Here is a 106,594-nt window from a genome sequence, read left to right as displayed (position 1 = left end):
GGCTATTTCCCCTTTCTCTTTGCATTGTTTTGCAAAGGTTATAAGAGAGAAACCAGGGCCAGCCCAATACACCTGAGGCAGATCTGCAAATCATGCCCCCTCCCCACCAGGGAAGAGGGTTGATCTACATCAGGAACAATGGGTAAGAAACATTGGGATCTGCTGCTCCTAGTGGATCTTGCCACCTGAGGTGGTCCCCTTACCTTGCCCCATGCCTTGCCGTGAGAGAAACACATCATTTTCTGCTTTATATACCCCATTCCCATTTGCTGTTGTGTTTCTCTGCAATACCAAGGATAAACTTTGGGCTCAGCCATACATTAAGTCAGTGCCTTTTTTTCTGGGGGGTACACTGTGGTACGCATACCCCTAAACATTTTGTGAATCTTTGTACTTTTGTCCATTTACTGTATTTATTTTCCCCGATTTGAACTATAAAATGGTGATTTTCTTGAGTCAAAATGAGAATACTCCTAAACATTTTTTTTTAGAAAAAAAGCACTGCATGTGAACAGTAAATTACCTCTACCTCAATTATCTGTTGTTCATAAGCAGGTTTCCTCCAAATCACTGCCTCCTCACACTTCCTTCTCCCTCAATCCATATTTACTCATACGCCTCCTTTTGGAGGTATCCCTGGTACGAGAAAATCTGGACTGAGGAAGGGGAAAGTGTGGGAAGGCAATGATTTGGAGGAGAATGTCATATGGAAATTTAAGAGTTAATTGTGGTACGGGAAGCTTGCCATCCACATTAAATGACAGTGTGGATGAGCCCTTTAATGGGCTATTGACTGCAGCTTTCTTGTGTTACAATTTAAAAAGCAAGAGCTGATTCCAGTGAGTCACTCTTGTATTTGTATGTTTGTGTGTGTAGTATATTTGAGGTAAATATAAATGTATATCTATGACTTAGAATGACAAAGGTGACTGCCTTCCCATGGGATGCATGAACTGAACAGAACTGGAGGTCAGTAGTCCACTTGCAGATACCACAGCTATTTCTTTCAGGACACCTTGCATATCCTTTCAAGAGAAAGGGGAGCTTTAAAAACTTGACATTAAACAGTAATGTGAGAAGCAGCCCTAAGATAAAGAGACAGCACTGTCTAGCTAGGCTAGTTTCTAATCTCTGCATCTAGTACAATGTTTACATATATTTATTTTTTAAAATATGAAGCAAAATAGTCACATTTACTTTGAGATTCTGGTTGCTCAACAGCATCAGGCTTTCTGTATTATGTTCAAAAATGTTGAATGCTTTGGCATGAGCAATGATTTTGGACATTGTGCTTCCAAGGGCGGTCACTTACAGAGCTGCCACTGTTCTATATTTGAACAATTACAAGGCTGAGCCATATGGGAATGACGGGACTGTGGCTCAGTGTAGTATGAAATACAGAATGCACAAGGTCCGCCTTAGAAGTTTCCCCTGACGTGTGGGATAGGATGGGTGGCATTCCTGCAGATCTGATTACAAGTTAATACTATTTCAGCTTCTGGCGTTCATGTCTGTTGCACTGCCATTGGTCTCTGCTAAGTCAGTTGTGGCAGGCGGCCTGTAGGTATGTATCAGTAACTCTGGAGATTGTCCTAGAAATGACCATGAGTTTGTTTATTAGTATTTATTAAACTGGAATCCTATCCTTGTTCCAAGAAGCCCTTGGTGGTGTACATGGAGTAATCACATGGAGTGATCCAGTGAGAGAAAATACTTGCCAGAGTCGCCCACTGAGCTTTGTAACTGAGCAGGGATTTACTATACAGTGTTACCTTGGGTTACATACGCTTCAGGTTACATACGCTTCAGGTTACATACGCTTCAGGTTACAGACTCCGCTAACCCAGAAATAGTACCTCGGGTTAAGAACTTTGCTTCAGGATGAGAACAGAAATTGTGTTCTGGCGGCGTGGCAGCAGCAGCAGGCCCCATTAGCTAAAGTGGTTATTCAGGTTAAGAACAGTTTCAGGTTAAGAACGGACCTCCGGAAAGAATTAAGTACTTAACCCGAGATACCACTGTATCCACCTTTTCTGCATCCATGTCTAAGAGATTACGCATTTCACCATTCTCTCTGCTGTTCTACCATTTTTTTCCCTTTTTACTCACTGTATTATGCTATATATATATATGTATATTTGAAGCTTACCTATTGATCACAATTTGGATTGTAGGACAGTTTTCCTGGGAAAGCCTGATGCCATTGCACCAAATTCCAAGTGAAGAGGCAGGTTAGGCATGGTGCAGATGTAAATGCTGTTGCCTGATTTCCAAACCATGGTTAGGTAATCAGGAACACCCTGCAGTGCAAAGCTTGAGGTTTTCCTCCACTCTCCTCTCAGGATAGCATCCTCCCCTATTTGGTTTTGCAGCTAATTACAGTTCTGTTTGAAGTGTACCAGCATTTTTGTTAAACGTAGTTGGCACCAAACCTGTTTGCAGGCATGGGTGCAAGCAGCTTTGCAAACCTAGGCTAGTGACACCTTGATGCAGGTGTGACACACCAAAACTAAAAGGGAAGGGCCAGGGAAGAAGTGTGTAAACCCAAATATTGGGGCAGTTTTATGTTTCCAAAATGTCAGAATGTTCCAGCAGCAAGGGTGAGAAAATGAGAAAGGAATTACTTTCCAGCAATGTCTAAGGTGGCATTGCAGGAATATTGGATGCACTGTCTGAGGAAAGGCTCATTGTTGATGGAGGGCTGTGCAAAAATAAGCGCCACAGGGAAAATGCAGGGAAGTATCACTGGTTTTAGAAGCTTATTTCTTCTTTGCTCGGTACCTTAGAATGGGGCTTATGTGGGTAAAATTGGCCTCAGAATTAAAAAAATCTGTGCTAAAGCACCCTTGAGATGTCCACTAATAATGGGCAGTCTTGACACTTTCCACTTTAGTACTGGGAGAGAAAATTGGATAAAACATATGAAATTAAGGTTTCAATCCTGTGTCTGTTTACCTGGGAGTAAGACCCATTGAACTCAGTGGGACTTTGTTCTGAGATGACAGGCATAGGGCTATACTATAAATGTTCTCCTCACATGTTTGGCCACCATGACAGTAAGAAATAGAAACCAAAACATTTACATCAATGCAGTTCTCTTCTTTGGGTAAAGAATGAGCAGTCAGTACTCATACACACGTTAGAGACGTCATGCTATTAGTGTGAATGGATGTGTGACATCTCTTATTCATGACCTGTAAGGATGAATCAAGCACAAGGCTATCTTTGGTTTGGACATGTGTTCTTCAGTGAGTGCTATTCTAAGAGTCACTGCGGAACAGGGAATAGTAGGGATGAACATGGGAGACTCCCCTTTAAAATTTCTGTACTCCCGTTAATGTCTCCAAGTGGCTTTTCAAATGCCATTTATCTTTTAGCCTAAACTACCTCACAGATTGCTTGCAGACAAGTGTTTCAGTGGCTGAACCATATATATCACAAAGTAAAAGGTGCTGGAGAACAGCCTGCCCTGAGGGATTTTTCCTGGCCTAGAATTCTCCCCGCCTCCCGCCAGGAAGAGGTCATGAACTTCTGGACAAGTTTTTCGTTAAAAGCTGAGAGTGTGCTTTGGCCACAAGAGGGAGCCAGCAACATGTTGTAGTAATAGACCTTAAATCTTTTTGCTAGTGCTAAGTTTTTGTGACATCTCTAAGGTTTGATTTATAAGAGAAGGCAGTGCAAAGAAATGAAGAGAAAGCAGACGAAAAATAAATTGACACCCTATCTTTTCAGACAGACAGATAAATACAAAATATTTATTGTGAGCAATCTTTTGAATTTTCATCTTGAATTGTGCCCGGAATCCTTCTGCAAGCTGTGAAGTAATGGGGAAAATGTGCTTCCAGAAATCCAGTCACATCTGCACCAAATGTTTAAAGCACATGGCTTCTGCCAAAGAATCCCAGGCAGTGTAGCTTATCTCTCACAGACCCAACGCCCTTAACAAACTACAATTCCCAGGATTGGCAGGGGAGTCACATGCTTCAGGTCTTCGCATGATCCCTTTCAGGGGGTGCAGAATTGATGGCTGTGGAACCCCCAAAAGGAGTATTCAAAAAACAATTTGATTACATATTATCCTTATGCATTAAGATAATTAAGACAGCACATAACAATCATTATCAAAATGGCAGAGAATATCAAAAAGGGAAAAAATCAGATTCCCTGCTCCAGAGAGTTTACCATGTATAATGGGCAAAAGGCAAGGGGAATGTGGGGACTACCATTGCTTTAGGTGTCTGACTTTAAAATCCGTGGGACTTCACTAAGGCTTGATTTTGTCGGGTGAGTGCTCAGTGTAGCTATGATTTACTGCAGAAAGAAGAATGTAAATCTGCCCTTTGTCTTGAAATTGCCCGTTCCACCTTTTCCTCTGTCAAAATATACGGTACATGGTAAACTCTCTGGAGAAGGGAATTTAGCTTGTGGCCAAATAGGTTTATTTATTTTTTATTTTTTAAGGAAGGAAGGCATTATATTCTCAACAAGTTTGAACAGAAGATGCACATATTGGAATTAATAAATTTACATTCCACTGTTTTTTTCCAGGCAGGCACTGCAAGGAAAGGCCACATTGGTTCCCAGCACCAATTCTTATTTCCCAAGGCTACTGCTTTATTTAACACACAAAAAGTGATATAGTGAATGCCTATGAAAAACTGAAGTAACTTTGAGTGTTATATAGCCAAAGTAATATAACTTTAACATCTGGAAAGCTCCAGACAGTAATAACTGACCTTCATATAGTATGTTCTATCTGCAGCAAATCTTTCCCCTAATTTCAAATCTAGACAATTAGCTTGCTGAGCTGAGGTTGAGGCAAGATTAGAGACCCCAACCTGTTTTGCTGCTAAATCTAGAGACTACTCTGCATACTATCTAGCTTCTTAAAAATGGCTTACTCCATCCAAAATGAGCAGGAGCTCATTCCAGCACTCAGGGACATGGTACAGGACTGTACCACTTCAAAAGGAAGGGGGGTTGTAACTAGTTTAAATTACTTTATACAACCAAACCACATTTTGAAGGCTTTCCCTGAGGTGATGAGCTGCTCCCTTGCCAGACATCAGAGATGAGAGATAGGTTGGGTGTAGAATGCATTTCCTTGCAGGCACAGCTCAGTGCATTATTGTTAATTGCTATTAGGAAAGAGAGGTACATTTCAAATCTCTCCAGCGCTGCAGCTCTAGAAGAAAATGGTGGACACACATTTTATTTTCCCCACAGATTTAAATCTGCTGCAAGCCAAGAGTTCTTCAGTCCTCCTTCTGCAGTGCCTGCCTAGTTTGAGAAATACACAGATTAGCACAGGGTGCCAGAAAGAAAGAGAGAGGTTCGTATGAAATGGAACCAAATGTAAATGGTAGCTTAAGTGCTGCTGCTGCTGCACCAGTACTGAGTCAGCAGTGCACGCTTGGCCCTGTTACAGGCAGGCCAAAGGAGCAGCAGAGTATGCAAACTAGCTTGGCTTGTTTTACTTTGTATGCAGATACTGAGTTACATAAGAGAGGGAGAGAGAGACCTGCCGTCAAGAACTTAGATTCCTTCTGAAAATAGCCAAAAATATGAAGGTAACGTCAATGAATCATTTATATTTGTTCTGGAAAGGGGCCATCAAATCACCTCATGTAGCTTTCTCCACTGACTCAATTAATTCCCTGTCTTTTAAAATACCTGACTGTGCCCTTAAAGAAAACTGACATCCACTTAACCTCCCTGGAATGCCATGTCAGATAAATTGAGACTGTGCTGAACAATGGATAATGGAATGAGAAACCTGCCAAACGCTTGAAATTTAAATGAGGGATTTCCCAAGTGCCCTTTAGGTAAAAAAAAAAGAAAGAAAAAAGCTACAGCTAGGGACTTTCCTGATGACCCAAAAGGCCAGTTTTTTGTGCTACGGTTGTGTTTGGGCTGACAATGCCTGCAGAGAAGTGGGTGGGTAATGTTAAGAATGTAGGAAGCTGGCGAGCACAAACACAAACACTGGTCCATCTAGCTCAGTATTGTCCATGTTGATCAGCAGTGACTGCAGGGTTTCAGCCAGAGGCCTCTCTCTCTTCGCCCTACCTGGAAAGGCCAAGGGTTGCAAAGGAGTAGGGCTCTTATTCACTGCTTAAAATAATAATCGAAGGAAATGTGTGCTGTATTGCGGTGCCAGAGAAGGGAGGCCCACACTCTTCAGAGAATAACTACTTCTGTAACCACTTCTGCAACTGTACTTCCCTTCACAATGAGCGTGAAGGAAAGTGTGTGTTCTCTGAGGGTCAAAATACTACAGGGTCAAATACTGAGGAAAATAATTTATCTCATAGCAAAATGGTGCCTCGAGGAATGATAGTTTGAATCACCCACAACAAATATAACAAGTTCACATTTATTGCCTTATAATTAGTGTAATGAATCCTGATTGAAGATGTCACATGAGTATATTTTATGAAGGCAGGAGTGGGTTGATAATGCAGAGATCATACCGGTCATCAGTTGCTATCATGGCCTTGGCAAAATTAGGCCCTGAGCTGATTTTTTTTTTTATTGTTGTTGTATTATTCTCCATGAACAAATTCAGCATTATTATTTATGTATTTAGGGGACGCGGGTGGCGCTGTGGGTAAAAGCCTCAGCGCCTAGGGCTTGCCGATCGAAAGGTCGGTGGTTCGAATCCCCGCGGCGGGGTGCACTCCTGTTGCTCGGTCCCAGCGTCTGCCAACCTAGCAGTTCGAAAGCACCCCCGGGTGCAAGTAGATAAATAGGGACCGCTTACTGGCGGGAAGCTAAACGGCGTTTCCGTGTGCTGCGCTGGCTCGCCAGATGCAGCTTTGTCACGCTGGCCACGTGACCCGGAAGTGTCTCCGGACAGCGCTGCCCCCCAGCCTCTTAAGTGAGATGGGCGCACAACCCTAGAGTCTGTCAAGACTGGCCCGTACGGGCAGGGTACCTTTATTTATGTATTTATTTCTCCCTGCGCCTTTACCATAACGTTCCGGGGGGGTGATCTCAGAGGGTAGGGGAAAAGATTGAATGAATATTATGCAGTACAATAAAGCCAATGTAGAATCTGAATATGGGATGCTCCATACAGTTCTGAAATCAAAGTACAAATATGTATGTTTAAAAGGTGGCAACAAATATACTGAGAAATGGGGCCCACCCACACTTCCTTTTCTCCCACATTTGTAGGCATGGGTCTGGGCTTTCCAGGTCCATGTCTTAGTGGGCTTCTTTTTTTGTCCAAGCACTTCCCCAGGAAAACCCATGTTTTACCGCTGATGGCAATCAGATTTTCCTCAGTGGTAAAATGCAAGTTTTCCCGAGGAAAGCGCTGGACACCCCCCCTCCCCGAAAAAAAACCCCACCACCGCTCAGACACAAAACCTGGAAAGCCCAGTAGTCCTGGCCCTAGAAAGTGTGGAGCAAAGGAAAGTGTGGATGAGACCATGGTCTTCATTCATTTCTGAAAGTCTTACATTTAAAAAACTCTTTTTGGTGGAAAAAAAGACTTTGTTGGCATAGGTGTGCATATACTTCCAAAAAGTTGAGAGGCAGGGGACAATAAGGGTATGTCTTTAGGAAACCTTTAACCAAGAACTGCTTAGTGCAGTGGTTACCAATTAGTTAAGTACTGCAGACCCCCTATTTTTCAAAAGCCAAACCATGGACTTTTGAAATTTTTGATAGATTTTGTTATGTGAAGGGTGCCACAGAGTCTGCGTAGCACCACTTGGGAACCACTGGCATAGAGCAGTGTCAGTGCGTTGGGAAGTCATCAGTCTTGATCACACTGGTAGCAGTTAGACAAATCCACATCTCAGGCATGCTTAGCATTTATTTGGTTTTTTTTTTTTTTTTGTTTTTTTTGGGCCATATTTAGGTCCAGATGCAAAAGGCCTTGGTACAGCCGGCAGGTTCAGGAGGAACAGCCAGGGGCCACAGGCATTTCCTCAAAGTATCTGACGTCTGAGGAGATTCCCTCGCTCTATCTAATGACAGGACTGGCCCTTTCCTACTGAAACTCTGGGGAGACCCTGCTAGGCAGTTTAGACTAGACAATAGATGCACCTGAAACGTATGATTGCAATATAGCAAGGGTAGCTGATCATTTCCCTTGCAAGGGCTGCATGTACCCTTCAAAAACTCTCCAGGGGCTGCGTGCCAAAAGTGGGTGTGTCGCCATCAACATGTGTTTCTTAACAGCTCTCCACTTAAGTAGCCTGGCGAAGCTGGTTTTCATGAGCCAGCTCAGGGATTCCTTGTTGGGCACCATTCTGTAGCTTGCATTTCCCCTTCATATCTCAAATATTAGTTAGATTCTGACATTTGCTAATTTCTTGGGTTTAGGGGAGATCTCCCCACCAAACATATAGCAGTATTTTGCCAGCACATGCTTGTAGTGGATGAAGCGTTCTTGCATGCCATAGCTGTGAGCAAGACTGTAGCCATAGGCACTTACAGAAAATCATTAAGACTGTTAAAAGTAGAAGGTGGTTTTTTTTAAGTGTAAGAGGTATTTACAGTCCTCATAATCCCCTGGAGTTTCAGATGTAATATACTATAATTAATATGGGCTTTATGTTGCTATCATTATCTGAGAGCCACATGCTTCTGAGCTATATATAACGAGAGAATGAAACCTAAAATCTTTGGAGTTGAGCAAAACCATTCACAATCTAGATGCTCTTTTTAGCCTTCAGACAACACACTGCATTAGCTCCTTGTCTAGCCCACATGTGAATGTGTGGTATAATCAGGATCTCATGGGCAAGCTAAGCAGTGACAAGGAAGCAAAAAAATCAGCCAGCTAATCTACAGAACAGCTTTAAAAAAGTCATTTTCACTGATGGACTCATTCAGCTAACAATTCAAAGTTCAATGCAAACTTTTCATGTGCTTATTTTGAAATTATTGATCACTGCTGGGGGGGGGGACCTTATGCACCAAATGAATGGCCATATAGTGCAAAAAATAAATAAATCAACACCTTCAACAGGAATTGAAATTGAATTTGAATTGGAAGGATGTGGACCCCAGATATTACACTTCCAAACAGAAGAAGAGGTATCATGTAGCACACAGGGAGAGGAATAGCAAAAGATGAAAAGTGATGTGTTGATGGATGGAACTGAGGGAACCAGGAAGTAGTGGGGAACATAAATTATGTAGGCTTGGTGTCATTGCTCAAGGTCTTCTATCAGCTTGGTGCTAATGACTTGGAATTTTAGTTTCCCTATCTTTAACTAAACCATAGATGCACATCAGATAAACTAAGCTGCTTTTTTTTCTTGCAGAGGTGAAAGGTATTGGTAAACATTTGACATTAATTGGGGTTTTTAGCACCTTTTTGGATTGATACATTTCCCAGAAATCTGGGGAAAGTCGTAACTGTTTAAGTGGTATAAAATGTATGGTATGGATGTGGCCCTAAAGAGTTGTCCTAGGAAATTCATCAGGGCAGACTCCCCCTGCCATTGGGCTATCCATGCTGCCCTCCCCCTTTCTTAATCATCTAAAATGAAATAGGGCCACAACAATTAGTCAATTAATCCGACTGATTCATCAGTTAAATACCTTTGTGTTGTTAAAATGCTGCGATTCAATGCTTTGCACGAGCATGGAAGTAAAATAGGGTCTGCCTCCTTATTAGATCTGGTTGAGAGATGCATAACTTGTGGATCTCTAGTGGCAGATTTTGCTACTGTACTTGTATTTCTGATATCCAGAGTGTAAAAAATTCTGACAGGAAGTAAGCACTGCTGGGCTGCACTTGATGCAGTGTTACTATTACCATTGCACATACATCCTGTTGTGCAACAGGATATGTATTTCTCCCTTCCCCACATTTCTTCTTGGTGCTGTTGCATGTGCCCGTCATCTCAAGCTGACAGCAAGAGCCTAGAGCTTGTTGACAAAAGCACCCCTAGACAGCTCCCTGCCCCCTTGCCCTTCTCATTGCTAGTGCTTATTCATCATCACTCTTGCTAAGGCTCAGGTCCACCACCCCAGCCTCTCCCAAATGTCAGCACTGGGATGTTGAGATAGCCCCCCACCCCTAATATTCCTAGTGCTATTGTGCATGTGTCTCAACTCATGTTAAAACAAGAGAGTCCTCTTGTCTCTTCCTGGCAGTGACATGCATGCACCTTGGCAGAGAAATCCAATACCACCACTGACTTGCCACATTTGCTCTCTGCCCTGTGCCCAGCTGGCATACATTCTTAACCCAGACCCGGACAGTGGTACCCCCACGCTCTTCCTAATATTGCCTTGCTGAGCTGGAGAGTTCTGGCTAGGGAAGACTCAAGGAGTCCCAAGTGCTGCCACAAGAAAGGTCATACGACAAGGGCTTTGAGCTGTGCGTGTGATTCTGACTAAGTAGGTCTGTTGTCCTTTATGCATATTAAATACACATAAAGAGGGGGCAGTGAAAATTTCTTCCCGGTTTTAAAACACGTGTGTTGATGTTTCGCTTAATACTTAAATACAACTTTAATAATTGTACAGATTAATCGGCTGAAAATAAAGAAAGCATGCTCCTATTAGAATTATTGGTTTTATGCATATAATGCCAGTTTAATACATGAATTACTCGGTAAGTCACGTACAGTTTCTTTAACTGAATAACAGCCCTCTGTTGATAGGCACACAGCAATCCTGAAGTGCTTTAGTTCTAGCTCAGGAAGACAGTTACACCATTCTCATGGTGTAATCTAAACTTGGACCTAGAAGGCGAAACATCCACTTATCCCTTAGTACCATGGTCTGTAAATCAGATTAGATTCAATTTCCCCTGCTTGCTCATTTTCAATAAACCCAGAAATAACAAACAAGGCAGACTTGTTTCATTTTCACTTGAAGCAGGGCTCCCCAGATGTTATGGGACTCTATCAGCCCCAGCCAGCGATGCTAATGGTCAATGATAGTGGGATTTAGATTCTAACATGTGGAGGACCACAGGCCCCCCCACCTGATTTAGAGCATCTCAACACATTGAAAGTTGCATGACATCCATGCAGATAAAATATCAGTGGGTTATCTGTCCGTATTGGTGACATAAAGATTCACAAGCCATGCACAAGGGATACTGTCCACATTGAGGGAAGCAGCATATCATCCCTGCACTATATCCCTACTCTTCCTGGTTACTACATCTTCTTTTATTGTGCCCTTAGCAATATTGTGCTATTGACCTTACAGCTCAATCCTAGAACATGCCCACTGAGAAATAAGTTCCACTGAGTTCACAGGGCTGCCACTTACATTTTGTTTTGTGGCTGGATGTACTCCAACCCCTACTCGTCCCTTGTTTGAAATGAGAAACTACCTCATGCTAGCTTTGTGCAATGAGGCAGAAGGATGAAGACAAATTTGCACTGTGCCAAGAGGGTGGAGGATAACAAGGAAAGTGCACTGATTAAGGAGAGTGTCAGGAAAAGATCACGAAAGAGATGAATGTCAATAGATGGGAATGCTGCATGTGGACCCCTGGTATTATTGTAGTAAACAGCTCTTTGCATATATCACCCTCTTGCTGATCACCAAACCAGTTGAAATTGTTTAGCAGATGCTGTTCATTTTCTTTCAGTTGTGTAATTTCATATAAGGAAGTACAAAGTGTACCTATGGCATTTAAACAAAAACCTGTCAGCAAGTGACAAAGCTGCAATAAATGTCCCACCAGATTATCAACGGTGCTTGTGATGATAGATTTCCCAAGGAGAAGCCATCTCATCTTAGGCAAAAAGTGCCGTTTTGGTATTCCTCAAAAGGCTCAGAACAACACAACTAATGTACACACCCACAACGGAAAGCTTATAGTATGTCAGCAATAATTCTAATTTTACATAAATTGCTCATGGACCTGAGTTTTCCCACATCAACCCTATGTGAGCAACTGCATGGCTCCAGGCTTGCAGGGCCCTTTATGACGTCAGAGCAGCTGAGCCAAAGGCAAACAGCTAGTAAATCTACTTTCAGAAGTAACACAGGCCCATATTTTAGTGATGATACGTAGGTGTCTAGAAGTATCTTTCATCAACTTCATCTGGCAAGAAGGTTGTGGCCTCTTTTGACATTACAGACCTGGGAAAATGATTCATGCTTTTATAACCTCAAAACAGACAAGTGTAATGGCCTCTACACAAGTTGCTCAGAAGCTTCACTGAGGACAGAATGGAGCAACCTGCCTCCTGATGAGGATGGGCTACCAAGAACACGTCATACTAGCAATGCTCCAGCATTTGCACTGGTTTTCTGGGCATGACTCATGGTCCTTGTTTTGACCTATCAAATGTTAAACAACTTAAGCCATACAGTACTTACTTCAGGAACAGTAATGTCCACTAAATTCTTGGTAATTGCACTCAGTGCAACTCCTTTCCCCTGGAGGCAATGATGACCCCATCCTTGACGGCCTTCCTTCACCAAATTAAGACATTCTTGTTCTCCCAGGTCACTGGAGGTGCTGGTTAAATTAGCTCTGTTCTTAGTGTTGTTGTCAGCTGCTGTTTTATTTAAGCTGTTTTTAAAAGTGTGCTTAATTCTTAAAAAGCACATTTTAAAAAAATGTATTGTAGTATTGGTATTGTTTAGTTGGGCTAGAAAATTATTTGGGACCACTATTGGCATATAAAGCCATATAGAAGCAATAATATAGAAATAAATTCTGTCAAAACATTTAAGAAGTATCTTTTTGACTCATCTGTTGGGTTTGATTAGTGAGGGAACCTGTTATTATAATGGATTAAGTGCCACCTGAATACATGGCACTTTATAAGTAACGTAAGCAAAGGAAAGGTTCACTCCCCAAGAATCCTGCAATTTAGATTTAGAGTGAGACAGAGGCGGGTGAATTTATTGTTATTATTTACTTATTTATTGGATTTCTATACTGCCCTATACCCGCAGGTCTCAGGGCAGTTCACAGAATCAAATCAAATCAAAATCAAAGTAAAATAAAATGCAAGCAACAGATCCACACCATATGTTTCAATTACATTCCACACACATGACTTCCTCCAAAGAGTCTTGGGAACTATAGTTTGCTAAGGGTGCTAGGAATTGTAGATATGGGGGAGAAACTATAGTTCCCAGGATTCTTTGGGGGAAGTCGTGGAGTGATTTAGATGTCCAATGTAGGTCTGCCCTACATGGATAGGTTTAATTCGGCTTTGTTTCTGATGGGGACCAACAGCAGATCTAATCATTACATGCAAACACACTTGAGGCCCTGACAAAGCAGTGTTCGTGCCCCAAAACTTTTGCAGGCACAGCTAAAAGCAGGATTGCATATAATTGTCCCAGTACCAGGAATGTGAGCAAAGCTGCTTCTGTGCTTGTTCTTTTGGCAGCCCTGGGGTTGGGAAAAGCAGATGACCTGAGTCTCCCTACTCTTTGATACTCATCTGCACCTCTGCCATACTTGCTGCTTATAGTCTGCCGAAGGATGTCCACATTTGGAATAAGATGACCATACTAAGCAGTTAGCTAGTGCGTTGTCAGTGCTGAAAGCTCCATGCCATAAATCCTTACAAGAGCCCTTTAGGGCAGTATTATTATCTCTATGAAGTGATGCAGGTGGCGCTGTGGGTTGGACCACAGAGCCTAGGACTTGCTGATCAGAAGGTTGGCAGTTCGAATCTCTGTGACAGGGTGAGCTCCCGTCGCTTGGTCCCTGCTCCTGCCAACCTAGCAGTGCGAAAGCACATCAAAGTACAAGTAGAGAAATAGGTACCACTTCAGCGGGAAGGTAAACGGCGTTTCCGTGCGCTGTTTGCCAGAAGCAGCTTAGTCATGCTGGCCACATGACCCGGAAGCTGTACGCCGGCTCCCTCGGCCAATAAAGCGAGATGAGCGCCACAACTCCAGAGTTGGTCACGACTGCACCTAATGGTCAGGGGTCCCTTTACCTTTATTATCTCTATAGAACACAAATTGACAGGTCAGACTGGGAAAGTGTGGCTTGCTTAAGGCTACCGAGCAAAATTTGAACCAAAGGCTTCTCAGCCTACGGCTCACAGTGGCTACACTGAATTACATGCCCATGGTCAAAAATAAGACCTATGCTGCAGTCCTTTGCATGTAGTGCAGATCCACTAAGCCATGGGTAGGCAAACTAAGGCCCAGGGACCGGATCCGGCCCAATCGCCTTCTAAATCCAGCCCACAGACAGTCTGGGAATCAGCGTGTTTTTACATGAGTAGAATGTGACCTTTTATTTAAAATACATCTCTGGGTTATTTGTGGGGCATAGGAATTCGTTCATTTCCCCCCAAAAATATAGTCCGCCCCACCACAAGGTCTGAGGGACAGTGGACCGGTCCCCTGCTGAAAAAGTTTGCTGACCCCTGCATGACTAAGCTCTGTGGAACAGACTTCTGTGTAAGCATGCATTGGATTGGACTACACTGCAAGAAAAAATGCAACAGGCCGGTTGGCTGTGGCTTGAGAGCCATTCTGATTTAGGCAGACAGGGTTGCTCAAGCTTACCTAGCAGTTCTTACTCATAATATACCTCATGAGGCTCTGGTTGCTGGAAAAGGTGTCTGAACCGGAATAATAAGTTCTCAGGGTTCTTAGAGGCAAGCCATGTCTGTTTAAAGTGGTATGATACTTGTTTCAATATATAGTGCAGATGCCCTTTGTGACCTTTTAAAGGGGCTGTAGTTATTCTTGGTGGCTTTTGTAGACTGGTAGTGGGGGTTTTCTGCATTACTCTGTTTCAGTTACTAAACTGGATTATTTTGTTCTAATTGCTTATTGTTTTAAAGATAGCTCTAAATGTTACTGTGTTTTTATGTAAACTGTCTTGAACCTGAAAAGGCAGAATACAAATATTATAAATAAAGAAGAATATGCATTCTTAACCACTGTCTCAGACTGCATTTATGTGAAACTATATCTAGATCGGAGCCTGCGAGTCTAGCCGTTAAACGGAGAAGGGATAAAGCATCTCAGATGACAGCTTTTAAAATAGGAGAGATCTCTCCAACGTGAAAGCTTGCCCTGCCCTGTCCTCTTCTACCAACACAGCCAGCCTAATCAAAGGTATAACCTGGGTCACGTTTCCTATGTGCTTTTCACTGAGGCTATTCAGCCAACACTCTTGTCATCCTAATAATGATTTCACTTTTACCTAAAAACATCTAATTCCCATTTCTTACTTTAGCACTGCCCACAGAGGAGCACAGTCATTATGGGAAAAACTTTGCATCTGTTTACAAATGTAGGAGAGTTGACAGTGTGGGAAACAATCTTTCACAGAGATTAGTTGCAAGGCACTGTTTATTGGAAGAGATAACACAGCCCATAGAAATGGGGGCCTTAAAGAAAACACACTTGTACTTTGCCATATAGCAGTAGAGCTGGTGTTTACACCAGTGAGCAAGATTCACTATAATTATAAATATTTACATATCCAGTGTTTACAGGCTTTGTGGGTGTCCGCTTCACTCATCAATTTACCACACTGTGATATTTATGAGCAGAGGTGTAATGAATCGTTCATTTTAGAAGTCATATTTTGGCTGCGTACACACTAACCCATTTGTAGCAAAAAAAATGTAGTTTTTCTCAGTCTGGAAACATTTGTGCTTGTCCTCAGCATGCTGCTTTCAATCTAGATTCATCCACGAGGGTGAGTGTAGTTACTTGAAAACCTTTCCCTTGATGAGGTTATCCATGCCTTTTGCTTCCTGGCACATGTCACAAGTGAATTAAGAAGGAAGTGGTGATTGTAGTCTTGGTCTACGGCCACCCACAATGTCATTGGGCAGGTGTGGACTCCTCCCTACCCCCCCCCCCATTTCTGGGACCACCCACATCTGTTTTCAGATGGACACACTCATAGAATCATTGAGTTGGAAGGGACACCAAGGGTCATCTAATCCAGCCCCTTGCAGTACAGGAATCACAACTAAGGGTAACGCAGAATCAGTCTGCAATGAGCTTTTATTTTCAGAATGAAACCAGTTTCTCAAGAAGTGCAAAAAATATGCAATAGATTTAGATTGTGTATGGACTACATAGAAAAAACAAGTGCATGGTCTCCCTTGATCATAGAATCATAGCATTCTAGTTGGAAGGGATCCCAAGGGTCATCTGGTCCAACCCCCTGCAATGTAGGAATCTCAGCTGAAGCATACATGACAGATGGCCATCCAATCTCTGTCCCACTGCCAAGCAGCTCTTACTGTCAGAAAATTATTCCTGATGTTTAGTTGGAATCTCCTTTCTTGTAACTTGTATGCCTTGGTTCGGGCCCTAGCCTCCAGAGCAGGAGAAAACAAGCTTGTTCTATCCTCCATGTGAAAGCCCTTTAGATATTGGAATATGGCTATCATATCATATTTCCTCTCAGTCTCCTCTTTTTGAGGCTAAACAAACCCGACTCCTTCAACTGTTACTCATAATAATAAATAAATTTATTATTATTATAAGGCTTGTTTTCCAGACCCTTGGTCATCTTGGTTGCCCTCCTCTGAGCACATTCCAGCATGTCAATATCCTTCTTAAATTGTGGCACCCAGAACTGGGCACAGTATTCCAAGTGTGGTCTGACCAAGGCAGACTAGAGCAGTACTATTACTTCTCATGATCTGGACCCTATAGTTCTGTTGATACAGCCTAGAGTAGCATTAGCTTTTTTTTGCTGTTGCATCACACTACTAAGATCCCTAGATCCTTTTCACATGTACTACTGGCAAGCCATGTGTTCCCCCTCTTATATTTGTGCAGCTGGTTCTTCCTTGCCCAAGCGTAGAACCATTTGTCCATATTGAAATTCATTTTGTTAGTTTGGGCCCAGTTCTCCAATCTGTTACAGTCAACCTGATTCTGTCTTCTGTGTGTATACAGCCTTTATCATTTTGATCCAGAAATCCATGTGAACCAATCCCTCTGCATGGCTCCTTTCGTTGAAATTAATGAGGAGGTATTTTGGATGAGGGAGCTTTGTGCATAGGTCTCTGGCTTGGGATGACATATAACAGCAGAAGCTCAAGCAGCCTTTCTGTTTTTCTTCTTTGGCTTCTAAATGGGATTGCATTTGGCGGAAAAGAGATAATGTCAGCCAAAACATTTAAAGAAGGGTTTGCTTAACTCCCAAAGAATTAGGGCCAATTCACACCATCTGCTTCTTCTTTTCTTCTGCTTGTGGTCATCTGAATCACTCACCACAAGCAGAATACACAAGGTTGGGTCACCCACTGGTGTGCTTGGCCTGTTCACATCTGGAAGGTTTGTGGTGGTGAGCAAAATGCCTGGTTTTGCTTTTGGTGAGTAGCTCAGATGACCTGTTTGCCAAGAGCATAGGTCACCACAAGAAAAAGGAAATGATGGAGTAGGACCGGAGGAATCCAAAGATCACAGAATCCATAGGAAATCAAAGACCACAGCCTTTCCTGTCAGTGGTGCTTTAAGATTTGGTGGAACTCTTTCTAGCACGGGCTACTGATGAGTTTTGCTGGGTGAACAGAATTTGACCTTGCCCCTAAATTTGGCACTACCTGGCAGACTTCTTTCATTCATGGCCATTGATAAGGTAGAAAGACACATCTCCAGCTATGGTTGCATCAGCTACATTTCCTCAGGTAGGAGAAACTGCAACAGTGAGCTACTGCCCACTATACCTATCCAGGAGAACTATGTCTAAGATGAATTACTAGCTGGCACCATCCTTATTAAAATGTATATACACCTGTTTTGTTCTGCTACCAGATGAATGTTAAAATGCTTTTCAAGGTATTCTGGTTTGATTTTGGAGTTCTTTCTGTGCCAGATTGGGTAGCAACGTTGCCTTATATCTGCATAATTGACCTCAGCGTGCCACATGGATGCACCCAGGCTTGCTCTGGTCCGCTGCAAGAAGAAGAAGAAGAAGAAGAAGAGTTTGGATTTGATATCCCGCCTTTCACTCCCTTTAAGGAGTCTCAAAGCGGCTAACATTCTCCTTTCCCTTCCTCCCCCACAACAAACACTCTGTGAGGTGAGTGGGGCTGAGAGACTTCAAGGAAGTGTGACTGGCCCAAGGTCACCCAGCAGCTGCAAGTGGAGGAGCGGAGACGCGAACCCGGTTCCCCAGATTAGCAGACTACCGCTCTTAACCACTACACCACACTGGCTCTAGTCCTACATCCTGGTATCTCTCTGTTCATCTGATCATTGCTGCCCTGAACTAGTGAGGATGGAAAAAGCAACCTTGAATTGCTTTTAACTGCCTTGCCAGGGATGAGGAACCTCAGGTTCCGGGGGCCAAATGCAGCCCTCTTCCAGGCCTGTCTGGCCCTCAGAACACACACTCTTTCCAGGCCACACCCATCCTTGCCCCTGCTTTGCACTCTGGATGTTTTTGACTAGCTGGAAGGTGCCCTTGAACTCTGAGCATGCCTTTTGCTTGCCTGGATGGAGAACAGAAAGGGGCATGTGACTATTCCTAGAAGCTAGCCTACTGAACCAAAGTAAAACTTCCAATTATAAAATTTGCATGTGGCCCTTGGAAGGTTGTGCAGAAGGAAATGTGACCCTTGGGGTTAAATAGACTCCCCATCCTGCTATGCATCCTCCAAACTGCTTTCTTCCATTGTCCTTTCAGGCAGTTGATGGATGTGAAGCTCCGGCAACCTCACAGCCTCTGTGTCATCCCCATCTTCTAAAGATGCCATGATTAGGAGACTTGCAGCGTCCTTTTTCTGCAACTTCATTCTTGCTGGTCTGGTAAAATAAACCCATTTCTAGTTTGCCTTTTAAGGTGTATACATTCCAAGGTGGTTTACATAAAATCAATGAAATACCATATCAAAATTCCAAGATTTAAAAGAGAAGTAAAGAAAAGTAACCACATTAAAATTATAGCAACAAATAAAAGTGTGTGCGATTTCCAATACTCAGCATACATGGATTGCTCTCCTGCTGGAACTCTATTTCTCTCTTCCACCAGCAAATCCTAAGGTCACTCTTTCATCTAGAGATATTTTCTCTCTACTGATCCTGATCTCTTTCTCTCTAGGCCTAGATGTAAAATGGAGGTTGTCAATGCTTTTGTTTTTCCCAGTGCTTTCAAGTTGGTGCCCTCAGCAGCAGCATGCTGTCGAGGCCACAATTCCTGGCACTCGAGGACTTGGGATCCAGTTACATTTGCTGGTGTCATGCAGCCTCTGCAAGCCACTGTATTAAATTGACAATCTAAAAATAAAAGAGTGGGAAAAGCACAAAGTTAAAGAAAGCCAGCTTTTAAAATTGAGGGGGGCAAGTAGGGAGGAGGAAGGAATTGCAGGAGGGATTGTAAAAGACATGCAGCAGCTCCAGAGAGAAAATCTGAATACCTTGGATGGCATTTAAATTGATGCTGTGTCTTTACTGCCTTTTTAGTTTGTACCAGCCATGTGATCTGCTTGAGTGTCTCCAACTAATCTGCATGGGGAGCTGGGAATGGCAAATTGAGCTGTCAGTCTTGGGCCCTTCCTCCCATCCTCCTGCTTAGAGTCAACATCAGCTGCACCTTGTTTTCAAATCTGCCTATTCTCTTGAGCTAGTTTGTTAGATTTCAAAGCAAGTGGAATGCCGTCTTAAGAAGCTGTTCCTATTAGTTCTCCATCAAGAGAAAATAGGCTCTCAAGACTACCGTTGGTAAGTCTCAGTAGAACAGTTGTTTTCATAAACATTCCCAGATTTGTATAGTTTTGGATTTTCTTTTCTGGGGTTGTGAAAAGCAAAAGGTAAATTTTGTCTAGAATCTATCAACACTACATGCCAGGGGTTATTGCTGTGGATAATTAGCTATGAATTAAACAAGTCTGAAAACGACTATGTAGCTATGTTTGTGTAACACATTATGTGACCATTGTGCAATGTATTAGGCTTTAGTCTTTTTGGGGGTGGAGGGAAATCAGTCATATTTAAATATTGGTGGAATGCACATTTCCCCCCAGTGTGACGCTTATGCTGTCATAACCACCAGGATTTGGGTGTGTTATTTATTGGAGCCATTTCTTTTGTCACTGTCCTGCTCCCCTAAACCAGGGCTTCTATCAACTTCTTCTGAGAGGCTCAGCTGCTGAGTTGCTCCTCTGGAGGAGGAATCTTTTTCATGCAGGATAATTAGATTGGCTTTTACATTTCATGCATCCCTAATAATTGGAGCATAACATTTACACTTGCAGGAATGTACATGATGAAGGAGGGGAAAGCTTTCTTCAGCTTTTTATAGCTTTGTTGTTACAAATTACTATGTCAAACATTATAGGTCACCAGTGTCACTTGAGATCACTTGATGCAAACCAATTGTCTTTTATCAACAGAACTGAATTTGAACTTATGTGATTAGCCCTGGCATTTATGAAGTTTGTCTGACCATGTGCAGAGTTCATTCTTTTCATCAGCAGAGACCTTTTCCATGCAAAGTGTGTGCTCTACCACTAAGCTATGGCCCTACCCATAATGCAGGCAGTTCATAATGGAGGCCTGACTTAGAGATTAAAAAGTCTGGTGAAAACTCTGGAATCTTTGCAGCCATCTGTCCTCAGAGTGATTTTCTCCCAACTAGTCTAGCATCAGATCTGAAATCTCCTTGGGGGAGCCTTTCTGCAGAGTGCTAATAAGCCATAGGTGGCATTAACATGTGTGTGGATAACACATGGATCTGCCATCAACACATTTAGTGTGGACCTCCATGTAAAGCAGCGTTTACATGTTCAGTTCTCATTGCAGAAGGCTCCTCCTCAAGAAGCCATCACGTTCGTTATTGTTGTTGCTTTATATTGCCTGGAAATCGTAATCCTGAAATCAGCACTCCAGTTTATTCCTCCATCATTATGGTTTGTGTAGTATGGGAGCAAGGGTATTGATTTCTCACCTGAGTGCAGAGAGCTTGTGCATGGGATTGACAAAGGCATGTTAACAGGGTGGTGGAGTTAGATTCATTTCATACCTTGATTGCATTGCCAGCATACCAATGTAAGTAGGTCTGTGCTAGTATGAAACACCCTGGGCACCTCTCATATCATAGGCAATTCATTCCACTGTTTATACTGTAGCCAGGCACATGTGCAGTCTTTGGTAGCCTAAATTAAGAACCACTTCACAAGTTACAACTGGTTGGAACAGGGTCTGTATCTAACGCAGTATTCCTGCACAGACTATGATGTGTCATATCACTTGGATGCAGGAGTGGGGAATCTCAAGACTGGGGGCTGAATGCACCTCACCAGGCTTCTCTATCTGGCCTTTGGAACAATCCCCAAGCCGCTACCCACCTTCCTAGGCCATACTCCTCAATGGCCCTGATTTGTACCCCAGTTGTTATTGTCTGACTAGAATAAACCTTTGTGCCTTCAGTGGTAAAGGCAAACCATTGGAGAGTTACAGCTCCTGTTGTGGCAGTAGAGACCAATACAGGAGAAACAGATTTTATGGCAGGGATGGCAGATGAAGGCATCCAGTTTTGCTGTTACAGATGCACCATGGTGTTTCTTCTCTCTCTGTGCTCCTCCCAACGGTCATTTCTCTTCTGGTCATTCCTGTGGATACATGGCCTGCCTGTCTGTCTCCAGGCACTGCGATTGTTTGCAAGGGATTCCCACATGGTGGGGTTAATGTTGCAAGCCTTCACAGAAATCTTTAAATCACAGAGTAGGTCTTCCAGTGGGCCTGGTGCCTGAAGCCAGCTCCCCATAAAGCACATCCTTGGGCATCCTGCCATCTTCCATTCTGTGGACATGATGAAGCCAGTATAGATGTCACAGACAGGAGTGTGAACATATTGGGAATGTGGACTTGGATATCGTTATGTACTAAGCTTGGATCCTAGAACAATAGGCAAGTAGGATCCTAGGATGCAACAAATGATTGGCTTGCAGGAAAAGACCAATCAGGCTCCAGGAGGAAGTTAATCAGCCTATTAGGCTGGTAGGATTGTAGAATGCAACAACTGATTGGCCTGCAGGAAAAGACCAATCAGGCTCCAGGAGCAAAGCAGAATCAGCCAATCAGATGGGACTCATTGTGTAAATAATGTATGTAAAGGCCTGAGGTTTGGGGGGCAATTCAATCACTGTTTTACAAGCTGCAATAAAGAGCATGAAATCACTACAGGACTCAGAGCATATTTCAGAAGAGCACATCTTTGTTTGAGTCTCTATCTTGCTGTATGAAGCCCAAAGTTTTCCTGATGCAGGGCATACGGAAGATGTTGAGATGTCACTCCTGGCGGGTGTAAATTGCCCACAACTCACTTCCATAAAGCAGTATGCTCAACACACAAGCCTGGTAGTCCTTCATCTTGGTATTGGTCATTAGCTTCACATTCTCCCATACCCTTTTGGAGAGGCGAGCCATTGCCGTAGCTGCCTTAGCAATACACTTGTCAAGTTCAGGGTCAATTGAAAGGTTGCTAGTTATGGTGGAGTCCAGGTAGACAAAATCGTCTACCACCACAAATGTGTGGCCACTAATGCTGATGCATTGTGTGTTGGTCCTGACCCAGGACGTTGGTCTTTGTCAGGCTGGTGGTAAAGCTGAACTTCCTGCAAGCTTGGGCAAAATGGTTGATGAGTCTCTGCAGAGCTTCCTTGGAATGTACTGTCAAGGCTGCGCATCTGCAAAAAACATCTCATGGATAAGGAACTGCCACACTTTCGTCCTGGCATGGAGACGTGCTAGGCGTTGGGGCGAGAAAACAGCCCTGATTCACACTGTGAAATGAACCCTTGAACTCCAATAATACTTCTTGCATGTCTGGATGGAGGTTAAAGGTAAAGGTAAAGGTACCCCTGCCCATACGGGCCAGTCTTGACAGACTCTAGGGTTGTGCGCCCATCTCACTTAAGAGGCCAGGGGCCAGCACTGTCCGGACACACTTCCGGGTCACGTGGCCAGCGTGACAAGCTGCATCTGGCGAGCCAGCGCAGCACACGGAACGCCGTTTACCTTTCCGCTGGTAAGCGGTCCCTATTTATCTACTTGCACCCGGGGGTGCTTTCGAACTGCTAGGTTGGCAGGTGCTGGGACCAAGCGACGGGAGCGCACCCCGCCGCGGGGATTCGAACCGCCGACCTTTCGATCGGCAAGTCCTAGGCGCTGAGGCTTTTACCCACAGCGCCACCCACGTCCCTGGAGGATGGAGGTTAGAGAGGGTCTATATAGAAATTACAAAGGTTAAAATTGCATTAATTGCCTCTCCCACTTTTGCCCTTGGCCCCACCCACTACTGGCCCTTGGAAAGTTGCCCAGAAATTAATGTGGCCCTCAGGCTGGAAAATGTTCCCCAACCTTGCTTTAGGGGATTTCCCTAATTTTAGAAAGAGAAATATATCAATGGGTATTATCCATGATAGTTAAATGAAACCTCTATGTTCAGAGATAGATTATCTCTAAGATGCAGATGCAAGGGATTTGTCAAAAGCATTTGCTGGATTCTGTTGAAAGGTAAAAGAAAAAGAAAAAAAGGTAAAGGTAAAGTAGGATTCTGTTGAAAATGCAATGCTGGACTACATGGATCCTTGTTTTGATGGTCTCAAGATGATAAACGAAAAGTAATTTCGGTGAAGGTTAATTGTCAATAAATTAACTGTTCAATTAGGTAGGTGCCAAGGGATGTGAATCACACCCTAGGGCAGGCCTAGCCAACATGATGACCTCCAGATGTTGTCAGACTCCAACTCCCATCAGCCCCAGCCAGCATAACCAGTGATTGGGGCTGATGGGAGCTGGAGTCCAGCAGTGTCTGGAGTGCACCAAGTTGACTACCCTATACTTGGACTATAATCCTAACCATATTCACTGAATGTCCACTGACATCAGCAGGCTAATGAGCCCAGTCTGGCCCAGCACAGGTCCCACTTGGGCCTGTGAGGCAGTTTTCCTCAAACCATGCCCACCTGACATCATAGAGATGAAACTGGATTGGCTGCACATGAGCTGGTGAGAGGTGACTTCAAGCCTTCATCTGATGTCAAAATGATGTGAGGTGACTGACAGGTGGGTTGCCAAAGTTGGCCCTCAGGGGTGGGAAAAGATATGGATACAGCCCACTGAGCCAAAAAAAAAGTTCCCCAATCCTGGGGGAGGAGATAACTCAAGCTCAGACCTGTGATTGGGCTCAAGCTCTGCACGGAAACTAATTTACATTAAGTTGCCCAGTATGTAATTTCTCATCTTATGTTTACTGTTCATTGAGCCCAATAAGTCATTATTTGAAGTACTGCATTAAAATCCATTAAGTACCTCTTAAGCCTCTGCAGCTACATTTTAAAATTGATGAGATCTTTTCTTGCAGACATTCCAGGACCTTAAGTGGTTAGAGAAATACTGATTTACAGTGTCAGTACATTAATGGGCAGGCAACCTTGTATGTCCGTATTCTCTTATGACCTGAATAGCCTTGTTTAACCTAAATCTGAAGCCTAGTTACAGCCCTCCGGTAGTCATTTTAGGTGATGTCAACTCCCCAATCTAGTCCACAGTGGTAGGTTAGGAATTCTTTGGGTGTATCGGCCGCTTCATCTAGCTTTGGGCATGTGAGAGGAAAAATTACAGGTTAGTTAAGGCATTCAAAAAGGAAAGAAATGCAGCATAATTGGATCAGGTCATTATGATCAGTCGCACTGAAACCAGCTGAACGGCATTCTGGGAAGTTGGGCTGTGTTGCAAATTCCAGGAGAAGAAACAGGAGGGGCAGTGAGAGCTGTAAACGTGTTCTGCGCAGAGCTTTGGTTTTGAAATGACAGAAGCATTTTTTTTAGATTCAACTGAGGCAGCAGATGTTTAGTTGCTACTGCATCTAGGGAAAGCAAAACACAGCTTAGCCTTTTCTCGCTTGAGTCAGCATAATAAACTCAAGTTGCATTGGGGAAAAAGAGCTGCAAGGTTGGTACATTTAAGAGGAATGGTATATTTAGAGGTGGATCTAGAGTACTGTACTTGTAGTGACAAGGCATTTGCAGCCACTACAGGTTTTATGGAATGTGAGTGTGGTTTTTCTGAGCTGTGGTACGTGCAGGTCTGTCTCTCTGTCTTGTCTCCTCCTTACGTGGCAGATTGTCTCATTTGCAGTTAATTAGTACTGCAGTGCAAAGAAAACATTATGGCTAACCTATATTCCAGGTTTTTAACATTTTGTATTGTCCAGGTGGCTTGCAATAAACACTTTAAAAACAACAACAAAGCACAAATAATTCTTTTAAAAACGATAAAAGAGTGAGAGACAATTTTGCTTGCATACCAAATGTGTGTGGTCTGGCATGAAGACAAAGTGATGGGGAAAGCTTCACTAGTTGGATGTCTGTGGCTGTTTACGCACTCCTGTTTACTCTGCATCCAATGCGTGTCCCACCACTGGCTTGTAAAGCAGTATATACATGACTTTACCACAATCTATATCTGTCTTTTATCTGTCCTGTTGTTTCTTATGAAATACTGTGTTTTCATGCATTTCCCCCAAACCAGCTTTGATAAAAATTTTAGATAAAAAACAAGCAAGCTGCATTGTAAGCTAGTAATGTGTGCACAGCCTCTGTCTTAGGCTGTTGTTAAAACCATACAAGAAGGGACAAAATAAGTCAGTGACCCTGTTTTAAAGGTTTAAGGCTGCATACAATCCTATAGCCACTGAACCTGGGTGCTGGCCTCCTTGAGCTCCGTGGGACTTACTTAGAATCATAGAATCATAGAATCATAGAATCATAGAGTTGGAAGAGACCACAAGGGCCATCGAGTCCAACCCCCTGCCAAGCAGGAAACACCATCAGAGCACTCCTGACATATGGTTGTCAAGCCTCTGCTTAAAGACCTCCAAAGAAGGAGACTCCACCACACTCCTTGGCAGCAAATTCCACTGTCGAACAGCTCTTACTGTCAGGAAGTTCTTCCTAATGTTTAGGTGGAATCTTCTTTCTTGTAGTTTGGATCCATTGCTCCGTGTCCGCTTCTCTGGAGCAGCAGAAAACAGCCTTTCTCCCTCCTCTATGTGACATCCTTTTATATATTTGAACATGGCTATCATATCACCCCTTAACCTCCTCTTCTCCAGGCTAAACATGCCCAGCTCCCTTAGCCGTTCCTCATAAGGCATCATTTCCAGGCCTTTGACCATTTTGGTTGCCCTCCTCTGGACACGTTCCAGTTTGTCAGTGTCCTTCTTGAACTGTGGTGCCCAGAACTGGACACAGTACTCCAGGTGAGGTCTGACCAGAGCAGAATACAGTGGCACTATTACTTCCCTTGATCTAGATGCTATACTCCTATTGATGAGGCCCAGAATTGCATTGGCTTTTTTAGCTGCCGCGTCACACTGTTGGCTCATGTCAAGTTTGTGGTCAACCAAGTTTGTGGTCAACCAAGTAAACAACCACAGGATTATGCTTTAAATGAAATTTAAAAACCCTGCCCATCACTTACTGTGCAAATTAGGTGCAATCATTAGCATATCTAATTTTAGAATTGGAAGGTATCCCATCATCATTCAAGTTCTAAGCCTTATTCTTAAGGCAAGACTCTGCGCTTTGTAAACTTTTGAGGCACAGGTATAGGCTTTTCTAAGTAAGTTAAATAAGTACCCTCCCTCAAATCAAATATACTAACATTCTCTACAGCCTCCTACTTCACACAATCAAGAGGAGAAGTGTTATATCACCTGCTAATGTCTGTAGTAGATCAAGTCACAATGGCAGTTGCACAACTGGCAACCCTACCACAACCCCAGTTTTTGCATCATCCCACCTCACCCTGCCCCATATTGGTGATTTCATGTTCCATCCAATCGTATCTTGTTAGTTGTTCATTGCTCTGTTGATGTAAGGATAGTGCAATCATGATTATAAATAAATAGGTGACTGCATTCCAGTACTAGGAGCAGGGAGCATGTAGTAGCACAAACCTTTGCTTTTGAAAAGATTCATGAAGTCAGTTGCTGGATCTCCAAAACAAAGCATCTTTGATGGTGATTGTCAAAGAAAATATCTTGTTTCTTGGGGACAGGACCCAGTAAGGGCTAAACCACTCCTAAACGTGTCTCAATTTCCAGAAGGACAACTGTGTTAGTGTTGCAGCAAAAACAGCAAAAAGAGTCTCGTAGCACCTTGTAGCAAATGTAAACATGTTTTCATGTAACATATAATTTGGGCCTGGGAAAGAGGAGGAAAGGGAATGCAGTAAGGAGAGGCCTTGTTTGCATGGCACATTCAACTATTGCTGAAAACAAGCAATGGTTTAGTGTGAATGTGCAGCATTCGGATGCATGTTCCTGAAAAGTTCTGCTGGTGCTCCCCCCAGCTTTTACTGCTGCTACACCACCAGGGAGCAAGCCAGAGTCTGACTTGTCATGATAACAACTGAACCTGTGCTTGGGGTTTATTTCTCTCTAAACAAACCTTGAGTAATAAGCTAAGAACAAACCTTGGTTATTGCTCAAGGTCTTTTGAGGGGGGAGAAACAAACCACAGGCCTGGGTTTGGAAATCAAGTCAAGCCACGCTTGTTTCTTGGGCGGAAGTAGGGGAGGGAGCAGAGTGAGAACTTTTCAGCAGCATGAAGAAGCAGGCTGCATGTTCACACAAAACCATGTTTGTACCTGTGGTTTAATGTGCCATGTGAACAAGGCCTTTGCTTATTCCACTCACTTTCCTCTGCTTTCTCACGTCCAGGTTATGTGTTGCATACAAACATGTTTACATTTGTCTGTCTTCTGTTAATCTACCAATGGTTTAGTGTGCTGTTTCCACTGGGTCAAAGTTGGGTCAAGAAATGGCGAGGGTCAAACTAGATGTGGTCTTCTGCACACCACAAATAGCTGGGGGTGGGTGGAATATTGGGTATTGTGCTCTGGTCCATTTCACCAATCTAAATCCATTTCTTTCCTATCCTGAAGATGCTGTTTCCCCTGTAGAGCAGGTAGCACCTTCAGGGACCAGTGATGGAAAGGCCTTCACATGGCACCAGAACCAAGGCCCAGTTTGGGCTTTGTTTTTTCAATGCAGAAAATCCAATCACGGATCTCCTGCCTTGTCTCGTTGGACCCTGCTGCTGATTTTAACCCTTCTTCCAAACATTGCCTAAAGAGATGAGATGATAATGGTCAAAGAAAAGGCTTTGCAGAAGAAGTAGGTTTTAAAACAAGGAGAAGAAGCCTGATGGCTAAGTTGCTGCAACTGCCTAGGGAGAAGCATGGCAGAAGGTGTGAATGAGCGAGCCAGTGGAGGAGAGATCAGAAAAGGGCTGACATAGAGAAATGAGTAGGAGCAAACTATAGAAAAATAGGAGGAGAGCCTTTATACAGTACTAAAGGTCAAGCCATGTGGATGATGACAGATGTGGACCTGCCCCTATCACATGTAACGCAGGGTGGGGTAGAGTGTGATTTAAACCAGAAAAGGTGTGTGTGTGTGTGTGTGTGTGTTTTGCTGAACCTTCTCTCACCCCCCCCCCCCCCCCCGCATGCAGTCAGTTCCCCTTCTGTAAGCTTTCTCAGAGCTGGGCTCTGGAGGTGAGCCTGGTTGAAAGAAAAACAAGGAAGGGTTAGTACCTCCCAGAACCTGTGCAGTCCTTTTGCACTTTAAATCAACAGGTGTGTGGCCACCTGTCATGGATGCTTTAATTGAGATTCCTGCATTGCAGGGGTTGGACTAGATGTCCCTCCAGTCCCTGCTATCTCTACAGTTCTATGATTCTATGAGATCACACCTTTCACTCTTTCCTGCTTTGTGTGTGAATGGAGCAGAACCATATTTGAGTACATGGGCCTACTGCTGTCCTGTGTGCTCAGGTGCACTTTTATCAAAGACCCAAGCAACAATCACATCATACATTTAAAACACTATGCTGCTACTTTGAACAGTCATAGTAAGAGCCGTTTGACAGGGGAACAGACTCCCAAGAGAGGGGATGGACCCTCCTTCCTAGCAGTGGTTGGATGGCCATCTGCCATGTATGATATAGCTGAGATTCCAGCAGTGTAGGGAGTTGACTAGATCAAGGATGTTGAGGGGCCAGAGATCTACTAGGAACACCCAGCGATCTACCTGTTGGACATGCCTGGACTAGATGACTGTCTTTGAGGTTTTTCTCTTCTTCGTTTGTTTTTGCCAGTATAAAACTTGCAGTGCTTGGGGGTAATGGCAAACAAGACAATTATTTTTAGACACCATGTGAAATGTGCTCATGAGCTGGGCGAATGGCAGTTCTGTTATCATTTATCTCCTTCAGAAATAGTGATTAGTCATATACAGTCTGCAGGTATCAAAATTTGTTTACACTTGTTTTCAGATGCAAAGTTGATTAGTCTAACATTGTGCTATGTGCAATTATTTTCAGATGGGTTACAGAGGAAGCTTTTGTATGTATGTTTCAGATGAAATGGTGAGATTACATATGTAAACTGACTTCATTACGAGCTATTGGGATTGCTCACCGGTGGCTGTTGCTTTCAGATGCAATACCAAGATAACTCACTCTGAAGCATATTTCACATAACTAAAATACTGTGTGAAGATCTGCTGGGTTTCAACCTGAGGATGAATAAAATACATGCTCTGCTTTGGGTGGAGAACATATTAAAAACACCTGAAGATGTGAAGGTATTTTCAGTAAAATCACTGTTTTTGTTATACCCCCCTCCTACAATTTTTGAAAACAACACACCTGAGATATTTATTCATTTTTGCCTATGACAAGTGTCATTATTAGAAGAATATTTCAGAACAGCTTTAGCTATGATAAATGACTAGTATTTCTCTGAGTTAATATCTTCCCATGGTAAGCATGTACTATAAGTGAAGCCAGCTGTAACCATGGCCTTATGATTTCATTGGCTGAGGCAAGATTATTACATCACAAGACTTTTTTGCCAGTGCCATTCAGGGTAGAGATGATTGAATCTGAGAGTAACAGTTCTAATCCCTTCTCTACCAAGATCATTGGATAGTCCTCCTGGTGCAAGTTATTATTCTCAAGCCACAGCTTCCCATTTGTAAAATGGGAATAACAGTGCTGGTTGTTGGAAAGATAAATTGCACAATATGGTAATATGAGAGGTTGTAAGAATAATATCTTTGCATTTTTAACCTGGTAAAATAAATTGCAACCAGGCATTTCAGAGGAAGATGGTGCCTGAGAATGATGCATGCAGTTGAAATGAAGCTGAGTTGTGATCAATCAGATTCCATTCATTTTCTTCCTGTTGTATAAAGTATGTTCCAGATGATTATGGCCATAGCCACATTAACAAGGTAGCTGATAGAGCCAGCTGCCCAGGGGTTCCATCACTGCATTGCACCTCTGCTTTAATTTCTTCAACATCAGTGAGTTTCTAGCCCTCAGGGTTGTGCAAAAAAAGGTTTCAAAAGTGTGAGCTGTGTCTACTAAAGTCTCAGACAGCCTCAGCCTTTGATCCTCTTCAACACAGATGCTTGGCGTTCTCCCATATATTATCCCCCCCCCCCCCGCCTGACTTGCCCTTATCCGTATCCACATTTTTAAACCAATAGAGTACATAAAACTCTGAGCTGGATTTTGGAAATTTGGTTGCATGTATGCTTTTAATGTAAAGTTAGAGGTCATTATATCTGGGGAGAACCCTTCCTTCAATTACTGTCCCGTTGCCTCCACATGAATATTATTTATGCATCTTTACTCACAAGTAAGTCCCACAGAACTCAAATAAATGTGCGCAGGATTAGAAGGCTAATCAGATCAGTAAACATTTTTTTTTGCTTTTAACAAATCAATATCCTTTCAGAAAGAAATATTTTGCCTGCACTAAAGCCCTTGGAAATGAATTATTGTCCATTGTTTATACAGTGGTACCTCGGGTTACAGACGCTTCAGATTGCATACTCTTCAGGTTACAGGCTCCGCTAACCCAGAAATAGTACCTCGGGTTAAGAACTTTGCTTCAGGATGAGAACAGAAATTGTGTGGCGGCAGTACGGCGGCAGCGGGAGGCCCCATTAGCTAAAGTGGTACCTCAGGTTAAGAATGGTTTCATGTTAAGAACAGACCTCCAGAATGAATTAGGTTCTTAACCCGAGCTACCACTGTAGCTCCTTGCCACTCCTGCTTTCTTAGAGATGGGAAGGAATGCAAGAGCCTGCTGAATCGAGCCAAAGGCTTATCTAGTCCATCATCCTGTTCTCGCAGTGGCTGTGGGAAGCAGTTTCCTTTACACTAAAGTTGCTCCATCACCTTGATCACTTGCGTTGCCCTTGCCTGAACTCTGCAGTAGCCTTTTTGAGGTGAGGTGACTAAAACTGTACACAGAACTCCCAGGTTCTCTTGCATCACAGAGTTATGTAATGGTATTGTGATAGCAGCAGTTTTATATTAAATCCCTTTGCTAATTATCCCTTGCATGGAATTTGTCTTTTTCACACTGGGTCAACATCTTCACTGAGCTATTCGCTATGATGTTGACCGCAGGCCTGCAGCCTCTATGCACAATTACCTGAGAATAAGCCTCATTGAAGAGAGTGGGAATCGCATCTAGGCACATAATAAAAAACCTGCTACATCAGGCTAATAGCTCATCTGGTCCAGTATCACATAATTACTATGACCCCAAGGTCTTGTTCCTGGGCAGTTACCACCAGTTCAGATTCCATGAACATATACAGGCAACTCCCCACTTAAGGGGGGGGTACATTCCAGGGCCCCCCACATAAGTGAAACGTGCGTAAGTGGGTAGCATCCTTAGCTTCTCTTTGCAGAAACTGTTATTTAAGTTCACTGATCCTGAATTATTTTTTGTTGTTGCGAATGTGTTTGATCCAGAGAGCCAGGCTGTAGGGAGTGTTTATCTTTATATGTTTTAAGATGACACGATTGCCAGTATAGGTAGGTGTGTGCATCAGTGGGTTTGATGTGGAGACTGGTGACTATTTTGTTGCTTTCAGTGGTGAGGAGGACATTGAGGAAAGGGGTGCGTTAACTATCAAGGGTGCTGAGACTGCTTGCTTAGAGACTAGATTTTAGGTAAGAAGAAATTAGTGTATGTGACATATGATGCGAGGATTTGCGCCATGTTTTGTAAGTTTAAATCAATAAGCTCTACTAGATTTCGGGTGACACCTAAGAATGTTCAGATGAAGGAACATGCAATGTTGCTTTCCCCATTCGAAAAGAAAGAGAAATGAACTGGTGTGTTCATCTTTTGGAACAGCTGTTTTTTTGTCAGCATTTGTGGTTTTCATCCTATGCAATGCTGTTGACACATGGTGTGGGCCAGTTTTGTAACATTATTCCCGTGGAAAATGATACCATGCACAGAATGTGACATCATTGCTTTCCATGCCATTTGAGTGTATTTGGGAGTGATGGTGGCTTTTCACAGCCCCCAGAGTGACATCAACAGGATTTGCATCACCAGAAAATATTCCACGTTGCCCAGCATAAAAAATGTGCTTCTCTGATCTTTCCACACTGAGTTGTGTGACTTAGAAATCATTATAGTAAGCCATATGCAAAGAAGCCACTGCAAATGTTACAGCTGAATTCTGTAAATACGTATTATTAAATTTATTAAATGTATATACTGCTGCTCACCTCAAGATCACAGGGCAGTGTGCAACATAAAAACACAAAATAAGTAACATAATAACAAAAAACTAAAAGCACCCTCTGGCAGGACACATTTTGAAAGCCATAGATTGTTCAATCACCCAAAGGCCTGATTGGAGAGGAACATTTTTGCAGTTAGGCCAGGATTGGTGGCATATGCTCAAACCGTCTTGCCCTGGTGAGCAACCTGGCTGCTGAATTCTATATTCTGGGTATTAACTTTTGCCAAGAGCAAGGACTATGATCTATGGATGCCCACACATAAGTGCAAGTTGTTTTGCAAGGTTACATTTATAATCTTATATTGGAAGTGAGCCTATGACCTGACAAAACACCACCTATGTGTTTTATGACTGTCTGAAGATACCTTCAAACACACCTAAGAGAACAGTTAATTTTGGGTGAGGGGCATAGGAGAATAGAGGACAGGAGATTCCGGTATAACTTTTATGGATTCCCAGTGTGCACTCTGACTTCATAAATCTAAACACCTCAGTGGGTTGCAGGAATTCTAGCAAACAAATATGTAGACAACACAAGATTGAAGTTAGCACATCCTTGTACTTGATGATCCAAAACCTTGTAACTTCCAAAAGTTTTTGAAATGCAAGTAATTGTTTTGATCAATTGGCCTCCTACTCTAGAAGGGTTTTGTAAAAAATAAAATAAAATTAATAAACTGAGAGAGGCTGCACTGAAATCAGACTTCCAGAGGATAACCATGTTGGTCTTTGCAAAAAGAACAAAAATTATTGTGGCACCATATAAAGACTTAACAACTTAACAAGCTTTCATGGAATTCCATCCACTTTGTTGTGCTATAATAAACTCGTTAGTCTTTAAGGTGCTATGAGACTGTTCTCCTTTATCATAAGAAAATTCGAAGTTCTTTCAAAATATACACATACTTTTTTGTTTTAATGTAGGAAAGTGAGTGACCTGGCTCAGCAAAAAACAAATGTCTCTTATTTGAGGCAGTGACCTAACACATGCACTCACAAATTTTCTGTGTTTGTTGTGTTACTATGGCCTATGACAGAACACCAACATAGTTTCAGTTTGAAACTGATACATACCTTGATGAGGCCAAACATTCTCTTCCACCAGTCCAGACCAAAAACAATTCTGAGAGCGTATGTATGTATGTATTCTTACTGCCTTCATACTCTGTATTTCATCTGCTTAAATCTGCACAGAATCACCATATGTCCTCTGTGCATCCACTTACTGCTACATTTTTCAAAATACTATGGAGCATTTTTCGTTGTGTGGTAGCAGAAGCCCTCTTTGGGTGCTAGTGCAAGAAGAGTAGAGCTGTGGGGCTCAGCAGTTTAGCCCCTCTCTGTTGGGGCTGCATGGCCCTTCCTAGCCCCTCGCATGACTAAAAGTACACTTCTGCACTGGGGAGCATTGCCACTTTGTGGAGGCTCTCTGTGCGATTGAGATTCAGGATAGATACTGTCTTGGCTACCACAGTAGATGATTTATGCTGATCACTGGACAGCAGGTATTCAGTCCTGTTGGGTCTGCTAGACATCTCAGCAGCTTTCTGTACCATTGATCCTGGAATCCTTCTGGACAGCTAAGTTGTACTAAGGTTGGATGGCACTGTTTTATGCTGGTTTGGGACCTCCCCAGAGGGTAGGTTCCACAAGGTGGCAGTCCTTGGCTTTTGGCCTATGAAATCCAGAAAAGTTCCATCTTGTCCTCCATGCCCTTCAGCATCTACATGAAACCGCTGGGAGGCGTCATCCATGTGTTTGGTGTGTGCACATGTTTTTAATATGTGGATGACACCAAGCTCTGTTTTTCTTTTCTACCAGATTTCAGGGAGGGAGTGAAGACCCTGAATTGGTGTGTGGAGGCTGTGATGAGCTGGATGTGGGCTAAGAACAGCCATAGGCAAACTCGGCATGCCAAATGTTTTGGGACTACAACTCCCATCATCCCTGACCACTGGTCCTGTTAGCTAGGGATGATGGGAGTTGTAGTCCCAAAACATCTGGAGGGCCAAGTTTGCCTATGCCTGGCTAAGAAACTAAGACTTAATCCATACTAGACAGGTGCAGGAAAGTCCACATGAGGATAGGTACTTCTCCTATTCTGGATGGGTTAGCACTCCCTCTGGAAGATAGGTACACATGGTTTGAGGTTCCTCATCTCCTTACATCTGGATTCTCAGACGGGAGCTGTGGCCTGGAGCACTTTTGCACAGCTTTGGCTGGTGTACCAACTGTGGTCTTTCCTGGAGAAGGCAGATTCATCCACTTCCACACCTTTTGGACACATTCAGGTTGGACTATGATCTGCATGACACTGCTATGGAAGAGAGCTGGAAAAACTACAAGTGGTGCTTAATGCTGCCATCGGGGTTCTTGAGGGGCAGTTCCTTGGGGCCTGTTACTTCTGGACCTGTCAAGCTGCATTGGGTCCAAACAGGGGAGGTGTGTCCCATTTCGTCACTTGGGGTCAAACAGGATGTGCTGCCCCACTCTGCTGTGGCGCCTGCTCCGCTGCTGGCGTTGACACTGATTTCTGGCAAGATCTCACTGAAATTTTGGGAGATCTCTCAAGCTGCATGAGATCTTGTGTGATTTGGATGAGATATCCTTGGAAATCAGCATCTAAAGTTCTGGCACTTCAGTCTCTTGCCTCATGCCATAGAATGGCATAGAATGGCTCCCAGTACAGGAAATATGTGGGCATTGTGTTTTATGATGCTGTAGATAAACAGTTACGATTACTGAACAGTTTGAGCTAGGTAACAGTGGTGAGTTACTTGTACTGTACCGCTTCCCCTACCACTGCCGTTAGGAAAATACTTCTCAGCTAGCAGGGTTGCTAGTATTTGATGCAGCCCACATTACAGTAGCACTTTGTCAACTGACAGGTGTCAAGATTAGCAATCTACAGTTATTAGTGACTTGTTGACCCTTCATATTTACTGTTCCATGCCACTTTTCAGCAAAAGCCTGGTTTGGCTTTGTTGCAAATTCTTCCCATAGTTCACAGTGCAAAACAAACATCTTAGCACTTTCCTTAATGAACTATACACTTCCTACAAAAACAAGTAACCAACATTTTAAACAGAAAGCAGGGCTTTAAAAAATGGCTTGCACATGTTTTCCATTTATAAAGAAAATAAATGATTTGTTTTTTATCTTAACCTTGATAAGCAGTTGATTGCATTGTTCAGGAGAAAAGCATGACACCAACATTGCTGTCTTTTGTTGGTTTCAATAGTGTAACTTGAAGAAAAATGTATCGCGGAATGAACTTGCATACATAAGCTGTTTTCTGCAGAAGTGTTTATTGCAGGGATGAGGAACCTGTGCCCCTTCAGATAATGTTGGACTACAACTCCCATCATCTCTGACCACTAGCCATGCTGGCTGGGACTGACACCTGGAGGCCACAGTTTCCACACCTCTGATTTGCTGCATTCCGTTTATATACCACATGCATACAAATGGGAGGGTTGTTGTCGCTACTGGTTTTTCTTCATGGAACTTGGGTGTGATTCCTCTTCCTCCCATACACACATGAGAGCTCTGGGGTGATTGACAAACAGGAGATCAGAAGTGTGTGCTGTGGTGGGAATAACCGTAGTGAAAATCTCCTTCCTTGGCTTTTCCTTCCACTCTCCCCTTTGGTGCCTGGTACAATCTCTCGATGCTGCCAGGCAAATTCTGCTCAGAATCTGCACTTTTGTCCCTACGGATGAGAGTGCATGGGCAGCTGTGCCAGGAGCAGGTCTAGCAGTAGGCAAGCTTGATCTAGATTGGGATCCAATGTCGATAAGTACTGATATCAAGCCAGGCTTTTCATGCCAGAATCTACGGTAGATCATAGGAACAGACGGTGTCCAAATGGCTTATAAAATAGGTAAAGTGATATGTGAAGTCCAAATTCCTGACTATGGGTGAATGGACAGACCATGGGTAGTAACCTATAGGCAGAAGAGGAATTGGAGAAGCTGTGGAAGTATGGGATCAAGCTGAAGGCAGGGCAGGGTATAGACGAGGTGACAAGAACTGGAAAAATGTGGTGGGGGTCCAAACAGAAACTGGTAGCAGGATAAGAGTTGGGATGGTGATAACAAGGACAGGAAATAATAAAAGGCCGCCCCTGGAAGGAACTTGCAGAAACAGTTCTCCTATTTACTAATCTTAGCTATACAAGGAAGGACAAACTTGTGGCCCTTTCTATCTGCGCTGGATACCAGATATTGATATATAACTTTATGAGGTAGTGAGGCTGCTTTATCTGAAGTTGAATCTTAAGTTTGGCATTGACTTCAACTTCAACAAGCTCTGGTGTGAGACCACGCCTTCTCCCTGCCCAACCCCATATACTTTGCTGTGTTATGTAATTACAAGCCTACCACCAAGATGTCGTCATTCTGAGAACCAATTTACCATAGATTATATATACGTTTCAGTTTAGTCTGCTTTAATTAGGTGAACATAAATCATGACCATTTGTGTTTAAAAATAAGCTCTCAACCATGTGCAATGACTTTCCCACAACTAATTAGAATGCATATTCTGGGTGAAGGTTAATATGCATCTGTTCCACAGTACACAAACATATAAAGGTCACAAGAAGTATTAATGTATTGCTGTGGGGGTATTGCCTAATTTCTGTGTGTGCTGCAGAACAGCATACCATGTTGATGGAATATTGTGTTACTACCTCTCATCACTAACTAACCAAATCAGTTTTCACCTGTGTGGGTTTGGCTCTACCTCTTCTCTGGCCTGGTTTGCATGTAATGCTAAGCTATGGCTTGTTTAACCATCCACAGATTGTCCCATAGAAATAATTTAAAACAAGCCATGGCTTATTTATCCAGAGCTTGGTCTGTTCTGCTCCTAGCTTCATGCTTCTTGCTTTGGCAAGCATGTGACGTGTAGGATGGCCAAACAAACCATGGTTACGGAAAGGTGTTTGGTTCTCACAAAACACCAAGCCATTGTTAAAACAAACTATGGTTCATAAGCAAATAACAAACCATAGCTTGAGAGCATGGTTTCTTCACAGTATGCTAACCATAGTTAAACTGCTGGGATTTGGCCAGTCAAATAAACTATGGTTTAAACTATGTAGTTTAAAAAGCCATAGCTTAGCATTATTTGCAGACTAATTCTCTGATAAGCAGGGATTTCAGGGAAAACTTTTTTGGCAAAAGCACTGGAAACCGATGGCCCTATAACAGTTGGGTAGAAATATACATGTAGATATGGTATTGCCAGGATGGAACATTGGAACACACAAACACTGCGAGATCCACAGCAACATAAGGTTGTCACAGAATATCCTCAAATCCCAACCAGTTTTGAGCAAAATCTGCACCCACACAGTCTCTTTTAGGACTGCTTCATGAAAGATATCCAAAAAGGTGGTTGTGTGTTAGCCTGTTGCAGGCAGCAAAAGAAACAACAAAACATCGTATATTAGTCTAAGGTGCTACAAAACTCTTCTTTGTAGTCACACAAAGCATTTTTTATACAGAGTGTACCAATGTAAGAAAAACTACAGTACACCATTTTGTTGAGATGAGCATGGAGTGAATGTGACAATCACATCGGGTAAGGTAAACAAACACTGGACATGGGTTTTAAAAACACATGTTATTGTTGGCTTAAGAGGAGAAATGAAAGTAAAAGCTTAGTGATATTAATCAAATATCAAAGAAAAAGGTTCTAGCTGATGGTAACCCATCTTGTGTCATATGCTTTTAAGAACAAAGGGAAACAGAACATGGCAGCAGTTAATAGGATTATAAACGGCCCAGCCTTCCTGGAAGAATTCAGTTACACAAACATTGCATGAGACAAAGTGGTGATTTTTTTTTTCCAGCAAGGGAAAAAAATTTTTTGGGGGGGATTGTAATGCTTTTTCCGCAATCTCTGGTACCATTCCAGTCCCACAGGAGCCGTGACATATACAGTATGGATAATGCAAAACTAACCCTTTGGGTGGTTTTTTTTTTATGTTGCTGGAGAACAGAATTAGTTCTAGATAGATATGCCCAGGGCAAAAGAAAAGACCTAGTAACTGAACTAGACTGTGGAGCAGGCAAACTTTGTATTTAAACAGAAGAGTCAATACTGAGGACTGAAGGTCTGAGAGAGCTGCAAGCGAAGCAGGAAGATGGCTGTGGGCCAGATGGAGAGATGAGCTGATGTGGCAGGCTGGAGCTGCATGGAACAGTCTGGCTCAGCTCCATGAGAACTGTTGCACAATTTGGGAGGCCTTCATCAGGCAACGACTGAAATAACAGTTTTGATAGTGATAAAAACTTGCATGGAATTCACATGGTCTTCGGTCGGCATTGTTTGCCACAGTTGCTTCAGATTTGTCAAAATGTAAACTGTGCTGCCTGATATCAGAGCAGTTAATTGTAATACCTCTAGAGAGGTGTGGGCAAAATGCTACAAAGGCAGTTGGATTCAAGAACCAAAGGTTTGCCGGTACATTAGAATTCTTTGTTTTGTTTAATATAATAGGCATTAAAGATACTGCACATATCATGTGCTAGTGCAAACATGACATATTTTAACTGATGTGTAACTTGAACCTAAAGATGTTTACTCAGAAGTAAGTAGATTCAATGGAACTATTTGCTATGGGAGTTTGCATAGGACTGCAGCCCTAGCCTGCAATCCTGAACCCACTTCCTTGGGAACAAGCCCCATTGAACATAATGGGACCTATTTCCATGCAAACACAGATATGATTGGGCTGTATAGTTCATTAAGCTTGGTGGTTATGAGATAAGTAAATATTTAACAGTGCAGTTATAATTCTTTTTTGAGAGAATAGCTCTCTCTCTCTCTCTCTCTCTCTCTCTCTCTATATATATATATATACATACAGTAATGTTGTTTACAATGTAGCTTGCAATCTATCCATTTGCATTTTTGGGGATTCCACCCCCCCCCCCATTTTTTCAAAGAGCTCAGGTTTATTCCCAGTTCTAAATAAGGAGTTACAGCTGCTGGGAAACCATCCTTTGTTAAATGGATTGATTGCTAATTGTTTGGGATGATTGGCCATTTCCTCAGTGGGAGCTAAGAGCTAGTTGTTTTTGCTAGAGTGAACAACTTACTTGTAAAGGTGAATTTTGAGACTACTGTTCTATAGGGGCAGTTTTGTGTGTATTAAATGGAAGTAGTTTTGAATTTGGGAAGAGAGTGAGCCAAGGTAGGCTTTTATTCTGCTCAGTTGGCATCCAAAATCACAGAATCTATTCTAGGAGGGTAGGTTACAGTGATTTGTCCATTCCCAAGCCATATCCAGGGCCTAGAAAATAAAAGGCTTTCCTGCATCTCCTTGCAAGCATGTGTTGTCAGAGAACAAAAGAAGGAAGAGCAAGAATTTATTTACTCCATAGCAATAAGAGTTTCCACACCATTTGCAAATTAGTATATTGGGAAGCTTAAGAGTCCTGTCCTTTGCTAGGGATAAATAGTATTGGAGAAAGCATAGCTATATTTACTTATGGCACAGGCTCCCAGCCACATTTTATGCTGTCCCCAACATATTTCATTGCCTTCCATCAACTTCTGAAGTTACATAAGGTACAGTGAGAGCGAAAACGTAACCATCCATCAACAATCCTAGATGACATCATTGTAAATCCAGAAACTGTATTGCCTACACTTAACCTAAGAATTGAGATGGGATGGCTTGTGACCCTCCAGTTGTTACTGGACTACAGCTTCCATCATCGCTCATCATCGACTAGGCTGGCTGGGACTGATGGGAACTAGATTCCAACAACATCCAGAGGACCACAAGTTATTCATTCCTGTCTTAGTGAAAATGGAAGATTGTGCAATATCTCATCCCCTGTGCTTGAATATTAAACATTAATGAAACATTCTATTTGTTGAAGCATCAAAGTAGGAATGATTCAATATTATCAAATGTGTATATATTTTAGTGAGGATAGTTTACAATTTACAGTTATCAAGCATATCTTTGGAATCTTGTTTTTATTTCTTACCAACTGGCTAGTATATTCCTGATCTACTCATTATACTCTTTCTACTCTAAAATTGTCCAACATTTGATTTTTGCCTATCTCCTAATTAATATCAATCAATTTTCATTGTATATAGCCAAAGCCCTTTGCAATAGAAGACAGAGAATAAAATAACTGGTGATATTATTATATCATCTAAAATCATACACATAACCTGTGGCAGTTTACAACATAAAAATAAATCTACAACAATATTTTAAAAGACTAGAACTTAAATCAGCAATTGATAAAATTTCAAAGAATTCCAGCCTAGTAATCCCTAAAATTAATTAAAGAACACAATTTAAGGCTACTAAAAATAACCAATAATAATTCAAGGCCAGCCCATATACTAGATAAAGCATATTTGAAACAAATGGGCTTTCAAAGCCTGTTTAAAAGCCAGGACCACCACTGAAAAGGCCATGTCTCTTGCACCCACCAATCTATCTGATTTTATTGATGGTCCAATAAATGAGGCCTCTGATAACAAACTTGCACCTGGCCTGGTTCATATGGATGTAAGTAATCCTTCAAATAACCTGGCTCCAACTGCAGTCATGTTGAGTAGCCAATTAAAGATGCAAAATGTGCCCTACATGGAAACTGTAGTTCTACAAGATTTTGGACATGCTTGAGCTCTCTGTCCCCCCACCCCCCAAGATGTTGGTTTACTTGGGTTAACTAGTTGTTAGATAAGATATTGTACAACACAAGGAAGATCTGGAAAAGGCCTTGCCCCAGTTATGAAGGGGGGAAATTGCATAGCTCTGGTCCAAGCATCTGCTTCTAAACAAGTTCAAATTTATTTACCTATTTATAAAATGTCTTAATCACTCTACATTCAGAAGAATCTCAGGGTTTCTAAGTGTGCTAAACGGCTACAAGGGAAATGGACCACATGGTGTGGTAGCGGTACTTTTGACCATGATTTATTCTCCCAGGGAGGTTCATCTGGAGCCTACTTGGATATCATTTTGGCACCAGGTGAAGACACTTACATTTCCTCAGGCTTTTTCATTCTCTGCACGTTTTTCCCCCTGCCCTTGAAATAAGTTCCCCACCTGCTCTGCAGAAATACCTATCTAGTTTTGTTCTTGTATTGATTCAGAGGGTGAATATTTTCTTATTCTGCCAGGTGTCTAGCAATTAGAAAAGTATCTGATGATTTAGTGTGCATAAATCATTGCTGTCGGTTGCTAGGGCACAGATATTTTATTGTTAGCTTTTGATGTGTTAATTTATTCTGTTGCAATGGTAGTCAACTAAGTTTTACTCAGAGTAGATCCATTGAAATTAGTGGACCTATTTTAGTCATGCTCATTAATTTCAGTGGGTCTACTCTAAGTAAAGCCTAGTTGATTACTACCCTTGGTCTTGCTTTAATTATGTATTATTGTGGACTGCCATGGCTGCAGTAAAAAGTTGTACCTGCTAAAAGATTGATTTGAATGTTTTTTCTTTTTAAAAAAGCCTTTTAAAAAAATATGCTATTCAGATATTTTCTCATAAACCTGCATTTAGAAGGTGAAAAATCTCCATAACATTTTATCACACTTTTAAACATTCTATGTGCTTATTCAAATTAATCTGATGTGGATTATTTACCTCCAAAGCTAACAATTAGGATGGATACGTTAAAGAAAAGGGCTTAATGCACATTTAACAATGGAATGTGGTGTTCTAAACTGACATCCTTGATTGTGCACATGGAGCCAGACAATAGGCAGACTACAAGTATATGATACTGTGTTTATGTGCAGCCTGGCAAGTACAAGATGGTTGAAGTCTAAAGCCATTATAGAGTAATGAACCTGTGTTAAGCTATTTTTGTATGCTTTGCAGTTGCAGGGGAAGTCCAGGAGGAAGAGTGGAATAGTGTATAATTTGTCTCTGGAAAGTTCAGGTTGAGACCCTATTTCTCCCACAGTCTGTTGTATGACACTGAAGAAGTCACCTTAGCCCATCACTGCTTTCAAACCAGTTCCTTACAAATGTTCTGAACATAGGGAAGAGACATGACATTCTGGTGGTAGGCTCTTTGCCGAACCTACATGCATTTGTTTCAATACAACCAGCACCCCTGCAGGGATGTCTAAACTGTAGTTCTGATGCTGAATTACAACTCCCATCAGCATGACCAATGCTTAGGGATGATGGGAGCTGGCAGTCTAGCCAACATGTTCATGACATCTGAAAATGCCCTCCTGTATTTCTGCAAGGACATAGGACGTATATTAACTGTCTTCTTTGGCGATTACTCGTAGCCGAGTAAGATTGTCTTCCATAAACACGGTTTTAACAATGAGTCCGTAAGTGACTGTCGAGGCCAATACTGGATTAACTGTACAAATAAGGGGATAACCAGGATCGTGGCCGGTAGTCTTACACCCAAACCTCCTTCACTAAGAGATGTGAATAGAGCTCTATTAGCCATAGCCTCTTCTACATGACTGGGAACACTTTGTAACCAGAGCTCCTTCTGGCCGATCACACTTATCCTCATTAGTCAAGGTGAGAATCAGCAGAATCTTGCTACTGAATTGGGTTCGCAGGAGGACAAACGCAGCATGGGCCGCTTTGCTGATTAAAAAACTTAAGTAGTAGTTCTGTATCTATACCCACTCCAGATCTTTGCCAATTTTAGTTACGCTGCTCCCTTACATCTTCCAATTTTAAGCAGATATAATACTAAGGGGGAGACATAATGCAGAGGTAGCGAGCGGCACGTTCCCTGAATTCAACTAGAAAAGAGGAGCGATAGCAAGCGCTGCTCTCTTATGCTCCATGGGATGCTCTGAAGGAGGAATCCCTGCAAACAAGGGACATCTGGAGAGCTTAATCCCAGTCTAGACAAGACCGGGGAGATGCCACGGAGCCAACTCCGGGGGCTGGGGAGAGCACCGTGTACTCGCCGTGCTTATCCCAGCCTGGAAAGCCCCCTACCCCCCGCACTAGGGCATTTGCGACGCCTCCTCCCCCACCCGGGCAAGCAGGCGTTTCAAATGGCGGCGGCGAGACAGGCGGACGATCCCAGGGAGGAGGAAAAGGGGCCGGGCCGGGAGAGAGGGCTGCTCCAGCCATCGAGGACTCGGCACTCCAGACGCGAGGACTCGAGCTCCGAGAGCTTGGATGGCTTTGGAATAAATGTCTCGGTGTTAGTAAGGCGGCCATTTTAGATGGGGAGCGGAGCGGGCGGCTGGGAGTGAGGGAAGAGCCGTCGGAGCTGGAGGAGGCGGCGGCACAAGCAGCGGCGGCGGCACCCGAGAGACACGGACAGGTACCGGGCTGGTTTCGCGGCTGGGAGGGCGGGAGTGTCGCAGCCGGAGCCCCGGGAAAGGGTTGAAGTTGTCCAAAGAGATGGGGAAGGCGCCGTCGTGTCGAGGCGTGTGTGTGTGTGTGAGTGTGTAGCGGGGGGCTAGGAAAGCCCGGAGACACTGGGAAGGGGGCGGCCGCCAAGGAGCTGCTTCAGCAGCCTCCGTTGTGCTCGGCGTCTGTGCGGACGGAGCCGCCCAGGTTGGACGGCTGCGTCCTCCCGCGAGTCCCGCCTGCCCCGAGACTGAGACGGGGATGCTGTGCGCTCGCCCGGGTTCGGCGCTGGGCTTCTTCTCCCCATTCCTCGCTGCTCGCAGTGGCGTCGCTTTTCTCCGGCAATTTAGACGGGGCGCTCAGTTTGCAGCTGCTAAAACTGCCTCGGTAGTCAGCTTTTGACGCTACCCGACTGTCGGGCCCTACCCACTTTGAGTTTGTTTGTTTCTTGCTTGCTTTCTCCTTCCTCATTTTGTATTTTTTTTATTTTTTTTATTTTGGTTCGGGTGAGGAAAGCGTGCTGTCCTGCCCCTTCAGGGAACGGGTGTGGGGAATGAGGCAAGCAGCGCAGGCTTCTCTCTTGCTGGCGTCCAATAATGTGATGCAGCAGCGGCTCCTTCACGACGTTGACAAGGGTAGGAATGGATGCAGCTGCCGTCGCTGCGCAAGTCAGCGCTTTTCTTTTGCCGGGTTGATGCTTTCAGGCTGGGTCTTCGGGCTCCTGTTGTGACTAAAACGCCTGCCGGTTCAAAAGTAGCCAGCGCTTGGTCTTTTTCTGCCATGAGTTGAAGTTATGCAGTAGTGGGTTAGTTATCCGGAGCCGGTGTGGTTTGAAATGCGTTTGCCTGCCTCCGTCGTAGCTGCAGCATCCTCTGGAGTCTGGACGGAGCCTTCTGCGTCCTGGATAGTCTCTGAATTGCATTGGACATAATTTGAAACGAGCGATTAGAAACTTTCAGAAATGAGGTCATCGCTGGGGAGTGAGGAGAGGTTGCTGAATGGGGATTCCCATATTTCCCCCGTGTGTGATCCAGATATGTTCTTGGTTGCTTTAAGAAAGGTGGAAAAGAGGAGGCAGTTTAGCAGCTGTATCACAGCTTAATTGCTTAAGTCTGTGCAGGTGAGTGAAGGTGAAGACATAAAAAACACCTGGGGAGAACTTCTTTCATCAGTCTTCTGGCTATCTTTGTAGAGGTAGGAGACAAGGAGTCTTTATGCAGCCTACTTAGATTTTCTTTGTCATGAACTGGCATTGATTTGTGTATCTCACATAGTTAAGTAATGCAAATCAAGTCAGTGATAAGCAGGCTTGTCTTGAGTTCCTTTTGTTGGCGTGGTTGTTTTGGCTTGGAGTGGGAAAGTACATGATTTCTATTTCTGTAGTCTATTACAACTATTTCTAATGAGTATTAGCTGAGTCATCAATGTTTACTTGAAAGTCCCACTCATTTAAGTGGCTTTACTTTCCAAGTAAGTATCCATAGGATGGTAACCTAAAAGTCAGAATGACTTTTAAATACTTGAATAGCGTAGACTTGGGAAAATTCCAGTTTTAAAACACACAAAGGGTGCAATCCTAGGTAAGCAAATATTTTGTAATGTGTTGCATCTATTTTGAGAGAGAACATAGCTTTTCAGAAGATACCTTATCTAATGTTTTGCGTATTTGTTTGTTTATTTTGTACATAGCCAAAATAGAATTCTAGGCAGTTTACAAGCATATAAAGTGCCAAGTCTGATATCTGGAATTGCTGGTCAGAGTATCTTGGATAGAAGGGCTTAAAAAAAATCTCTTCTAGAAACCTTGGTAGATGTGATGCCAAAGTAGATAGTCCTAGGCTAGGCCATTGGTTTGCCTGCCTGAAGCTGATACATGCTGTAGTGTCCTTAACTGTGCAGCACAGTCCAATGTTGCATGAATTAGTCTCCACTTACCTGGAGGTAGGCTTCATTGAATTCAGTAGGACTGCTAAGTAGACAAAGTTAGGATTAATTACACTGTTAATCATGTATTCTTCTGTTTTGAAATTTGAGTGTGGAATCTGTGATCCTCCAGAGGTTGTTTGACTCAGCTCCTATCAACCAAGCCAGCATGGCCAATGGTCAGGGATGGTTGGAGCTGTAATTCAGCAGCATCTGGAGGGCCATGGGTTAGTCATCCTGGTCCAAAATTAAGATTTAACTTTTAGTTAAGATTTTAATTTCAAGTGGTGTAGGTTATGCTTCTTGAATAATTTATTTTTTGTACATTGCTATTTTGTTTGGAAAGCTGCTGCTGTACAGATGTAAAATGTTTAAATAACTGGCATATGATGTTGCTAGATGCTTTGTATACCATGCCGAAATTATTTTACTGGAACAATGCAATAAAACCACTTTACATTATTCCAAAACCTCCTTAAGCATGAGAAGTTATATGCTATAGTTGTATGATGAATACCCTTTCAGAATTGAGAATTGGTTAATAACCTCTTTTGACAGTAGCTGATATATTCATTGCAGAATATTGTTGCTGTCAACCTAACACTGGAAGTTTATTGCAAAAATTATCTTTGAAGTTTTTGATTATAATGTAAATATATTTCACTGCTCCTTTGAGAAGTGCAATAACAAATGGATCCTTAAATTTGTTTGCAGCTATAGGTAACACTGTGTTCTGCTGCTGTACTTTTGGAGCAGCGGTTTTTGGGTTTTTTTAGGCAAAGCCTTGACTGTTCCTTAGATGGAGCAGGAAATATAAATTTGATCAAAATCAAATAAAATATGACTGGTTTTAACTTGCGAAAGTTGTGGATAGTTGGCATTTCAGTTACTGTATATTCCATTTTAGGTTACTGTATAGAGTCAGTTTGTTAGATGATGCTGTTGTGTGTGTGTGTGTGCAGCATTTCAGTGCTGCATGATTTATTTTAAGTGTATGGCAGTACTGTTGTTTAGTGCCCAACTTGGTGTTCCAGTGCAGTTGTGGTATAACCAAAATTGCTTGAGATCTGGCAAATCCTAATAAAACTATATCAATAAGCAATGTGTTCTATTCATTGCACATAGTATCACTTTAGAACATTTGGGACATCTTGTATATTTTTAGATTGTGAACTGAGTGAGGTTGGTTCACTGAGTTACTAGATGGGTGTGGTACTAACAGTAATTAAATCTGGTTTAGGGTTTTAGACCCAAGGGCTTCAATGTGGCATTTTACTTTGTAATTTTTCAAAGGGAAGAGAGTGAGCTAAAATCTTGAAATTAGTCTTGACTTTGCTTAGCTTAATAGTAGACATTTATGCTAAGAATGTGGTGATCTTTTTGTTTCTTAATGTTAGTTGGCTTGGAAAGGGCAAGGAGATTGTTCTCTTTACATGCTCAAACTAATTTCTTAACAAGGTATAGATATGGTATCAAAGCCTTTATCTTAAGGTGTACTTTCTACTGTTGGCTTAACCACAGCATACTGTAAATCATAGGGCTTTTTGCTAAAACAGAGAAGCAGTTTTTTCATGGCTATAAGATGTATCTATCCTAGGTAATTGTGGATACAAGTAAGTGGACACACATTTGTACCAGCAATCCTAAATACTGCATTTGATTTCTCAGCTGCTGCAATAGCTTTGGTTTTCACCACCATGAAAACATGGCCGTGGCATATTTATGGAGCAGTTCAAGTAGATAAATAGGTACCGCTCCGGCGGGAAGGTAAATGGTGTTTCTGTGCGCTGCTCTGGTTTGCCAGAAGCGGCTTAGTCATGCTGGCCACATGATGCGGAAGCTCCCTTGGACAATAAAGCGAGATGAGCGCCGCAACCCCAGAGTTGGCTATGACTGGACCTAATGGTCAGGGGTCCCTTTACCTTTTTACTGAGGAATATATATCCCTTCCCTCAAATATACTTAGTAGCTCATGAGAAATCTGTTACATACAGTACTGTATTCTGTGTGATTTGGTACTATTTTGATTTCTAGTGGTTATACAGTGAGTATTTGGGATGGTTGAAAGTTTCGCCAAAGTCATATTCTTAGGAAACACTGTTGGGAAACTTGCTGTAGGTGAGGAAGAGGATGTTCAACTCATGAACTGAAGAAACTTTGCTCTTTACTTTACTTCTGTCTTCCATACTGATGTCTTGCAGTAGAATACGTTATAGTTTCCTCTCCCCACTCCACCAAACTGTATATGGACCACAGCCAACCACAAATGAACAACCACACCCTAGGCCAACCCCAACCTCTCTCATCACCAAAGGAACACAAGTGAACAGCAAAGAACGTGCACAAGCAACACTGACACCAAACCCTACATATAGTAAGTAAAATAGTACCCCCCCACCCCTCCACCTCATTCCCTCTTTTCTTCCCAATGTCTCAACAAATGAAACTGATTTGTAAAAATGTTACATGGAAAAAATATATATGAGAGAGAACATTGCGCGCACACACTTGTAAATCAAGAAAATCTTTAATAATAATAATAAAGACCAAACTATATATGGGCCCCACCAGTTGTGGTGACTGACAGCTCCCTTGTTACTGAAATCCTAGGAGAAACACAAAGTTTATTGTGCATCTGTAGTTGCATTTTATTCGGAGGATCACAAGTGGTGTTACACTGATCAATATTTGGAAGGACTTGTGGCACTGTAGAAGTGAATTTTAGCTATGGTATGCCTGAATCAGACAAGAGATATGGATGACCAGGGTCTTATATTTTTACATGTATGTTTATTTCCTGAGATCATACAAACAAATGGGTCCTGAAATAGGATTTTATCTTGGAAAATATAAAGAGCAGAGTTGAATGACGATGCAGAGTTGAGTCTTCCTTCTCAACCTTCACAAATTTACAGTGTTAGCTGCAGTTCATATATATATGTAGCCAAAGGGTTATAAAAAGAAAGCCAGCTGATGTTGCAGTCTAAGCAGTGGCCATATAGTGGAAAGATTCTCCTTTGGCATCTTCAGTAGTGCTATTTTTACCTATTCTAATAGATCTGTCCTTGTGATTTTGAGCTAAAGGACAGTAACTGAAACTAAGTTTTATTTGCATTGCAACAACAACAAAAACTGAGGAGGAAAAGAATATGGCTAGCAAATACCTTTTCATATCTCTAAACATGGCACAGGGCAATGTAAAGTGATAAATGATTTATTTTGTTGTGTTGCTGACATAATTTATGTGTTTCCTTTTTACCTGTTACTCCTGTTGATTTTTGAATAACTTTCCTGAAGTTTGTTTTGTTTTAACAGCATTGTACTGAAACACTAAAAGAATCATTGTCCAAGCTATAATACTTGTATACTCTGGATTATTATTATTAATATACAAGATACTTTGCATACATTATCTCAGAAATTTTACAAAAGAGAAGGTGGGCTACCAAGGCCACCCTAGGGCTATCATAACTGAGGTGAGCTTTAGGTGGAGCGGGTGGCCTTCCTGGCTTACACTCCCGGCTAGTTTACAATCTCAGTATAATATGACAGTGAATGAATTTAGGCAGACATGCAGGGAGGTGTACATTGGCTGCTCTGTTGGATGAAAATATTGAATTAATTATAGACTTTTGAAGTATGACTTGATTTTGGAATGTGTTTGCATGTGCATTTATTTCTGGATTGACTTGTCTTGAATCGTGTCTCTTGCCGCTTTAATACTAGCTAGCTTCTTTTTGTGCCAGCTAGTTCCTTGTATATGTCATTAGTTTAATTCCTTTTCTTTTTCTTAGCTGTGCAGTGTGGTTATCTAATATCACCATGCAATTCGTTTCCTTGTAGATGCAATCAACTATGGGACCTACATTGGTGCCTTCCAAGAGTGTCTTGGAATGTATATTTGCTAATTAGAAGTTGACCTCCTAGCAGTATCTTAGAATGTGTGCAGTGTACGTTAGTGTTCATACATGTGTGTGGTCCCAGTCATTCCGCTTGTTAATATGGATGACAACTCACAAGTTGGGTGATTATATTTATGGATGGCAGCAATTCACGTGATTTGCAGCTGTTAGAAAAAAATGCTGCATTCATCATACAGATTTTAGCAGTTTGATTTCCTGTTTTACTTGTTACTTTTATCCCTAGGACTTGTGTCAAAGATGAAATGTGTTGTTGGAGAAATGTGTTGTGTGAATTAGGACAAACTTTGTGGAATAAGGAGGAACACTTTTATTTGCTGGCACTGCTTGGGATATTATGAACTGGTTCATTTATTATGGAAAACTGTTCAGTTTAGGTTTTGGTAGGTACGGAAAGATTATTTTGATTTCATACTAGCTTTAGGCATGATCACTTTATCCAGTGGGTTTTACTAGAGTGTGGTATCTTTTGATGTTTAAAGAGAACAGCTGCATGGATCTTCTGTGTAGGGTGCCCTGTGATCACGTGCTCATAGAGTATGTATGCTGTACATACTGTAGCTCCTAACATTTCATTGTCCAGAGTGCTGCTGCAGGAATGAGTAGTTTAGTTCTGTCAAGTGCTACAGAATGTCTTCTAAAACACCTAATTGATTTCTGGACTTGACTTGACTCAGGTGCATTTGGGATCCATAGCAGATCCCATATCTTATCTGATTTATGGTTTACACTAAATAGAAGGAATGACTTTAAAAACAGAATGAACATACCAGCATTATCTTTAGATCTTTCCTGCCTGTATTTTATTTTAATCTGTGTTGAACCATTTATTTGTTTGAATTAGACACACCTGTTTTGTAGTCTTTCTAGAAGCGCTAATGGTCCAAAGCTAGCTTCAAAGACAAACGAGCACATTTGCACACTATGCTGTCTCCCATATGTTCATATAGGCTTTTGCCATATGATTGGGGTAGCCAGAAAACTACAAAGTATAAGCATATGCTGAATGTTTTTGCTCATTAAGACCTGCTCTAACTGAGGATTGTGGGAAATATGATGTTCCAACAGCTAAGTAAAAGCTTTTAAGTGTTGATGGCTGGCTTATGTCACAGGTTCCTCAATGGATTTTCCCACTTACGAGGCTTCACTGAATTTATTAAAGAAGCTTTTGTTGCAGTAATAAATGGCCACCAGACATTGTGCCTCTTCTAAGTAGCAAGAAGACTAGTTGCACGGCTGGACAGGGACTAGGGACTTTATATTTGAGGTTGTACTGCCTGTCCTATTGACCTTGTTTTGATGTTCTTATTTCCTAGTACCAACAATCACATTCTTCAGCAAGCTCCACCCATGGTATGTAGCAACATGGGATAGTACAGTAGATAGAGCTAGGCTTGTGATGTGTTACGGTACTTTTAGTCCTGTGTGTGAGACCTCAGTCCTGGGGGCACAAATTTGGCTCTCTGTTCCTCTATCTGGTCCTAGGGACTCTACTCCCCCTGGCAACAACCTCTTTCCCCAGGTCACACCCTTCTTGAACAGGCTGGAATGTGCTATTGAACTGTGATGGTGCCTCTTCCTTGCCTGGATGGAGAAGGGGAGGGGGTGGTGTGTTCAAATCTTTGATTTTTGTGTAACCAACTGTAAAAATCACAAGGTGCATCCCTTGCCCCACCCACTTTTGCCTCTGGTTCCATCCATTTTTACCTCTGGCCACACACTACTGGCATGTACGTCCTGGAAGGTTGCTCTCAAGGGAACGTAGCCCTCATTCTGGAAAAAAAAGCCCATACCCGCTTTCCTAAATTCCCTAGTGGTGTCAAATTAACAAAAGGCAGTTGTTTATTAATAATTTGCTAGTTTTCTAAAACTACTTTTATGGTATTTGTGTATAGTACAGATACTAAATAAGCTTCCAATCTGACCTGTTTGCTCTCGAGTTTGCATGTTCAGAGAGAAGGTTGAATCCTGGGAAGTCTCAGCAAAAACAGTCTTCATTGGCTAGGTGTGTACCAGTGTGCTGAGAAATGGAAATGCATTATACAGGGTGGGCCAAAAGTAGGTATACTTTTAACAATCAATCAATCAATCAATCAGTAAATAACTAAATGAAAAAAGGATTATTTTTCTTTACTGATACAGTAATAACTCCGCGAATGTCCGCCTTGTCTAGCGTCCATTCCGGCAAATGTCCGTGGCAAACCTGGAAGTACTGGAACGGGTTACTTCTGGGTTTGCCGCTCGTGCATGCGCAGAAGTGCTAAATTGCGCTTCGCGTGTGTGCAGACGCGGCGCTTTGCCCTGCGTCCTTTTTGGCTAGCGGCTGCGGCTCCGGAATGGACCCTGGTTGCAAAATAAGGTATGACTGTATTGTGAATGATGAGAAGTTGAGTCAAGAACAAAGAAAGTGGATTGTAAAACACCCTGTACATCTCTTGATACTGCTATGGGTCCCTTGATATCTGGGCAAAAGACGGAGTTATTCTGTCTTCTGCTGCTGGGCATAATTTGAAAGGCTATTTTAGGCAAACTTTTTAGGTGTGTACCGAGTAGAAAGAATTAAGTAGTGTAACCAGATTGGGCAGAATATGAGTTTATCCTTTTGTAAATTTTGCTACTTGGTATTCTGAATGGAATGTGTGTGTTATGTTAAGCATGTCAAAAATAAAAACCAAGTTGAAATTACTCTTGCTGAAACAGAGAGGTTGATTAGTCATAATATATTGATGTTTCTTTCAGAGAGATTGGTTAGTCATTAGGTTACCATATCTTCACATAGTAATGTTAAACTTTCTCTGTCTATTGGCATATTGAGCTCAGCATTATGCAAAGAAATTATCCAAGGTCTGTCTGACATTATTTTAGACATGATGTAAGAATACATATTTCCACAATGGGTGCAAGCATTGCTCTAGTCAGGAATGGAAAGCAAAATACCGGTGGACAACAAAAGAGGTTTAAAGACACTCTCAAGGCAAATCTTGAAAAAAGTAACATAAGCACTGATAACTGGAAAACACCGGCCTGTGAGCACTCCAGTTGGAGAACAGCTTTTACCAAAGGTGTCATAGACATTGAAGAAGCACGAACTCAGGAAGAAATGAGCTAAGAGGAAGGCACTTTTGGCAAACCCTCACTGTGATCAGCTCCCTCCCAGAAAAATATGTCCCCACTGTGGAAGGACGTATGGATTCAGAATTGGCCTGCACAGTCACTTATGGACTCACTGTTAAGACCGTATTCATGGAAGACAATTTTACTCTGCTATGAGTGATCACCAAAGCAGAAGGAGAAGAGTCAGGAATGACAGAGCAAAAGCTTTCTGGCTATGTTGGTTGTTTTAAATAGTTAAGATTTCAAGAGCGTTACTTGAAAATAAATGTTAAATATTTAGTTGCTGGAAAGTGGTATATAGTGGTACCTCGGGATGTGAACGGGATCCGTTCTGGAGCCCCGTTCGCATCCTGAACAGAACGTAAGACGCATCTGCGCAGTTCACGTTTTGCCGCTTCCGCGCATGCGCGTGATGTCATTTTGACCGTCTCCGCATGCGTGAACGGTGAAAGCCGGAAGTAACGTGCTCCGTTACTTCCTGGTCGCCACAGAGCGCAACCTGAAAATACTTATCCTGAAGCATATTTATCCTGAGGTATGACTGTACTTACCAAATATCCTTAAGTTTTATTAATCAAGGGTAGACATAACTTAGTGCGGTCTCTCTGAATAGTCTATTTTTAACTTTTTAATATGTTTCTACTGTATGGTTTTATGTTCTGATTTTTTTATAGAATAGTGCTCTATAAATATATATTAAAAAATACAAATATCTTACCTGTGTAGACACAAAACCTCTGGGGAAGGTATGCTCCTGCCAGAGATGTTTCTGGATAATTCAAACTGATGGGCCCTTGTATTAGCAAAAGCCCTTACCTATGTTAACTGCACTGGTAGATTGCTCAAAGGAATGGAAACAAAATATTGTGGTCCCAAGTTTTAAGAAAGGGGGCAAACCTCTCCCAGTCAGTTACCATCCAGTGAGCCTTTTGGATGTTTCCTCCAAATTATGCACACACTATCTATTGGACAAGGCTGAAGATTGGGCAGATACTAATATTGGGGATGAATAAGCAGGCTTCTGGCATGGGAAGTCAATCATAGATCAGTGCTTTGTTCTAAATCATTTGATAGAGAGAGATGCAGGTGGCCCTAGGAAATACACATGCTGCTTTTGTTGACCTGATCTCAGTCGTTGGCAGGATAAATAAATAGATTTTATGGAGAAAACTATGTAGAGTTAGGATGTACAAGACACCTGTTGATTCTAATTAAGAACTTTTACACAGGCACCAAAGTTCGTATTAGAGTAGACAGAGAATGCCAGTTGTCAGAGGAAATTGGTTCAACCAGAGGGGTAAGACAAAACAGTTTACTAGCCCCCTTTTTGCTCAGCATATATGTGAATGGCATCATTGATCAACTAGCTGATAAATCAAACTTTTTAGCAGTTGTTGGCACATGGAAACTAAATGTATTGCTATTCACAGACAATGTGGTTCTGTTAGCCCAGACCCTAACTGGCATGAGGATATTGTTGAAATCATTTGGGGAAGTATGCAATAAGGAACAGTTATGTGTGAATTATGCCAAGACTAAAGCAATGGAACACAAATGGCAACTAGGCAGTAATCAGCTGGAATAATCAAATAGATATAATAATCTGGGGATATGTTTTGCACGAATAGCCTATAGAACTGGTAGATTAATAAATTAAAAGTTCAATGTAGTCGGTGTTAAAATTTGCCAGAATGAAGAGAGTGAATTTTGTGGTGCTTGTTTTTAAGAGTTTTTGCTGATTAGGTTATTCCTCAGTTTTACATATGAGAGAGAAATCTGGGGAGTTCTGGAACCATATTAGTTGGAGGTAGTACAGAGTAGGTTGATTTATACTTTATTTGGTCTCTCACCAGGAATGCCGCGGTAAGCAGTTACTGGTGTCAGTGACGTAATGCCTGTGGTGTCTTAACTTTTCATTTCCATCTGTTCCTGGCATCAGAAAGAGGTTATGGTGGAAGTGATCCAGATCCAGGGCAGCCAACATGGTCCTCTCCAGATGTTGTGGAGACCATTGGTTGCCTGACCATTGGTTATGTTGGCTGGTGCTGATGGGAGTTGCAGTCCACAACATCCAGAGGGCACCATTTTGGCTACCCCTGTGCTAAACAGTAATATTTAACTTTCTTTAGTCTTTAATGAAAAGTAGATCTTTTCCAAATCAGCAAAGGCCATTCCATGTAGCATTTACAATGAAGTTGACCCACTCATTTCCTTATTGTTATTGCTAACAAGGGTTCTTTCACACCTTATAAATATCATGAGAGGGATCCAGATTTGGGACTAAGATCCAGCAGGAGGGTTATGCAGGGTGAAGAGAAGGAAGGCAATTTTATCTGATTTCTCCCGCAGCCCGCCATCTCCCCACCATTCCACCTCCCATGCTGTTCTGGTCCCTCATTCTTCCACTAATGCGGAAAGGAGGAACCAGTGAAAATTACCTCTCTCCACCTCCGCCTAAGTGGAAGTGTCCTTTGAACAGAGTTCTGTTCACAGGATGCAACCCAATATGTTTCTAGCAATATTATGATTGCTACTATTACAATAACATGATATAGAAAAAAATATTTATACAGGGTTAGAGCACCTGTGGAACCTTTCATTCTGATTTGGAAAGATAAATGCCTCTGAACCCTAAATATATTATAGCTAGCTCAGTAGTAACTAATCCAAAATCTATACATGTACATAATGAAGGCGGTATAACTGAGGGGAACTTGCAGTCTAGCATGTTTAGAATTTCATTGTAAGTTGACATGAATGGTCATAATTTTATGGCAGAAATCGTAATCTAATTAAAATATTTACATGACTACATTATTTGGAAATTAAAACATTCAGTTATACAAGTTTTTCAGTGTAGTATTGGATGTTAAATGTGGACATGCTGAAAGGCTTCTACAGTATAGCACCTCTGAATTATATTTAAATCTGTCCACTGAGACCAATTCTTTTCTCTATAGAAAAACACATTTAAAATACAGGCCTTCATTTCTGAATAGTTGGTATGTGTATACAGTGAGGATTTTAAAGGATTTCTCCAGACTTCTTCTGGACATGCTAATTTATGCATCTATTAAAATCTGCTTTGAAAGCCTACAAATAGGTGACTAAGGCATCTGTCATCACTTTGGCAGTGTGGATGTTTTGTCTTTGGCTCAGCTTGAGTGATGCTAACTTTTATCCACTTAGACTGTGAATATTTTTATATTATTACTTTTACAATCCCACCATTCTTTCAAGGAGCTCAAGGTGTTGTACATGATTCTCCCTTCTCCATTTTATCCTCACAGCAACCTCGCTGAGCGATTGTAACTGACTCAAGGTCACTCATTGAGCTTCATAGATGAGTGGGGATTTGAGCCCCGGTCTCCCAGGTCCTAGTTCAACCCTAATCGCTATGTACGTTGGCTCTGATTGACTATTACTGACTGTTATGACTGGAATCCCATCAGTGATGAAAGCAAACCAATTTCATCTATAAATTTTTCCCCCCCAACAAATCATGTGTGAAAACAATTCAAATCTAATGCAGATACAGTCTATGGAGACAAATCTCCTCTTCAAAGGACTTGTTGGAAAAAATGAGGGTCTTCAGTGGTCACTGAAAAGACAATACAATATGTAATGGGGGGGGGGGTGGAGTCCAAAATATCTGGTTCCCCACTACACTCTACAGGCCTTGAATCTTCCAAAAGTGTGTCTGATCAGGATTCAGGTGGGAAATGGTAAGTCTAGCTGTGTTTGGTTTTGGAACCCTTGTGGCACATTTCAACCCCAGAGCTGAGCAAATTTATTTCAAGCTTCTTGATATAACATCTTAACATATATAAAAGATCTCAGTTAAATGGAGCTGCCTAGAATTTAGAAACTAAATGTGTATATTATCATATTATTACCTTTAATGCATATAGAGGTAACCTCCCCGTTTCACTCTTAATGAAGCTTAAGCTCATACATATACATCAAAATTAAGCTGTGTTTCATTATGTGCTGATGATTAGCAAATATTGTCATTGAACATGAGTCCATATCAGAAAAGCTGGCTGCTTTGTATGTACCAAGAAGGGCAATTGAGAATTATGTGCTAAAGAATATAGCCAACTTGTATATTTTCAGAATATTATCTATAGTATATGAATTTAAAGTATCTGGTGTGAGCCTAGTTATGATGGACATATTGCATTTGGTGTTCTTAGGGCTGGAGCACATAACTACGTTTGCCATGGCAGTGATGCTGCTGAAAACAGGAGCATGGAAATTCATAACATGATCGCGGAGGTCCACACAGTAAGTATTTCTCTATGTTATGAGCAGGATGATGGTTTTGGCAGCATCCCAGTGGCAAAGCGTAATGTGTACTCCAGCCCTTAATCTGGAATTATTACCTCAGTTGTGAAACATTTGTTAGCTGTTGAATATAGTGAGGGTTGAAAAGGAACTCAGGCTTTTTGCATGTGTTGGATTTTCAACTGTTTAAAAATTTAGTACAATTATTGTGTTGTTATGCTTTGACATGCAGGGGTTACAAGAAAATACACATTATTAGTTTATATGTGATCCTTGAGCTATACAGCCAGTATCCAATGAAGTGGTTCTGTTAGCACAGAACTTCCCCTCCCTCTCCTACATTACTCCTAAATCTGTTCAGGGGTTTCCCCAACCCTCTGGAGCAAATTTGGGAAGGTGTAGGGAATGGAGAGAGAAGGAGTTCTGTTGCTCAGCTAACTATCTTGTTGCATACTGTCCTGTTTTCCACACCTTCTTTAACTCTCTCTCTCTCTGTGTGTGTAAGTGTGCCTCCCCCACTGTGTAACAGTAAACCTTTCAAATTTTAAAACCCTATCCTATTATGTTTTTGTGCTTTTTATGTTGTAATTATATATTGTGAACTACCCTGAGATCTGTGGTTGAAGGGTGGTACAGTGGTACCTCGAGTTACGAACAGTCCTGCTTACAAACACTTTGGGTTACGAACTCCACAAGCCTGTAGGTGTCCTGGGTTGCGAGCTTTGCCCCGGGATATGAATGCAATCCGCTTCAGGGGCCGCAGGAAGCCTATGTAGGGAATGCACGCCTCAAGTTAAGGATGCTTTGGGTTGTTTTAAGAACGGACTTCCGGAACGAATTAAGTTCGTAATCCATGGTACCTCTGTATACAAATTGTAGTAGTAGTAGTAGTAGTAGTAGTAATAATAATAATAATAATAATAATAATAATAATAATAATAATAATAATATCATCATCATAGGATTTCATTAGACTGCCTGCCACATTTAAGTTTGTTCATTTTAGTGATTTTGTTTGTTAGCTACCTTTACCTCAAGAAAAGGTGGGATGTTTTTATTAGGAGTGTGTGTGAGTGTGTAGGATAAAAGGTATACTTCTTCCCACTAGTCATTATTTATATTCTGTTTATAGTTTGTTTGCAAGCCGCAATGTTTATCGTCTTTCAAAAATTATTGTACACACACATATACACACACACTGAGACTAAGATTGCTATAAGAGTTCTGTACAGCTTTTAGGGAAATATATTTGTTGTATTTTAGAATGTAGACCCCACTGTAGAATTGCTAACTGTTACCTTAGTTACCATATTTTTCGCCATATAGGACGCACTTTTCCCCCTCCAAAAATGAAGGGGAAATGTGTGTGCGTCCTATGGGGTGAATACAGGCTTCAGGAAGCTCTGCACAACCCTCGGGAGCCCGGCGCGAAGGCGCGCCGGGCTCTGGAGGGTTGTGCAGAGCTGTCTGTGCTCCCGGGCTTCCCGCAGCTCTGTGCAACTCTCGGGAGCCCGGCGCCAAGCCGCACCGGGCTCCGGAGGCTTGCGCAGAGCTGCCTGCCCTCCCGGGCTCCGCGCAACCCTCGGGACCCCGGCGCGGCTCCCTAGGCTTGCGGATAGCAGGCTGTTCTGGGGGCTGGGGTCGGGGGAAGCTCGGGCTTTCCCCGCTCCAGCCCCGTGCCTGGGGGGGAAATAATTTTTTTTCTTTATTCCCCCCCCCAAAAAAAAGTAGGTGCGTCCTATAGGGCGGTGCGTCCTATGGGGTGAAAAATACCGTACATACACACATAAGTTTCCCCACAAATCTTTTAAATTACCGTAGCTTGTAGGTGTTGCAGTTAGAGTTAAACCAATGAAGATCTGCCTGTTTCCCCAAACTACATGCAAGTATGACAGAACTCCTTTTCTTTTTCAAAGAATGATCAGGAGCAGAAAAGTGGCAGTAGTGTTTAGCTTTGTCTTTGTTCCACTTCTCTCCTTCCTGATATTTTTTCCTGCTTTGGTTTCCCCCCATATGTGTATTGGAGGTTTTTCTCTTCTAAAAGAGCCATAGGATTACAGTTAGGTGTATTGTGTGTGGTGTATATTTTATGTGTAAAGTGCATAATTTTGAGGCTTAACAAAATGTTACTTCATTCTTTGGCTCTGTTTACAAATTTGTTTAGGTTTAAAATTTTGGGTTTAGCACAGTGATCCTTGTTCCTGCCGTCCAGGCCATGGGGCACTCCTCAACTATTTGTCTTAATTTGGAGTGTTTAATTGGCATATTATGGAGTTGAGCAAGTGCTGTGAGTTTTCTTTTGGTACATGAGAAAAAAGGAGGGCTGAAAATATTTCATATTTGAATGTGTGGTTATCGCATATTTATATACCTGAGGAAGACAGGATGCCTTGTTTTCTTCCCTGCCTAATCAAAGGTGTCTTTTTGTTAATGCATGTCAGGTTCTCTTGGGTCAGTTTTGCTTCTTTCTTTTAAACATATTTAAAGCTTCAAACAGAAAACAGAAAATACACATGACAAAAATAATTTATATAAAAAAAAATTAGTTTAAATTGGTCAAGTTTGAATTTCTGCCTATAAAAATATTACAGAATTTAGTTTATTTTATATTTAGCTACTGAGCGAATTTATTTGTGATGTAATTAATGATCTGGATAATTCTTCCTCAATAAAATGTTTCTTACTCTGCTCAGTAGCTGCCCTCATGGAACAATTCTTATAGCTAAATTTTTATCCCAGTCCTGCCCATGGTTGCTTGGAAGTGCTAGTAATATCAGTAGCAGTTTAAAGGGAATATCTCCCATATATGGCATTATGGCATATCATCATACAAAAATGACAACCAGAAATAATGTAGCAAAGGAAAAGGTGGCAAGGAACTTCTGGTGTACACAAAGAACTGTAAAAGAGAAATAGTTTCTTTTGCATAATGCAACCAAACTAGTAGTCTACAGGAAGTTTTAAACAAGACAATGTGCCAGGATTGAACATTTTAAGACGTGCTTTTGTCTTAGGAAAATTGCAGATTTGATGCTTGTAGCCTTGATGCTTGTAGATGGCCATAGTCTTATAGATTGCAATGATCAAAGAACTGCCTCCATACTGGCTACAATGACTTTTTTTCAGAACTTGCATGCCTTCTTATGGGGTCTGTTGCCAGTCTCCGTTCATTGTGCTCAGTTAACTCATGTGTATTTGCAAGACTCAACATTGACCTTATCTAACTTTTTTAAATGCAGAGTTGAAAAGAATTTCCAGTCTCCCAAGTGCATACTGACAGGAGCCTGCTTGAGGTGAAAACTCATAAGTGAAAGGAGTAGACTCTGGATTCTTAATACATTGGAGTCCTGCTCTACAACTAGTTTGGTAGGTTGGCTTCTCAGGGTAAAGGGGTAGGGTTGATGGAGAACCAACTGTCATACTCTCAGTGTAAGTTTGTTCTCAAGCACCCTCCTCACACAGTGGCTGCTGCAGCTGCTGCTTCTCCCTTGGCATGGATTAATCTTACTTTTCTTTCCTTGGTACAGTTTCTGACATGGAGGGTTGAGAATTGGCATGGGGGAAGGAATTATAGATGCCAATTGTCTAGCAATAACTCACTGTGCTAATCTACTTCCTTCCTCTGTTTGCAGTACTGTGGGGAAAAGAGTCAAGATTACATGAGTGAGAAAGTAGCTGCCCCTCTTCTTTTGACCTTCTGTTCTTGCTGTCTGCTTTCTTTATTTTGGATATATTTCAGCTGCATTTCAGGACAGAGTCCACTGAAGGTGGCTTACGGAACATAAAACACACGAAAATTACAATTCCAATATGACACAGTATGAAACTGGTTACACAATGTAAAATCAAAACCCATTAATTAAAAAAACCCAATAGTTTAAAAACCAGCACCAACTAAATAAAATAAACTTGGTTGAAGGCCATTTAAGAGAGAGGCCTTCAAAACCTTTCTGAAGGCTAGAACTGATGGTGCCAACTCATATCCCTTGTGTGGGAGTTTCATAGATCAGGGACCACCACTTGAAAATACAGTGTCTCTGGTGCATGTTCATCTAGTTGACAAAATTTCAATGAGTTTACTTTTGAGTAGAACTTAGGTGGGCAAATGAAGAAAAGAACCTCTGTCAGTGGATTGTGGTCTGTAATAGATTGAATTTGGCCCAGCAGTCAATGCTTTCCTGTCACTATGTCTGAGACTTTTGATTGATTGATAATACTTGATTATATTTCTCTGCCACTTTTCATTCAAATTAATTCCAAAGCGGCTTACAAACAATAAATAACAGTAACATAATAGAACACCATAAATATAGCAGAAATCCTACAGAATAAATAACAAACCAGTAAAACAATTACAAATCATCAAAACAATTAGCATCTATGAAACACTTGTTAACAAAACTACTAAAAAATAAGCTAAACATCACAGTTACTACAAAAATAATAGTTTTGGGATTCACAAAGTACTACAGCTAACTCTTTGTCTTGTCATTACTTTAAGTTATTCCAACTGTTTGCTTGATTATTCTGTTGTATTAAAAAATAGCATATCAGACTCCATTTTAAATTGGTGTTATGGATGAGTAATTGCTAAATTAATCCAGTGTGTGTTGTGTTTCAAATAGGGAGGTGAAATCCCTGTTCAGCTGTGTTTTGTTACATTTGTGTCCTATGCTCCCGTTTAGGGACTCAGAATACCGTTTTAACCTCCCAACAGCCCACTGAGGACAGTTAGACTATGAGTTATTTCTCCAAAAGCCACACAGTGGATTCAATTTAGAGATCATGTATGAAAAGTGAGGCATTTTTTTGCTGATTTATCTTGCATGGATCCCCCACCCCCAATTTGTTCTGGCTGGTTGGGGAACCCTCTGGATTAGTGTGGGAGGGTTGTACGTGGGAAGGGTATTGGTGAAAATTGCCACCTCCTCTTTCTGTCCGCTGGAATGTCTGCTGCATCAAAGGTCCTTTCATGAAGGAAGGGCAACTCTGAATCCCAGGCCAGTGGTTTTATATCAGTCAGGATTTGAGCTGGATATTCTTACATTTGAATGAGCCAGCACAGCCATGAAGCTAAATGGTTGGCCTTCAGCAAGTTCCTCCCTCTGCCCGCTAGGCTTTTGAGATTGAATTGAAATATTCCCATATATGAAGGGAGCCCTGGAATTATGTTTGGAATATTAATGGTACAATATGATTTAGTGGTTAGAGTTTCAAGACTAGGGCCAGAGAGATTTTGGTTTAAATCCCCTTTCATTGGATGATGGCCTTGAGATGGTCATTGAATCTAAGCCTACCTTTCTTCAGAGAGTTGTTGAGAACTATAAAATTAGGGGAGAGCCATGTATGTCACTGTGAGTGCCTTAAAAGACAGATGGAATGTGAATCTACCAAACAAGCAAGGAACAAGAGACAAATAGACTTGATAGCTTCACATGTTGTAGTAGTAAGTTGACATTTGAACATTGATAATATTCTACCTCTGTTGCTGACCCTGATAAGGAAAGTGGTCAGAGCAGGCAGTTCAAAGCACTACTGTTTGTTCACTTTTTTGACCTGTAGAAATGTTGACACTGGCAAGGGCAACAAACACACCTAGTTGGTTTTCTGTTCCGGTAAACACAGTTTGCAGATATGTGCAGGATCTAGATTAGAAGTGGGAAACCTGTGGCCCTCCAGGTGATGTTGGACTCAACTTCCATCAGCCCTGGCCTGCATGCCCAGTGGTGAGGAATGATGGGAGATGTAGTTCAGCAGCATCTGGAGGGCCACAAATTCCTGAACCCTGATCTAAATTTACAAGTTCCTTGATCTGCAAACACTTCTGAGAATTGCATTGCAAGGAACATTAGTGGCAACATGGCAATGGGAAATTTTGCATAGCTGCTTTCGTCTTGAATCTTTTCTAATTAAGTGCCTGTTTAGTAGCTTTAAAATCTGATTGGACAAGAAAACTGTCTCCATAGACTGCTTCAGCCAACTGGTTTTCTTGATGCATGAAAGATGTTTGAGCCCAGGCATGTCCTCCCCTCCAATTTGCCCTCTTCTTGTGTGCCTGGATTCAGTTCTGGTTTGTAGGGAGTTTTTGAACTGCACTTAGCTGGCTCTGATATCACAGGAACTTGGTCGCGCTATGAAAGTAAACAATACAAGGAAGCATCTACCAAATGAGAGACACCACTTCTCAAGAAGCTGGTTAACATTTATCCTAGCCTGAACCAACTAATAACTGTTTATTTGCACCTTGAGATGTCTCTTTTTTGGTACATTTCTTATGCAGGTAGTTAATGGCTTATTATATCTGATGGCTTGGAATCCTTGAAATGTGCAATATGAGTTCTAAATATTAACTTTACCAACAACTCTGAACTACACTTCAGATTTCCTACAGAGCACTACCTCTTTTCCTTCCAACTGTATCCCTTTGCCTGCATTCTTCTGCTGCACTGCCTATGCTCATGATAGGGATCCCTCATGGTTTTATTTATGTCATTCTGGACAGGTATGTGCATTTTGGAATGGAAAATTTCCTCCAAACTTTCCAATATAAGTCAGTTGGAATCTGATACAAAATGTTTGACAAATCCCAGATCAACCATGTAATTCATTGCGTGACCATGGGAAATAATTGTGCCTCAGTTTTAACCTATAGGTTGCGGTAATACAATTAAATGATTTATTTCTCACCCTTTAAATAGTGGGAAGGAAATCTAAATGTTACGACTGCTAGCTTAAATATTTTTAATCAGTTGATTAATCAACTTCAGCTTTAACCAATTAAACATCAGGACCCATTTTTGATTGGTGCAGTTGAGGGATAAAGGCTCTTTTTCCTTTTAGCCTGGTTTGATTCAACTATGTTACTGTAATAGGGACCGAAAGAAAATATACAATAATTTTCTGACAGTAAATGGGAACTTCTGTTAAGTTGTAAATCGTATTAGACCAGTATCGGAAAAAGAAGTATCCTGAAATTTTTATATGAAGGCTTACTTAAATACAGTAATTAGTGAACTGGCAGCTCAATCCTATGCATGTTTGAACCGAAGTAATTCCCATTATGTTCAATGGGCTTATTAAACTTGTAAGCGTGTAGGTCCACAGTCTAAAAAATATTTGATGGCCTACTAAATTTGCAATCAAATTGTACATAGACACACTGTCTTCTGAAGTTGGTTGGCTTCCCCTGTTGTCTGTTCATTAGGTGTGTACATCTACATATGTAGGCTTTCCACCTGCAGACATCCACACCTAATGTGAGGATAACAGGGGTGGGGCTGAGCGAAGCCATGTGACCTCTGGGGTGGGCCAGTAGTGTGGCCCTGCTACACCTTGATTGCATGACCACCCCTTTATGCAAGTAGCACATGAATAGAGCTATACAGTGGACCCTCGGGTTACTGACCTCTCTGGATACGTAATCTTTGGGTTGTAAAAGCAGCAAACCCGGAAGTATTTTCCTGGGTTTTGCCGCTTGGTTACGGATTTTTCGGGGTGCACATGGACCCTTGGAACAAATTAAATCCGTATCCAGAGGGTCCACTGTAATTGAGATTCTAAACGAATATGTAAATTCACTAACAATGTAGTCATGAATCAATGTCTCTTGGTACCGCTAAATGCAGACTTCTGGGAGAAAAGTAGTTTACATTAATTAAAATAAAACATATTAAATTGATATTTAACTCTCATATACATATCTGTATATCAACATACAGTTTGATTCTGTGGAGGGTTCGAGAAAGTTACATTGTCTCAGGATTGGCATCCCATTAGCTGTTCAGTGAGTGAAGGCTTCTAATGTGCAGAGTCTAAGAATCTGTGCTGTGTCACACATGCATCGCACAGTTTTCCTTACTGATGGACACAGCATGCGGTTGCAGAAATTTAGGTGTATATCTGTGCATATGAACACTCACAAAAGAAAAATAAGCATAGCTGTTGACAAGGTTTTCTTGCCCTTGATTGTGCAAATTATAATTCATTGGCCTATACCCGAGTACCACAAATGTTTCATTTATAGTTGAACAATCTAAGTGTTTTGGGTTTTGCACTTAAGGAGACTTGTTTTCAGAATGTGTTTGTGCTTCTTTTAAAAGGTTTTACTGCTTCGACTGCTTCAATGGACCACATTCATGGGGCTTGGAAGGCTCTAACTGATGGAATTGGATTAAAGGATTCTGTCTTCAATGGATCCAACTGTATTTCACCTACTATTGTCCAGCAGTACAGCTATCAGCGTAGAGCATCTGATGATGGGAAACTTTCAGATTCTTCCAAGACAAGCAATACCATTCGTGTTTTCTTGCCTAACAAGCAACGCACAGTGGTGAGTCTGTTTCTTGTTTTGTGCAAGATGAAAGATTGGCTGTTTTCCCCCCACTAGTGCATAAACATTCCAGTGCCCCAGTGGGCTAATAATGTTTAAATGTAGATGCTTCAGGATGGATACAGTGATGTTTTGTTCAACATGTTGACCCAATATACACATGCATAATTTTGGGAAGAGCAATGAGATTTGTATCACTTCAATGAATATGTGATCCTGTCTCTTATGAATAGGCTTTCTGCTGATGGATTATTTTGGATACTAAAGCAGTGTTAGCCAGAAAAAGCACCTTGGTTTTCTTTTTGCTTCTGACTTTAAAGTGATTTATAAGTATATCCTAAAGGCTTGCAAAGTTGTATTAAAATCGTAAAATCAGTATGCAGATTGTTAAATGTCAGCAGCACAAGTGACATCAGCTCAGGTTAATTGCAGCAGGCCTAGATTGGATTCTGTCAGACGTTTCGATAAGCCTATCATATGACTTTCTGTCCTTGCTTAAAGGTACTGCTTTCACCGGCCTTGTAAATAAGCCCACAAAAATTATTAGTCTGCAAAATATTTACTGGCCTACTAGCAGAGGATGGATGGAGAGCTCTGACTCCCCTCCCCCCTCCCCAGCAGCCTGCTGCATTTCCATGCTGAGTGCATAAGAGGGGAACTCCCCTTTGGGCAGTCTGCTTGATTTCTTTGCTAGATATAGAGTGGGAGAATTCAGCCTTTGTCATTCTGCTCACTTTCCTCCTGAATGTTGCATATGTCTACCAGGTGAGTGTTTACAGTGCAGATACAGTGCTGCTGATTTCTTTATCACAATTAAACTAGAAGGAGCAGATTCACTCCCAATCCCCACCCCTAACATTCCTCCTTGTTGCCCTGCCATGGTTCCCACTTATTCAGTATTGCAACCGATGAAGATGGGAACACTTGTTGGCAGTAAGTAACCATGGTTAGTGCCTGTGCAGCTGTGACACTAAAAAACCCGACTTACGGTATTTTTCGCTCTATAAGACGCACCAGACCACAAGACGTACCTAGTTTTTGGAGGAGGAAAACAAGAAAAAAAATATTCTGAATCTCAGAAGCCAGAACAGCAAGAGGGATTGCTGCACAGTGAAAGCAGCAATCCCTCTTGCTGTTCTGGCTTCTGTGATAGCTGCGCAGCCTGCATTCGCTCCATAAGTCGCACACACATTTCCCCTTACTTTTTAGGAGGGAAAAAGTGAGTCTTATAGAGCAAAAAATACGGTAATTGTTTTAGGCAATGCCATTCATGTCTATCTAAAGTGCAATCCTATTTACATTTGCTCTGAATGAAGTCCTGTGGATGTCAGTGGGGTTTACTTCCAGGTGTTAGGTTTTAAGACAGCAGCCTTAGGCAAACAAGGAAAATGTGGATTGAATCTTCAATGAAGAAGTGTTGGAGACTCGATTTCCTTCGTTCAGTTTTTTTTAATAATAAACATTTATTAGTTTTCAATTACATTCCAATAATAGCCTCATTATAACAATGCCAATTTATAATACAATTATTATTACCAATAATTCAAATACTAAATTACCTTATTTAATTAAGGTGGTCCCCCGTGTTCTAGATTTGTTGACTTTCTAATTTTATTTATTTCTGTGTTCTAAAATCTTATTAGTTTCAGTTATATTCCGGTCATAATAGTCATCCCTTACACAACAGCTGCAATATTAATAACTTCTATTCGTGTTGACACATTAAATGATTTCTAAAACTTCATGTGAGGAACTAAAACTGTATCATTGTTCTTTCCTGTGTGTGGCAATTATTCAGTCCGTGATGTTTCTTCCTGTCCTTGTAAGATGTTATGTCTTTCTCTCCCCCCGATTGTTGCTGTTATCCATCATGCCATGGGCGGAGCTGATATCCCTTCCCTTCAGTTTTTGATCACAGAATTAGCAGCATTACAAGTGTAAAACTCCATAATGACAATTTTCAGTTATGATAGTATTGTGTAATTGTAGTCATCCAGTGTTTCATAACATCACTGTAATGCGTACTCCATTACTGAAGAATGAAAATGTTTTAGAATTAAAACTACTACTTTTTTAACAGGTGAATGTGCGTAATGGAATGACCCTTCATGATTGTCTCATGAAAGCACTCAAAGTCAGAGGCCTACAGCCGGAATGCTGCGCTGTTTTTAGATTACTTAATGAACACAAAGGGTAAGAATTGAAATATCACGTTTTATGAAAGCATTCAAGCAGTTCCTTCCCATAGTGTTCCCTGTATTTTGTTTGCTTCACGTTTATAATGTTCAGTGATTCAAACAGTACAAAATCACAAAGGGCACACCAACCAAAGTTGGTGTTGCATAGATTCAAATGGAGAGAATTCAGTATAAGCTTAACTGTTCTATTGAAGTCAGCGGGAACGCAAAGAATTTAAAGTGGTTGCATTGTCCTAAGTGAAATCAATTTGTTTTGCTTATTCTGAAGTTTGAAGGAAATAAAGCTAGAATTTTCATCAATTCATAGATGTAGCTATTTTTATATGATACTTACAGAGTGTTATCTTTTAAGGTGTAGCTAATATGTTGGAAAGTTTTATCTGCTCGCATAAAAATTTCAGTTTGGACAATCATTTTATTCTGTGAACCGCCCTGAGATTTATGGACGAAGGGCGGTATAAGACAATAAATGAATATCTATATATCTATATCATCTCTATATCTATCTCTATATCTATATCATCTATCTATCTATCTATCTATCTAATCTATCTATCTATCTGCTTTTTATAGGGCCAGGTGTGTACTAATTTTAAATACCAAATGATTCTTTAACAAGTTGAGGGAGTGAAGGTAACTTAATTGACTTCCCACTGCTGATGGCTGGTATAGAACGCTGTGTTAAGCCACAGTCCTGGATCAATTATTTGTGAGATTTTATTTTTGCCCTTGAATCTGTTAATTTCAGACAACTTTAGGGCTCAAATCCATTATACAACTTCCATATCATTAAGGCTACCATTAAAATTTTGGTATCTACGTCTTTCTTTTATTTTGAATGTTGCCACTTATTAAACTAGTGTATGTTCACACACATTTCAGGTAGCTCTGAACTTTTAAGCGATTTGGTTTAAGACTATTGGTTAAAAGTTTAAAACTTTTTTTGTTCTCATACACTTGAAAATGGAATTCATTCAGCATATTCTCTCCCCACCTTTTCAGTAAAAAAGCACGGCTGGATTGGGGTACAGATGCTGCATCCTTGATTGGAGAGGAATTGCAAGTGGATTTCCTGGATCATGTTCCGCTTACGACACACAATTTTGTATGTTGATCTCTTTTGTATGTACAAAATATTTGGAAATACCTCATGGGAGTACAGCTGACAAGACTTTATAGGAAATTATACAACAGTAGTCCTCAAAAGGTTTCATAATACTTTGACCTCAAAACAGCACACAAAGCAAGTGTTGCAATATATCTAAATGTTCTTACCTTTCCAATCTTGGCAGAAAATCAACGATGTTTTTAAAAGCAGTCCAGACCCTTAGGGCATTGTCTTCCCCAACCTAGTCCCCTCCAAATGTTTTTTTGACAAAATCCCATTAGCCAGCCAGCATGGCCATTGATGATGGAAATGGTAGTCCAAAACATACAGAGGGCATTGGGTTGGCAAAGACTGCCTCAGTTAACATCCTTTAGCTTTTTATTCTTTTGTTGCCCCTGTGGCTGTAGACACTGAGGTATTCTTCTGCGATCAGCATCTCCTTTCTTGGCCTGGTTCACACATCATGGTAAACCTAACTGTGACTGTACTGTGAATGAGCAAACACACTAGTGCATGCTGTTCAAAGCATGCCTGTCCTGCTCCTCCCTTCCCCAAGTCAGAAGGAAACAATGCACAGCGCTTTTTTAGTGCTGTGTGTTTTGCCTCTCTCTAAACCAACCGCAAGAGGGATAAATAAAGGATAAGTGCTGGTTCATATGTAACACTAAACTAGTGCCGGGGGCTGTTTCCTGCAGGATGGGTGAGTAGAGTTGAGCAGCATACACCAGCATATTTGCTTGTTTACAGCAAGATATAGTTTGGTTTGCCCATGACATATGAACTGGTCCACTATGGAATATAATGAGAGGGGAGGAGAGCAAGAGTAATACTGTGAGCGAATGCACTTGCCTGTACTGTTTAAATTGGGAGGGAGAACTAAGGGGTTAAGGAACAGTTTTCATGGAGAAGGTGAGTTTTGATTAGCAGATTGAGTTTGCTTTCTGCTCCTATGGACATGAACTATAAATGTAGTTCTCTGATCAAATAACACTGTGCCTACAAAAGCTGCTCGTTTAAACTTACCCAGATGCCAGGTTTTGGTTTCTTTCTAGTCTAATCTAATGTATATGGTTGCAAGTGAAAATAAAACAATTTCTGAAAATGTGAATAATCTGAATTCCCCCCCCCAAAAGTTTCTGCTGAAAATCACCTGTGTTTTGAAAACTAAAATATATTAATACTGGGTGTTTGTGAGACAGTATATTTTGAGCAAAGCGTGTTTAAAGCTACAGCTTTATTCATAAAAGTTCATTCCAATGGTAAAATCTGGAATATTTAATGATAATGTGGTAACAAGCAATTTGAAACAAATATGTATGAAGCTTAATAAATTGGCTACCTCATACAAACTTAGATACAAATTTTATTTTCCAGGCACGGAAGACCTTTCTAAAACTTGCATACTGTGACATCTGCCAGAAGTTTTTACTAAATGGATTCCGGTGTCAAACCTGCGGTTATAAATTCCATGAACACTGCAGCACAAAAGTTCCTACCATGTGTGTGGACTGGAGCAACATCCGGCAACTCTTGTAAGAGTTATTTTTAACATAAAAAAAAATAAAAATGCAGCTATTTTAAAATTAGAATAAATGCACTGGTTCAAACATAAAGGCCTATTGAATTTAGTAAAAATCTGCTTATTTTTTCTTTTTTGCTCAGCTGCATGCTTTTGATTTCAGATTGTTTCCACACCCAAATGTTGGTGATACTGGTGTCCCTGCGCTACCTCCCTTAACGACTCGGCGAATGCGGGAGTCTGTGTCCAGGATACCTGTTAAGTGAGTTGAACTTTGGTTTTTGTTGTGTTTTGCTATACAGTGGTATCTTGGATCCCGAACACCCTGGAACTTGGACGTTTTGGCTCCTGAACGCTGCAAAGTGAATGTTCCAGTTAGCAAAAGTTCTTTTGGAACCTGAATGTCTGAGGGGGCTTCCGCGGCTTCTGATTGGCTGCAGGAGCTTCCTGCAGCCAGTCAGAAGCTGTGATTTGGTTTTCGGATGTTTTGGAAGTCGAACGGAATTCCGGAACGGATTCCGTTCAGCGTCCAAGGTACGACTGAAATTCATAATGGTAGTGCTGTATAATAGCCTGGGTAGCAATGTGCAAAAGCAGCTTGGTGTGAATATCTTTGACAAAACTCTCCTTATTGCATGCTAAGCACCAAGGGTTAGCGTTTTACAAGTTAAAATGCTATTAGTATATTAATATTTTAGTTATTTTTTAAAATAGGGCCTATCCACATACATTTATGGTTTGGCTGTCCTGTGTGTCGTGTTCTTGGACACCTCCCTTACTTCCTGGTCTCTGCATGGCATAGTTGGCTGTAGCAAGCAGATTAGCAAACTGTGTTTCATGTGGTCCTCTTCTAAAGGAGAACTGGGAGACCATTTCAAGCAATGGTCTTAAATCTGGGTTTGGAGAGCCAGGGCAAACCAAACCAAAGTTTCCTTGAACCCAGGATTCAGACAGGGAGCTGGATAGTGTGAAGGCAGGACAGGGTGCGGTAACCTCAGTGCTTGGACTTAACAACCAGACCTGTTAGTATTTTGTCAAAACCATTCCATAGTTGGGAAACATTCATCCAATAGGTTTATTCAATGATAGCTAATTCTTTCCTATAATCATCCTCACATCTGAAGGCAAGCTAAGTGCCTGCTTATGGGATGGACCACATTATTCGGAGATTTTGCGAAGCCTCCTCACTTTGCAACTGCATTCTTAGTAGTAATTTGGAACGGCACTTAATGATGGCAAATTGAACAAAATTTAACAAACTGATCTGGTTTGATATTTTGGTTTAGAGATAGCTCTTAAACCGCAGTTTCTCAGTTTGGATGCATGGGAAATCATTGCTTTAAGAAGCCAGGAAAGCTTTGCCAAAGCCAGGCGCAGAAGTGGGAGGAAATGACTGGAGGGATGAGATGGGAGAGTGTGGGCACATACATGCCTGGTTCCCAGTCCATTTAAACTCTGGTTTGTTCAACTGAGATAGTTACATCTGAACCAGACTAATCTGATTATATATTAATTTTATTTCAAGAGAAGTAGACTCTACAGCAGTGATATCTACTAGAGAACAGCTCTTCTGATGCTTAACAATGAATCACCATTTCCTAGTAGCAGAAATGAAAAATGTTTGTTTCCATCCTTTAGTTCTCAACACAGATATTCTACACCTCATGCCTTCACATTCAGCACATCAAATCCATCTCCCGAGGGCTCCCTTTCTCAAAGACAGAGATCTACATCAACACCAAATGTCCACATGGTCAGCACAACTATGCCCGTGGATAACCGAATAATTGAGGTATTCCTATTTCTGGGTATTTAGCCAGTTGTTTCTGAATTGCATATTGGTTTAATACTTACTGCAGGTTATAATGGCTGCATTCCTGTTTTCAAAGAACACAGTGGTTTGCCAAACCGCAGTTCTCAGCTGATGTTCTAACTCCCCATGGTTTGTTACCAATTCTTTACTATGATTTGAAGGATCAGAGAACAGGATGCTTGTAGCCAATATGTGACGAACTTAGTGACATCTCATTATTTCTGTTGCTATCACCTTTGCTAATCAGTTAATATTTCCATAGAAGTATGGCCTGTGCATGGGACACGGGTGGCACTGTGGGTAAAAGCCTCAGCGCCTAGGGCTTGCCGATCGAAAGGTCGGAGGTTCGAATCCCCGCAGCGGGGTGTGCTCCTGCTGCTCGGTCCCAGCGCCTGCCAACCTAGCAGTTCGAAAGCACCCCCGGGTGCAAGTAGATAAATAGGGACCGCTTACTGGCGGGAAGGTAAACGGCGTTTCCGTGTGCTGCGCTGGCTCGCCAGATGCAGCTTTGTCACGCTGGCCACGTGACCCGGAAGTGTCTCCGGACAGCTCTGGCCCCCGGCCTCTTGAGTGAGATGGGCGCACAACCCCAGAGTCTGTCAAGACTGGCCCATACAGGCAGGGGTACCTTTACCTTTACCTTATGGCCTGTGCAAAGTTAATCTAGTTAAAACTGAGAGTTTCTGTGCTACAAAATATAACAATCTACAGTATCTCATTGAATAGAACAAAAGATCCACTAACATCTCCTTAAACAGATTTCTTTTTAATATCAAGTTCTTGAGGGTTCAGTTGTGTGCAGCCCCCCCCCCCCATAAGCAGTAATTTTCATTTGGCTTTTTATATTGCTTTTCTTCTCCTAGTACAGAGACAGTATAGCAAGATAGTAGGTGACAGCGTGACGAATATGTTCTTGATAGCTTTTAGCACAGATTAGGTGTTGTAAGTGGGACGTGGGTGGCGCTGTGGGTTAAACCGACTTGCCGATCAGAAGGTCGGCGGTTCGAATCCCTGCGACGGGGTGAGCTTCCGTTGCTCAGTCCCTGCTCCTGCCAACCTAGCAGTTCGAAAGCACGTCAAAGTGCAAGTAGATAAATAGGTACCGCTCCGGCGGGAAGGTAAACAGCGTTTCCATGTGCTGCTCTGGTTCGCCAGAAGCAGCTTAGCCATGCTGGCCACATGACCCGGAAGCTGTACGCCGGCTCCCTCGGCCAATAAAGCAAGATGAGCGCCGCAACCCCAGAGTCGGTCACGACTGGACCTAATGGTCGGGGGTCCCTTTACCTTTACTAGGTATTGTAAGTAGTGATGGATAAACTCACTCATATTCTGTGTGGAATGATATCAAACAATTTAGTTTGGGTCAGAGTCAAACTGACCCCAAATCAAGCTATGCTTTATCCTCAGTTTAAGGCTCTATCACTCTTCCAATGTGACAAGCCTGAGGCACCTCCTCTGCTTCTTACCTCCTTCCTCAAAATTTATTTCGTCATCCTAGTAAGTTCCATGAATCCTTGTGCCGGGGATGCTTCCATGCCAGCGCTAAAATTCTAATGGGGGCACTAAAGTGAGACTTTCCTGCCCCAGAATAGAAAAGAAAGTGGCAGCTCGTTACAAGGGATGGTGTTAGGCTAAGCCCTTTAAGAACTGGACCCAAACTTGTAATGGGCTTGGGGGTTCCTGAGCTGGGAAACATCATTGCTGAACGTCCCCTACCCCTGTTTTTGAACTTTGGAGCTTATCACTAGTTTGAAGACAAAAATCACTTGGTAGAGCCATTAGAGCTTTGATGGTAAAGTTCTTTTCCAGGAATTTTTAGAGAGCCACCCTACAGTATTGGAGTTCCCTTATTGGTCCAGCTGGCTTTCAGTGTGCCAGAAAGCAAACACCATTTTGCAGCTGAAGTTTTGTAATGTGGTAACACTCTTTTTATCAGGGATGTGTATCCCATGATTGCACAGTTGTGTGATATCTAAGAAAGTGGCTCAGAGTACCCTTCACTGGTGTATGGTCTTCCAGATGTTGTTTGACTACAGCTCTCATAATCCCCAGCTACTGTGGCCGTTTAGAGGGCAAGGCTGGTTTAGGACATGAAATTCATCCAGTGCTGAGTTTAAGACTACAGATACTGACTGAGTGACTCGGAATGGTGAGAAGCTGAGCAAGGGAAGGATTTGAGTGCTTATGATAGCTTTTGACCTTTCTCACTGATAGTAGAAGAAATTGTGCAAAGTAAGATGGGTATATGCAAATTTGATTTATATATGCAAATATAGTTTTATTTGTATAAAATTTGTTACCTAGCTGCAGAATTCTTGTGTTCATTGCCTCATCTATAAGAATCATGAAATCTGTAGCCCCTAGCTTTCTGTTCTCCCACTTAAATTTATTGGATGTTTTGATAGGATGAGTGGGATGAACTTTATTTTGGGCTCCCAATGATTCTTATGTACATGCTTACCTTTTAGGATGGTTTAGGTTTTTGATAGTGGCAATACCTTTGGTATCTCAAACCAGGCTAGGAAATCTTCCCTGGAATTGTGTTTTGAGTTGGAGAGAGGAAAACCACAGTTGTTGTTGCTGCTGCATCTCAGGCTCCTGAGTCCTAGAGTTCTCTCTTTGGATTTTACCTTAGAATAGTGAACCCTTTGTATAAAATGGCATCTAGCGTCTTGTTGAATTGCAGATCTGTTTGATTAGATTATCTCTGCTTGGATCAGTAGCGGGTATAATCAGATTCTCTATACATCTGCTTTGTAGAGATTAAAATCTCAGAGCCCCTCTTGAACTGTTCTTTTCTTGTGAGTCTACTGATGGCAGAACTGGAATACTATCAAGTTTTGAAAATGTGGAGAGATGATTTAGAAAACTTTCCCTGGAGCATATTTCATGGTTGGTGGAATGTCTGCCTGCCTACCTAACCTTAAGAGCATTCTTGCATCAGTTTTAATCTCCAGTTCCTATATAAAATAACATTCACATAGCTAATGTGTTAACTCTCTTTTCTTTCAAGTTGTCTTCTTTCCTTGTTGTTACTACTTTCCTTTTTAGCAGCTGAAAACTATTTTTTTACTACTTCCTCTGTTCTTTTCTTATTTCTCATTGCTTTGAATTAGAATAACAGCCTGAATGCTTCTCCCAGGTCCTGGTGCAGACGATTCTGTTTAAGGGGAAGAGTAGGTATTATCTGGATGCCTTTGCTTTCTTCAGTTAACAGGATTGCTAAGAGAGTTGGCCAAATTAGTGTGAGTTAACATAACTGTAGCTTAACAGTTGCATTTGGAAAGACCAGTGTGGCATGTTTGTTTAGTTCTAGTACTAAAACCCAGAGACTGTAATACAAAATAGAATTTGCTCTACACAGATGAAGCTTTCAGTGGTACAGAGCAAAATCCATAGGTTCTGGAGTAAACCTGTTCCTTTTAGCTTTGCCCTCATGGATGTGGTTGTATGTTAAAATGGTAAGTGGGCATGCTGGTTGAATATTTTTATTATAAAAAACCCAGAAATGTCATTCTTTAAACTGCTTTTTAGGGTTGTGGATTATAGTGTCCTCTCAACAAGAAGCTACACAGACATCTGAATAGTTTTAGCTTTTATATAAAGCAAGCATTCAGTAAATGAAGGCTTGTGATTATAGAATAGAGCACAGAAGCAGTACTTCAAAAATACTTTGCCTGGTGGAGATGAGTACTTTATTTAAGTTGAAATTGGGGGATGAGGGAACACCCAGCTTTGAAATGCAGTGAATATTTTCTTCTTCTTAGAAATTCAGGATTTGGAGTGTGTGTTTTTTAACAGAGGATAGCCTGTGCCTTTGTGGCCACATCCAAGCCACAGCAAGTGCATGAAAGTTCCTGTAAAGTCCACATTTTAGCTTAGCTGGCAGGGATCCAAAGGCCTATGTGCCGAATACCCCTGTGTGGGGATTTCCCCATCCTCCTCCCTTCCTGCTGAAGCCACTTGTGTCTCTGTAGAGCTGCATCTGAAGGTCGGGAGACCCGTCGGAGCAGGATTTTATGTGGCAAAAGGAAATGCAAGCAGAAAGCACCACTCAACTTGTCTTGCATGAGCACACACAATTCTTGGGATTCCAGGAACTGTTCCCAATTGCCCATTTTCAAATGAACCTCCTTAGAATGAAAGGTGATGAGCAATTCTCACTGAGCTATACTTCTACAGTTGGTTTTATTCAGTGTTTCATCTTGCCCAGCGTGTTTTCTGTCTTGACTAGAAATCTGTCTGAATCCTCAATATTTTTATTTTGTTGAACGTGCTTACACACTGCTTTTCTTTCAAAGAGCTCTGAGTAGCTCAATTTGACTTCTAGACAGTTCACAGGGTGAGACCAGTTTAGCTTTGGCAGAAAAACTGCATTCTGGCTATTTTTTCACCTTTCTTTTGACCTTGCATTTTGCTTTGTGTCTTTCTATTCACTATACACAAACTGTGCATTGGATAAGGCTGGACAAATGGGAACCATTCTAAAATTGCCTTATATCAGAGCTGTGCATGTTTACACAGGGTAGCATGTGTGGCATGAAGTGAGAGAAGGAGAAACGAGCTCAGCTGCAGCAGTGGTACAGTGGGGGCCGTGTGGATTTCCACTTTTACAGATTCAATTCATCGCTTTGTTTAAAAATGACCAGATGGACTGGATTTGCTCTATATGTAGTAGGTTATGCAAAATACATGTCGCACCACTAACTTGATTGGTTAATGGTGGCCTTTCATGAAACGTTAACTTGAATGCTCCTGTGAATACTTCAAAGATTAATTCGACTACTTCATTTTAAAAGCTAGGCATACTTAAGTTTCCTTGCATTTTAAATGGCCAGCATCTCCAAATGTTGTGGTGGCTTGGTGTCTACAATTAAAGCTGCTGAGTCAGTTTCTTGTTAGCGATAAATTTTCTGCTCTATTCCGCCTTCCAGAGCAATTATGCTGAAGTGTTGATACCTGTTCTTTTTGTTTCAGGATGCGATACGTAGTCACAGTGAATCTGGTGAGTGTTTCACTTAATAATATGTGGGATACTGGGAGGGCCACTTGGGAAGCTGCCTTATGTTGATTCAGACCATCTAGCTTAATGTTGTCTTCTCTGACTGGCAGCAGCTTTCCAGAGTTCCATCAGGAGGTCTTTCCCAGTCCTACCTGGAGATGCCAGGGATTGAACTTGGAACCTTCTGCAGGGAACGCTTGTGCTCTGCCACTGAATTACGATGATTCATATTATGAATGTTTCTACATTAAAAAGTGCTTCCATGTTAGAATTAGCATGCAGCTGGAGCACAGAACATCATTTATGCAGTAAAACAGACTTAGGTTTTGCACAACATGGTGTCATACCAGTTCCCGCATGTTTTTCTTGCTTCTGATATGGGGGTTGTCTAATGTTAGTAAGCGTCTCTTTCATCTTTCTTCAAACATGCGAAGCATCACCCTCAGCTATATCCGGAAGCCCCAACAATACAAGTCCAACAGGATGGTCCCAGCCTAAAACACCAGTTCCAGCCCCAAGAGAGAGAGCTGCAGGATGTAATTCACAAGAAAAAAAAATCGTATGTATCAGAGTATTTACAGCCGGAAGATACTCAGAGTATACAATGTGATTTTCAAATTTATTAAAGCTTTCAGCTGGATGTGTCGCTATGATTTGCATGTATTCTGTGTCATACTCTTTATGTTGCTGCCGTAGCTGAACAGCGTGTGAGCTTCTAAAAGAAGCCCAAGTGTTTGTCAATGTTATTTTACATTATTCACTAATGCCTTCACCCTGATTCTATAAACAAACACAGTGCAACTCTCCGGCAGGGGTGGCCTAACCTGTGGTCCTTCTCAGATGTTGCTAGACTACAATCAGCTAAGGCTGATGGGAGTTGTGGTCTAGCAACATGGAGGGCCATGGGTTCCCCATCCTTAGTCTCCAATTTGCAATAGCACTTGCCTCCATATTACTCTGCTCAGTATCGTAATACAGCACCTAGATCTTTACATCAGGCCCTTGAACCAGTAAAAAATTACAATTTCTGACTTTGTGTTGTTACAGCTGATAAGCTTTTATCTACTGGCACAGGAAGTATTAGAAACAGCCTGTTAGCATGGAGATGAGAATATGACCACATTTGTATAAGAGGGAAATCTGATTGTCATTAAATAGAAAAAAAGTTATTGGGAGTGATGTTACGGCATAGATTATTTTCCAGCTGTACAACAGATTTAGAAATATACAGATGCCCATTCAGTCCTTAGTTTGCTTAAACATATTTCCTGTTGACATTTTGTTAAGTCTACATTATAACTGTGTATGTACTGCGTAGTCAGATCTAGATTATTTCCAAATATCATTAATCATACTTGCGGCAAGCTTTAATCTGAACCTGTGAAACTTGGTTTCCAGGCCATGCTGTCCGTATTGTAAATATTTACTTGCTTTCCAGAGACCTCGTGGACAGAGAGATTCAAATTATTATTGGGAAATAGAAGCAAGTGAAGTTATGCTCTCTACCAGAGTAGGGTCAGGCTCTTTTGGGACTGTTTACAAAGGCAAATGGCATGGTAAGTATCAAGTATTCCTACCACTCTTGTTGGAAAATGTCAATATTAAAATTGCTTAACATAGTACAAAATATATACATTTGGCCATGTGCACAGGTTTAATATTTTTGATTCATAGATATCTGATAAGAACTGATCCCATAATTATGTATGGGGCAGAGAACCCTTCATTCCAACTTTGGAACTGGGGAGGTGATGGGTATTGCTGCTCAGCTGCAGGAACAATCCCCTCTCACCTCTACAGTTTCGTTTTTCCATTTTTATTTTTTGAAATATTGTCTCTGTCATTTTATTTATTTTTTTTCAAGTGTTTATTGAATTTTGTTACGTACAAAAACATGTAGACACCCCCCAAAAAGCAGGTAGGTAAAACAAATGTAAAGAAAAAAAAGATACTTTATAGAGTTGCAGAATGAAATAACAGCAACCCAGTACACCAAATTACAATGATGCTCATTCAGTTTCAAAATTTGGAGAAAGGCTGGCCATATGTCCCGCTCATCAGGAGGTGGCATTGCACATGCCATGCTGAGCAAACTTTAGCAGCCACATTTCATCATCTTTTCCATTATCATGTTTACAACAAATTGTAAACAGCTCTTCCATTATTCTTATAAGGTGTGTTTGCATTGGTGGAAGGGAAGTGGGTATTTGGAAATAGTGGCCAAGATTCAAAGAACTACTTGTGTACTCAAATGCTTGGTCCTGCCTTGTGGGGTATTGTATATTTTTCCTTTGAGCAGACCTCTGTGCCTCAGTGTAACCCTTTAGAGAGTTCCCCGGTTTACCATGTGATAATCAGGATGGGTGTGGGTGCCTACTGTTTATTAAACACTGTGACCCAGATTCAGCCAAACAGTTGCACTAGTGAGAACTTATGCAATGAGTCCTGCTACCACAATGGGGCTTTTCCCCTCCTCTTCCCCCTGAATGCCCCTATGCTCCCTAAATTGGCTCTGGGGTTTAGGAAGAACCCCAGAATAATGTGCGGGGGAAGGAGAAAGGCAGATTGTTTGTGTGGCAAGCAGAAATGCTTGTGCTGACAGAATGTTCATAATAGCACTACGGTGAACTCAATCATATCCCAAATTCCTTTGGGCTTGTGGAACTAGTGGCCAAGAATTCCTACTTCTGGCAGGCTCTGCCTTTGGGTTTTTCCGCATGCAGACCATACTGCTGAAGCTCTGGTGCATGTAATTTGTGTACAGACATCAGTGGACTGCTTGTCATTGTTGTAAGAATGTTGGCTTGAGAGACAATTGTTGCATTATGTTTGCAGGAGACGTAGCAGTAAAGATATTAAAGGTGGTAGATCCCACCCCAGAGCAGTTTCAGGCCTTCAGAAATGAAGTGGCTGTGCTAAGGTAAGTCAACACGGTGACTTTAAAATGCTTGTCTAGTGCTTTTATTAAGTTGACTCTTGTCTAAAGTGGCTGGATGCACAGGCTCATTGTGTTTTCAGTAGAACTCTTTATTGTGTGAGGTTATTGCAAGGATAGTAAACTAAACAGAACTGGAAGATTTACCAGGCTCTCATACTGCTGCCTCCAAATTGTAGACTATCCTGAGGCAGGGATATTCAGTTTGTTAGCTTACAGTTCCTTGTTGGCTGGAACTGTGATCAGTAATTGTCAAGGCCGGCCCTACCATTACGCAACATAAGCCAACTGCCTCAGGTAGCAGATGTTGAGGGGCAGCAGCAGCCTCTTGGCTATTCCTCCTGTGCTCCCCACCCCCCAATCAATCTTTTGGAGGGCAAGTCTATGTATTCTTCATGACATGTCCTGACCACTCTAAAAAGTAGCCTTCTGACTCAAGTGCGGTGGAGGATGCTATCATTTTACCAGTTTGGAGAAAGAGCCCGTTGTCAGCCCAGTCAGCTTCTGTGTATGGAATGTGAAGGGAGTGCCATCTTGTCCTTTGCCTCAGACAGCAAACTGTTTTGGGTCAGTCCTGCTTGTTAGTCCTCAAAGCTATTCACTGGGCAACAGACTGGTGTAGAAGTGTGCACAAAGCACTCCTTTGCATGCAAAGGGAAGGATTTGCTGATTTACATCCCCGCCCCAATCCCCTTTCTGGCAGCAGCTGCTTGTGTCTCATGCCACACTAGAGGATATGCCAGCCTTCAGAACAGTGTTCCAGGGGGTTCTGCCTGACTCGCTGAAGAGGGACAGCTCCTCCCCCCGCCCAACAGTTTATATTGGATGCTGCTCAAATTCACCTTCAAATCCAAGCAGGAAAGACTGCATAGCCAAAATTCAAAGAGCCACGTATGCACAGGGAAATTCAGGTTCATTCATTATTCTGTCATTAGTAAAAGACGTTTATTTCTATAAATAGACATTTCTCTTTCTCTGTTAAATTTACATCTCCCTGCAAAACCTTTGCTATAGAGAAAAGCAGCTGAACTCATCTTGGGTTCAGAGGTACTAGTTTTTCGGAAAGCTTTGGATCAGAAGAAAAATCCACTCCCCTAAATCAATGGAGATCTAAATATCACATGTTTATTTAACTTACAAAGCTAAACACACACTCCACGTTCATATGTTGATTCCTATTTGTTTCTCTTAGGAAAACCCGGCACGTTAATATTTTGCTATTCATGGGCTACATGACTAAAGATAACCTGGCCATCGTCACACAGTGGTGTGAAGGAAGCAGTCTGTATAAACACCTGCATGTCCAGGAGACCAAGTTCCAGATGTTACAACGTATTGATATTGCAAGGCAGACGGCACAAGGAATGGAGTGAGTAATCTGCCTGCAGTGGCAGAACTTGTTGAATAAAGAATGGACTGAATCATTGTAGCTATGGAAGTGGCGTTGACTGCTCCAAAGACGAAATAGTGCTAGAGAAAATAAGGTAGTGTTGTCTTGGGTCCAGGCAGACCTTGATAGTGCCTGTAAAACTTGAAATATAAAAACACCAGACAGTCTTCCAGAGAAAGTAGAGGTTACAAAGATGTTTTCCTGATATACAAAAATAGCACTGTCTGATTCTAAATTGATAAAATGAAAGCTTTCTAGCTACAGTAGATAACTACTGAGGAAATGATAATCTTCTTTGTGTTTGATTAAGGATGTAGTTTGTTTCTTTGTAACTTTACTTTTGACATGTAAATATGTTCACATTTTCATGTCTCAAATTTTGTTTACAGCTACTTACATGCGAAGAATATAATACACAGAGATATGAAATCAAATAGTATCCTTTTCTTACTGGGTGGAATTCTGATGGCCTGCCATCAGATCAATATGGAACACGGGGCATAGTATTTATAGTTTGTTCTGGTGATTAAGTGATATGAAGACCTGTTAGTTAATGGCAATATTGAAGGTCACTTCTGCATTCGTTAGCTGTCTTTCATTTGCAGATCTGAGTTGAAAACTGGGGCTGTTTTCAAGATCTCTAAATTCATAACACATAATTTTATTTTACTGTTTAAAAAACAAACCTTATAATGTATGGTCTGCATTCTTTACAGGTTCTGTCTCTGGAAAATTCAATGCCCTTTGGAGCTTTCAGTGGATAGGACCCTATAAAGTGCAGCTGATACATGGAAACTTAATTAAAAGAAACCCTTTTAGCTATAGATGGAAGTTCAGTTCTGAGAGTAATAAAAATCTGGGGAGTGGGGAAGGTGTGGGAGAAGAAAGGATGTACCTAGGTAGGGTCTGGCACCTTACCACCTTCCTTTTAATACCAAATATTTTACAATATATTTAAAAACTTGGTAGGTCACTGTGAGAACAAGGTGATGGACTAGATAAGCCATTGGTCTGATCCATCTTGTGTTCTTAAAACACATTCATTAAAAGCTAGTGTAGAATATCTTCTGGAAACAGGCCTGGATGCAAGGATGACTGTTTGGTAACTGAAGTGACTTCAGTCCATGTGTGTTCCTTAAGAGTTATGTAGATATATTTCTTCATGAAGACCGCACAGTAAAGATTGGAGACTTTGGGCTGGCAACAGTCAAATCTAGGTGGAGTGGTTCCCAACAGGTAGAACAACCTACTGGATCCGTTCTCTGGATGGTAAGTGACTTACAACGGAGCTATTGCTTGTAGCTGGTCTCTAATGTGAGACCAGCTCACATTCCTTTTCACTTTTGTTTTTAATGTGCAGTATATGACAAAAACATGTTTCATATCCTTTAATCCAGGGGTGAGGAACCTTTGGATTGCTTTTGGGCTAAAATTTCCATTATCCCTGACTACTGGCCGGGGATGAGGAGAGTGGAATGCAGCAGTATCTAGAGAGCCAAAAGTTCCTCATCCTTTCTTAAATACCAGAGAACTAGCATACAGTACTGCTATTCTACAATTGGCATGGCTGCTTCCTGTGTTGCAAAAGAAGGTGCATATCTGTGTGTGCTTTTAGAGCTCCAGTTTTCTTTTTAACATGGGAGGGCCAAACTTCGAGTGGGTAGGTGCTGCAGATAGGCTTTCTGACTAGGCTTCTGGATACATGGCCTTTCAAAACAAATTAGGGTTTGTTATGAGAATGAGCCTGTGTGAACCTCAGGGTTCCTCCCCCACCCAAGGTCTTAACCAGAGGTGGCATGCCAAACGCATATGCTTTTGAACTAACCATGGATTCCCATTACAGTGGTACCTCGGGTTACATACGCTTCAGGTTACAGACGCCGCTAACCCAGAAATAGTACCTCGGGTTAAGAACATTGCTTCAGGATGAGAACAAAAATCGTGCTCCGGCAGCGGGAGGCCCCATTAGCTAAAGTGGTGCTTCAGGTTAAGAACAGTTTCAGGTTAATAACGGACCTCCAGAACGAATTAAGTACTTAACCCGAGGTACCGCTGTACACCCAAAGTTCGGGAACTTTAGGTAGTTAAAAGAAGCCAGGATATCAAACTGAGCATGGAAGCTTTTGATCTCCTTTGTATGTAGGAAGGTGGGTGGGTGTGGGGCGCAGCGGGAGCAAGGAAGTCAGATGTGTGCAGGCTCATTCTTGTAACGACAAACCATAGTTACTTCTTGTTTCTGTACTAGGCCAATGTCTATATTAAGTTTTTAAGAAGCTGAGGCTGCAGCCTGGTGGTGGTGAGATATGACTGCAGTTCTGCCCCCTCACCCAGGGCCCTGCTGGCCTCAAGCTGACAGCGTGGAAATGAGGGCAGAGGAACGATCATGTGTTCATTGTATTTTCCCTGATTTAAAAAACCCCACATTTTTCATTCCATTGTTTCCAATGTCAATTTGAATGTTTGAGGAAATAAATTTAATGCAGTGGCTTAATTCTTTTTTTTTATTATGGCCTTAATGCCGTCAGACTCTGTTTTCTTTTTCCCTCAATGTATGAATTCTCAATCTGTTTTTTTTAATAAAAAAATAAAGGCACCAGAAGTGATTCGAATGCAGGATAGCAATCCATTCAGTTTCCAATCAGATGTGTATTCTTATGGAATTGTACTCTATGAACTGATGACCGGAGAGCTACCTTATTCCCATATTAACAACAGAGACCAGGTGAGAAACGATCATTTTTTAAATGCAATGCATTGTATTTCCAAATTTATTATTTTCAGGGTTTCTGGATTTTATTTAGAAGGCTACGGAGCAAAGAACCATGTAATTTATATTCCACCTCATCCAGTCTGCTGCGAAGATGGTAAATTATAAAAGTAGATCTTGGCTTGTGTGTATCTAAGCAGCAGGGCATCCCATATAAAAGCTTTTGCAGATGGTATATGTTTGCAGTAACATTGAAATGTCAGTATAACATCATGTATACTTTGCCCAAACTGCTTGTTTGCTATGCAGTGTTTGTTAGCGCTAGGCTGGTCGGAATGTTGAGTCAGAGTTCTAGAGGACTGACAAAAATCTACATTGTTAACACTTGATACAGGGGTCAGTTTGTCAACTAATTCCCTTGTGAAATCTGGGTTGTGTGTTCTTGGAGTTCCCATTGGTCTCCAAGGATCTGTGTCTTCTCAAGGGTTGGATTGAGTGTTAGGAAAGCCTTAACCTGAGGATCGAAGGCGGGATAAGCCAACACAGCTTGTGAACTCTGCCTTCATTGTTTCTTAAGCCTGTCTGCCCAGATGGAAATAATTGTTATATGCTAGATCAGTGTTTCCCAACCTTGTGCCTCCAGCTGTTTTTGAACTACAACTCCCATCATCCCTGACTAGCAAGACCAGTGGCAAGGGATGATGGGAATTGTAGTCCAAAAACAGCTGGAGGCACAAGGTTGGGAAACACTGTGCTAGATGAAAGAAGTGCCTTGAACTTTAAAGTAATATGACATGCTAAAGTGGAAAGCACAAGGTTCCTAACTGGTCTAGTAGCTGTAGTGCATGCTCAGTGCTACCTTAGAGGCAGTTACCACTCACTGTGGCAAGTGTGGCACCACCCTCTGGTGAGCATGGTGGGCAATTAGCCTTCTGCCAAACTTTGAAGCTGCAGACGTGTCTCAGCAGTTGTATGGTGGTCCCAGCCCTCTCCCAGCACTGAAGTTGGTAAGGATGCTGGGAGTGGTTAGGCAGCCAAATCGGCAAGCCCATCCCCTTTTTTATTATGGGGCAGCAAAGGGGGACTACTGTTTGGCAATGCCAAGCATTGGGTGAAGTTGGAACACCTGTTTTTCTCACAGAAAAGGTTGGAGGCTTCATGGTTGATTTAGAAGCCTGCAGAAAGCTTTGGTTGTGCGGTGAGCCTCCTTCCACAAGGAGAAGCTGCTTACTGCATAAATGACCTTTCTGAAAGTGCAACGGGAACATGGTAGAAGGGCTGAGGCCAACAAGTGCCTCTCTACTTTCTCCCTCACAGGATTATGGTGGTGGTGGGTGCTTGGAAAGGCTTCTGGGGCTGGCTTCTCAACTTAAGAGATAAATAGAGCCATTAGAAGGTTACACATGTTTGTTTCTTGTAAGTCAACTACTTTGGAAGCACTGGGGAAGAAGATACAATGACATGTGCTATAATTTGTACTAAATTAGATAAAATGGCCTGTTTATCACAATGCAGATCCCTCACCAGTCTGCAGGAGGTTCCCATCTGGCAAGCAGCTTCCATGTGCGTATATTCTTTCTTGGGCCAGAATGTATTTGGCAATTAATTTTGGTAGTTGGCAGTGAGTGAGGGGGGTCTTGAGAATATGGGAAGCTTCCTTAAGCCAAGCCAGGCCAGTGGGCCATCTAACCATAGCCCTTCTGATTGTCAGACAGAAGTCTTTCCCAGCCCTCTATGGTATCACTTATGAGTGATGTCCCCTTCCCCCTTGAAACCACATGCAGCTGCCCTCCTTATTTCCATGAGAACAGTGAATAGTTTACATTAAAACTATTTTCAACATAGATGCTGCCTCTCTAAACTTCTAAGGTTTGCTTGTTTGCCTATTCTTAGATCATTTTCATGGTTGGTCGTGGCTATGCATCACCAGACCTCAGCAAACTCTACAAAAACTGCCCCAAAGCTATGAAGAGACTCGTAGCAGATTGTGTTAAGAAAGTCAGGGATGAAAGGCCTCTCTTCCCCCAGGTAAGAATTAAGTTTGATTTTAGAGCTTTACAAAACGAATAAACTTGTGTGTGTGTTTGAATAAAGCAAGAGACAGAGAGAACATGTTGGTTCAAATAGTGAAAAATAATGGGGAAACTAATCTCTTAAACTGCAGGCAAGAGAATATTTTTATTACTTTATTTTATTACCGTTTTACTCCATAGAAGTCAAGATTAGAGCACATGGTTCACACCTCATAATTTATCCTTGCAAACAACCCTGTGAAGTAGGCTAGGCTAGTGACTGGTCCAAGGGAACTCAGTGACTTCCATGACTGAATTACAACGAGAGAGAGAGAGAGAATATTCTAGAGAAAGGAACACACACATAGGCATGCAGACATGCCTACATGTGCCTATGCATGCACAAACACAGGTATAACTAAAGGTATGTATTAACTTAACCCAACAACACCCTCCTCACACACAGAAACAGATCCCACTGCAGCCAACCAAAGGCGATTAACCACACCCTAGGCCACCCCAACCTCTCCCACCATCAAGGAAACATAACAAGCAACTAGAAAGAGAACCTCCTCAAGTGACACTGACACAAAAACCCTACACATACACGAAGTAAAAGAATATAGGCTTTACCACCCCACCCCTCTCTCCCGCCCCCCCTTCTTTGCTTCCCAACCCTATACTGCATATAACACCAACGTCTCACGACAAAAGTAACTGATCTTGTAGAAAACACAACCTGAAGAAAAATACAATGCATGTGCTTTTGTAAATGAGGAAAATCTTTAATAATTAAAAACAAAAACCTATAGGTATGTATTTATTGAATATATGTCCTGCTTATCGGATGGACTTCACAAAGTAGTTTACATAAAATTATTTTTTAAAATAAGTGTCGATAGAAATTATATGATGAAAGAGAAAGGACAAACAACTGTCATTGCAGAGGCTGCCTCTTTTTCTTCTCCGTCCCTCTTGATTCTTCAGAAGTCCCTCAGGTGGCATGTGGGGGGGGGGGGAGAGGTCTCCATGGGGAGCTAGAGGCTGGCAGCTTCCTAACCCGTTTCTGCTGCTTTCTCTCCTCCCCTCGGGGCAAGATGGACGCATTATACAGCTGTGTCTATATAATATTATATATGATTTAATATATACAAGAGAAGGGTAATAAAATACATAAACAACAAGACAGATACAAATTTCACCCTTCTCTTATGTATATATCTGCATTTATGAGAGAGAGGCAGACTTGGAGGGTGGCGGGGAGAGAGGCATATTATGTTTAATCGTTCTCACACACATACATAATATAAATTATAGAAAGAAAGACAGATTTATATCTCTGTTTATCTGTTTCCTGAGAGACACTAAAATTCTCAATTTTATGTTTCTTGGTATTTCCTGCCTCTGATAAGACCAAAATGTTTCATTAGTGGGAGATAATGAAACAGTTTTCCAGATAATCATGTACACTTTTCTTTACTGTTTTTCAGTAATGCTGAGATACTATAATTTGATTTTTTTAAAGAATGTATTTTAAAACTGGGTATTTGTGTTGTAGCGTTGTCACTCCCAAGCTATTGCCAGGAACCTGTGGGTATCCCTGCACATAGGTTTGTGCTTTGGGTGTGTAATGTGAGCCACTCACGCTTTTCACAAGGCAGAAAATAAACGTCGTCCTGTCTGCTCTTTATTTTATAAACAGGAAATGGTCACAGGGAAGTGGGTGGGGCTGGCAAGAGCTTTCATGAAATTTGCACTTGTAGCCTTGTCTAGACCTAGGAAGTTGTCAGTACTGTAATTAAGATATTCTTGCACAGAAATTGGACAGGCCGTTATAATTTCCTCTCTCTCCCCCCCCCCCCTTTCCCTCTTTACTTTAGATATTGTCTTCCATTGAACTGCTGCAGCATTCTTTACCCAAAATCAACCGAAGTGCTTCAGAACCTTCTCTGCATCGTGCAACTCACACCCAGGACATCAATTCGTGCACGTTGACTTCGACAAAGCTACCTGTGTTTTAGGAGATCTTTGCGCGCTGCCCACTGCTCTCCAGTAACAATTCTCGCAGTTGTGCTTTTGAATGCCTCAGTCTACAGGATTGCAGAGCCAGCAATGGGATTCAGCTGGATGCCAGTTTTGAGAATGAGCTGCTATGAATTTCTACCGTTCTAATCCTACAGGGACAAAAAACTCCACGTTGCCTTTTTCTATAGGTTACCATATTGAAATAGTTAAGAGACAGTATACAAGAGGTCCTATTACTATTTTTTATAGATGCACTTGAGCCTTACTTTATCCCATATGCAAAAAAAAAAAAAAAGGAAAAAGGAAAAAAAAAAAGAGAAAACAGGTTTCTTTGAAATTGCGTTATGCTGAATAGACTGGTATTTTTCTATAGCAAAATAATAGCTTAGCATTTGAGGAAAGTCAATGCAGATGGTGCTGTTCTTCTGATATTCTAAGACTTTGTGCCATTCAGGCTGGAGGAATTTTAACTAAAGCGGCCATCCAGAAAGAAGACTGAAGGGAAGAGGGGAATTCAAGCTCTGGAAAGTTTCCACTTCTAAGCATTTCTCAAGATCATGAAACGTTAAACACCAATATTAAGTCAACACAAAACAGTTTTGCACATGTGGAAAATACTAATTTTGAGGCAAGGAATATATTATAACTAGTACTGTCCCGAGAAAGAAGCTAGCACAATCTTCCTACAATCATCTAACAGTAACATAAGAAGCTTGTTGGGTACTTCGGACTTGTTTCTTGCGGCGCTCTGAGGGTCCGGTGAGAAACTATAGTTTTTTTGGGAGGAGAAGAGGCAAAATAAGTAATTCTGTTAGTAAATTTCTGCAAAATAAAGTCTGTTTTGAAACTTTTTTCCCCTGAGATGCACTATAAAGAAACTTGGCATATACAGGTTTTCCCTTGCTGATTTGGGTTTTAACTTTGTTTTCATTGTCCCTCAGAGAAAAGCATTTATTGTAAACACAGGTTCTTCTGATTATCTTATTTTAATAAAATAAATTAAATTTAAGTTTGTCATTCAGTCGGGTTTTTAACCGATGTTCCACATTTGATGTGTGTGCACCATGTTCTTAAATGTGTGTATTATGTAGCCGTGATGCCCTGTCTGCAATATCTAGTTCACTGTGTGCATAAAAGCAAAGAAAATACTGGAGCGATTCCCCTCTAAAATACCATTTTGGAAAGAACTGTAGAGCTATTAACTGTGCATTTCCTCGTACCATTATATTCTCTGAAGAATGTGCTTTGTAGCTCCAGCAGCCTTTTGAGGGATCTTTAGATGTGATGCAGTTTTCAAGAACAAGTTTTATCACTTTCAGGCACAGCAAAGTGCCCCTTGGAGATGTAGGTAGGCTGTTTTTTGACCCATAGACCCATATTTCCCATATTGAACCACCACCACTGTAAGTGTAGGTGTGCATCTTCAGTTGTGGGTTGCTCTCAGATAAATACATTTAGTTCACCACACATCCAGCAAATCCTTACTATCTAGTTCCACATGGATTTTGCTACATAGTGATGGAAAGACTCACTTTACAGAGAAAGAAGAAATCATGCAAATTCATCCTCTGCCTCTTGTCCACAGGCCTGGAATGGAAGTTACCGAGTTCACTAAAGAGCCAGGCTAGATATGATATTAAATGCTTGTAGCATCAGCTGGGTGAACACTTGATAATTATTGGGATTGTGAAGGGGAATTTGACCCTTCCCCTGAAGCTAGCATTTCCCGGGGGGGCGAGGGGCAGAATCTATACTGGCTGTGTTACTATAAAATCTATAGACATGTAGTTTGGCCCTCAGGTGACTCCTAGAGGTGGTTCATAGAGGTGACATAGTCAAATCTGCAGATTCTTTGGAACAGGATTAAGATTTTTTTAAAGGCGAATTGACAATCCCGTGTGTAATAAATGAGGGTGTTAGATCGCTGGCTGCCTGACCTTACACAGTATCATGTTAGGCAACTCAGTAGAAAGTTGTATACAAGTTGTATGCAGTAGGCTTTATTTCTTTTTAAGGCATAAAGGAGGTCAGTTACTCAGGAAGTAGTGATAAATGAAAACTGCTCAGGGATTAAGAGTGAGAGGTAACTTTCTGATTGATAATCCATGCAAAGGTAAGGAACGTCATTTCCCTGGGTTGCGTTGCGTCACTGCTAACATAATTTCAGTTGTGCCTTTCAGCTTTCACTCTCCTTAATAGTATTAAGTTTGGTATGCAAAGACTGGCTTCCATTTTGTAGCTGTCCTTGTGCCAGTGTTCCTTTGCTGTTCATAAACACTTGCTGTCACTTTCCATGTGCTGCTTACAAGCCTCTGCCACTTGTAGTGCCTGCTGAGCTGTTCAGTTCTTCTGATCAGCTGCAGCTGAAATGACACCCAGGAACTGAAGAGCACCCCTGCTTTCCAAGGAACTCCCACCCTTTTTGTAATTCATATTTTCTGCTGCACATTCAAAAATGTCCCCTACAATAAATGTATTCAGGTGCCACAATAGCTGTACTGCAGTGGCTTTGAATGCTTGGCACTTTTGTATTCACTATCATAATGCAAATATTGGGTGAGTTATATTTATTTCTTCTAATGCATTTTGTGTGCATTATTTCTGCTAATGCATTTTGTGTGCCCTTAGGGTTTCAGGAGTAAACAATGGAGAGGACAAGTGTGTGCACAGCGTCCAAATCCTAAACAGGGTTAGGTGTACTTAAGCCTGTTGATTTTCAAATTCTGTTATTCCTCGCTGCTGGCACTTGTTCTTGCCCAGTATTGTAATGAACATGCATTATACAGTTATAAGACTTATACAGTTTGAAGTCTGGATTTGTTGGTGTTTTACATTAGCATTACAGCATCAGAAAAGTGTACCTGGTAAAGTGCATTTTCTGATCAAACTTCATACATTAAGTGAACAATGACTGAAGTATAGTGCATGAAAAGCAAGCTTTTTTCAGTATGTATTTTCTGCCTTCTCCTGATACCTTGGGCTCGATCCTTATTTATGGGGCAATCATAACCATGTCTACTCATTAGTATATCCTGTTGACCTCAGTGGAACTTACTCCCAGGTAAGTGGGTTTAGAGTTGCAGACTTAGTCATTCTTAGAGTAGATGCATCATGACTGTCTGGATCCAACCCAGCTTTTGAACTGTACAGTCCATGTTGTGGGTTGAGTTGTGGCATTCTGGAATGAATTCTTCTGGGTTTCTTTGGAGATCTCCACATGGATTCATTTGATTTACAGTCTGGACACAACTGCTTTAACTTCAGTCCTATTATTTAGTGGCTAAACAATAATGGGCTAAAGCTGAAGTGCAGTTAGCATGCAATGTGAGCACAGCATGGAATGCCAGGTACAATGGTTGACCCATGAAACTTCCATTACATATTTGATGTAAATAGTACTGAGATACTGTGTAAAACTGCTTTCAACACTAGTATAAAAGTACACAGTTTAAGCAAAGAGTTAGTGTGCTTCCACATGATTACACGAGTGCCTTAACTTCGGCATCCTTTAAGGAGGAAACACATTCTCTACCCGTAAAATGGTGTGTTGGATTTAGATACTTTCTCTAAGGATGGGGAGATAAGGAAAGCATTGGTTTGTGCCCCTTAGCAAATACTGATTTATCTTCATTTAAATATATAATGTAGAAGCAAAAACTGAAAATGCAGTTCCTTCAGGTTCTGGGAGTTGGAGGTGTAATTTGAGAATTTGAAGAGTTAGCAGCAGCAGACTGGGCAAAGCCTGCTCCATCTTCTCTGAAACCCTACTGGCTCCTGTCCAAGCTAAAATTACTGCCTGCTTTAAGCTTTTAGTTTCTCCTCTCCAGTGCAAGTCATAGGCATGCCACTCAAAAAAGATACTTAAAGCAACAGTCTGGCATGTTTCCAGTTTTAGAAATGCGATCTGAAATTTAAACCCACCCATGTTCTACATAAATGTAAGTGGAAGAGTAATTCATTCTGCAAATGCACTGCACCTTAAAACACTGCAGCGTGGTCTGGCTTAGCTAGAAATGAATGCTATTTTTATAGCAATTATGGGATTCATTTTGCCTCGTTTGCTGGTAAAGTAACTTTCTTTAAAGCTATTCCCAACCTTGTTAGGGAGCAATGCCAATACATTTTACACTGTAGGAATAACATTTTCCATAGTAACAAGCCAGATTAGTCTTGTTGACCCACTGCTGCATGTGGATGGTGGGAGTTCTGGTACAGCTCTGGGTGGCCCTATCGAAATCTCCTCTCCCGTTATCTCCTACTCCTTGTCCAATAAAATAAGGATAGTCTAGGTGCAGCTGACATTTACTAACATTAAATTCATGCATTTATTCAGTTTTAATATAGTGGCACTTAACAATTAGCGGTGTAATAAACTGTAGCTAGAGTAGATGGATCTGGCCTCCCAAGAAGCATTTTTTTTTTGGGGGGGGGGGGACCACACAATCACAGAAACAGAAATTGCGGCAGTTCTTGCCACTCTCCAAGAGGTAAGCTGCTGTTAACATTTTTCTCTCCTTCCCCCAAAAATGTCACTTCTGTAGATGCTGACAAAGCATTGCTTAATAGTCCCTTCCTGGAAAGGTGCTCAATTATGTGGTTGCCAGTTTCAGTCCATTTGCAGACCTGTTTTATCGTATTACCTTGATGGATGATCTGTGCAAGGAGGGGGTCCCCTGCTCATTCTGGACCTTGCAGCGGCCTCTGATGGCATGTAGTGAACCACCCTGAGATCTATGGGTATAGAGCAGTATACAGATTTAATAAATAATAAAAAATCAACCGTGATATCCTTCAAGACAAGCTCTCTAACTTGAAGGCGGTGTTTCAGTAGTTGTGCTTGTCTTGGGCAGCTGCTCTCAGAAGACAGGGCAAGGGCTTTTACTGCTTGGCCCATCATGCCATTTATCCTATGTGGTCCTGCAGGGCCCCCCTGTATCCTTTCAGTATCTTCATGATGCCTCTTGGGTGAGCTGTGAACTCTTCTGCACAGTATTGACCTAATTATACCTTTTCGAAGATCACCTGGATGGCAGATACTCAAAAATGTGGGTTCCGACTGTTTTGGTAATAGAAACGTATCTTGCAGGTGCATTGGTTTATTTCCAGGCACTATTCAAAGTATTAGTGCTCATCTTCCAAAGCCCTGGTGGGTGCATTGGGCACCTAAAGGGATCACCTTTATATGGAAAAAGGGGAGCTACATTACTGAGTTTTCCAGCAGAGACTGGGTATGGATTTCAATAGAATATAGTCTAAGAAATGTACAGTGGCTTGAGTAGTATAGAAATCCCATAAGTGATATTTCTGTATCAAAGAGATGTTACCTTCTCCATCTGCATGCAACTGCTGGCTTATTCTGACTGGACTTCCATTATTAGGAGTACAGTCAAAACAATGGTAGCATAGATTGGTGTGTTACTTTGTTAAAATATCTATATTGCTTATGAAATGGAGCCTTGTACTTATTGTTCATAACCAAATTTTAAAGAACATTAAATAAGGTATTCAAAAACACGATCCATTTAGAGTTTAACATTTGATCAACTGTACTGCTTAACACTTGACTAGTCCTATATAATTTTCCTAATTTTTGTCTTGTAAAAAAACCTAACAACCTTTAACAACATTAAGCTATACTGGGGTATGCTGGTTTGAGTCAGGCAGAATGTTACATGATGATGCTTGATGCTCACTACTGCCTGCCTCTAGCTTTACTTACGATTTGTTTCCTGAAAAATCACCTCTCAAAATCTGCAAGTTTTCTTTGGGGAACACACTGGTGTTCTGATTTCAGAAAAACAGAAGTTCTTCTACTTATGACTATACACTGACATTTTTATTTAAAGCAATCATTTTATTAAGCTTCAATTGTTCTGCTCTACAGTGTCAGGCTCATACTAGAATTTCACCAGGACTTCAGTCTCCATGGCACAGTAATTCTAAAGTGGTAAACAGTACAAAGTTATTTAAGGAACAGAAAGACTGATACAGAAGAGTACATGGTAGAGATCTTGTGGTGGTTAGGGAGGAGCAGCAGGTTCAGCATCTGCTCCGGAAAGATGCATAAAAAGCTCTCCCATCTCTGTTACATCATTGTCAGCAGCTGGCAGTGTTCTGTTTTCTCGATCTTCAATAAAATCCCAGAGGCGAACAGAATTAAGGAACTAGAATAAAAAAACAACAAAATAGTGCTCACTAATGACTCATACCTAAGAAGATATTTGCTTAAATACTGCATACACCTGAACTGAAAAGCAGGGTACTGCTACAGCTAAAACAGCATCCTCCACAGTGCAGTACAAGTATGACAAGGCCTACTTCCCTTGGTACCAAAAAGATGCCAGCTGCAGAGAGGCACATGGGTCACTGATGTGTGTGAAGAGTTACCTTTTCTTGGAGGCTACAGTCCCCTATTTGCCCATCTAACCCACTAGTCTCGGGCAAAGATTTTTCACAGCACTTGAAACTGGCACCTTTCTCTGTGCAAGCATGTGCTTGACCAGTGAGCTATCAGTCCTTGCCCTAGGAAGGGCCTTTCTGTAAATGCAAGCTTGTGATCCTGTCCTTTGTATTTCCAAGACCTTAACAGCTCTTGGGTCCAGCTGTTGGGAGTGTGTGTTGTAGCTACTACTACTCTAAATCCCCATTGGACCCTAAGGCCTCTTACATCAGCACTGCAACTTGTAACATCTTGGGGATTTTTGCTGCACCAGCATGTGTCGTAGTAATAGCACGGCTGGCATAGGTTTAATACAGTAAAGTGCCAGTTCCAAAATACTGAAGCCAACCTGAGTCACGCAATTCAGTTCATCCATGACCAACAGTCAACAAATCCCCTCAGAAATACAAGTAGGCCATAAATGCCTCCTGAATATTGTGATCAGTAGTCAGAGTATATAGCATTTAGCTGTGCATATTTCAGCTGGAAACACAGTGTTAAGATTCTGATCCTCTAGTTAAAATAGCAATTACAATTAAACTTCCATGCACACTATTGGCCTGAGTCTATGTTCTGTCATGTAGACTGAAAAAATAAGGTTCAAAAAGGCTCTTGCAGTGCTGCATGGCCAGAGGGGTGAGGCCGTCCTGGAGCATGAATTCTGTACCATGCTCAAACCAGGTAACTACTGCTTGTAAACACAAAATGCAAACTTTCCCTCTTCAGAGGCTCCACTCATATAGCAAAAGTAGACACAGAAGATGAGTCCAGGACTTCAAAGCATGCAGCTGTGCCGGCGCTGCCAGCAAGGGCTACAGCACTAGCTGTGTAGGTTATCTGCACTGATCTGACAAAACAGCATTAAGCTTACAGTAAATGTTATAAGCAACAAGTGCACTATTATTAGAAATACAATAGTCTTTACTGAAAAGAAGCCTACTTAGATGATCTAAACATATAAATGTGCAAATTTCAGGGCTATTTAAAACCACACTTGCTAGCTAGGCAAAAACGAACAACTACACTTGAGCATTTGTGTTTTAAATGCCAAGTAAACTAGATTCTGAAATTGAAAGAATTCCATTGTCAAAGTGAGATTCAGTACTTGGGATCTTAGGAAAAGAGCACCCTGTTCCCCAAAGGGGCCAGCTATGCTACAGCTGATACTCGGAAGCCTTTTATGAATGTATAAAAGTGTCAAAGTCTTCAGTGGAAGAATGTGTCGGATCACTGAAGCCCAGCGCTGCTGTTTAGTTGAGAGAAGACACATGGCTGGAAATCTTACCCGGACAGTCCCCTCAGAGCTCAGCTGCTTTCGTGGTTTCTCTGGTTCAGCCCGTCTCCCATCTGGATAGGCATGCAGGTACAGACACTTCCCCCCAAATGGGCAGGTCCCCTTACCCTGGTCAAAATACTTGCAGGCCTTCCTCCTGAACATAGGAGAGAGAGAGAGAAAACACAAGGTCATTCATTAATACCCTAAATCTCAAGGTGGCTCATGCTGCTAAAAACAAGAAAAAATAAAGGTAAATACAGGAGTGAAAACCCAAAGTAAAGGCACCTAAGACACTTCAATGCAAGAGGTGGGGAGATTGTCAATGGCATTATTGCAGGCATCAAGTATTGCTTGCTTTACTGTAAGGGAAGAGGAAAGCAATTAAACACAAAGAGCTTGACTAATTTCCTCCAGCACCCATCACTAACTCTCCCTCCGATTAGATTTGCATTGGTGACTCTGCTCAACAAAGCTTTAGGTGAATAGAATGCTTCTCCATCAATCTCTACTGGAGCAGAGCAGTGATGTACAGTCCCTGTGCAGATCAGATTGCCAACCCTTTTGCAGCCACTCTTTCTCCCATGTATCTTCAGAGAAAGGAAGCGGGGTATGATATGGCAGTGGATGTGTGCATTTATTTCTGGCCCTGTTCTGACTGTAGTATACCAATGTGAGACTTATGCTTCACTGGGAAGTGTATAGAGTGTTGTGGTAAAAGAGGCTTAGGACAATGTGATCTCTCTTGACCCAATGGGACGCTTTAGTTTCTTACTAGAACAAAACGGAAGCAGGCAAGAATGTAAGACATGTGGCTTCAGCCATAACTTATTATATTATAGGAGACTTGTTTTATTATAAAATCTTTAATTAAAAATTGTAAGTAAAATTTGAGTGTAACACAGTAACTTTAACCAGCTATTAAGTTCAACTGTTAAAATCCGAAGCAAGAAGGGGATAGATTCTTTCTGAGAGAAAAACCCACTCACAGAATCGGTTTTATTTAGGACAAAAAATTCTGTTCAGACATCATTTTACATTCTGAGTCACTTAGATGGGTCAACCATCCAAGCCTGTGATACCACAAAAGCATATTAACTGTACTTCCCATTAATCTGCATTAAGGAAACACATTGTCCTAACTGAGAAAGGCAGCTTGCAACTTGCTTCAAATTATATTTAATAGGGCAGATCTTACTGCAATTTGAAAGTTCTATTTGGGTGCTTTAGTTGAGATTCGTGCAATGCAGGGGGTTGGACTAGATGACCCTTGGGTTCCCTTCCAACTCTACAATTCCATGATTCTGATTCTATAAAAGATGGTCAAAGGCAGAAAAGATTTCAGCTTGAGACCATGTCAAAAATGCTAGTAACTTTGCTATTATGTATTTTTACCACTCCTCTCAATTCCTCTATCAAGACAAATCCAAAATGATTTTTTTGGGGTGGATTTGTTCCATAAAAGAGCTGCAAAGTCAGGAGGTTTACTGCCAGGTGCTTTCCCTTCCTGCATACAGGTCCATTTTTGGAGCTGTCACGCTTAGATTTTCCACAGAAGTATATAATTTATAGCCTTTAGACACAAAACACCGAATCATAGGCTCAAGCTGCTTGTTCTGATCAGCAGCTGCAGATTTCAGCTCTAGATGTATTAATAGCACAGCCCCTGATGTGACTGATAAGCATAAACACTGCATAAATAAAGAGTAACACAATGTAAACAACAAAAGCTTTGCCTTTTGAGGCACACACATCTCAGAGACCAACAGTGAAGGTCACAGAATGACACAGCTGGCATTTGGTTAATTACAACAAGCATTTAACCAAATGCTAGATAGATTAGTAAGATATGTACACAATTCACTGTTGGCTCACATAAAATGAACTATTCACCACATGTGGGTTTTTGTTTTGTTTTGACAAATTTTAAGGGGACAGTTTGATCAAAATAGTGTGAGAAGGTTGAAAACACACTTTCATTCTAGATCTGCTGTTTCAGTTAAACACTGCACTTAAAAATGTTGTCCTGGCAAAGTAATGATTAGAAAAAGGCTTCTTAAATTTCCTGATGTATTCCCCACCCCACCATGGGTAAAAAAATCAGGACCTTTAGCAATTTTAGAGAAAATGGATATTGAAATGATTTGTGGTCTGACCTTAATGCAACCAGACCTTAATGCATTCTCCAAAAAGACACAGTAGCAAAGTCCCTGGCCAAGCTATCTGAGGCCTGAAGTGCGGCTCGATGGAACTAATCATCAAGAGTCCCCACTTGAATTCAATATGACACACATTTTAAAAAAGAGAAAAGACGGCCTTTTCCAGATGCCAATACTCACTTTCATTTCAAGGGATAAAAAAGTGTGAGCCTAGCCAAGTGGAAGAATGCTAGTAAAACAAAAAACTAAACAGGGGTAGGTGGATCACCAGTGATCACTTGTAACTCGCAAAACTTGCATTATGGGACACACAGCTTCTTGCATTTTTATCTTGTGAACCGCGCCGAGATCTTTTGGTGAAGGATGATATATAAACAGAACTAAATAAATAAATAAAATTCTTGCGCAAAGGCCATGGGTCAATTTGGGCATAAATGTTGCTCGATAACCCCAAACCAAAAGGATTGGGATTGTAGTGGGCTCACATGGCCTCTATTTCCATACCCCCATCTACATCTGCTCTGTTGGCAAACCAACTTTGACTAGAAGACAGAATTGCTAATTATGGTTTGCAGAAACCAGTTTGCCTACAAACCAGAACTGAAGGACAGATGAAGAACAGAAGGCCATAATGGGAAGATGGAGTGTGTGAGCCTGGGTCATCTTCATGCAAAGCAGGACTTGGCCTTTCATCTGAATCAAACTACTAGCGTGCCAAAGGGTGAAAAAAAATAGCACTGTTTGGAGCAGTATAAACATGTTACCAAACTCTTAACCAACACATCCTGGAGTTATTTTTTCGGGGGGGGGGGGGGGGAAGGTATTTCATTCCACTGATTGCCACTTTTATTATGTTTAATAGTCTAGTAGACATATTCACAGAAACCTTTTTTAACTACAGAAGTATTCTGTATACTGCATACTGCTCTAGCTTGAGACAATAACACAATTATGATGATGATGTAATTGAACTCCTTCTCATCAAACAACTCTGGTCTCACATTATAATAATCATAATACTTACCCCACTCCCTGCTTAAATGCTTCAATCAGCTCGTTCTTTTTAGTCTGATCTTCCACCCAATACACACTGGGAATTACAAACTCTGATATCACACGACATTCTGGACAGGACCTTGGATGAAATTTAAAAAGTGTATGTGTAGTTTGCTGAGAAGAAGCAGTTTCATCCAATTCAAGAGCAACACCAAGCACTTCTGAAGTACAACACAGTAGCCTGTAGCCTGGAAGCAATATCTGGGGCCCAAAGTGATTTCTGGCAGCTCCGAAAGCTCCCTCACCCTAAAAAAACCCTAACTAAAAAAAAGCAAAGTTTTTTTTCTGAGGATGGGGGAGCTTAAAAAAGCGAGCAGGGCAGGAGGGGGCAGTGTTGAGCTCCAATCTCACACTGGGGTGAAAAGAAGTTTCAAGCTCTCCCCTTATCAGTGTGATGATGGGCTCCATCATAAGAGCTGATGTGAGCAGAGATTTCAGCTTCTCTGCTCAGATCAGTGTGGTAATTGGGATGCAAATTTCTGTTTCTCAAAGCTGATGCAGGTCACAGCAATTCAAAGCGCAGTATTAAAAAGAGATGGCCTCATACTCTCTACTCTTTTGCCTTCACCCCCACTTCCAGAGCTGATCCAGGCAAGATTCTTTCCCACCATTTAATTTTTATCTGCATTCAATGACATGCTCAGTGGCTACAGTATGCTGAATGTTGGGGTGGCAATAACAAAAAAATTCAGTCTTATCCAAGGAACCAAATTTTAAAAATGCTAGGTTTCAGCATTTTCTGTACAAACACACACACACAAATCTTCATTTTTTGAGGCTCATACTGAAGCCAACAAACAAAATAGTCTGTTGTCATCAGTAACCCCCCTTACATATTCCACAATATCTTTTGGTTGTTGTTACAAATGGGGTTTTCCCCATCAATCGAAAAAATTCCTGTAACACTGCAATAACAAAAAACCGTAAGCAAAACTTTTCTTAGTCAATCCTCAGCTACACTACACCTTGTTTGAAGATACAAAGGAAAGAAATAAGAAAAGTATTCCGCACTGTATTCTGAAAATGAAGGTTGTTAGGAACTTACTTTATGATTGGATTCTCAAACTGCTTGACCCCCCTCCACTGCCGGATACAGGACAAGCAGTATGTGTGATTGCAGTTGGAAAGGATTCCAAATCTTCTTTCGGATGCTGATGGTTTGTCATATACCACTTCCATGCAGATACTGCACACCTTGTCCTGACTTGCCTGAAAGGCAAAGGCCTTCTCCATCTCGTGTTCAAACGTAGCCATGCACATCTATATATGTAAGAAAAGCCCAAAAGATATTATATATTTTTAAAGGAAGCAGAGGGAAGGACTGCTACTATAGGTTTCTGTCATGGAGCCACTACAATGTTCTGACAGTACAGTCCTAAACCTGTCGATTTAGAATTGGCAGAGCAATTCAAACACCTCATATGCCTTGCTGGGAGTAGAGGTTCCCTCCATCCAGTCCTTCCTGGCTCTGTCAGCCTCAGATGGTGGAGGAACATCCCAGATGGCGACAGCCAGTGGGAGGGAGCAGGACTGGGCTGGTCCTGGATCTCCTAGATTCTGTGCAGACCTTGCTGTTGTCAGTGTGATGGCAAATGGGTCAGATCTGGGCCTGTTCACAGCAGCCTGGGAGCTGGCACAGCAGAGGGACATTTTCTCTGCCTCCCCCTCCAGCTTCAACTGGCACAAGCACCAGCCTGTACGTGCTGTGCTGGCATTGCTGCTCCATCAAGTCCTGCTGCCACCTGCCAGGAATGAAGGATTGCAGCCTATGCTCCATGAAATCAAGCTTTTTCTAGGGGTTCCACTAACCATCCAAAGCAGATTTGTGGAGGGAGAGGGGAGGGACAAATGTTTCCTTGCTAGATTGATACAACAAGTTTTCCTTGGTAATAAAAGAAACAATAATTAAGAACTACCTCACCAACAACACAGTAGCTGCTTTGTTGTTGTTTTTACAAAAAAGAATATAAATACTAAACCAAACCAAACCCACCAGCGTAAAGACCTTGGAGAGCCAAGGGACTGACATTAAGCTATAATTAAGCATGCAGCTGACCTTGGATTTAAAATGGCAACTGGATACAATTATGTGACAGTAGAATTTTACAGATGAGGCCCACACAATTTCAGACCCATTAAGCTTAATGAAGCCTACCAGCAACTATGTAAATGCCCTATTTTCACAGAGCGGGAGGTGTGTGTGTGTGGGGGGGGGGAACTGTCAAGCACCTGGTGATCACATCACAGTGTACAGCTGGTGAGCTGAATTTGGCATGATGGGTCACAAGTTGAACAGTCCTGATATATGAGAAGTTAACAGCATTCAATTTAATACTGATGAGTAATCTGTCTGAAGAGGGTGAGGGGTGGGAGAGGAAGTAGGTTTGGTTTTAACATGGGACAAAAGAGGAAGTGGGGTATGTTGGGCTAGGCCCAATGATCTCTGCCTGGAAAGAAGTGACATAGGATTCCGCCCCATTTGAGCACTGGGCTAACATAAAGATTGTCTGTTGCCTTAGCATAGCATATTGCAGGAGAGCCATCAGACAGGAAGGGTCAGGAAAAGAAGAATGGAACTACCGTAGTATTCAACTACTGCATCCCATCAGTGCAAGGATTAGTGCTTGTGCTACAGGCCATTTCCTCCCTCCATGCATGCACCACATTCTCCCCAAATCTGTTCCAGAGGGTTGGGGGAACTCCTGGAAATGTTTAAGGGGGCACGTGGGGACGGAGAGAGGGGAGAACATTCCACTGAGAAAGCAGAAATTGTTAGGCTGATGGAATATCCACTTAGCATTATGTTGGATACAAGCTGGTAAGTAAGGGCAGAGAGTGAAGGCTATGGTTTTGTACTATCAATCATTTTTAAGAAGAATGGAAGCAGTACAGGAAACAATCCCAGATATGCAATGTATAGAATACAGCATGCAGGAACATTTATAGATACATTCTGCGTTAAATATTTGAGTTACTGAAACCAACTATATTATATGAAATACAAGACAATTAATTTAAAAGCATCAATCAAATCTAAAAATAACAGTACGGCATTAGCACACCTATAAAGAAGCTCAAGGGAATTTCATTACTCCTAATCAGTTACACTTAAGAATTTAGCAGCAGGTTGAATTCTAAGGCTGGTGCATTCAACAGCTACTTTGGTTTTAGATTCTGATAATGCTACAATAGACATATTTTAATATAGCTGTGAAAATTATATTTCATGGCTTCACACACTGATTACCGTATTTTTCGCTCCATTGGACGCACCGGACCATAGGACGCACCAGACCATAGGAGGGGGAGAACAGGGGAAAAATTTTTTTTCTTGTTCTTCCCCTCTAAAACAAGGTGCGTTCAAGGTACATTCACCAGAGCTTGTGGGGCTGGCGGTGGGGGGAAGCGCTGCTTTCCCCCACCGCCAGCCTCAAAGATCTCTGAAGCCTTTGGAGCGCAGCGCCCCGCTGCCCTGCAGAGGTTTGCGCGCAGCCGTCCCCAAGCTAGAGCAGTGAGACGGAGCCCTCCGTTTAGCTGTTCTGGCTTGGGAACAGCCTTGCTAGCTTCTGCAGGACAGCGGGGTGAAGGCACCCCGCTGTCCTGCAGAGGTTTGTGCGCAGCCGTCTCCAAGCTAGAGCAGCGAGACGGAGCCCTCCGTCTCGCTGTTCTGGCTTGGGAACAGCCTTGCTAGCCTCTGCAGGACAGCGGGGTGAAGGCACCCCGCTGCCCTGGAGAGGTTTGCGCGCAGCCGTCCCCAAGCTAGAGCAGCGAGACGGAGCCCTCCGTCTCGCTGTTCTGGCTTGGGAACAGCCTTGCTAGCTTCTGCAGGACAGAGGGGGGAAGGCACCCCGCTGCCCTGCAGAGGTTTGCGCTCAGCCGTCCCCAAGCTAGAGCAGCGAGACGGAGCCCTCCGTCTCGCTGTTCTGGCTTGGGAACAGCCTTGCTAGCTTCTGCAGGACAGCGGGGTGAAGGCACCCCGCTGCCCTGGAGAGGTTTGCGCGCAGCCGTCCCCAAGCTAGAGCAGCGAGACGGAGCCCTCCGCAGTGCTCCGTCTTCCTGTTCTGCCTTTGGGCTTAGCGGCGCAGCCTGCATTCGCTCTATAGGACGCACACACATTTCCCCTTAATTTTTGGAGGGGAAAATGTGCGTCCTATAGAACGAAAAATACGGTATACTGTAGTTTAAGTATTATTTTCCAATGCAATTTTACACACTACTTTCTCTAGTAGTTCACTCAAGTTATTAGTATTTTTTAAGCCACTTGATTACTCATGGAAGGTGACAAAAACATACTTGTAGATACTTTAAAATGAAGCTTACCAATAAACTAGAGGAAAATATGCTAGCAAAAATGTAAAGACTACACTGACACAATAGCATTATCATGGTTTCCTACTACAATAGTGAATCACATTATTAATCTACATGGAGTAAATTTAAAGAGGAAGCTTTCCAACTAACCACAGTCCCCCACAATGTCTGAACTTGGGTATCTGTGGCTTGTTCAAACTATGCCTAGCGAGACCAAGCCAGGATCTGGGAAAAAAGTCAGCTGCAGCATAAACAAAACCACAGTCCACCAAGTTCAGATGACAGAGGGAGTGGTGGTTAGTTTAAAACCAGAAGCCAAAGATTCCAGTCTACTTGATGAAGGCATGAAAGAGCAGAAGAGGGAACTCGAGGCCTAGGCTCACTTGCATGGCAGGAAACCATAGATTCTAGCTGGATCTGTAGGACTCTAAAAACCAAAGATAACATAGATCTACAAGATGTTTCAAGAAATACAGTATCAGGTTGAAATTAGTTTTCTTTTTAGTCATGTTTACCTTTTCATGCATCTTTCTCTGTTCTGGGTCAAAGGGATGAAGTACTTGCAAGCCACAGATTTCACACACTTGCCCATGGAGGTAGAGACATCTGTCACCAAACTGGCACATGCCAGCTGCTGCATAGGGACATAACTGTTCGCCATCAGCGTATGAACTTCCAGGTTCAGCATCATCATCTTCAAGCCCACTGCGGATAGCTTCCAAATATGAATGGGGCTTTGCTTCTAGAGCATCTGCTGGAACACTGCAACATGCTGAATCACTCTGAGCGCTGCATCTTGTCCTTTCCTCATTTGAGCCACATAAATCTTGGGAGAGGAGAAAATAGCATGTGATCATGTGAAACCGAAGAGCTACGGTTAGCTGCTCATGAAATATCCCATCATAAGGTAATAAAGCAGCTGGCAGGCATTTCTAAATTGCAATTTAATTCAACTTGCCTCCACTAAACACAGGGAACCTACTTTCATCTTCAGATCGTAGAAAGCTTTATCATCTCCAGTCATGCACTTTAATTACTCACACCCAATTCTTTCTGGAACAAGCATCAGAAAAACATGCATCCAAAATTAAAGAATGGGTGAAAAATAATTGCAAATTTACAAAATGCCAGTCATGGCAGCAGGCACAGTGTGCATGAAGGGAGCTTGCAAGTTTCCAGGATCCTAGAGGTGAAGATTAAGTAGCTCTTGCCCTCCCTTCACAGCAACAGTCTCCCCAAGCGCAGTGCTGTATCTTTCTCCATACGAGTGAATGGCAGCCATGCACTGACATTGGAGAATGCAAAAGGGTGCACTCAGGAACATTATGGTGTGTGCACATGAAACCAACTTTTTAAACCTCAGCCATTAAGAATCAAGTCTGCTCCTATCTGCCAAAGTTGGGGCCTGTTTCTTGGTCACTGTAGGCCAGAGCTTTTCAAACTACATTGTGACATGTTAGAGTGTCGGCTGCAGTGTGTGAGTCTGTTTATGTAAAGACAAATGCTTGGAATCATTTAAAAGGTAAAGGGACCCCTGACCATTAGGTCCAGTCGTGACCGACTCTGGAGTTGCGGCGCTCATCTCGCTTTATTGGCCGAGGGAGCCGGCGTACAGCTTCCGGGTCATGTGGCCAGCATGACTAAGACGCTTCTGGCAAACCAGAGCAGCACACGGAAACGCCGTTTACCTTCCCACTGGAGCAGTACCTATTTATCTACTTGCACTTTGACGTGCTTTCGAATTGATAGGTTGGCAGGAGCAGGGACTGAGCAACGGAAGCTCACCCCGTCACAGGGATTCGACCCACCGACCTTCTGATCGGCAAGTCCTAGGCTCTGTGGTTTAACCTACAGCGCCACCTGCGTCCACCTGAATCATTTAGGACCAAATAAAAAGCAGCAAATAAGCAAAACAACAAAGTGTCAACGGCATTAGAAAAATGGAAAAAAGCCAACTCTTACCTCTGTCTCTGAGCACTAATGTTTTCTTTTCACGTTTTCCAGGCTCATGTACTTTACTTTTTGTTATAGGTGTATTTTGCTCCGGCTGAGTGTTAAGGCTGTAGAATGGTGGTGCAGAAGCGCAAAGTGTCCTAGTACTCACTATGGCACCTGATGCAGAAGGTCTAACATGATCATATCTTAAGAACAAATAAAAAGACCACAAATATTAACTGCGGAAGACATTTATTTCAATGCATTTGTGCCAGTACAATTACCTTACTGTGTAATTCTCAGGTTTGGGGGGATAGCCACCCTTGCAAAAAGGGACTTGTTTCAATAGGCAGGCTGTTTAAAAGCAAGTGGGCTCTTAAGAATGAGTGTCACTCACTGCTTGGATGAATTCAGCAAAATCTATACTGAACATACAATGAGTACGAGTTACTGCACTTTTAACGTATTCACAGTACCTTCCTATGCAAGAATAAGTCCCACTGATTTCAATTAAGTGAGGAGCAGGGTTGCAGTCTTCCAGCAGAATTCTACTCAGAAGTAAGTCCTATTGAATTCAATGGGCCTTAGTGGGGTAAGGACTGCAGTCTAAATTGACTTTTTAATCTTTCTACAGCATAATTAAAATCCCCTTAGGAGAGACTACATCCCTCATCTAGTTAAGCCCAGAAAGTACTCTTAAGAGTAAAACTAAGATCCTAATACTATGTATGTTTACTTAGAGCTCTGCCAATTTCAAAAGAAACTTACTTCTGCTTAATATTTAGGATTGCAGCATAAACATCCCAATTCTATGTTCAATGGTATATACACCAAAGAAAGTGTATATGGGATTGTAACTTTAGATCAACCACCTGGGCTCCACACAATGCAAGCTTTAATTTCGAAAGCTTTTTTATAAAACAAGCAGCAACACAGATTCTAAGAACTAACTGTCCAGCTGCAACCAGGATATTGGAACATTAAGCTCTTCCTCTAATTTTACTAAAAATCTAGATATTACAAACCAAATAGAAGCCAAGCCACAAGCTGTTCTTCAAGTCTCGAGGATCAACAGCTTAGGAAATATAGTTGACATGACACTCCCCTCCCCCACTGCAAAAAACCTGTAGGTTTTATTTTAAAAACTAGCAGCCCATACCTGCAGCGAGTTCCATAGGCACACTGGCCTTTCTGGTAGAATTTGCAGATAGTAGATGGTTTACTTGTAGACAAATCATGTGAAAACAGGCACCTACTTCCTTCACGG

At 41.7% G+C, this 106,594-nt stretch overlaps 2 protein-coding genes across 14 annotated transcripts in view; one reads left to right on the top strand and one right to left on the bottom strand.

The window, feature by feature from the left end:
* The first annotated feature begins 19,479 nt into the window (after positions 1 to 19,479).
* Positions 19,480 to 89,163, top strand: RAF1 (Raf-1 proto-oncogene, serine/threonine kinase). 13 transcript variants are annotated; one of them, XM_077924838.1, is made up of 22 exons: positions 43,637 to 43,843; positions 48,052 to 48,169; positions 57,026 to 57,116; positions 60,356 to 60,482; positions 65,216 to 65,445; positions 67,526 to 67,638; positions 68,646 to 68,748; positions 70,126 to 70,283; positions 70,434 to 70,532; positions 71,909 to 72,062; positions 75,200 to 75,259; positions 77,061 to 77,088; positions 77,520 to 77,644; positions 78,524 to 78,641; positions 79,921 to 80,005; positions 81,213 to 81,389; positions 81,800 to 81,846; positions 82,561 to 82,679; positions 84,001 to 84,132; positions 85,633 to 85,680; positions 86,011 to 86,145; positions 88,010 to 89,163. In XM_077924838.1, the coding sequence occupies exons 5-22, from the start codon at positions 65,239 to 65,241 to the stop codon at positions 88,148 to 88,150; spliced, it is 2,049 nt and encodes a 682-aa protein (XP_077780964.1). In that variant the 5' UTR covers positions 43,637 to 43,843; positions 48,052 to 48,169; positions 57,026 to 57,116; positions 60,356 to 60,482; positions 65,216 to 65,238; the 3' UTR covers positions 88,151 to 89,163. The 13 variants fall into 13 exon arrangements, with proteins under 13 accessions (XP_028574757.1, XP_028574762.1, XP_077780966.1 ...); XM_028718924.2 differs by lacking the exons at positions 43,637 to 43,843; positions 48,052 to 48,169 and adding an exon at positions 19,480 to 19,617; XM_028718921.2 differs by lacking the exon at positions 48,052 to 48,169.
* A 4,805-nt stretch (positions 89,164 to 93,968) lies between these two features.
* The window catches only part of MKRN2 (makorin ring finger protein 2), a 14,702-nt gene continuing 2,076 nt past the window's right edge, over positions 93,969 to 106,594 (bottom strand). Inside the window, exons 2-8 of the mRNA XM_028718937.2 lie at positions 106,487 to 106,594; positions 105,355 to 105,533; positions 103,908 to 104,218; positions 100,127 to 100,341; positions 99,050 to 99,160; positions 95,879 to 96,023; positions 93,969 to 94,318 (exon numbers count right to left, since the gene is read on the bottom strand). The exon at positions 106,487 to 106,594 is cut by the window's right edge and continues 21 nt beyond it. Coding sequence (XP_028574770.2) covers positions 94,175 to 94,318; positions 95,879 to 96,023; positions 99,050 to 99,160; positions 100,127 to 100,341; positions 103,908 to 104,218; positions 105,355 to 105,533; positions 106,487 to 106,594 — 1,213 coding nt within the window. The 3' untranslated portion in view covers positions 93,969 to 94,174. The remainder of the gene's footprint in view (positions 94,319 to 95,878; positions 96,024 to 99,049; positions 99,161 to 100,126; positions 100,342 to 103,907; positions 104,219 to 105,354; positions 105,534 to 106,486) is intronic.

The sequence above is a fragment of the Podarcis muralis genome, chromosome 2 (genome assembly GCF_964188315.1).
Source record: "Podarcis muralis chromosome 2, rPodMur119.hap1.1, whole genome shotgun sequence".
In the NCBI taxonomy this organism is placed as follows: domain Eukaryota; kingdom Metazoa; phylum Chordata; class Lepidosauria; order Squamata; family Lacertidae; genus Podarcis; species Podarcis muralis.
Note: the sequence above shows the minus strand (reverse complement) of the source record. Positions and strands in the feature narration are given on the sequence as shown.

What these genes read in the sequence shown, in the direction of transcription:
- RAF1 (XM_028718929.2), top strand. Translation starts at nt 65,239, where the DNA reads ATGGACCACATTCATGGGGCTTGGAAGGCTCTAACTGATGGAATTGGA. An exon ending in GATTCTGTTTAAGGGGAAGA is followed by an intron (nt 75,260 to 77,060) that starts GTAGGTATTATC and finishes TTTTTGTTTCAG; the next exon opens with GATGCGATACGTAGTCACAG. An exon ending in CTGGATCCGTTCTCTGGATG is followed by an intron (nt 82,680 to 84,000) that starts GTAAGTGACTTA and finishes AAAAAAATAAAG; the next exon opens with GCACCAGAAGTGATTCGAAT.